Source organism: Agelaius phoeniceus, chromosome 25, assembly GCF_051311805.1.
Source record: "Agelaius phoeniceus isolate bAgePho1 chromosome 25, bAgePho1.hap1, whole genome shotgun sequence".
Classification (NCBI taxonomy): domain Eukaryota; kingdom Metazoa; phylum Chordata; class Aves; order Passeriformes; family Icteridae; genus Agelaius; species Agelaius phoeniceus.
The window spans coordinates 22309-156488 of record NC_135289.1 but is presented as its reverse complement, the minus strand read 5'-3'; the positions used below and the strand labels follow the sequence as shown (position 1 = coordinate 156488).

Sequence of the window (134180 nt, the reverse complement as noted above, 5' to 3'; positions counted from 1 at the left end):
AGCGCGGGACTTCCCTGAACTTGTCCCACGGAGTGACTCGGCGCAGGAGTTCCACTCGCTGGGCAGGAACAGGAGGTCCCCTTGCCCTCATCCCTCCCGGGGGTCCTGACCCCACTTGTGGGATTCCTAGCTCGGCTCCTGGGGGGCCCTGACCCCACTCCCGGGAGTCCTGGCCCTGTTCCTAGCATACCTGGCCCTGCCCCTGGTGGTCCCGGACCCCTTCAGGTGCAGAATGCTGCACAGTGTCTGTATTAAAACACAGCAGCACCTAAAAGTCCATTAAAATTAAAATACATTGCCTGATGATGGTGCTTTTGCGTTCACCACATTTCTTAGCGTTGCCAGCCCTTGCTGGCAGCTGTGCTCCCATGAAGGTAAGGACACACTGTGCTGTGGGGGGCATTTGTGGTGATCACAGTTATTTCAGCTGGGCCTTTGTACCCAGAGATGTGAAGGAGCTGGCTGCCCTCGCCATTTCACTCACAGTTTGATTCTGCAGGATGAAACAGTCCCAGGCTCTGTGTGCCAAACCGTGCATGGGAGAGGTGCGTGGGAGAGGCCCTTGCTGGCAGCATGTTCCCATCCCAAGCAGAGCTCCTCATCTCTGGATGCAAACCAGTCTGTGGCAGCCGTGCATCCCATGTTCTTCACTCCCTGCATGTCCCAAGTCCTACACAAAGGGACTGTTACCTGGGCATGCTTTTCTCTGGCTGCTGTCTCCCAAAGCCTAATGATGCTACTTGACTTCTTGGTTGCATATGTAATGCTCTAATTTGTTTCATAGCCAAAAGAAGAGTGGTGTAGTTCAACTGTGAGTCAAGGAAGGGAAAGAAGGGAATAAACAGTGATGCTCCATAGGTGAGACAGAGCAGCTGTGTGGAGGTACCAGCTCTTCCATATCAAAGGAACCACTGCTCCTCCATCACAGCAAGCGTGGTCACGGGTGTACTCTGAGCATGTTGAGGCACTGAATGGACCAGGTGCACTCAATAAAAGGCCAGGGACTACAACCAACTCTTTCACCCACTTCTGAGGTGAGACACCATAACCCAAAGAGTGAGTGGGTGGGAGGATCTCTTGATCCATCTGTTCCTGTGTGACTGAGCAGGGAGAGGCCTGTGCTCTGTTTTGCTTAAACAACAAATAAATAACAATTCAAAGGGGCAATTTTGGATCAAACTCAAAGTGCCACTTGGCTCTGCTGTTAGGATCCTACCTAGGCTCAAGTGCTCTGCTCCGCTGGGGACGAGCAGTCGGAAGTGCTGTGGTGGATCCCAGGTGGGACGTGGCCTTCCAGTTTCCTTTGAGAAGACCCAGTGCTGCTGGGATGAATGAAGCCAGAGAGCATGTCCTTTGTCTGGCACTGATGTGCAATGCCCCAGTGTGTGGGTTTTAGAGCAAGGTGCAAAACAAGAGGCCAGGGATGGCAGAGCTCAAGTGAGCAGGGAGCTGCCAGAGCAGTGATGGACTGGAAGGGCAGGTGAGAAGCTGCAGGACATCTCTGCTGTTCCTGTTCCTGCTGCTCCTGCTGCTTCTTCATCTTACTGAAAATGGGAAGGAGTCCTTCCTGCTCTGTGTTGCTGCATTTTTGTCTCCTTTAAAAGACGGATTTAATAATAATCCTATTAGGAATTTTTTTCTTGTGAGGAAAACAGGATATTGTTTCAGGATATTGAGCAACAAAGCTGTCCTTGAAAAGCAACACTAAGCAGCCTCGCAGTCCTGTTTCTGACTGCATTTCTGGTGGACACTAATCAAGTTCAACATCCGGGACAGCCAAACCATTTCATTTCTAGAATGTGAGAGAGGCCTCAGCAGAGCAGTACAAATCCAGGTTTTCTGTGTTCCACTGTAAACATTATGGACCTCTAGTAATCTCAAAACATAATCATTCTTTCTGATTTCTCTTGGAATTAATGTCCGTAGCAGATGTAGTAGTCTAGTCCTCATCTGTCATGAATACGTATGTCCTGCTTGATAAGAGAGGTAACAACATGAGTCCAAATCCAGGAATTCTTGGAAATCTCTTCGGAAAGTCTGTTCTATTGAGATATCCATCCTAGTTTCCTGACTAGGCTTTGGAAAAGGGTTTTCTGAGCTTTTGGATTGACATTTCACTTCAACTGACTTTCCAGGCTCTGAGTTTACTCCATGACAACGGAAGCAGAAGAGAAGGCATCAAACCACTGTCCTTACAGAATGTGCAAGTTCTCCTCCATGGATGATATAGGTATGACATTGTTCAGGGGTGTATTGGTGTAGCAGCCTCTGCCATTGTTTAGAAAATAATCTGCCTTAGAAAGAAAGGGCCTGCTAAGATGTTCAAAATTGCCACTATTGCCATTTTGAGGAAGACCTCTGTGGTTGTGTTCATTTTTATGCTCATTTAGATCAACACTTTTTACCTGCCTGGACTCCCATTGCTGCTCTGTTGCTACCTGTGTCAGGTTCACACATATGTCCCTCAGCAATGCTGACCAGCATTTAACAAGGTTTTGTCTCCCCAAAGATCCCCCTTGGATCCTGACACTTGTGGCCATGTCAGAGAGACCTGCATTTGCCAGCACGAAGAACCCCATACTTGTTACCTAGTGGCAGTGGAGATAATTCCTTATCAAAATTGGCATTGGGCCACCATGTGACCAGTGAGCAGTGAGACAGACAGTGTTTTGGCTCATGAGATGATGTGAGGCTAGCAGGAAGAGGATAATCTCCTGGAGTCTTTCTCAGAAGCCCTGACCAAAAGGGACTGCCACCTCACTGTGAGCTCCAGGGGAAGGGGAGTGAGGAGGATGGTGTGGTATGGTGGCAGTCAGAGGCAAGTGGCAGCAAGTCAGCTGGTCCTGCTGTTCCAGATGGGAAGAGAGTAACTGTGCCCTGTAGAGAGCTTTGCCTGCTGCATTTGCTTTGACCTGGCTTTGCTGCATCCTGCCTAAGAAAGAGAAGGCTGTGCTGGCTCCAGCTGCATACTGGCAGCTGCCACTCCTGCTCTTTGCTGCCAGGAGAAGCATGCTTTCCTTGGAGAGCTTGCCTAGCAATAAGTGAATCTTGACCACATGGAGACCACATGGAAAAACTGAGATGTCACCATTGGTGTAGTCCTCCCTTGTCCCTCGCACTGTGCCTCTTCCTCATGCTCTGGGGTAAGAGCTCCCTGGCTCTGTTCAATGGGCCCCTCATGCTGCAGCCTGCACAAGCACGTCACCTTTTGCCAAGGAACTTAGCTGCCACAAGAAATAGAATCTCTGTTCTTCCTGCCCCTCCGTTCCTGGACCAGAGGAAAGTGAGGCTGTTCAATGTCCTTTTTCCAATACTAATTGAATGCTCTGTGAGGACTCACTCATGAGGGCGTCTGCTCCCTCTTCAAGGAGTATGTGGGCTGCTGTCCTTCCCTGATTGCTATTCCATATGCTCCCCATGCAGTGACTTGTTCTTTCCACATTCTCCTTCCTTCTTTCCCAAGTGCTGGCTGCCTGACTAGCACGTCTTGGCAACACTAGTCCTCACTCAACCAGGTCCATCCTTTGGGGTCTGTAGCCACTGCTGCCAATGCCTCCAGGCAGGCAGGGGAAGGGGCTGGTGTTTCCTCTGGCATGAGGGGCTTGGTGTGTGAATGTCACCCCAGGGAGTGAGAGCCCACTGGAATGGAGCACCACCACAGAGGAGACACAAAGGTGAGGCTGCTGGATGAACACTCAGCTGCATCCCAGCCACACTGTTGTTGTGTTGTTGTCTTCAAGCTGGGGTCACCCAAACCAGTCTGACCAGCACAAGATCCTGTTCTGCTACATACACCAGATGCTGGGATCATCTTTATCCAAAAGCCTGCTGGCAGAGCTGGGGACCCCTGAGGCAAGAGGCAAGGGTACTCGGTCAGGCCATGGCGGTGGGTGTACTTCTTGCCGTGTCCAGCTCTCCCATGGGATCTCCACTGTCCCAGAACATGCTGTTTTAATGACTCTATTCCTGTTCTTGGGGTGGGGAGGAAAAGGTGGGGGCTCAGCAAATAATTTAACCATATCCTGCACCAAATAACTTCACATGTCAATAACACTAGCTCACCTGCATTTCATTCTCTGTTGTATCCCTGCCCAGAGAGGCTGTTTCCTCCTGGTTCCAGCCTGCCCTGCATGGTCCCTGGCTGTCAAGAGGTTGATGGCATTCCTAGCCATATCTCTTCATCTTCAAACAGGATTCAGCATCTCTGCCTCTCCACACAATGCACCATTAGGATCAGTTTCCACTGCAGATGGGTTTGTTGATTGGGCTGCTTCTAGGAGGATGCTACCTTCAGTGAGCTCAGGGTAGTTTCACCATGGGGATGAGCTGGAGCTTGGAGCTGTGCTCCAGTTCCGTTTTTCTCCTTTGCAGCATCTATAGCAGCTGTTCTCTTGGAATACTGCACAAAGCCAGGCTTCTCTCTTGGAGTACTTGACATTTTTGGTCCTGCATCATCTCAGGAGAGCTTGGGGCACTCCTGTAGGTGTGAAGAGGAAGGGAAAGGACTGCAGGCAGCCTGAGAGCCAAGAGGTTTGATCGGCTGACCCTGACACCTGTGAAGATGTCTCTCAGTCCCTGGCCATGCTGGTCCCACCCCCCTCTCAGACCACTCCTGCCCCACAGCACGCTGTGGTTGTCTGGCCCTACACTCCCCTCCCAAGTCACAACATGGCTGGGATGGCCATTGGGATATCTCGGCCCCACAAGTCCCTGGGGAGGCAGTGAGTGCTGAGACAAGTGCGTGCTGAGAACAGACAAAAACACAAACCCCAGTATTTGTCCAGAAATCTGCTCAGAATTGCTTTGGCCTTGATGAGCCTGGAGGATTATTTTCCCTAGGTATTTTTAGATTGGAGCCTGGCAAGTACCAGACATGACTGGGATTTCCTGGCTTGAGCACCCAGCTGATGGACAGCATGGAACCTGCTTCTGCTGCTCCACTGGACTTTCAGTGCATCAGTGCACTGGGAAGGCCAAGATGACAAGCGCTTAGGAAGGAAGGCACTTGTGGAGTGGGCCATGAGGTCACCCCTGGGCCATGTGTACAGCTCCTCAGGGCTGAGCACTTCTCCATCCCTGGGGAAGGCACTGAGCCCTCTCTCTCTGCCAAGCCAGCACCAGTGCAGATCCCCATGCTGCTCTGTATCCTGGGCTGCTCTGTATCTGGAAGACTGTCAGGGAGGAAGGCAGGGACATGCTCCCATTCTCCTGCACCAGCAAGGGGAGTGCAGAGTCCTCAGGTGAGCTCCTGGTGGTTCAGATTGGGTTTCTGAGGAGGACCACCTCTGGAGTCACACCTATGCCTGTGCAGTGAACATGACCCCACTTGTGGTGCCAAGGGGAGGCAGAGGGGACAATAGTCTGTGTGACTCTCCCCTGGCATCCTTACCCAGGTGCCTTGAGCTCTCTTGCCCCCATGGATAGCAGCAGCATGAGGACACTTCAGCCCCATTCTCACTCTCTGGGCTGCTCGATACCTAAATGTTCCCCCAAAATAGCCCTCCAGAGGCCATCTGTAATGAAAAGAGAGAGAAAGGGGTACCTGCACCACACTGCTAGCAATGCCCCAGCTGGTGCAGCTGGCTGTCTCTTTAAATGCCTGCCCCCAGCCCATCAGGCTGCATGGAGGTGAGCAGGGGAGACAGGAGAGCCAACACTGGCAGTTTCTTGGTGGCTGAGTGTGTCACTGTTTCCATCTTCCCCTTGCTGGCAGGGCCCAGTGGCAGGACAGCCACGGTGCGCTCACATCCCACACTGTGAGCACACAGCCTATTGTGTGCATGTGTAAATACATATTTGTGCTGCTTGTTTCCAAAACCCCTCTTGTTCTGTTCCCAAAGAGCCTGGACTGACAATGTCAGGAAAGCCTCTGTCCCCCTGGCTTTGTTTGACCGTGCTTGTTTGGAGGAAAGATCCCCAGAGAGGAGCTCACTGCTGCTGCGTGCCCTGACACAGGTTTGCTTCTGACAGGGAGTGGGCCCCAGGTCTGAGCAGGGAGGATGCCCTGCAGGCTCTGTTCCCTCACAGGGCCAACCCAGCATCGTTTCTGACCCTGGGCAAATGGGAGCAAGGAGCAGTGCCTGTGGCTGGCTCGTTTGGAGATGGCTCTTTCTGAAGTGGGTCAGGTGCCCTCCCTGCACAAACACAGGCCTAAGTCCAACACCACCAAAGTACACTAACAGTTCGAGGCAGCCCTTGGCCCAGAACAGGTTTTGGGGACTTTGCCTTTTGCTACCACGGAGATGGGATTTCATGCCCTGCCAGCAGCAAAGCTCAGGTCAGAATGCAGCTGGCTTGTCCTTGGGAAGCTGCTGCTTCACTGCCACATGCACTCTCCCATCCCATCCCATCCCACTAGGATGGTCTCCCCACTCTGCCCACCCACCCTACTTGCTCTGCCCATTCTGCAGGTCATCACAGAACCATAGAATCATAGAAACATTCAGGTTGGGAGGGACCTTACAAATAGTTTCATTCCACCTCCCCTCAACAGCAGAGATGCCACACACTAGATCAGGTCCCACTCTTCTCTCTCTGAAATAGTGTTGTCCATAGTGGTGACTAGAAAGAAGGTTGTTTTGGGGAAGAAAATATATTCACATAGCCCAAGTCCTACCTTCTAATTCAACATTACTGGATATAAGGTTTGGACACTGTGAAGTGTCCATCAAAACTAGCTCTCACCAGCAAATTCAGTTCCACCTTCTCCATGTGCTGTTATATGTTGGGTTTGCACACACTCTGGTGACTGAGCTCTTTAGGCAGGAGGAGTTACATAAAGCAATTTAATTAGTCTTTTGCGCAAGCCAGAGCATCTTCTTCAACTTGGCAGGTACCCCATGAACTGACTTTTGACCCATTGTGGAGGCACAACCACCCCCTGGCTCAACAGTTACATAGGCACAGGGTGGGTGCACCATGCTGGTTTCAAAAACTCACAGCAGAAAATAGTTGCAATAGCCCCAGTTACAAATCCCTGATCTTCCATAATCAGAGAATAGGGTTAAATGTGCCTAATAAGCTCATTCTAAATTGCCATTACTGCTCTAATAATAGCTGATAAACCAGGCTTTTGTGGGACAACAAACATTTCTGTTATTCCCCAAACCCAGCTTGGGGATAGGATAAATAAAGCCAGCTCTTGTTTTGAAGCAGGAGGTCATGCTTCCTCTTAGGATAAAGGCATTGCTACCCTTTCCCTGGTTTACAGGCTTAAAGGAACAAAATTGAGTGATACAAAATGTCAAAGAAAATTACATTTTCAAGCAGGAACAGCTAAAGACAAGTCAGACAGACTGGCACTGAGCTCCCTCCACATGTGTGTTTAGCAGATAATTTGTTATCACCCCAGTTCAAAGTTAACCTGCTGGAAAGCTGCTGCAGGAGAGTTGGCTGATCTGCAGTGTTTCAGATTTCCATGTTTCAGTTGGGCGCAAACAAAAAAAACTCAAAAAGCTTGTTTTTGATTAAGCCTGTTGCTGCCGGGTACAAATACTTACTTTCTAGGTGGAAGTTCATTAGGGCACAAGCACCAAACATGATTAATCACACAATGCCCAGTGCCATGGCTTGGGTGGCGGCAGCTCTTGATGCTGCCCTGTGATTTTCACTTCCCTGTCCTGAGCTGGAGGGACGAGGGAAGATGAGCAGGATGACAGTTTCCTTACACCCTCTGTCTTTGGGGATTCAGGCACTAGCCCGGGTGGACTAAAGTCTCAGACCCCTGCACTGGCTGCCCTCCTCTCTGAGCAGCACCGTGAGTCCCCCGAGTCCCCATTTGGCTCCAAATGCCCCAGTACAGGGATTCAGGGACTCCTTCAGCTCCATCTCATTGGGTCTGTGGCAGGAAGCTGTGGTCAAGGCTGTTTGCCTGCCCCAGCTAATCTGCTATTCTTACCTTGCGGGGGTGAGCTGTGTTTTCACTGTCTCAGAGATGGGATTTGCCTGTTATGCTTTGGAAAAGCAGCCAACTATGGTGCAGCGAGCGGGAGGGGAGGCACGTGGTCTGGGCTCACAGCAGATATTTGTCGTAGGGCTAGCAGCAGCTGCAGACCTCGCTTCCAGGTCTCCTGCAGCATCCCAGCCCCCTTTGCCTTGTGGGATGCCCTGACCATGCTCCCCTAGGATGCCCAGGGCTCAGGTCTCCCAGGATGGAGAGTTTCCCTCTAAGTGTCTGAGCTCTGTCAGAACCAGCCCAGCACCTCTGCTGCATTCCAAGCTGCACAGCTGCCTCTTGCTCTGCCCCTCAGCCCATGCTGGGGGCAAGAACCTCAGCCCCAGGGCAGGAATGGCCACACTGCTACCTGCCAGTGTTCCCCCTGCACCTGGGGGCTCAGCTCTCTGCCACAAAGCCACGGCACCCTGTCCCAGCCTCTTGTGTGTCTTGGAAAATCCCAAATCCCAGCTGTCACCAGCCACCCTTGACTAAATGACCCCTCCTCTGCTGTCTCGTCTCAGATCAAGCCTCAGCAAACGTATAGGCCAGGCAGGTCCTCATGTGTCACCAGCCATGGGCCCAATAGGGCTGCACGTGCACGTGGCTGTGTAATGCCATAATGAGATTACACTGCGACATGATGGTCGTGAAATAATCCGCAGTATCATTCAGTAAATCCCAGGATCCAATTACCTTTCCACATGACACCCCTTCCTGAGCATGGGGAGGCCAAGGGGCTGCAGCCTAGTGCCCTGCCCTTCCAACAGCCTCCTGCTCAGCTCCTCCACTCCCCTGCACCTCTCTACCTCCTTGTCATTTAGGATTACCAAAGTTTGTGTTTCTCTGCAGGAGCCCCAACCCTCTGCCAGGCTCTGCTGCGTTTTCACAGCCACCTGTTTACTCTCCAGCACTGCACTGACCCCCTGCCCACTCAGCCCCAGCTCTCTCACCACCCCAGCAGCACCCATCCCAGCTGAGCTGCTATTCAGCTAGCTCAGGCAGTGATTCCAGCCTGCCCAGGGTGGGGCAAAGGGCCAGTCTGGCTGGTCATGGCCCACAGTATGCGGGAGTGCTGAGCACACTGCGGTGTTGAACCCAGAGAGCTCCGGCGTGCACTCTGCCTCCCACAGCAGCAGCGTTGTTTGCAAACATTGCTTTTCCAGGTCGTTTTCCTTGTCCTGGCAGAGCTGCTCCCGGGAGCCAGAAGATCCCTTTCTGTGAGAATAAAGCCCAGGGCACAGGTACAGCCGCACTGGGCGGCCCAGCAGCAGTGCCAGGGCACGCACGGTGCCCCGCGGCCGGCGCGGCGCGCTCCACTGCGGGCGCCACGGTCGCTCCTGGCCCTGGCAGGTGTTCAGACACCAGCACTGTTGCCAAGTCAGGCAGGGAGTGTGGCCAGCTGCAAATTTCAGCTTCGTTTTTGGAGCCTTTGAATCACTGGCCAGCTGCCAGGGTTGTTATTTGTTAGTCTAAGTATTTTTTTCCCAAGTGAATTTCAAGCTGGTCAGAGGAGCCAGGCCAAGGAATTTGGCAGAGGGGCCTTCAGTATCCTCAGTTCCAGGGGAGTGGGAGTGCAGGCAAGGATACTGTGGAGTGGTCTCCCTTGTCCAAGAGACCCCAGGCAGCAGAACAGCGGGATGCATCAGTGCTGGCAGAGCCTTCACACCAGGAAATCTTTAGTTTCACTTCCCTCATGGGGGAACTCAGACGAAACTCACGCTCACGGGGCGGAATCCATGGATCAGCCTGCTTGGTACATAGTGTGCACCTCTGTACCTCCTTAATGCTGCATGGGTCTCAGTGAGGTTTCAGAAGCTGTGACCCCAGGTGTGGATCCCTGGGGTGAGCAGGGGATTAATATCACTCATTTCTATCTGAAGAAAACCATAATCCCACCCGAGCCAGAGCTGAGGCCATACTGAGGCTGGGGCTGTGTCCCATCTGGATACCAGAGCCCAGGAACTCTAACTCTGGCCCTGCTCTCTACTGCTATGCTGTCTACTCACTCTCTGGCGTGGGGGGCTGCACTGAGCTGCAGCTTTTTGCTTGGCCAGCTTGCACTTGCTGATGGATGCAGGATGCAGGCAGCTTGCTGGGAAAGGCTCCTGGCTCCCACACTCACTCGTGTGAAGGTTTGGGCAGAGTTCACAGGGAGCTCATACTTACTGGGGTGGCCCTGGGTTCCAGGGAGACCCACCACAGCACTTGTGAGCTGCCCCAGTGGCAGCAGCCCTGGCTTCCACTGCCCTGGCTGTGTGAGGAGAGACAAAACAAAACAGGGGCAATTTTCAGGCGAAGAAATTGCTTTTCTACCCTGGAAACCTGAGTCTCTGGCTTCCGGTGATTGGGAAACAACGACTTTGGAAGGGAAGGGCTGGCAGGTCCTTGGGAGAGCACAGAGCCATGGGGACAGGGATGAAACTGTGGCCCGAGGGAAGTGCCAGCAGGAGGGAGCCTGCTGGGATCTGGCAGGGACAGCGCACACGCAATTGGAGCATGTCCTGCCATTCCCCCCACACTTCCCATCTTCCCATCACCTTTCCAGCCATTGTTTGGCAGCTCCAGGGCTGAGGCACAGCATGGAGAGAGGCTGTCTGTTCTACTTTCCTGCCCCTCCACCTCTGCTCCCACCCCACCACCTTGCAGGTGGTATCTGAGCCCTACCACCAGGCCACATGCCACCAGCTCCTCAGGAATGTGGGTCAGGGGCACCCTGTGCTCTGCCTGCCCCAACACCCCACCACTGTGGGGAACAGCAACTGGCTTATCCCAGGACAGTGTGACAGCAACCGGCACCTCCCCAGGAGCCCATCCACAGCCAGAAGCAGGGCCAGGATCCAGCTCCACACAGACAGAGACACTCACAGCAGTTAGAGAGGCTCTGTGGCCCTCTCCATTTAGATGGATAAATATTCCATGATCCCATCTCTGGACAAAGCCATTTCTGTCATGTTGCCTCATTCTCCTGACATTACCATGATGGATTTTGTAAGAGAACTTTCTGCCAAATTGTCCAGTGTCTTTTCTGTGGCTCAGCAGTGGCCACTCGCTGGCCACCGCAGCCACATCAACCTGTCTCTTCCAAAGGCAATCCCAGCCCACCTGATGGCAGATTGAAAGGCTGTTTCTGCCAATAGAGTGGGAACATGTCAGTGCCCACCCAGTCCATGGCACAGTGGCTTGCAGCTCTGTGCTGGGGGGGACACTCCAGACCCCTGGAGATCCCTCTGTGTGCAAGGACCCTGCTGACATTTCCCAGCACAGAACTGGCAGCCCGTGAAGCCTCACAGAGAGCACAGGGGGCATGTGGGAGCCCCCAGCGCCACAGCTGCAAGTCCCACACGAGCCTGAAAGATTAATGACCTTTTTCCAGTGTTTGCTTTAGGCAGACGCTCGTGCTCCAGGGCTTTGCTCAGATAACAGTCTGGTATGAGAATAAGCTCCCCTGGTGAGGTGCAATTTGGAGAACTTGAATAGGGGCTACAAAATGAGTAGCAAATAAAGAGATTAAGATCAGTATTTGTCCTTTTCTTTTCCTTTTTCCTTCCTAGTGGAGCAAAAATATTCCTGTTTATTGCTATAAACCCTTGGGGGTTGTGTGGTAAACTCCCAGGGGGAATTACTGTCTCAAGAGATCAGAGATCCCGAGAACATCCCCTTGCCAAATTTACAGTTATCGTTAGTTTTAATTAGCCTTGTTTATCTCTCCCTGCAGTGGTATTTGGGGAACTAGCTCAGGTCAAACACAGGGCAGTTCCCTTATTGTTACCAGATATCCAAAATCTCCCTTCAGGCCACACCAAAGTGTCACAATGTGGACACCTTCCTCAGGCCTCTCCTGGAGCCTGGCTCTGGGCTCCTGCATGTCTGCAAGGAGGAGTAAATGGTGCTGGGAAAAGGCCAGGAGAGGAGGAGACCCTGTTATCCCACTCCCAGCATAGCTCCCGCAGCCCCCAGCCACCCCAGCTGCTCAGCTGCGACGCCTGTGCACTCACACCCTCCCTGCTCTATATTCTTCCTAAGAAAAGAAAGCATCACTGTCCTATTAATTATGTGAGTTCTGGAGCAATATTTTTCCCAGAGTCACCTACTGGTTCACGTATTCGTTTTCCAGGCAGCTTAGCCAGTAGCCTGGCAACACGGTGACCTTATGCTCTGCTCAGCTTTGAGCATTTTATTAGCCACACTGGACTCTCTCCACCGCTCCATATTGCTGAGCCCCTCATTAGTACAATTAATAAGCCGCTGCTGTCAATTCAATCAAATGCCAGGCTCAACAGCAGGAGAAAGCTTTGGCAGATCAAGTAGGGGAGATTCTGGGTAGCACTGGGAAATTGTAGGAAACCTTTCATCTCCCCCAAGGAGCCGAACAAGAATGGAATTGTGGGATTGGGATTCTCTCAGGTCATGTTTATTTATCGCTGGCTCGTTAGTATAATAAATCAGGTCCCCTGTCACTTTGAATGAACTCATAGGTTTGCTGGAAGGAACTTGGCAGAACACCTTGATATTATTAGTGATGGTGTGGACAAAGCCCCCTGAAAGGCGATGCCCTGGCTGGGGTGCGTGGGCACCTCACATGCACCCACTCAACCCCGCACCCCACCAGAGACTGGCGCAGTCATGTCAGGGGACCAGGATTGTCTTGGGACACACCATACAGCATGTCCCAGGTACTCAATAGTCACAGAAATGGATGATTCGCCCTGCTCCTGTGCTTGCTTCAGGAGATGTGCATGGTGGGAGACATGCCCGTCTTGGCCTAATGTGTGCTGCCAGTGTGGAGCGCTGGGCAGACAGTGTGAGCAATGTTCTGCGCTGGCAGTCACGTGGATCAGGCACATGTGACAGCCCTTTGCCTTTCACACCTTTCTGTGTCCTGCCAGACTTTGTCCTGGCTCTGACGTCGGTGTGCTCTTTGGATCCCATGCTGGCTCCAGGAGCTCCTGCCACAGCAGTGCTGGGACGTGCTGCGGCTGCAGGGCAGATGGGTGGCAGGTGAAGGCCTTGTGCTCTCACTGGTGCTCACTTTCTGCACCGGTGTGGCTGTGGCTCCTGAGCCTGACCCTGTGTCCTCTGAGTGGGACCTACCAGCAGCAAGAGACCAGGAGATGGCTTTCACATTTCATCTCTCCCTGAAGTGGGTGCACCCAGTGGTCTGCCAGAGATGCTGGAGGTCACAGTCTCCTGCCTTGATCCAGTGCTTTTCCACACCAGAGAAGGGGATGTGCAGGTTGGTTCCCACATTGGAAATAATGCTGAGTGACAACAGGAAGAGCTGTGATTGGTGTCATAGTCTGAGTGCCCCAGTAGAGCAGCATCACAAGTGTATGTCCCAAAACCCTTCCTTAAATAAATTCCCCAGGAAATCCTTTGATCTGGTCTGAGGGTGAGAACATAAATTTGATATAGCTTAAAGGTTACAAAATAACCATTCTCTTTTATTGTTTTATATAAAACGTTGTTTAGTCTCCCTGATGTGATAAGTATTAAACTGTTCCTAATTCTCTTTTCATAGACCTTCTCTACGAAGACCTTCACCTTTCACTTTCACCACAAGTCAATTCTATCATCTTTGAACTGGACCTGCACCATCCTTGAAATGCAGGGATTCCCATATCAGCTGTATGCTGTTGAAGCATGCCCCATCTCCATTCCACCCTGTTCCTAGTCCATAAGAGCCTGGGAAGTTCCTGAGGCCATGCTCCTGCTCATTAGCTCTCTTGACTCCAGCTGACCTATAAATGTTAAAGGAAACAAAACAAACTGCTGGGAGGGAGAGGAAGGGCTGTAGGTGTTGGCCACATGTCAGTGGAGCCAAGCCAGACTCCAGCTGAAGATGCTATTGTGTTGCAGTGATTTCTCTGGAAAAACAGGCCTGGAGATCTCCTTAGTGTTCCTGGGAAGCACTTGATGACCGGGAGGGTGTGGATTTGGGGCACCCAGAAGGCTGTGGGGGTACTGGGGGCTTTTGACAGTGTTATGAATGTGATCCTGAGCAGACGTGACTACAAACCTGCAGGACTGGACAAGGCATCAGTGCCCAGTTCCAGCACACATGGCTGGACGTGCCAAGGCTCAGCTCTGGTTCCCAGACAGACAGTGGATGTCTGCAAAGAAATGCACATGCTGCACTTGGAGAGGTCCAGGACACAGGCACGGCAGCTCCTGGGTTGCTGCCCATCAGCAGCTGCAGATTGGTGGTCCATTGGGCACCAAACCCATAGACTGGGAACCAGGAAGGAGATTGTGGCAATGGAGGTGTCTCCCGTGTGTGTCCAAGCAAGACCTTCCAAAGCCCATGGCTACTGCCCTTTGGGCTTTGTCACCCCTTTCAAGGGCAAAGTTCAAAGTTCCCTCCTGGTTTGTTGACAGAGTGGATGTGAGAAGGTTAGTGTCCTGCTCCTGGAGCAGATGCCAGCAGACTGCTTCATCCCAGGGTTGTCCGGGGGAGGCAGCAGTGCCACCAGCCCCCTGGCACTCATCCCTTCCTCCCAAGAAGTGCACTGGCCTGCATACTGGGGCCATGGGCAGACACAGCCAGGATCACCAATTTGCATCCCGTCCCTCAGGGCTCTGGTATGGTGCAGACACCCTGGGAATGGACTGGAGGAGACAGGAACATTCCAAGAACCCCAGCCAGAGCTCAGCCATTTCTGTGCCATGAGGAGGGTCTGTGGGTGATGGAGTTCTCTCCAAAGCTTCACAGGCAAATCATGAGGAGGGTCTGTGGGTGATGGAGTTCTCTCCAAAGCTTCACAGGCAAATCACTTCAATCTTTTTAAATGTCTGGCTTAAACCACCACCCAAGCATGCCATGCATCCCCAGTCCCTGCCCACACTCAGCATGGTACATAGAAAGCTGTCTGGGGACACAATGCTGTCCCTCTTCTGCACCACAGGGGAACCTCCTGCATCCGCCACCCCTGGACACTCCATAAATGCCCCCTCCCTCCTTATCTTTCCCTGAGCAGCAGGGGTCTTGGCATCTCCTTAGCCCCTGTTTCCTCTTCCAGCTCCTGTTGACACAGTGACCATGGGAGAACAATGGGGCCAAGGGCAGCAGAGAGACAATCTGTCTGTTCCTCTGGCTGTCCGCTCACTTTCCTGGGCACAGCTGGGCCACGGGGACCTGTGGCACAGCTGATGGGGTGGCAGCACCAGGGAGAAGCTGTGGCAGGGTGACCCCACAGGGGGGCCACAGCCTGAGCAGTCTGGCACTGCCCCATCCCTTATGCATCGCAGCACTGAGCCTGCCGCAGCATAAGGCCGCCCTGCAGTGCCTGGATGCTGGTGGAGATATCCCAGTGAAGAAAGGGATGCAGATGAGAACAGGGCTGAGAGGGCAGCAGGGGCAGATAGAAAAGTGGATTTGGGGGAGAGAAGAGTTTTTATTGTGAGTTATTGGCCAGGCTGGCATCCTCTGCCCTCCAGCAGTGTCATTGGCACAAACATATTAAATAAAGAGCTCATTCAGGCCGTGCTTGTGAAGGCCAGCAGGTTTAAAAACCTCCCTGAACTTCCAGCCTACGAGGAGCAGGGAGGTAAGTTCAGCCTTATCTGGAAGGAGTGCTGGAAGAAAACTGTGTGCTCCTGAGGAGCAGCTGGACGCCCAGCCGGAGGTGCGGCAGATACTGCTCAGCCAAGGTCAGAGTCCCGCTCCGACCCAGCTCCGACAGACCCGAGGGCGGCGTGCAGGGAGAGACGCGAGGGGCCGGGAGCCCAGCACCTGCCAGCACCTCTGGCAGCCTCCGGCATCCCCAGCCCTCAGCCGGCAGCGCTTGACTCAGCACCCCAAGGCCGCCCAGGCCCCTCTGCTGGGGCTCGTGTGCCATCCAGTGGCGAAGGCTCAGCCCCAGCACAGGCTGAGCCTTCCCACGCTGCCGCCCAGCGCAGCGCCGCGAAGGAGAGAACCGTGCTGGGCTGGAGCCTGGAAAGCATCTCGCCGTGGAGGACCCAGTGTAGAAGCTGCAGACAGCAGTGGGATGCGCTGAGTCTCCATTGCCACCCAGCCGGAGAAGCATGCCCAGGCCAACGATGCTCCTGGCAGAGGCAGGGAGCCTCCTGCTGTAGCAGGATCCCAGGCTTCCCCTCGAAATGCCCAGGAAGCAATGTTGGGAGGGGAGAGTGGCCCGAGGGGGATGAGCAGGGCTGAACTGCAGCAAAGCCTCCTGCACCTTCCCTAGGATCCAGGATCTGTGCTGCGGAGTGGGGAGACTCCTCATCTCAGGGAGATGTTAAAGTCCTTCCATGGCAAGTCCCTTACCACTCAATCTGCCTTGTCCCAGCCAGGGACAGGAAAGGGAACGAGTGCCTCTTCCATTTTAAACCACACTGACACTGATGTCTGGGCTGTAATTACCTCCAGCAGGGTTGTTTCAGCTGTACCCTCGGTACCTGCCCTGCAAGGGCTTGTGCCCACTTTAGCACGGTCAGCAGGACTGGGCTTTGGAACACCTGCGGGCAATGCTGGGCACACAGGAGGTGTCTATAGCACCAGCCCTGCGTGGGCAAATGGATTCCAGAGGCATCGTCCCAGAGGACCCTCAGAGGGATGTCATGTCTAAATGGATACTGTGGGCAGCTACACAGGTCTTGGAGCTGTGCTGGACTGGGACTGGCAGAGGAAGCAGGAGAGAGATCCCTGCCCTGCAATTTTAAGGGAATTGCCTGAGAAGGCAGGGCCCCCAGCAGTGGCACTTGTAGTTTGGTGAATCACAGCAGATTCCTTTCTGCTCCAAGCTGTTAGGAGCAGCTCAGCAATTAAGACTGGCTTCTATTAATATGCAAATTTCTGCTGCCATGGCAATAATCTTATAAATGCAAATTGCACTGGGAACTATTGTTGGAGAGACCTGTGCTGGGCCCTGGACTTTATCTAAGCAGATTCTCCTAACTGAGCTCCCCTGAGCCTGTGGCAGCTGGGGGCAGCACTGCCAGCGGCCACCCTGATGCAGGCAGCGGATTCCCACCTGACATCTTCCCCGTCCTTGCTCAGCCCTTTTTGCACAGATCATAAAGAATATCCTGAGTTGGAAGGGACTCACAAGGATCATCGAGTCCAACTCCAAGCTCTGCACAGGACACCCCAAAATCCCACCCTCTGCCTGAGAGCATTGTACAAACACTTTTTGAGCTCTGGCAGCCTTGGGGCCACGTCCATTCCCTGGAGAGCCTGTTCAGTGCCCAACCACCCTCTGGAAAGCCTTTTCCTAATATCCATTTTGACTGTTCCCTGACAAAGCTCCAGACATTCCCTTGGGTCCTGTCATTGGTCACAGAGAGCAGAGATTGAAGCTGCACCTCTGCTGGCCTCGGGAGGAAGCTGCAGCAGATGATGATGAGGTCTGACCTCAGACCTCTCTTCTCTGGGCTGAACAAACCAAGCGATCTCAGCAAATCCTCATTCAACGACCCTCTCACTCTGTATAACTCCCCTAAAAGAAGGGTGTAGCCAGGAGTCAGGCTCTCCTTCCAGGGAATGAATGACAGGACAAGAAGAAATGGCCTCAAGAGGTGCCGGAGGAGGTTTAGATGGGATATTAGGAAGAATTTCTTCAAAGAAAAGGTGATTAGACATGTAACAGGCTGCTCAAAGAGTAACCATCCATGGAGGTGTTTCAGGAACAACTGGATGTGTCACTTAGTGCCACGATCTAGTTGACAAGGTGGTATTCAGTCACAAATTGGACTCGATGATCTTGGAGGTCTTTTCCAACTTAAATGATTCTGTGACCTTGGCCAACCTGGAGGCCATGGCCATGGCAGTGGGGTATGGGAGCAGCCTAAGACCCCCGTTAGGACGCAAATGGCATGGAGGGGCTGCAGAGGGCACACAGTACTGGGCACACAGTCGGTGGTTTGGTCTGTGCCCAGGTGCTGTAGCCAGGCTAGGCACTGGCGATGGCCAGTGCTGGCCATGCTGGTGTGATCCAGGTGGAGCCCTTCAGGTCTGTGTGCCCTCCTGCTGACTGTGGGAGCACAGACTCAGGCCGTGGTGCCAGTGGAGCTGCACAGCTTTGGGGACACCTGAGCACAGGTGCGCTGCAGCCACAGCCCGGGGAGAGCGTGACACGGAACGGATCCGCTTGGAAGGAACAGCAGTGGGTCATCTGAGCCCTCCGTGCAGACCCCGACACCCACCGAAGGACAAGCTGGCGGTGCAAACGGACGAAGCGGAGCCACCGAAAGCGCCTGCCCACACGCCCGCCCGTCCCGCCTAAGGCCGCACCGGAGCCCTTCCGGCCCCGCCCCTATACCGCCAAGCGGAAGTCGTGTGGGAGGGGCTTGCGGTGGCACCGCTCCCTCTGTGCCTGCAGGCCGCGGGGCCGCCCGGGCTGCCGGCCGTGTCGCCGCGCATGCGTACCCCGCCCCGAGAGCCCTGTCGGGGGTGCTGGGCGGGGCTTGAGGTGGCACCTCGCTCCCCTGGCCCCGCCGAGCCCGGCTCGGTAAATCAGCCGGGAGTCAGCGAAGGGTGGCGCTTGTGCTGGCTCTGCCTTTCGGCGCCTGCGCGTTGCGGTAGCTCCGGGCGGGGCGGCGCGGCCGGGCCGGGGGATGCGGAGAGCGGGGCCGGCCGTACGGGCCGCCCGCGGGCCGCCGCCGCGGGGCCGGCCCCCGCTGCTGCCGCTGCTTCTGCTAGCGGCGGCAGCGCTGTGTGCGCGGGCGGCCGCTGCTGAGCCCTGCGCCGCGCCCTGCTCGTGCCGCCGCGGCCTGCTGGACTGCAGCCGGCAGCGCCTGCCCAGCGGGCCCGGCCCGCGGAGGATTCCGCCGCTGCCCGCCGGCACCACGGGGCTGTGAGTGAGCGCGGGGGGCTGCGGGGCTGGACGGGCGGTGGGCTGTGGGTAGGTCTCGGCCTGGCGGGGGTGCGGGCCCGGGGCCCGGCGGCGGGGGCGGTGCGAGGCCCGGGCTGAAGGGTCGGCAGGGCTCGGCGCTCGGTATCGTTATCTCGCTCTGTAACTCCTGTCAGGAGGGTGCAGTCAACTGGGGGGTCGGGCTCTCTTCCCAGGTAACAAGCAGTAAGACAGGAGGACATAGTCTTCAGCTGTGCCTGGGGAGGTTCGGGTTCGACATCTGGAGGAATTTCTTCACAGAAAGGGTGATGAGGCATTGGAAGGGGCTGCCTAGGGAGGTGGTGGTGTTCAAGGAACGACTGGACGTGGCACTCAGTGCCGTGGTGTGATTTACAGGGTCGTGTTTGGTCATAGGTTGTACTCAATGATCTTGGAGGTGTTTTCCAACCTAACAGTTTCTGTGATTTTGTCCGCGGGATGTTCTCACGGAACCCGGAGGGCTGTGGGCAGAGCACCCGGCAGTGGTGCCCCAGGGTGGGAGGCAGCTCTGCAGGTGGGGTCTCACCTGAGCGGGGCAGAGGGGCAGCATCGCTCCGTCCTTTGCTGCTCATCCTGGGGGATCAGCCCAGGGCTGGGGGGGGGGGCGTTGTTCTGGGCTGCAGATGCACGTTTCTGTTGAGCTTCTCATCCACCAACATCACCAAGTCCTCCTCAGAGCTGCTCTTTATCCATTCTGTATCTATCCTCTGTTGTGGCTTTCAGGATTTTGGCACATGAAGCATGGATGATGTTTTTTCTTCACTAGTACTACTCTAGCAGTTCTGAATCTAAATGACCTATAATGTATACCAGCTGTTTAAAATTAATCAAAGCCTATTTTTTCTCACATGATCAAGTCCCTGATGTGCTTTTCTCTATTAGTTCTGTGATACCATTTCAACTGGCACTGGGGACTAAAAATTCTTCTTTTTCCTAATTCTCAAATTACTTGCAGGTGGTGCTTCCAGTGTGTGTGTGTGTGTGTGTGTGCAGGTTGGTTTTATTTTCACTTTTTGTTTTTATTGAAGCCAGCGGAACAAAACTTGGTTTTTATGATGGAAGTACTCAGGAAACTTCATTTTGCCTCTGAAGTTATATATGTTTTGTGGCTAACCTGGTAGGTGATGAAAAGTGTTGTGAAGTTAGGGAGTTATGAAATATTTTTTTTTGTATGTCTGCCTGTTAACATTAGTTTCTTTAGAGTAAGGAATGCCAGCCCTGTGTGTAGGAGCAGAGAGAAGCACAATGCTGGTGGTCACTGCCTCTAGTCCCATAGTGGCAGGTGTGTTTATATATCCTGGTAACCAGACAGATGATGAATAGAAGTAGTTCAGGTATCAGTTAATTAGTTCAGCAAGTTCTGTTCACAGTAGATTTTTTGGGTGAGCTCAACTGGCTGCCTGCATTCTGCATCAACACCTCTGCAGTGCCACAGTATGCTCAGCTTGGCTGAATTAGGATCATTCTTCATCATCCATAATCACTTTGGTATGTGTGTTCTGTTTTATTTACTTAAGAGATGAGTACCACTTAAGCTCAAAATTAATGTTTAGATGATGTTGTATACAATACCAGATGAATCTCCAAAATACAAATTTTGCATGTTTGCTCTGTATTCTGCTCAGCTTGGGCCTCCCAGTTAAAAAGGCTGCTTAAAGGATGGCTTCTTTGGCTTTGGCTTTTCCAGAACAAGGGAATGGCATCTGGTTCTCCAGAATAGCAGGAGTCTTAGCTGTGTGATTGAATGATCTCTAAACACAGAAAATCAGCCGGTGTATTAATTCTGTTTTTTGTGATCAGTTGGTCTGTTTGAAAAAGAAAAGCATTAGTAACAGAATGTAGATATAAATAATGTCAGAATCACTTTAAATATCAACTCTACCCAACTTCTTGAAAGAGGACTTATTGTAATGAAAACTTCATTGTAGTCCAAATCTGAGTAATAATAGAAAAATACTTCCTGTGCTTTCTGAATTAAAATCTTAATTTCTAACTCAATATTACGACAGTAGGTTTCTGGGGGGGATAACTGGTTGTTAGCACATCCTCATCACCTTGGCCCCATGGCTGTCAGTATTTAGGAGGAATTTGGAGGAATTTAGTGTCCTGAATAATTTTAACTTTTGGTCAGTCCTGAAGTAGTCAGGCAGGTGGACTAGAAGGTTGTTGTAGGTTCCCTACCCAGCTAACATATTCTATTATAGTCTTCCTGAAAGCCTTAGAAAAATCAAGTTTCAGTTTTCTATGTGTATTAATCTTGCTTCCAAGATGTATGTCAGTGCCCGCTAGCTGTGCCTGATATACAGGTTGGTCTGGCTCAGAACCCATGGCCTGGTTTTGCTCATTAGTGGAGTATCTGCACACCTTGAGGGCTGCAGCGTTATCTTCCATGTCCATTGTCTCCTTCCTCCATCTGTTGCGCACTGGTTCTTTGGAAACAGCATGGCTTAGTACTTCCTGCTCTGGTTAAACACTCTGCTCCAAGATTAGACTGCCAGCACTGGCTGGGTGCCTGCATGTTTGAAAAATTCAGGAAAGTCTACTGCTGGGATTTGGGATCATATTTCCCTCCACCTGTCTGTGCCAGGCTCCTGTGGATGCCCAGAGGCTGGGGCTGAGCACGGTCCAGGGGAATGTGGGCAGCTGGAGAGAGTGTCTTGAGCATTCAGCCCCCTGAGGTGGGAAGCCTGCTCAGGAGCAGCTCATGCTTGGTTGTTTTTGTGTTTTTCCTAGTGTTTAGGGCTGGCTTAATTACCACATGTACTGAGGAAGCAGAGCTGCAGAATAGTTCTGCGACTGGCTGCAGTTCTTCTCTCCAGGTTCTCTTGAGTCTTTTTTTTCCAATTGTTTCCAAACCCACACTGCTCTATCTGTATAATTTGCATCCTGGTGTAATTAAAAGAATACATTAACAACTGCCTGACTTGTCATGACACCCAGGATTTTAATAATTCAGCAGAATCTTTACACTGAACCTGAGTGAAAGTTAACAACTGTAACTATACTGTAGTTTGTCAATTGTCAGTCCATGTTGTCTTTTAGTAGGTTGTGGTCTTACAGATCAAAACTAATCTGCCAGAGCTCAGGGAGTGTTTGGACAATGCTCTTAGGCATGCAGTGGAATTTTGGGGTTGACCTGTTCTGGACCAGGAATTGGACTTAATGATTTTTGCAGGATCAAGTTTGGCCCTTGGTGCATGTGGAGTCAAGCACAGGCCCAAAGCTGTTGCAGGAACAGAGGCGTGTGTGGATGCTGTGGCTTGTCCAAACCTGGTTGTCAATGGAAATATTTTGAATTATACTCATTTGCATTTTAATATTCATTTTAACAGATAAATAGAGTTGTGGTTGCAAAGTGTGATTTTGTCTCTTGTGTCAGCATAGCTGCTGCCTGCCTGATACACAAGGATTCAGGCTCTTGGCGTGAGCTTTCGGAGATTCACCTCTGTGCTGGACTTGTACCAGCAAAATGTCACATAGATGGGTTGGTTTCACCTTTTGGACTGACATATGCCTGTCCTTTCTGGCATGGCTGGGACCGGGTTTCCATCACAAACCTGATCTTTTTTGGTCCATCATGACTAGAGGCAGCCTGTGCTCGGAAGTGGATGCCTCTGTTGCATTTATGCACCAAGTCCAAGGCAAAAGTAAGATGCTGTGTAAAGTTACAGCAATGGGAATAGCACCAACACCCAATGTGAGCATTAAAGCTGGATTTAATGACTCTTGCCCATTGAAAGAGTCCAACTCCTGCATTTGATTCTTATAAGTAAAACCAGCTGGTGCTAAAGCATCTGTTTATAAGATTCCCAGCCTCAGGGTTCTCTCTACTTCAGCTTGTTTGGGAATTCTCTGTATATTGTTCCATTAAAATAAGCCTGCCTTGGCTAGTCAGCGTCTTAGGAAACTAAGAAAATGGAAGCAGTTCAATAATGGGTGTTTTGTAAGAAATTACTCTCATGTCCCTGCAAAGTTTTTCTTTCTTGTAGTGGACAAGTGTTGTTCATAAAGCTCTGGATTAAAGCCAAAATTCTCTGGTCAAGTACAATGTTCCTATCAAGAAGCTTTAACTAATTTTTTTTTTTATTCAAACAGAGAAACAGAACTGTTTAGACTTTTAATTGTGAGTGACCACTAAAACAAGCTCTTTTCTTTAGTGAAGGAGCAACTGTATAAAATACATAAATGCAGTTTCAAACTTGAGATTGCATAATGTATACATGTTTTGGGTTTGTTGAGCTTTTTTATTATTATTCCAGGAACTAAATAACTTTTTTCTCTGTTCTCTAGGGATTTAAGTTATAATCATTTATTATCATCCAATTGGAGCATTGATTTGTCTGTCCCTACTCTCCAAGAAGTGTAAGTTGTTTTTTATGAGGATAAAGTCTAAAGATATCCTTTCTAATGAGAATGTTTTAGTGCATGTCAAGATACCTGGTCTGTCTTGCAGAAATATTCAGTGCAAGTTAATTAAAAATTGATGCTCCATATTGGCAGCACATTTTATGTATAAAACTATGGTGTTGTGAGCAGAAATCTTTCTCATGAAAGAGCAGAAGACCAGTGTTTTTAAAGAGAAATGAGGAGTATTTATTTTGGCTATAGCTGATTTCAAATGAAAGAGAAGTAATAGTATCAATGAAAATGAGAAAAGCTAGCGTGTTTCACCATTCAAATTGTTAGTATTTAAGCTCTTGAGGAATCTTTTTTGTCAATTACTAAGTATTGTTAATACAGTAAAATTTTTAAAACCATTGATATTAATTATTTCTGTATACAGAAGGATTTTTCTCCTCTTTGAAGTGTCAGTAATCTTTTTTGCCCTCTATTTAAGGAAAATGAATTACAATGAGCTAAGTGAAATTCCATATTTTGGAGAAACAACTTCGAATATAACTCTTCTTTCATTGTAAGTAATAGCTCATCTGCCTTTTTCTTGTTTAACAAATGGGAGAACCATGTTAGAGTTCTGCTATCAAATTGTAGGAAAACATCTTTTTTTCTTGAAATACTGCTCACATGAAGAGCATCAGGGAATATGTAAGCGCTCTTTAAAGAAATACAAATCAGTTGGACAATCAAGTCACCCTAAATTACCAATAAAATGCAGTTAACCAAGGCAGGCAGCTTTAAAAGGGTGGGATTCAGTCCAGGAACTTCCCACAGGACCAGCTCATCTATAGGCCTCAGAATTTGAATCTGTTCATATGTCATGGTGGCAAATAGCTCTTGGATTTGCAGTATTGCTTTAGGAATTAACACTTTTTTAAGCATGTTGTGCATGTCCCATTTATGAGGCTCACTAGTACTGTTGATATACAGAATCCTCTTGCTGTTTCAGCTGTGCATCCAGAAGGATGAGATGTTGTGATAATCATAGTTATTGCTGATCTTTTTCAGGGTGCACAATACCATTCCAGAAATAAATGCTGAGCAACTCCAGGTCTACCTTTCATTGGAAAATCTAGATCTTAGTTCTAATCTTATCTCAGAAATTAAAGCCTCTTCCTTTCCACGAATGCAACTGAAGTACCTGTAAGTATGAGTGAACTTCTGTTTCTGGGATTCCTGGCTCTACAATGATAGGGTTGGAGACCTCATTTACTCTTAAATTAGTGTCCTAAAGTCGACATCCTTACACAGCTTTGAGCTGCTAGCAGTGCTTAATGGAGCTACAGATGTCCTTGAAATAAAATAGTTTTCATACCAATCTGTATTGTATTTTCCCAAATAACCCGGAAAACAGCAATTGCTGTTGTCAGAATGCAGGTACATAAGCCATCAGGGACAGGGAATAATTTCTGCCCTGTTTGAGTAGATCACTGTGGACATTGTGTTAACCACTTCTACCTGAAACATGGACATGCTGTAAAAATCAGCTCCTCACACCTATTCCTTTGGGAAGAAGGATTTAGCTTGGTGATTTAGATTTCTCATGTAACTTTGCAAGGGTCTTGGGTTCACTTAATCAGTGGTTGCTCTGAGGTGCTTGTGCCATTGTGTTCATCAAATTCTCTGTGTTCTGAAAGGCCTCCTTCCTTTCTTCCTTAGGAATCTGAGTAACAACAGAATAACTACTCTAGAAGCAGGTTGCCTTGATAACTTATCTAGCTCACTAATGGTGATAAAACTGAACAGAAATAGGATTAGTATGATTCCACCAAAGATCTTCAGATTGCCTCATGTGCAGTTTCTGTAAGTAACAATCTTGAAAACATCCAAACAACATTTACAGCTGAGCTGTTAATCTCAGCATGTTCTTGACTTTCACACAGTGATGCTTGTTGCAAGGTGTCTTAATATTTGACTGTCATCTTTATGAAAGGGAACTGAAAAGGAACCGGATTAAAATAGTGGAAAGCCTTACATTCCAAGGATTGGAATCCTTAAAATCCTTGAAAATGCAGCGCAATGGGATTAGCAGACTAATGGATGGAGCATTCTTTGGCCTGGGTAATATAGAGGAATTGTGAGTACGCCTGGTTGTGGAGTTTTTTAGCATAAAGAAAATGGCTCTGGGGGGTTGTGTCCTGTATGGTTTCCCTTACATCAAGGCTGTGCTGGAATATTGACAAAATCATAGGAAAATAGTTTTCCCATTATTTTTATGTCATGTCTGGTTACTTCAGAAGTGGTAAGATACATTTCCCCATTCCTGGAAGTGTTCAAGGCCAGGTAGAATAGGGCTGAATAGGTTGAATAGAGCAACCTGGTCTAGTGGAAGGTGTCCCTGCCCATGGCTGGGAGCTGGAATTGGAAGATCTTTGAGGTCCCTCCAACACAAACCAGTCTTGTGATTCCTTTATATTGGTCTTCTTTCCAGCTTCTTCCTACATGCTGATCAAGAATGTTTGCCTCTGTAGTTGCTTTTTGCTGGTTTTTATTTGCAGTCCCCATAGCATGGGGTTGTTCTTTCCTCCATGACTTTGACAGTGTGAACACAAGGATGTATGATGTGATGTTAGCAGAAGACTTCTTTTCTAAAAAGTTATTTTTGAGAATAGAGATTATAGTTTTGTTTCTGCCACTCATCCCTGAAGCTGGTGTTTAGTTACTCAGTTCTTCATATACTTTAGTTACTTTTTTAAAATTTAACAGGATTGAAAGAATCATGCATTTTGTGTTGTCTGAGGCTTAAAGTTAATAAATAATTTTGACATCCATAAGGTGAAATTTTGTAAGTAGATGTTTCATTTATTATCTATTTGGCAAATGTTTTTTCCGTCTAATTCATTAGAGAACTGGAACATAATAACTTAACAGAAGTAAACAAGGGCTGGCTGTATGGGCTGCGGACATTGCAACAACTCTATGTTAGCCAGAATGCCATCACCAGGATCAGCCCAGATGCATGGGAATTCTGCCAAAGACTTGCTGAGCTGTAAGTCCTGGGCTACTATTCATTGGGGATTTTTGAAATGTTGCAGTTATTGATTGGCAAGAATGAATTACTGAAGGAAGTACTCAATTTCCTTGCTAGGCCCATGGCGATGATGTATTTTAATTATAAGTGTTCTGTTAGAGAAATTAGAACACAATAGTCAATCAAGTCAGATAGTATCTTAATAATTAATCCCCCTGCATGCCTTTAAAGTGTGTGTTGAATGTTTTCAGAGACTTGTCATACAATCAGCTCACTCGCCTCAAGGAATCTGCCTTTGTGGGACTTGGTTTATTGGAGAAGCTAAACCTGAGTGACAATCACATTAATCACATTGCTGATGGTGTCTTTAGAGGTCTGACAAATCTTCAAACCTTGTAAGTACAGAAAACTTCAAACAGACGTTTCAGTTTAATGCAATTTTAGTTTAAGTGGAGCTTTTGGAAGTAGAGATAATGGATATTGCACTGTGGGAGCCTGAGATCATTGTTGGTGCTGTCCTGCCTGCAGGTGTGGAAGGGCTGATAATCTTTTGGTTGCCAAGATGACAGAATTCCAGCCCAGCTAAAACAAGCCAACTGCTCAATAGCAGAGGTATAAGAAACAATGACTTGGTGACCTTGGGTACTCAGATGTGTGTTCTGTGGCTTCTGAGAGGTGTGGGTACCTTGTGTATCCAGTTGTGAAGCAAATAGCCTGGAGCTCTTTATTCTAGAGGGTTTCCCTAGGTTTGGAACCTCAGAAACCAAGGACTGAACCTTTCTGTGTTGTAGAAGGTGTGGTTTAGCCCATCTTGCTCATGTTCTGACCTCACAAACATAACTGGGGGTGTAGAGTTGCTTCTTGCTGTTTAAGGCACAGCTTTGCACTTGCCAGGACCTTTTCTGGCAGATCTTGGATATTTCTGAAGAGATCCAGTCCTGTCCCAAGTAGATCTGAACAGTTGTAATTATCTTAAACAACAGTACTTGAGAAAGGAGTGAAAATTTATAACCCCTCTGTCACTTCATTAAATAAATGCTTAATTAAGCAAATTCACCGGAGAGGTTCATGTAAGCAGTCATACTCTGTTAACTTTAATACAACCTTTTAATTAAATAATTAAACCTAATTTCTTAGATTTAGAGTAGCATGAAAAAGAACAAGAGCAGATTAATTATTAAGTTGTCCTGGGCTCTCAGGGATGTCAACAGTGAGGGCCTGGCCCTTTGCTTTGGGACTGGAATGTGCAGGATGGAGAGCAGGGGTGATTAACAAGGCTCCAAGCATTAGTGCCCAGCCAGGCATGAGGAGCCGACTCCTCTCTCACACAATGAGGGGTTTTCTTTTGGGCTGCTCACTCATTTTGCTGAGTGGTCTGAGTAGTGGAGTGTAAAAATACCTCAAAAAATGAGAGATACCATGTGGTTTTTGTTCCATTGCTGGTTGTGTGCTGGTTGTTTGGTGCTACAGCTGGTGTATGTATTTCTGTGTGTGATTTTGACAGGACTTCTATATTTCAGAGTAAGAAAAGTAAGAAAATTGTTGTTACCACTGATGATATCCTGGAGGTTGATCCCAGTCTCTTCCACAATGGTGTTCTACACAGTTTACAGTCTCACATAATGGGAAAGTAGATACTTCATTTTCCCCTCATTAGCACAGGGAAAGAGGTGCTTATATGAGTGGTATATACAGTTGCCTGTGTATGCAGCTAGATTTGTGTCAGTTGACTTGTTTGGAAGCTTTATCTAGCTGTTCGTAGAATATTTTTTATTAGCATGATTTCCTTTAAATACACTCCTCTCTATGCATGGTGGTATCAAAACAGCTGCTTTTGGCTCAGTCCATGCCATTCAGGCTAAAAATGCAAGTGAATTTATTTCATCTTCTTTCTGAAGAGCATTTAATCCTCTCCAAATTGTATTATTGCTGTATTGCTTTTGCTGTTCAGACCTTTCTTCTCCATGAGGGGCTGAAGTGCTATGCTGAGGTCAACCAGAAATACCATTAGCTGATAACAAGATTTGTGAGCAGAATATCAACTTCATCTTGAAAAAGCCACCAAGGTGTGCCTGACAGGCCTACACTGTAGCCTGGGTGTAATTCCTTAATATGCTAATGCTGGTATAAGCCTGTTACTTGTGAAGGTTAATGCTGCTGGTGTATTGGTTAATTCCCTTACATGAACCAACTTGCTTCAAGAGCCTCTCCCAGCTCCTGGCATATAGTCCATCACATGAAAAGTACTGGTCAGACTGGGGCTTTCCTTAAATGCCACATCAAGAAGTTCTGCTGTGGAATTTGTTTGTGGTGCTTACTGCAGCACTTATGAAGTTTTCCCTTTTGCCCCTCTGAAGTGAGAAATTCATTTCCTGACAAGTTTAGTTTTGTAAAAGTTTGAAACCTTGCAGGTGTGCCAGAGCCCCATACCTGGCCTGTCTTCCCCAGCTCACCACTAGCCCTGGTTAGAATGATGTTCCAAGTCTTCTTTCTGAGAAATGTCTTCTCCTGCAGGGACTTGCGGAACAATGAGATCTCCTGGGCCATAGAAGATGCAAATGAAGCTTTTGTGGGACTCAGCAGGCTGGATAAACTGTATGTATTACAAATTAGGGGAGCAACAGCATTTCCCAGGCATGCAGAGAGGGAGAGTGCAAAATATTAAGTAATTGCCAGTCAATGACATGAGGTAGAAAGCCTTTCTCACAGTGTTTCCACTTGTGTGTAACAACCACTCGATGTAGTCCTGAGTTCCTTGTTCAGGGGCATCAGATCCATGTAGCACTGCATTTCCTTACAGCACCAATTTGGTGAGATGAAGCATAAGTATTTGACTGCATTTATTATTGAATACCTCACTCCCTCTGTGTGGTGATTGTCATTTTTTGTGTTTCTGTGGTTTGGGTAAAAGTTACTACTTATCAAAAAAACAACCCCCAAAATACAAAGTATTTTTGAGCAAATTTGAAACACTATTGCATTAACAAACTGCTTGATACTTAGACTGTGCACTTTTCATCCAGTGCCACGTGTTTTCTGGGAAGCTCCATCCTGTGTGGTTACAAACTTTGTTTATAACAAGTAGCCTGGTGTGAGGGTGCGGTCCAGGAAGTTGTGTGGTGGTAGCAGGTTGGTATTAGGAAGTTATTGCTCCATTCCCAAATTCTACTTACTGCTCTTTCATCCTCCTGACTTAAATTATCTTCTGACACATTTCTGACCCAAATCTCTAATTTGAAAATAGAAAAGAAGCCCTGTTCTCAGGAAAAATAGTTGAGCCTTTAAGCTAAAAAGAATAGTGTTTAGTCCTGTATCTCAGCTACAATTAGAAAAAAATGTAGTTAAGCATCATAGGTATTTCTTTTGGGTCTTGTTTCTGAACTCATATTGACATTCAGACTGGTTTCTGGGCCTTTATTTTCAGAATCTTGCAAGGAAACCAAATTAAGTCAATTACCAAAAAAGCATTCTCTGGTCTCGAAGGACTTGAACATCTGTAAGTATTTTAATTTGTAGAACTCCTAATTATTTGTCAACTTTAGTCTTGTGTTCTTTGTGAGATTTTCAAGCATTTAACTGAAGGCAGCATATGAAATCACACTGACTCCTCATTGTACTCTTTGCTTAACTTACAGAGATTTAAGCAACAATGCAATAATGTCCATCCAAGAAAATGCCTTTGCCCAGGCTCAGCTGAAGGAGCTGTAAGTTCATAACAATTATTTAGAGATTCTTTACCAGCCCTACCTTGGAAAGAATTCTTCAGCCATTGTAGGGTTGTTTGAAGTTGTCTGAAGTGTGCCTGCTTTCATCATGAAATATTTGCAGCAATGCTGGTAAAATATCAACTCAAAGTTGGTAGCAGAATATTTAGATTTAAGGTTTGATAAAATCTTCAACTGCATTTCCTTATTTGCAGTTAGGAGGAGTTAACTTTTTCTTGCAGTACTGAACCATTAAGCTTTTCCTATCCTGATTTTGCAGCAGGCTCAGTGCTGCATGTAGGCAGTGAACAAAACAAATAATTCATCAGGAATCTCTCAGGGGGATTAGCAAATCCTGTGTTTTTCTTCCTATTTTTGGGGCCTAGGGAAAGGCTTTAAAATTCACAGCTAGACAAGATTTTCTATGTGCTCAGCAGTTGTTTAAGCTGATAGGGTCTCTTGTGGTCTTTAGACATCTGAAGTAGTATAATGTGAAATGACCTTCACACCCAAGACTAATACTACTGTAATGCAGTCCTTTCTGTGAGATAAAGTCTCTGACTGTTGTAATCTGGTCTAAAACTGTTTACTACTCCATTAGTTAACCTTGGCCAGATGGACTTAGTCTGCAAGATCTGCTGCTGTGAGGAGACTATTTCAGGTATTAAAGTTGCCTTCTCTGATGTATTTTAAAAGTGATGAGTCATTGATATGTGCAGGCAAAGAGCAGGATGGAATCCTGGCTTGTTTGGTGCCTCTTTTCTCCCATGACTGGCTGCATCTTAGGATACATCATTAGGATACATTCTTATTAAATGCTAGACTGTCTCAAGTCAGTCAAACTCATATTTGGAGTATTTGGCAAATAAAACTCAGCCCCCATGTCTTGAAGGCAGTTCAGAGGTGGCGTCTGGCTCTCCAGCGAATGAGTAATAATACTTGGGAAACTTTGAAAGCAGGTGGTAGGAAAGAAGAGACCCATCATTGCTTTCTGTCGGTAGGTCTTCTGTCGAGCAGAGAAAACAAGCTGTTGCAGTTGATATCTGTATGAAGTAAATCACTTTTGGCATTAAATATTTATCAGCTGGCATTAAAATGAGAATTGAGGCTTTTGCTCATTTCATAATGGCAGTTGTGTTTAGTTTGAAACATGGAGCTGCGCTGCAATGTTATGTTCTTTTAATTGCTTTAAAGAGGGATGAGATAGTTGTAAAGACAGGCTTAGTGGTTTTGGGATTGTTTTTTTAGAAGTTGAAACTCTGAGTTTATATTCTCCAGGATTAAAATGAAATGTTAGGTTTTAATGATGATATAGAGGGACTGATTCTAGCATAAATACCCAAGATTTTATAATAAATACTTATAAGTATAAAATAATACTGTAAATATGATATGTCTGTATCTGTATGCTTTAAGTTGCTTTGCTGTGTGAAATCACATGTATGCATGTGAACTAACCTTCACTCACCATTTTGTTTTGCTCTGTTTCTGCAGAGTGTTGAACACAAGCAGTTTGCTTTGTGATTGCCAGTTGAAATGGCTGCCCCAGTGGCTCAGTGAGAACCATTTGCTGCGGGCTGTCAGTGTCAGCTGTGCTCACCCTGACTGGTTGGCAGGACAAAGCCTTCTCAGTGTGGACCCTGATGACTTTGTTTGTGGTTTGTATTTTTAGTGACTTTTGATACAAAAGCACAGTAACACAAGTCATGTAGCTGAAATCAGGCTGTAGTTCTGAGGAGGTACTTGGTCCTGGCCATGGTGCCCATGTACATCCCTGAGTCTGCTGTAAGTTTGGGGTTTAATTCTGCATCTCTTTGCTGTTCTGTGGTGTTTGAGCACTGAAGTTAACCTGAAGGAGTAGTGCTGTTGGGCATTGTTTTTTATTTAGCTTACTAGTAAGAAAGGATTATGCTTTCATTCTCCCTGCTTATGACTACCTTTAGCTTTGTAAGGTCTGTTTGACATTTTCTTCCTGCTTCTTGCCTGTACCAGCAGAATATTGCAGAATCATAAAATAGTTTGGGTTGGAAGGGACCTTAAAGATCATCCAGTTCCAACCCCTGCCCTAGACAGGGACACCTTCCATGAGAACAGGTTGCACGAAGCCCTGTTCAACCTGGCCACGAGCTCTTCCAGGAATGGGACAGCCACAGCTCTGGGCAGAAATTAGAGTAGTTCAGGCTCTGGCACATTTTCTGGTGCTCCATAACTGTGATTTTTATGGTGATCTGAAACTCTTTGCCCAGAGTCTGCATGAAGCCTGTGGCAGGCCTGATGTTTCCTTTTCCTGGTGGGCAGATTTTATAACAGTTATTTGTGTATGTGCAATTCTTTCATTGCTTTGGTGGCAAAGGCTACAATAGTAATCATGTAGGTGCATGCACCTACTTCTCCACTCCAGTACCACCACAGTGGCATCTGACAGAGCTCTGCATGTGCCTGTGGGAGTGTCTTGGCTGAATTTATGGATATGGAAACCATTTTCATCGAGTGGGATGAGTTAGTGGAGTTCCAGCTTGTTATGCTTTGTGCTTGTAGAACTTCAAGGCTCTTCAGGGTATTTAAACTATCTGAAAGTAAGTCTCAGTCCTTCATAAAATGGTCTGGCTCTTCAGCTGAGCAGGATTTTTGAGTGTGATCTAAATATAGCAAGTTTCAGAAGCTGGACAAAAGGCAGGGCTGCTCAGCACCACATTTCTACACTGATTGTTTTCAATGCTGATTCTTCTGCCTCCTTCACAGCTTGATTTCCAGCTCAAAATAGCTGAATGTGTGCCCCTCAAGCATGACATCTGTTCCCAAAGTTTTGGTTTTGTTTGCATTCTTTTGAGTGAGTTTTCTTGCAATATTAATTCAAGTTTAAGAGGAAAGTAGCTGATCTTCGTGCTTTTCTTTTCAGATAATTTCCCTAAACCACAGATCAGAGTGCACCCAGAGACCACGGTGGCCCTGCGAGGCACAAATGTGACCCTGATGTGCACTGCTGTGAGCAGCAGTGACTCCCCCATGGCCACAGCCTGGCGCAAAGACAGCGAGGTCCTCTATGATGCCGACGTTGAGAACTTTGCCAGGTACCAGCAGCAAAGTGGGGAGGTGCTGGAATACACCACTGTCCTGCACCTCTTCAATGTGAATTTCACTGATGAAGGGAAATACCAGTGCATTGTCACCAATCACTTTGGCTCCAATTATTCCAACAAAGCCAAGCTGACTGTCAATGGTAAGTGATAATGGTAAAAAAGGAGAAACACTCTGAACCTAAAACTCCATTTAAGTAGCTACAAGTCTATTTTTCACAAGCTGGCCCAAAATACTCTTGCAAATATCAATGGGATTTAGATGTATCACACATAATTTTATAAAGCTGGAAAGAAGTGATTTTTTTTTTTTTTTGTGGATGAAAAACCTCTGTTCACTTTTTTGACAGTGGCGTTTATCTCCCATGCTTGATTAGAACACAATTAGTTGATCATTTTGTTAATTGGAGGTGGAATTCTTTAAACTAAAAGCTCCCTCTACTGTCTCCTCAGAACTCAGCACCTTTCCCACATGTTTGTAAAACTGGGGAAGACTCATCAGAAAATAAGTGGTAAAAACTCAGAAAAGTCAGAAGTGAAGTATTTTTTTTTTTATTTCTAGCCATGATGATTGTCTTCTTCCCTCCCCTTCCCTCAAAATAAACAATGTTCACATCAGTCAGCAGACCACTGGTCCCCACAGTACCTCAGAGAAGAGGTGAGATGGAAGCATGCCTTCCCTGTTAGCAGAGAAGAAAAATGTGGCAAAGACTTTTCCCTTGATTCTTTCCATGAGAAATCATCTTCTTCCCTTCATCATCTTAGAGGAACTTAAGGGCTTTAAACTGAAAGAGAGTACATTTGCATTGGATAGTAGGAAGAAATTTCTCCCTGTGAGGTTGGCACAGGTTGCCCAGAGCAGCCGTGGCTGCCCCATCCCTCTAAGTGTTCAAGGCCAGGCTGGATAGGGCTTGGAGCAAGCTGGGAGATTGGAAGGTGTCCTTGCCCTTGTCTTAAGGATCTCTTCCAAATCAAAGCATTCTGTGGTTCTATGAACACTGCAGGTACTGCATTTAAATTTTGGGAGAAAGGCTCTTAAAACTAACCACTGAAAATTTGTGCAGTTCTTCAGAAGAATCTGTTGCTCTCTCTTATGGAGTGTTTCAGATATGTTTTCAAATTTGCTCTCTACTGTGGAGCTTTTGCTGCATTTTACCTGATAATGAAAATGCTGAATTGATGTCCCCTTTGTTCCAGAGCTCCCTTCTTTCCTGAAAACTCCCATGGATCTCACTATTCGCACCGGGGCCATGGCCCGCCTGGAGTGTGCTGCTGAGGGCCACCCACCCCCACAGATCTCCTGGCAGAAAGATGGTGGCACAGACTTCCCTGCTGCAAGAGAGAGGAGGATGCATGTCATGCCTGAGGACGATGTGTTCTTCATTGCAAATGTGAAGATGGAAGACATGGGGATCTACAGCTGCATGGCCCAGAACATCGCAGGGGGACTGTCAGCCAATGCTACCCTGACTGTGCTGGGTAAGTGTGACTGGCCTGTACTGGCAGATGGATCCCTGCACATCTGCGGTGGAAGTGTAGCTTAGCTATAAGTAGCAAGTTGAAATGGTGGAGAATGAAGTTAAAATACAAGGAGCAGCACTTGGTGTGATGTTTACACAGTGAAGCTTTAGAACCTGAGTTGCAGAGCTGCCTGGTGGAGTTGGAGTTAGTGTGATCTTTGCAGGGAGCTGAGGGGCATATCTTAGTCCAGCAGTGTAGGTCAGGCAAGTAATTTGTGTCGCCTTATAGCAAATTTTGTCACAGGTAACAAACTTGCCACAAAGAAGACCAATGGGATCTTGGGATGCATGCGAAAGAGCATTGCCAGTAGGTCAGCAAGGTGATCCTGCCCCTCTGCTCAGCCCTAGTGAGGCACATCTGGAGTGCTGTGTCCAGTTCTGAGCTCCTCAGGACAAGAGGGAGAGTCCCTGGAGCAAGTCCAGCAGAGGCTACAGAGATGATGAAGGGACTGGAGCATCACTCTTAGAAGGAAATGGTGAATGGTTGGACTTGATAATCTTAGAGGCCTTTTCAAACCTAAATGATTTCATGATTCTGTGAAAGGCTTATGGAACTGGGCTTGTTCAATCTTGAGAAAAGATGGCTGAGAGGAGCCCTCATCAGTCTGTGTCCGTGTCTGCAGGGAGGGGTCAGAGGATGGACCTGGCTCTGCTTGGTGCTGCTCAGCAATGGGACAAGAGGCCAAGGGCAGAAACTGATGCACGGCAAGCTCTGCATGAATGTGAGGAAGAACTTCTTTACTGTGCAGGAACAGGCTGCCCAGAGTGGAGTCTCCCTAGCTGGAGATATTCCTGGGTGCAATCCTGTCCCATGTACTCTGGGATGACCCTGCTTGAGCAGGGAGGTAGGACCAGATGACCCACTATGGTCCCTTCCAAGCTGACCCATCCTGTGAACTATGCTGAGTAAAAATGGAAGGTCAGTTCCTTCCAGACTCTTAACATTATGGCCAAATTTAGAATTGGAGTGGCACAGGTTTCCCAAAGCAACTGCAGCTGCCCCATCCCAGGAAGTGCTTGAAATGCTTGGGTGGGGCTTGGAGCAACTTGGTCTAGTGGAAGGTGTCCCTGTCTATGGCAGGGGATGGGACGGGATGATCTTTGAGTTTCCTTCCAGCCCATTATATTTTTCCATGATTCTTTAAAGTTATCTTACAATTTCACTTTTTGTCCCAGAAACTCCTTCCTTCATGAGGCCCCTGGAGGACAGGACAGTGACCCGAGGTGAAACTGCCGTCCTGCAGTGCATAGCTGGTGGCAGTCCTGCCCCTCGCCTCAACTGGACCAAGGACGATGGTCCCTTGACAGTCACCGAGCGGCATTTCTTCGCTGCAGCAAATCAGCTCCTCATCATTGTGGATGCAGGACTGGAGGATGCTGGGAAGTACACATGCATCATGTCCAACACACTGGGTACTGAGCGTGGCCATATTTACCTAAATGTCCTGGCTTCCCCCAACTGTGATTCTTCCCAGAGTGCCATTGTCCATGAAGAGGATGGCTGGACAACAGTAGGGATTGTGATTATCGTTGTTGTGTGTTGTGTGGTGGGAACGTCCTTGGTGTGGGTTATCGTCATCTACCACATGAGGAGAAAGAATGAGGACTACAGCATCACTAACACAGGTTAAGTGTCAAATCAACTGTCTCTGGTCCTGTTTTTAGTCAAAAACACTTTAAATTTCTGGATTTGTTACATATGGATAAGATTAAAGAACTGAAGATTTCCTTCTAAAATCCCTTCAGGGTTTTGCTCAAATTCCTCCATTTTAGAAGTTCTTTTAAATACCAGAAGTGTGCTAATTCTATTCCTTATACACTAGGTTTGCCCTACATTGAGGGAAAACAGTAAAGTTTGGAAGTAGATATTTGAATAAATTTAGAAATGTTTTCAGGGCCTGGAATAATAGGTGTAAAGTATCTTTCTGGCCCTGTCAGCTTTGAACTGGCTGTCTGGATTTCTAATTACTGAGGCAGAAAAACAATACCTACATGCAAGTTGAAATTCTGGATATTCTTGTTAATGTGGGGAATAGTGGTGTTAATACCTTGAAATCTTCACACTGTTTAATGTTGCCAATGTTAATTCTGCCTTGCAGAGGAGATGAATCTACCTGCTGACATTCCCAGCTACCTGTCCTCCCAAGGAACACTGTCTGAGCCTCAGGAAGGCTACACTAGCTTGGAGGCAGGGAGCCATCAGCAGCTGATGCCTCCAGCTGGCAGCTACATGCACAAAGGCACAGATGGTAAGCAAAGGCCTCAGGTGTGTTGCCAGTGCCTCATCAGGATGCCAATGTACAGTCTCATCCTCACAGCTTAAGTGTCAAGATAGATCTTTATCCTGTTTCTTTCCTTTGGCATCTCAAGAGCCCAGGCAGAAGAGGTGGAAAATAGATTTTGCTTGGCAGATGACTAACTGTGACTCCTATCCTTGGTATAAGGTTGGCTGGTTGGTTTGTTTTAAGGTTGGTTGGCTTGTTACAGTTATAACTAAAGGGTCTGCACTATTTCCCTACCTTTTTTGGACATTTTTCTGGATGTTTATGTCATTGAGATGCCTTCTTTGTCATCAAAATGCTGAGGACTCATCACTCATTATATAGGCTGGCTTGAAAATTGATCCTCAGTGTAAATTTTTCACACCCATCCATGGTCCCTCCAGCCCAGTCGCACTGCACTAGAGTCTGTATGAGGAAGGAGTTGAGAAGCAGCTCATCTAAGTGACTGGTTTATCATCAGCTCTGATCTGTGTGGGCATGCAGGGGCAAGTCAGGTCCAAGCTGGATGTGGGCAGGTATCCCAGTTTAATCCCTAGGCTGTTTCACCCTGGTGCCCAAGCTGGCTGCACTTGCATTGAACTTTTTTGCCCATGAAATAGGGGAACATGTCTATGGGTTCCCCTGGTCAGCTTCAGAAGGGGACTGCTGTGGAGAATTTGGATGGGGGAACCTGGGGGATTTCTCATGTGACCTCTCAAGCCAAGTACTCTGTTACTCCCTTAACTCTAAAAAGAGCCTTCAATCTGTGCTGCTGTAATAAATGATCATACCAGGACATAAAGCCTGTGAAAATCTGGCATCCTCATCCTTTTGAGAGTATTTTATTTTTCCATTGTGTTCATCAGGTGGTGCAGCACCATTAGTGATCTGCTCAGATTGTTATGACAATGCCAACATCTACTCCCGGACCCGAGAGTACTGTCCCTATGCCTTCATCACCGAGGAGGACCCCCTGGATCAAAGCCTCCCGAATCTCATGGTGCAGATGCCCAAGGAAACGTACACAGCACACACCCACAATGAAACCAATGCTCTGGGTAATCTCTTAGGAGACAGAGATGTGCCTGTCCTCCTTGCCAACCATGACAAAAAAAGTGATAAGAAAATCTCTTCCCAGCAGATTATTGGTGAGTGTCCACTTTTCCTTTTGTTGCTTTGTATTCCCTAATAACTTTGGCTTTCATTATGCTGCCCTTCACTATTGACAAACAGCTTCAAGTGCCAGTAGTTTGTGGAATAACTCGCATGTTAAAATACTTGTTCTCCAAATGCCCGTGTTGCATCAGCAAGCAACAGCTTGCATCCAGTACCTGAGATTGAAGAGGGTGATGTTAAAAAGATAGAATTTCTTAATTTGCAGGTTTAAGTTTGTGGAATGTGAGTCTTTGCTTATACTTCAAGGACATGTGTTAACCAAAAGTTGGAGCTTCACATAAGAAATTCAAATAGCCTTTCTGTTTGAGCTGGCCTGAAGTTCAAAGAGCTCCCTAAATTGGTTATTTTTCTGTTGACTTTCTTCCAGATCACCTTTTTAAAAATTCACACTGAAGCTCTATGTGTTCCTGGTTACTGTAAGAGATTGCTGGAAAAGGAGAGCATCTAGTAAAATATGCTCTCAAAACCAGAGAAAATAATCTCAGAAGGATTGTAATTGCCGAGTCACAGAGCTCAAATCTTTTTAAAATCTCAGTGTGATTGATCTCTGCTCTTTATGAGCAGTGACAGCACCTGAGGAACAGCTGGAGCTGTGTCAGGAATGGTTTGGATTGGGTATCAGGAAAAGGTCCTCCCTCCAGTGGGTGGTTGGGCACTGCCCAGGTTCCCCAGGGAATGGTCATGGCCCCAAGGCTGCCAGAGCTCAAAGAATGTTTGGACAACGCTCTTCAGGCACAGGGTGGGATTTGTTGGGGTGTCTGTCCAGGGCCAGGAGTTGGACTCCATGATCCTTGAGGGTCCCTTCCAACTTAGGATATTCCTTGACTCTATGAACTTGCTTCTGTTTATCTTCTAATTTTTCTCCCTCAGAGCCCTTCCAGGTTCCTCTGTGGGGAGGCAGCAAAGACCTGGCTTGCTCTCACCCGCAGTTCCTGCACCATCCGTTGGCCCACGAGGCGTCACAGCCACTCCGGAGCGACACTATTGCCAACAGTTGCCGGGACCAGGCATCACCCAGGTCCTGCCACAGGCTGCGGGAGGAGAGTTTTGATTTTAACAGGACACGGAACATTCATGACCACAGTGAAACCACATAAAACACTCGCAAAGCCTTGAAAGCAAATCCACGTTTTAACTGACTGTATTTACTACCTCAGTACTAACCTAACCCCAAGGCCAAAGATGCTTGTGTACGTGTCTGCAAGTACTAAAGAGTCAGACTCTCTTGGAGGAGATGGCACGTGTCCTTTTTTCTGCAATTTTTCCATTGGAAATGGGAATGTGCACCAGAGAACACATGGAAAATTAGTGCTATCTACAAAAATAACATTAAAACATGGATTGTGTGATGCTGGAAGCAGTCTTTGTGGTGGTGCATGTTTTGGAAAGCTCTGAAGAATGTGTGTAGCTATTTCAGTGTTTTGTCTGCTTGGAAACAAACCATCAGGGCCTCCTCATGGAATTCCCCCGGAACTGTAAGTGTAAAACTCTTGGCCAGCTTTTCCTTCCTTAGACTGTTGGCAGGTGTCTGTTGCCAGTCTGAATTTGGGGCTTGTTTTCTTCTATGAATAATGGACTCTAGTTGTAAATAAACTCGCATTTATAAATATTTTGTATACACTAAGCAAATAAATGTGTTGACTGTAATGTAAATTATTTTTTATTATGCTAAAGTATGTATCACACTGTTAGTCTTGACAGCTGCATATTAAGCCATATGGGGAGCTTGGGGGGACTGAAAGCTTGTTTGTGAGGGAGTAGAGCTGTCTTTGTTTTGAAAAGTGCATTTACTTATAGATATGTGGTAGAACTGTGATATTGATGAATTTCATTGTTGCCTACAACTGTGTGCCTGGCTGCAAGCTGATTCATTTCATGATAGTAGCAGAATTTCAAGGTTTATCTAAGCTTTTATCTATGAAAAAACCCTTTGTATTGTATCTGCTGAGAGGGTCTCCAGCTGACAGTTAAGTGAACTTTTAAAAAGAATGTGGTGATGAAAAGCATGAGGTAAATTGAGAGAGCACTTGATGAATACTTATTTTTTCTGCATAGCCAAAGGCATATGGAATTTAAAACACTGATCCTTTTCTTTTGTAAAATATCAGGCTACATTGTTGAACTAATAGTTCCCTTAAATCTTGGTGTGGTCAAAATATTTAAATATTTGAGAATATTTAAATGAGAAATGATACAATGCAGGGAACCCCTCACTACTGAAAGATCTTGCTGACACAGAGGAAGCTCAGACTCCATAGTTTCAGTGAGATGTGCCTGAGAAAATGAGGATGACAAATGACATTATAAAGGCTTCCTGGAAAGTTGTTCTTTTTGGGGGAAAATGCCCCTTTTTGGTAGAAGGTGTTAAAAGACTCCTCAGGGATGGGTTTTCAGCAGGTACATTGTGCTCTGTGGTCACGCCTTTAGAGTGAGGTGCTTCCTTCCTGGTCACTACTGTCTGCTTTGGAGCTATAGGATTTGGACCCAAATAAAGCCATCTGTGTGATATTTTTGTAAAGAAACCCCTTTTTGGCCCAGCTCAGTTGTAGGTATGTGAGAATTCCCATTGATCCATTCCTGGACTGATAGATTTACGACTCAATTGTTAGGTCTAGTCGTGCAGAATCACAGCAGAATTTAGAGACTGAAGTATTTGAGTAAATGAGTGGGGAAACACTGGGATTAATGATGCTTTTCCCATGACTCTTTGGACAGGAATAATAGTCAAAACCTTGCAAATGGGTAAATATTTTTAAGGCCTTTTCCCATGCTCTCAAAGCCAGCATGGCTGCTTTGGTAGACAGCAGCTTTAGTGGGGAGGGGATGCAATTGTCCTTGACCTTTTGGTAAAATAGAGAGAAACACAGGTTTGTAAATTTTGGAATTCTGACAGGTGAAATCTTTAACAAAAAAGAAATTTATCAGTTCATTTCTTTCTGGTTTTATTTCCTCCAGACTTTTCCTTCCCAGACAGCATTTAAGGCACAGTGCTTATTCTGAATCCAAAGTGCTCCCTGCTGCAAGGACCCAGCATTGTCAGTTTAAATCCAGATGAAAAAGGTCAGGTCATGCCATGAAACTATAGCAGCAGCAAAGCCTTACCATTTTGGGCTGCTCTCTCAGCCAGTAGTCACTCAGGCTACTGGGACAAGGTGCTGCTGGCATCTGTGATTGCCAGCAGTGGGGAAACCGCATCCCTGCTGCTGCTCTCTCATCGCCATTTGGCAAATGCTTATTCCTGTTTCTTTCATTCCTCTCTAGCTTTGTAGGAGCTGAGCTCACACATCTGTCACAGTGCAGCTGGCATCATCCAGGCCCTGAGAGTACTTGGGGTACAACTCTCTGGAGCAAGAGAATTCACTTTAGGTAGGTGAGACCTGCTTGTCCTGGGTCAGGGCTTTAAAATCGCTACTGTCTGTACCAGGACTATGCTGGCTGTCAGAGAGTGCAGCTAAAGCTGCTCTGATTTCTGTGAGAGATTGGCCTATAAAAGCTGAATCCTGATTTAAGACATTTACATCCTTCCATGAGCATTTAAAGTCCATAAGCTGGTTGTAAATAGCTGATGCTTGTAAGTAGGTGACACTTTGCTGCACTGTGGAAAAACTTCTTTGGTAGACTTGGAGGAGAAAATCATGTGTGTCTTGTTTCCCCTTTGTAGAGGGACAGAGTGGCCTTTCTTTTTTCAGTAAAAACAAGCAATTGCCTCAATCAATGCCAAAGCACTACCGGTACAGGAACTGAGGGGGTTCAGAAGCAGCAAGAGCAAAGCTGCTTCTCTTCCCTCTTGCTATTTCCTATTGTCTATTTATATTTTTTTTTTCACAGCAGAATGTATATTTTGTATAGCATATGTAATATATGATTGTCCATTGTAACATATGTCCAAACAATAAAATGCTGTATACATTGAGCATTCAGTGTAACTCTGTTAGTTTGCAAATTGAATCATTATATTTTTTCCTATGGTATTTAATTTTCATAGGGGGAAAAAAATAGAGTAAACTTTGCCAGCTGGACATGGTTCTGGGACTCTGAGATTTGGACAAGGTAAGCTCTGGAGGGTGTTTGCATCTCAACCATTCTCTGATTCTGCGGTTGTCATTTCAGTTTTCCTGCAGGAAGTACCTGTACCCTTTTTGGAAAATGGAGGAGGGGTGGTTCTTCCACAGTAGTGTTAACTCTGTGCCAGGAGCCTTGCACATCACTGTGCTCCCCACACTTTTCTCCTGCTTTTCCAATGCTGCCCTCCTGCACTCTGGATCCTCTGAAAAGATGATTTTCTTTCTAGCAATGAACTGTCAGCACAAGTTAGTGGGAGCATCTCCCACATGCCAGCTCAGCTGCAGGAGGTGCCGCTAGCCCAATCCCTCCTGAAAACCAGCATGAGCTTTTTATTCCTTTGAATAACTCCCTCTCTCTCTCCCTGCATTCTTCTGCTGGTTCATGTTCTGATAATCACCTTTGTTTTTCTGTGCTCTGTCCTGTGTTCTTCACTCTTGTACCTGTTCCCAGATCTTAGCACTGACTAGCTTTTCCCAGGTTAACTTGAGCTCCTGCAGCTGCTTCATCCCCGACTCCTGCTTACAGATGTTTACACCCAGGGAGAGGGCTCCCAAGACCTGCATGTGCCTTGTTCCCCCCACCCTAGACATGCTGACCTTCATGCTTATTCTGGACTAGGACTTTGCACAAGGGCGTGCAGTGTCAGGACAAGGGGGAAAGGTCTTAAGCTGATGAGGGAAGGTTTAGAGTAGATATTAAGAAGAAATTCTTCCCTGTAAGCGTGCTGAGGCCTTGGCACAGATTTTCCAGAGCAGCTGTGGCTGCCCCATCCATTGAAGTGTCCAAGGCCAGGTTGGGCAGGGCTTGGAGCAGCCTGGTCTACTGGAAGGTGAACCTGCTCATGGGCAGGGGGTGGAACGAGATGAGCTTTTAGGTCCCTTCCAACCTAAAACATTCCATGATTCTGTGATTTATCAGCTCACATTCCTGATAATCAGGGATTCCTTCAGCCTCTGCCTGGACTAGGACACTACCTGGCTGGGCAGGGGACAGCAGAGTCCCCTGCCACCTCAGGAAGACCCCCTTATATTTTTAAACCATATTTGGGTTTCCCTGGAGCTGAAGCATTCAGAGTGTCCACAGCATTCCCCAGATCCCAGCTTTTTGTGTCCTCCTAAGTATTTTCAAGCCACCTCAATTGCAGGAGAATGGCCTCAATTATCCTAACCAGCCCCACAAGCCCTGATTTATCCAGGAGTGTTATGGAACCCCACCCCTGTGATCATTTCAACAAGATGCTCAGGAAAAACCAGCTACTGCCTTCCCAGGCAAGTTCAGCTCTCCCTAGCACAGTGTCAGAGCCAACAGCTATTGCAGATAAGATCATGAATAGTTAATGTTCTCAGTTACCCAAGCATATTTAAAAATTAACACAAGCCTGGTGCTGATGAGAGTAAAAAACTGGGTTATCAAAGACAGGAAAAAAACAGAAAACAATTGCATTTGCCCTTGGGCTTCACTAATGACTGGGTTTTTGTGGGGGATCCTAGTCCTTCCTCTCTTTAAGCCTTCAGTGGTTTAATACTGGATGCTTCATTAAAGCACCTTCCCTTTTGCCTGCCAGGTTCTCCTTCCCTCCTGCAGGAGTTTCTGGCCCCTTTGAATGTGTCTCCAGGCTCCAGTGTGATGGTGGGCACCGTGGAGTGAAGGAGCTGATGAGCACAGTGGGGTGGGCAGGGTTGTGGGACATGAGCAGGGGCAGGGGACTGGGTGAAGCCCCCTCTGGGAGCAGCCCCATGTGTCCCTGGGCTACCTCCAGACACCCACTTGGAAAAGTTACCCCCTCATTTGTGGGTTGATGTCGTCACCTTCTGCTAAATTGACCCTCAAGTCCCTCAGGTATGATCTTAGCAAAGGAATAAACAAATAGCTGAGTTGGAAGGAGAAGACAGTCCTTGGGTTCACGGGACCCTCAGCCTTGGGGGCTTTGGACTCCAATCTCAAAGCAGCCAGGGCTGTTACTTGCATTGGGAGCCCCATGAACTCCAGATTGCTCTTCCCTGCACATAGGAAGCTGGAAGATACACAGGGTCCTTTTTCAGAATGAACCCACATATTCATAAGCAGACAAATAAACTCCAAATCCTAATTTTTATGGCTTTGGCCCTGAAGTGGCTCACTGGGAACACCAGCAGCAGGGATCACAACCCCAATTGCACAATTGTTGGCTCCATGTGGAGGGGGTAACTTCAGATAGACAGCAGGATATGTTGTTCCTGTGTGGCTTCATGATGGGAATTACAGTCTTCATGTGGGGTTCCCCCCAGTCCCTCACAGCAATCGTCTGCCTGTAGCACCCACCACGCTGTCAGTCAGACCCTCATTCCAAAATGGGGGATCCCCAAGGTCCTTAGCGAGAGTCAGGGACACCCTCTCTGGAGGAGAAGGTCTGTGTGAGAGGGATGGGATGGAAGCATTTCTGGTTAGTGGGAAGCCCTCACTCAGCAGAGCCCAATAACTCATTGAAACACTCCTGCAGCACTGCCTCTCTCCCAGGCAAGTCCTCTCAACCACACTTGTGGTCATGGAGCTGGCAAGTTTCTGAGCTGGCTGAAGTGACACCAGGGTCCTTTCATCCTCCCTGTGGCCACATCCTGAACCTGAGATCCTACAGTGCCGGGATGCCCCATGAGCAGTGATACCTGGCTCCTTGCTGCACTCCTGCCCTCCCTTTCAGGTTCTGCTTGGATCTGGCTGTTCTGATTCTTGCTCCTGGTTAAGGAACACAAAGTTTGTGACAGACGTCTTTGCCATTATTCTTCCCTTAATGTTGTTGTTGTTTTGTGTTACTGTCAAATTGCATCTTCCCAAAGTCCTTCCCATCTTGTCAGCTGCAGATGAAGCGCATGAAGGGCTGAGTAATCTCCTGGCTCTGACTGGGGAAATTGCCTTTTATTATTGATGAGGCAGCACTGCCTTTGGAGGACACAACTCCACTGTGAGCTGGAGCAGGAGCTGGGGAGCAATGCTCAGCCCTGCCAGTGCCTGTGGGTGCTCCCAGGGAAGTCAACCTGCCTCTGGCCTGAGCAGGTGGTGAAAAGAACCAAGCAATGCTGCATCAAGGTGGATCTGAGGCTGGGAAACTCCCGTCGGGCACCTCTCCTGGAGGAGAAGCCTGCTGCAGTAAAGAGGCTGATGCTGCTTGGAGCATCCCTGCTTCTCCTCCTGCACCTCACAGGGAGCAAGGCAACCACTTTCCCACTTTGTGCTTGTCCCCGTTGCAGGTGAGCAGTGTGGCACCTAGAGGCATGGCTCAAAGACAAGCCCTGTGAGGATGGGACAGTGGGCAGGGAAAATGTGCTATCCTGGCTGATTTGGGCTGGGGGCTGCTGTGCACAGAGGTGAGCTGTGCACGTCCACATCCAAGCTCCCATTTTGTTCAATCCCCTTGGGTCCTGGTGGGGCATCACGGGGAGAGAAATCTGGGAAATGGTAAAAACTCTCTCTCTGAAGAATAAATATTTATGTGTGTTTACAGTGTGTTCCTGCTCCTGGCTGCACAGGAGGGGCTGCTCGGAGCAGTGAGTGTCCACACACGTGTTGTGAAGACCTAGGTGTGACAAGGTGGCCATGGGCCCCTCAGCCATGGGTGATACAGACATGACTGGGTCTGGCTCCTGTGCCCATGGCTCTGCTGCTGCTCTTGGAGGGCCTTGGTTTGTTCCCACCTGAGATTGGCACTGGCTAATGGCCCAGTGGGGTACCTGTCGCAGGAGCTGGAGGAAAAGGGTAGAGGGTGCTGGCTGGGAAGGGAGCACATAGGGGAAGGACATTGCTCCTCTGAGCACTAGTATCCCCTTTCTAGGGTGGATCTTGAGCTGCTGAGGAACTCTAGTTACACTTCACTCCATGAACAGTCCCACCTTTGCAAAGTGACTGACACTTCCCATGATGTGCTAAAAGGTCCTTGGCACCAGAACAGTTTCTGCAGCATGGTTCAGCTGGTGTGAGCTGCTCCTACCCCCAAAATTGTGTACAACAGACCTGGACTGCTGCAAAACAAGAGGAGCAGGGCAGACCCTGCTCCCAGGTGTGGGAAGTGGCAGCTCGGAGATCCATGAGGCACAGGGCAGGTGGTGCATTCCAGGATGCAGCTTTACAAGAACTGCCTGGATCTTCCCATACATATTTATACCCTCCTGTGCCACATAGGAGTGTGGCCAATGCTCAGCTGTTCCTTTGGCCTTTCTCCCAGGCAGCCACACAAGGATCTGCCAACAGTGGGCACAGGGATGGCACCCCTGGTGCCGATGCTGCATCCTGGGACCCTCCACAGGACCTGCTGCCACCACTGGTACATGTCACAAACTGTGTTAACCCTGCTTTGTGGGTGCTGTGGAGCAGGACAGACTGTTGAGCACAGCGTCCAGCTGCCCAAACAGGATCCAGGCTCTTTGCAGCACTGAGTTCATTCTGCTTCCAATGAAGGTCATTCCCTTGGTGTGGGCCTCCTCCTGCTCGGTTTGCTGGTGGAAGTCCAAAGTCCAAGGCAGTCCATATCCCAGTGGTGCTGTAAGCAGAGCACCGTGGCTGGGAAGGGGCTGAGGGCTCTGTGCTAGTGCCCTTTGGTGATGAATTGAGCAGAAAACTGCCGAGTCAGCACAAGCTCAGCAAGATACTCTTGTTGGAAGCCACCATAGCAAGTGCTACTATTTTGCTGATAAATCTGATTTTTAAATGAGCTGCATGTCAGGCTGGTAAATAATGCATCTTGTAAATGAAGAGAGCTGTAACCAGGCAAGAACAAGCAGCCAGTGCTGCAGGTACTGCAAGTCCTGCACAGCAGGGAAAGCAGTGGCAGCCGTTCTTGGGAGCACATTCCCCGAACTGCTTCTCAAATTGTCAGTTCCCACAGCACATTCCACGAGCTTTTCACATAAGCACAAATCCAGGAGTAGCAGTGATGGGAACAAAAAGGTTTTATACATATGAACTTCAGAGAGCAATAGGGAAAGCAGGAGGCTCTTGAGGCAACAGTCCTTGGAAGAGATGGATCTTTTTCATTTCAGGAGCATTTGCAGCCACATCAGAGCCATTCTGGTGGTCTTCTTGCTCCAGATCCTGACAGACAGCTTTTCCTAGACTCTTACCACCAATACTTGAGTAGAACTGATTGTTAACTACTATTAAAATTCCCAGGAGTTGCACAGTACTGTGTGCTTCCTACCTGCCTGGAACAGATAGGGCAGAAACTCCCTGAGGTCTTGGATACATGTGGCTTTGCACTGGATAAAACTCCCTGTTACCTCCAGCTTTTTGTGGGGAATTCCAGCCCTGAGTGGGATGTGCTGGGGAGGCGGGGGGGGGGGGGGTCAGTCCTGGGTGCAGCTCTGAGCTCAGTGCTATGATCTGAAGGGTTTAGAGAACCCTTAAAGAGAACTTTAAATCACCATGGCTGATCAGTCTTGAAAACCACTTGTGCTGAGGGCTGTCACTGGCTGCTCGTGGCACATCCCCGTGCATATGCTAGCCATACGGAGTCCCAAAGTTGTCCTGATTGGGTTCCAGCTCCTCCACAGATGCTTCAGGTTCTTTGGGTGCATCAGCCAGAGAAGAGATCTGTGCAAGGGAAGGATTTGGAGTCAGAAAGCACTTGGACTGCATAGCAGCTGGAGTGCGTCCTGATGAACAGGTTTCCTCAGGGCTGCAGGGGAATAAACCTGGGGCAGATCCCAGTTTGTTTTTTAAGTCCTGTCCCCATCACATCTGGTGGTGACCTGGGACCTTCTGCAAAGCAGGAGCACTGGCACAGAGCAGCATCAATGCAAACACCGCAGGAGCGAGGCTGGAGCTTGGTTTGGTGGCAAAGCTCCAGGAACTTCCCAGGAAGGCTGCTGCCCATCTCTGGAACAGGCAATGGCACAGGCTGCTCAGAGCAGCTGTGGCTGCCTCATCCCTGGAAGTGCTCAAGACCAAGTTGGACAGGACTCGGAGCAACCTGATCTAGCGGCAGGTGTCCCTGCTCATCACGGGGCGGGGGGGGGGGGGGGGTGGGGGGGTGGGATGGGATGAGCTTGAAGGTGCTTCCAACACCAACCGTCCTGTGATTCTATGATCTCTGGGCAGGCTGCAAGGAGCAGAGTTGGTCAGTGATTATGTGCTATTGGAAGCAATTACTGATCAACAAAGTGCCTTGAGGTAGCCTGAGGCTGCGGGAGGGGTGTGAAACCAGTACAATGGTCTCCTTGAACACTGCTGAATGTGTAGGGAAGAGTTAATGGCTAATTAAAACTCTGGATGATTTCCAGGGTGATAGTCAAAGTGCTTGTGAACTGGTGTTGAAAGACAAATTCTTCATTGCCAATCCAGCTACCATCCTTGTTCAGTTAAACTCTGCAGCAGATCTCCCACAAAGCTAATTTTCTGCTTCTCTGGCTTAATTCTATTCATATTTTAGAGGGTAATTAGCATCACTTGGTGTCCTTATATGCCCAACTGAAACAATTGCACCTAGATTCAGGAGTGAAAGTTAATGTCTCTCCATGTAGGTTAGTGCCACAATTTATGAGGAGGGCTGGGGCCAAGCAGAGGTGGGAACCAGGGCACCGTTGCCACTGCTGCTGCCAGAAGCCTGGTGCTTGCTCTAGTGCAAAGATTCCCCAGTTTCCATTTGAGCTGTTTTCTGGATGCTGTGGCTGGCAGCAGTGAGCCCACAGTGCCAGCGGCTGCCTCTGCTACTCAGCAATGGTCAGAGGGGTGCAGGACAGGCCTGATTGCGCCCGGCAGCGTGTGACAGCAAAAGGATGCCGAGGGCACACCATGGGCACACATTGGTTTCAGGGTCATAGGGGACAGTGACAGGGCTGTCACCTGCCACACAGTCAGAGAGGCTCAGCCAGCAAACAGTACCCAGCAAAAGGCAACCAGACATTGTGTTTGGAGGCCTCATTTATGGAGCTGCTGATGAGGCATCAGTGACTTTGATAATGTCAAGGACTAGAAAGTAAATGCTTCCACTATAAATCTTGTCTGCTTTAAAAGTAGGTTATACTTTCAAAGTGTGCTTTAATTCTTAGGAATTTGATATTTCTATGTCAATTGTAAGACAAGTAATTGGATGATGAGCAGGTTGTTACTGGAACCTGAGATTAAAGGCAGGATTTGAAATGCTGTGTTGCGTGAAGATGGGTGTTTTTGTTCACTGCAAATGTGACTCTGGAGGTTTTGCTGGCACCATTTCTGTTTGAAATTGTGGTAGCATAGAATATCCTGAGCTGGAAGGGACCTGCATAGATCAGCTCCTGGCCCTGCACAGGAGAACCCCAAAATCCATCCTGTGCTTGAGAGCATTGTCCAAATGCTTCTTGCATTCTGGCAGCCTTGTGACCATTCACAGGGGAGCCTGTTCCAGCGTTCAACCACCCTCTGGGGAAAAATCTTTACCAAATATCCAGCCGAAACCTCTCAGCACCCATGGAATGGCCCTGGCAGAGAAGACCACTCTCCCAGGAGTGCACCTGCCATGCCCAGGGTACTCACCCACAGAGTGGTGTGTCCATGGAGGGAGCAGCTCCAGACCTGGGCTGAATCTTCCCTGGGAGTGGGTTGTTTTAATCGCACCAAGCAGTTTATCTTGAGGGTATCAAAAGCTCTTTTGGCTGGGAGATACTTGTGCTGCTTCTAGCAAAAACTCTGCCTCCTCCTACCCTCATTCTCCCCTTCCTGCGTAGGGAAGGAGTTTTCCACATCCCATGAGCAACATTTCCCTGGTCTGTCCCTTTCCAAATCGCAAGCTGCACTACTGAAAGCTGGCATCAAGACTCTGAGGTGAGCACGAGCTGGCAGAATCCAAGCCCTCCCTGTGGGGCCGCAACCCCAGAGCCCCTTGACATGCACCATAGCTGTAACACCTTGGCCGTGGATTCCCCTGAACGGATGAAGGAGCACTGGTAGAGGTCCTGGGGCACCCTCTGTGAAACTGCTCTCACCTGAGGGGTGCCAGAACCATGCAGTTCAGTCCCAGAGCTCCATGCCCAGCCTGCCTGAGCTGAGAGGAAAATGGGCTTCGTTTAATGACAAGACTTTCATATTCCAGCCTTAAACTTTCTGTAAACCAGCAGCTGCTGGACAGATGAGCTGGACTCCTGTGCCTAATGTAGATTGATAGCAGAGCAACTTTTCTGTCTTAATTTGCAATGACCTAGAGAATTAGCAGAGAGGATCTGTTATCCTGCCAGTGCACTAATGACTCTGGCAAGAGAAGGGCTCCCCAGGGAAGCAGTGGTATTTGCTAACCTTTCCCCAGTTTGCTTTACATAATAACACACTCCTCCAAATGTCCTCAGCATGACTGGCCATACCCCTTCACCTGCACACACCTTGATATTTCACTTTTTAAATTTCAAGACTATTGCACAGTAAGAAAAGGTGCTGAATGCCTCATGTCATTCATCTTCCCTCTCCCTTCGGAGGCTATCCTTAGCCATGCCATCAGTTTAGCAATGCAAAGGGAGGTACTTTTCCTTTTCAAGGTCTCTAAAGATTTCCTGTATCCATATGTCCAGCTAGAAAAGAGAAACAACCTGAATCTGCCTGCCAGTCTACCCTTCAGCTCACTGCTTTTCTCCAAAATGGATTGCAAGGCTGGGAGCATAGCAGAGATCCTCTCCAGGGGCATTTCTAAAGGCAGTGGGACAGCTGAGCACACAGTGTGCTGAGGATCAGGCAGGACACTCCAATGACATACCATCCCAATGAGTGTCGCTGCAAAATATCATGGAGTAGCCATGGAAAAAAGGACCTGGGGCTGCTGGACATGCACTAGCCACATGTGCTGGGACCCAGAAACCACCCTGAGCCCTGGGCTGATCACACAGTGTGGGCAGCAGGGGAGGGGGGATTCTGCCCTGCTCAGGTGAGATCTCACCTGCAGAGCTGCTTCCAGCTCTGGGAACCAACATCAGGAAGATGTGGAGCTGCTGGAGCAAGGCCAGAGGAGGCCGCTGAGATACTCCAAGGGCAGCCAGGCTCCTGCCAAGGACAGGGATGGGGAGGATGGTGTCACCGATGTGTCCCTGCTGGCTGCCGGGTAACAAGTGTCTGCTCTGGTTCACCTGACAGTACTCCGAACACAATGCACCTTCCCTCAAGAGCAGGCTGCAGCTGGCAGCCCTTCATTTCTCAGGCTTAAAAATAGTCAGAGGAGTTATAAACAACCTTGCACATAACACAACAGAAATCTTGTTTTTCATCCTCTCCCTGTTCCTTGTGGGAACAAAGGCTGTGCTCCTTTCTGTGCTCGGTTGACCGCTCTGTGCAGGAGAGAGACATGAACAATACAGCACATCCAGCACCTTGCCTTGTGTAAAGGAAATTATCTATTTATTTATTTCTGCTTCTGTGATGCTCCAAGTTCTTCAGGGGAACCAGGATGAAGCAATGAAGCAGCAGCTCAGCAGCCACTGGACAATTGTGTGGAGACTGATATCCACCAGCCTCTGAGCTTTCAAAAAAATCTGCTTACAGAGGGCAGACTTTGGCTCTTTCTCAAGAGCTCCTTCCAAATCCAAGGGCTGTCTGGAAGACTCACATTAATAAACAGTTGCACATTAACAGTTATGAAGTTTTTATCTTCTGCTAAAAGGTATGAATTATGCATCGGGGAAATACATGAGTTAGTAGTGTGTAAAGAGCTCAGAGCAGCCCACGGATCCACTGTGTGGAGGTGCCATGAGCCCTGTGGTTCTCCTGTCTCTGCCAACCCCATTCCGGCTGCTGGCAAGTCGGTGCACAGGCTCCTGTGCCGGTTTGGTCCATGCCGGTTCCCAGGCTGGCCTGGGAAGTCTGTAAGCATGTCTGGCTCTGCTCTCCCTGGGAATGACACAGCTGCCAGTGCTGGTCCTGCTCTTGCCATGCCACCAGCTTTACCACATCGGGCTTTCCCCACAGAGTGGTGATAGCGAAAACCAGAGCCACACTATTTTGCTGTCATAAGGCATTTTCTTTAATCTTTCAGAGCCTTCCCTTCACTGCCACAGGGGAAAGCTCTTGATGGTGGCTTCAAGTCTGGCAGTAGGTTTGGTTTTTGGGGACCTGACTATACGGGACTGAGTGGTTCATCCCACCCATGTGCTGCAGCTATGGCAGCATTGCCTTCCCGTCCTTGTTCCCTAAATCAGCTGCTGTTAAAGCTTTGTCTATAGCTCTGCTTAACTAACAGAGTGTTGCATGTAAAGGTTCTTATTTATTATTTGGCAGACGGGGGTCTGTTAAATTCCAGTTAGAAATGAATTGTGGGAAGATCAGGCTCTTTGCAGAAGCTTCCTCCTAAAACAATGGAATGGGACCAGGGACATGGAACTCATGCACCCCATGGCACCGCCCTGGGAATGAGGGACAGCAATTGTCAAAATTAACTTCATAGAATCATGAAATGGTTTGGATTGGAAGGACCGTGAAAGCTCATTCCCTCACCTCTGCCATGGGCAGGGACTCCTTTCCCAGGCCAGGTTGCTCCTCACCACACAGGATTCTGTGCCACAACTCCCAGGTCCTGTTGTGCCACTCAGGCACATGATGCTCTCCTGCTTTATGTATTCTGTAAATCCTGAGAGATTTCTTGTCTTTTTTCTCTTCCTTCTCTCCATGCACAGCCCCTGAATAGCCACCTCTCTGCCTGCTGCTCTGTATGGAATTTTTACTGGTGTAATGCATATTTTGACAAGGATTGTGAAGGCCCGAGGGTGACAAATATTAATTGCACACTGAATTTTCCACTCATTACTAGGACAAAGCTTCCCATGAAATAATTCAGAAGTGGAAGAGATGCTGAGGAAACAACTTCTCCAGAATAGTGTCCCGGCTCCCATGAGCTGAAGGAGAGAGTTTTGAATAAGCAACAGGCAAACAGTTTGACATAGTTTTATTTTCTCCCAGCACCACTGTGATCTATAAGCCATGGCAGGCAGATTTTTCCAAAGAAGCTATAAGAACTCATTAATATTCATGTTGTTTAATCATGAGGCAGCAGTGGCGCAGCAGTGATAATACCCAATGAGTTTTGATGCACTGAGCTCACATCCCTAGAGGCTCCAGCTCTGTCAGCTGGGCTGCTAGGTGATGGACAAGATGCTCTGCTCCTCTTGTCTTGCTCGGGCTTGTCTCCCACCAATCCAGCCACTGCTCTTTTCCATCAGTCTGCATCTCAGCCAGAGGCTGTGCTCTGGGAAAAGCCTCGCTGCTGTGTTTACCCATGCAAGACAATCCTTGGAACCTGCTTCATGGCACCAGGCAGCATTCAACATGAACCTGCAGTTAATTATGTGTTCTTGCTAAAATAGTTGAGTAGCCTACATTCTGATTGCTGTAATTGCATCCTAATGAATTTATGTGTCAGCTTGTTACATGCAACTTTGGTGTTCTGTAAATACCAAATTAAGTTGATTGTTCAGTCTTGAGGCACCTGAGGCACAAGTAGTCTACAATCAACTTCCCAAATGGAGAAGGCTGGACTTGATTATCTTGGAGGTCTTTTCCAAGTTTAATGATTCTATGATTCTATTCTATAATTATTCCAGGAGCGTAGATGGGGAAGGGCTCAGTGCCAGACCTTGCCAGGGACAGAGTTGGGCTCTGCTGGGCAAACAGTGGGATGTGGCTCCAGTGCCAGACCAGTGTTGGGCAACCCCTGCCACCAGCCCAGCTGTTGGAAAACACTGCTGATGTTCTGCCAGTCCATGGACAGGGTTCCTGAAGAGTCAGAGAAGAAACTACAGAACCATAAATTAACCTGGAGAACAGAAAACTGTAATCCTATTGACTTCAGTGAGAGTTAAAAGCAAACACTTCTGTTAACTGTTAATTATAATTGAACAAGATCAGAAGCCCAGCCTCTGCTCTATGAAGAAAATTGAGGCTTCTACAAAAGTTACCAAAATGATGCCATGCTTCCATTATGGCTCTTTACAGAACATTACTTATTGTCAATGTCTCTCATGTTTGCTACCAAAATACAAACAATAGCTCCCTACAAAACTGTGCATGTTAGTTAACCTCATTAAATCCTAAAGGATTAGTCAGCTGTTCCTCAAAGTTATGTGGCTTGGAAGGTGATTTTCTAATATGCAAACTTCAAAGGAATTTTGAAATCCTGCAGCGTAAGCGAGACAGACAAATGTTAATCCACTGGAGTGCTGCTTAATGGCCTGTTTAATTTTCATCTTGCTTGGTCTCTGTAAGCAGCTGGACATGAAGGCTGCTTGAAATTCAGCTTCCTCTTGTATCACCCCACTCATCGAACACGGATTCCTCTTCCACATGGATGAGAGTGTATTCAGGTATGGCCACGCTCCTGCGTCTTTTCCCCAACCTACAGCTATGCATGGACACAAACCCACTTGGGGAGGGCCTCCCCAGGACCACTGGTGAGTGATCATGGTTTGAGTTGGAAGGGACCTAAAAGCTCATTCAAAACCCCCTGCCATGGGTAGGAAACTCTACCACTATCCCAGGTTGCTCCAAGCCATGGACGACCTGGCCTTGGACACTTCAGGGATGGGGGAGCCACAGCTTTTCTGGGCCACCTTTTACCAGGGCCACCTTTTACCAGCCACACCTTTTACCAGGGCCTCAGCACCCTCCCAGGGAAGAACTACTTCCTAATAGTTAACCTAATTGTTTCCTGTTTTAGTTAGTGTTAGGGAGGACAGGGAGTCTGTGCCTGCCCAGCATATCATGTGGAATTGGGAACCCACCATTGCACAGTCTTGGTGGGAACTACCCTGACTCAAATAAATAATGCTATTAACTGGGAAGTAATGAAGGAATTAAACACACTGAATTTTGAGAGCACAAAGAACTGAAACCCACAAATTAATTAAGGTTCACAGCCCCCCTGTGCGATTCAGAGGTAATTGCTCAGTTCATGGTTCATGTGGGAGAAGAGGGAAAGGAATGTGGCACAGTTGTAGCAGCTCTGTAATGTAATAGAAGAAGCACAAGTGGTACTTCAGCCCCAAGAAGCATCTCCTGCCTCCCCTGCACCTCCTGGGGCTCACAGGGGACTGGAGAAGCTGGGCTTGTGTGCTCCGGTGTTGTGAATGGAGTCTGGACAGAGATCCCTGGCTCTGGTCCCCTCCCATTGCTTTTCCCCATTAAGCCCTGCAGCATCAGCCATGCTCTGCCAGGACACTCAGATGATTCTTGAGATCCCTACCCATAAGTGTTGGAGGATGTTGCTGTAATTGAGACAGGCAGCAGTAAAGTCAGCAATCCAGGCTGAATAATGTATTCACTGATGTGTTATCAGCTGGGAAACCTGTTGGTAATAAAAATACATGAGCAGAAGCAAGAGCACATGAATGTTTAAAGGGACGAGGCCGTTCTTGAGGATGACACTTAGGCGGGCCCAGTGTGAGTCTAGGTGTCAGACATATCAAAAGGCTGCTGTATGGAAGCATTTCAGCATGTCTAACATGCAGGGAGCACAGCTTTGCCTAAGGGATCTTATTTCATTCACCTAAAAATGAAAAGCATCACACCATACTCTGAAGATCAGTGAAAGATCCTGACATTGGACTCAAGGATCTCAAAAGTCCTTTCTAACCTAAATGATTTTCTCCTCTTCCAAGTAAAGCAGCAAGATGAGAGGAGATGGCTTCAAGTTGCACCAGGGGAAGTTTGCATGAGATACTAGGGAAAATTTCTTCATCAAAAGGGTTGTCCATCATTGGAACAGATTGCTTAGGGCAGTGGTGGAGTAACCATCCTTGGAGAGATTGAAAAGATATGCAGATGTGGCACTTGAGGACAAGGATTAGTGGTGGCCTTGGCAGTCCTGGGTTAATGGTTGGACTTGGTGGTCATAAAGGTTTTTTCTGACCTAAATGATTTCATGATTTTATGATTCCTGACCCTTATGTCAATAACAAATAGCGTCCAAAACCCACAAGCGGGAGACATCTAACAACAGGACACGCTCTTTTTCTCTTTTTTTTTGCAGAACTGGTTTTGAGGGCTGACATTGAAAGATGAAGTACTGTGTAGTCCCTCCCCTCATCCTTCAGTGAGATTGAGCCCAGCAGTGGGAGTTGAGAAGTGATCAGTAAAACAGATGCATCAGCAAAGAAAGAAAAGTCCCTGCTTTGTGAAAGGGAAATTAACTTTAACATCTTTGTTATAAGTCAGAGGAAAGGTTGGTGCTGGAATGGTGAGCTTTGAAGATTGTCATATTGTCATTATTCATTAATGACTACAAAAGAAGCTGCCTCTAAATGATAACATTATATGGAGTATAATGGGAAAACTGTGAAGCTTCTATTAGATCCCATTTACTCCCAAACAGTCCTTTGCAAATAACTTATTAACAAAACCCAGCAATATTAATCCGGTTTTGGCTACAGTGACATGTGTTGCTGTACAAACACTGCCAGGAGAAAAAAGAACCTAGAAAAACTCTGCCTGTATTTAGAGCAATAATTTAATAACTAAATTATAATAGGACAGGAGCTCCAGACTTATGGATGTCATAATGCAGTGGGAGGATTTTTGTCTGGCTGATGCAGGATGAAAAAGTAACAAAGAAATAACATAGAGAAAGGTGTGTCACCAGTGTTGTCAGAGGAATGGTGACATTGTACATAAGCTCTGGTTCTGAGACTGCCTCTGCAATGTGCTGAAAACCATGCTGAAAGGGAGGAACCTGATCCAGAACTGGACACAGTGCAGTGGGAAGACAATTTATTTCTCAGTGGATGCTCAGCCATGGCATCTCTCAGCAAGAGTGTTGTGGAAGTCACAGAAAATAAAGAGACTTTTACATCTCAAGCATGGGGAGCTCTGGGTGAGTTGCCATGTACAGCCCCAACCCAAGGGACCTCTGGACCCCAGGTGTATATTTTTTCCAAAGTTCTGCCTTTATTGTAGCCAGAGCTGGGTGACCTCTGCCTAGAGGTGAACTTTTTTTTCTGTTAGAGTGCATTATTCTACTTCCTGTACTAAAATGCAAATTAACTGAAAGCCTTTGTAAGCAGCTTATTCAATATGAGCTGTAATTTCAGCTGGGGCTGTAAAAAATTCTCTCTGTAAAACTTTTATCAAAGTTATTTTGTCTTATTATTGCTTTCTGTGACATGTCTGGATTTTCTAAACAGCAAATAATTCTGCACTTATCTTGGTTCCTTTGATAATATTTCTTATGACAGATCTACTGAGACTCTAGCTACATTATTAACATGAAAAAAGAAGAATGGGGACATTCTTTTCTAAATAACTCTGTGTAAACCCTTGCATGCTGCTGCTTAAATACTAATCATGGAAAGACAAGAAATGTATTAACCATATAGATTTATAAAAGTAATGTAACCAGATCTGCATGAGCTGTTGCTCAGAATAATGAAGGCAGTCATCCTTATGCTGGGCAAGGCTGATCTGCTCAAATGAGGCTTTCTGGAAGGTACAAGCAGTTGGAAGACTGACAAAGTGATGAAGTCGGTGATGTCAATAGCAGTCAAAGAAAGGTTGGCTGTGTCAGTCTGAAATCACACCTCAAACACTAGGGAATGATCCCAGGAGAGGACTGATGCACACACAGGTAACCCTAGTGCTCCCTCCAAATGTAGGGGTGGGGAAGGAGACTTGTTTTTCACTTCCTAACACTCCACTGCTCTTCCTTCATCCTCTTTTCTAGAAGTCAAGAGAATTGTTAGTGTGTTATTGCAGCTCAGACCCGTCTCCTCTGTCAGTAGGGCTAGTGGAACTGGAGAGGGCAGGATAACACCCTCAATCCTCTGTCACTGGTTCCAGTCCACTCGGATATTTCAAGCTGTCTGTGAAAGACAGGCTCAGACCTGATATGCAAGACTCAGGCTGGGAGGTGATGACTGACAGGAGTGGGCATCAACTCTCAAGAAAATTGAGTTTCCTTTGGCATTCTCCAGAGAAGTTTGTGCACAGACACAGAGGGCTGGGAGTGCTGCTCTGTGAGCTTTGACTGGTCCTCCTTGTTTCCCCAGGCTGCTCAAGCAGCTGATATTCAGTGAAGAGAGAGAAAGTGACTGCTGAAAAGGAGCCAGAATCAGAGAGGTGCTGGGGATTACTTTTATGAGACAGACTGGGACAGGCTTTTGGACCATGCCAGCTATCCCAAATCCCTGTGAACAGGGTTATAAAACTTGACAAGGCTGCTGCAGATATTTCATGTCCTATTAAAGATGTAAAACAACTGACAGAGATGAACTGCTTACAGATGCTAACTCACTGCTGGCAAAGGAGGCTGACAGCAAGGGGAAGGTCAAACAAAGGATTTTAGTGGGTGATGATCAGAAACACACCCAAGTGGAGAGAAATGGCTGAATAGATGGTAAAAATTATAAAACATCACCAAACCAATCGCTTCGGCCATTCCTAATAAGTGGATGAATAGCGTACTTTGCCGGTCAGTTCCACATGCAGAGGAGAGTTGGCCGGTGACACCCATTAGCCAGGGTTTTATCCCAGCACAGACCATTCCCAGTCATTGAATTTAGAGCTACAAAGTTGATCAAGAGACTGGAGCATCTCTTACGAGGAAAGGCTGAGGGAGCTGGGCCTGTTCATCCTCAAGAAGGGGTGACAAAGAGGGGAGCTCATCCATGTCTATAAGTGTTTAAAGGAGGGCTGCCAAGAAGACGGACCAGGCTCTGTTTGGTGGTGCCCAACAGTAGGACAAGAGGCAACGGGCAGAAACTGATGCACAGGAAGTTCCACCTGAACATGAAGAACTTCTTTATATGTGAGTGACACAGCTAAATATATTTGTGAATCACAGCTAAATAAACAGGCTCATGTGAAAAGAAAACCCACTGGGTTTGTGTTTTCCAGTTGAAAAAGTATCTGCATCTGTTCATATTTAAATTGTACGCACTGTTCTGAGCTCTGCTTTGGCCTGAGGTGCTCAAGCTACTTTGAACCAACTGGTTCCAGTGGCAGTAGCCATGGGAATGCTGGGAATACACAGGAGTGGTGTCTCTGCCTGTCTGGTTGTGCAGGCACTAAGTGCAAACATGAGAGCGGATCATGCACACCCCACCTCAGCTCTCACACCTATCTCGAACCCAGCTGCCAAGGGGGTCTCCTCGCTAAGGGATGACCCTGGCTGAAGGTAAACTCTTCCTTCGGTGGGAGCTGACTGGGGGCTCTTAGCTGAGAAAGGCCCTGGCTGAGGGAGGCTCCTGTCTGAGGAGAGATCCTGACAGAGATGCTTGCTGACAGGAAACCCTGCCTGGGATGGGCACTGACTGAGGAGCTCCTGGCTGAGGAGAGATACTACACAACGCAAGCCCTCGCTGAGAGGGCACCCTGCTGCAACGGGCGCTGGCTGGGGAACTCCTGGCTGAGGGGATATCCCGGCCTAGGCGGGGACTGCCTGAGGGGCTCTTTCCGGAGTAGGGGGCCACATCCGGAACGTGCCGCAGCTCCTAGAGGGTCCCGGCCGGGCCCGGCCCAGCACCGCACAGTCTGTGACAGGCAGCCCCGCGCCAGGAACGGGTCCCGGGCGCGGCAGGCCGGGAGGGGCGCGGCCAGTGAGGCCGGCAGGGCGCGGTGGAGACGGGAAGGGCGGAGCCTGGAGGGGTGGGGCCGGCGAGGCGGAGCTGGGGCGGCGCGGCGGGGCGCAGTCGGGCGGCAGCCGCGGCCGGGGCGGGAGCGGCGGCAGCGCGGGGTGGGTTGCGTCGCCCCGTGTTGCGGCATGTCCAAGACCCTGCGGAAGAAGCGGCACTGGCTGAGCAAGGTGCAGGAGTGCGTGGTGTCCTGGGGCGGCCCAGCGGGCCCCGACCCCGATCTGCTGCGCGGCGGCGCCGAGCGCGGCGAGTTCCCGTACCTGGCGGGCCGGCTGCCCGCGGGCGGCGAGGGCGCGCCGGGCCCCGCGCTGCTCTCGGGCAAGGCGCCGGCGCCGGGGGACGTGCTGCTGGAGGTGAACGGTACTCCGGTGAGCGGCCTCACGCACCGCGACACGCTGGCCGTGGTGCGGCACTTCAGGGAGCCCGTGCGCCTCAAGACCGTGCGCCCAGGTGAGCGCCCTCCGCCGCCGAGCTGGACCGAGGCCCTCCCGCCGCCGCCCAGCCGGCCGCGCGTAGGCCTGGCCGCGCCGGCGCCCTGCAGGGCGGCGGGAGGGCCGCGGCGGGAAGCGGCGCCCGGAGGCAACCGGGCGGAATCCGGGGCGCGGGTGCCCCGCTGGGAAAGTTTCCGCGGGTTCGGGACGGCGGCACTGCCGAGGGGGGTGATGTAAGGGGGGAGGCGGTCCCGGAGTCCCGGGGCGGCCCCAGGACGGTGCTCGCTCGCCCGTCCCGTCCCGGTGGCTTCTCCCGAGGGTCCTCTCCCCGCCCGGAATGCCCGGCTTGGCGCCGCCGCGATGCGGTGTTTGTGCGGGTGTGACCCTTGCGGGCCTCCGGGTGACTCAATGGCCCCCGGAGGGTCCGGTGCCTGCGTCCTCCTCTCGGAGGTGCAGGAAGTGCTTTCCGTGGTGTTTATATAATCCGCTGCTTGCAGAGGTCGAGGGTGGCTGGGGAATGGCCGGGATGGAGCACCGGACTGCCATCGCTTCATCCTGTCGGTTTCCCGTTTGGCAGAGATAAAAGCCCTGAGAACAAACTCCGGCTGTTCTTTTTTCCACAGATTTGTATTATTTTTGAGTACACTTCAATTAACTAATGCTTATGGTAAAATCATTTTTATCAACGTGCCTGTTAAATGTCAAATTAATGCTGAATAGTGGCACCTGCAGCTGCGTGAGTTAATTCATGAGCTCCAGAGGTACCTACTGCTTTCTTGGTCAGGCAACCTAGATGTGAGCCTGCTGCTTTATATGAAAGTGTCTTGGGAAAAAATATTTTTCTCTGAATCCCAGTGGATATCAGTATTTCTATTATAGACCCCCTGTGACTGGGGTCTGTAATATTTCTCATAGAGCTTCTTTGCTGAATACTTGTCTTGTTCTTCTTTGGTAATTGGTGGGTGCTATTTGACTTCATGTAATACATATTTTAAGTCAGGTTTTCCCTGTTTGACCACTAATGGAAAGTTGTCTTCTATGTAGAGACTGTGCTGTTGGTCCTGATTCATATGACTTGCTAAATTAAAACAACAATCAAAAAAATGAAACAGACGCACATCTTAAAAGCACCTACAGAAGCTTGGTAGGTTTTGAAAAAGGTCTTAATTTACAAAATTGGAAATCTTTTCTGAAGGGAGAAAATGGAAAAGAACAAACAGCTGCAAGTTAGATGTGAACTAAGAGGATTTTAAAAAGAGGGACAAATTGTTCAAGATAGAAAATAATCTCTTCTTAAAAGAGAAAGCTTGTGGAAGATGAAACTATAGATCAAAGGGATTTCTTGTATTTCCTATGGAGGGAAATAGGAATTTTCTTGTGCTGGGAATTTCTACAGCAGCGATGTCAAACTGTCAAAACTGCCAGAAAAGATTTAGAAGAAATTGCTGAAATTAGCAGTAGAAAATGGCAAGAGCCAGATGATGATCCTGAGGACTTCCAGGTATCAAGTATTAATAGTAGTGTGTTACCTGTTCCTTAAATTCTGGGTGGTGCGGAAGGAATAGTAGTGGGGAATATAGAGTACTGATGAGAAAAGGATCCAGAAGATCAACAGAGGCTGGTTGGTGATTCCAGCAAGTTGATTAAAATTTGAGTTTTAGAAGAGAAGGAGAATATTTGGGATGTGAACCAATACCACTTAATGAGGAGAGAGGGCTGCTTTCACTGGCTGGTTTAATCAAATCTGAGTATTTTGGTGAGGTGGATTTTCAAGTAGGCTTTCAGTAAGGTATCACTGACTTGGATGAAGATCTTGCTGAGTGAGCATGGTGTGGCAGTGTAGCTGCCAAAATACAAGAGCAGAATTCTCCTGTGGCTTAGTAACTGGTTAAAACAGAGGAATGGTTTTTTCAACAGAAGAAAACTGCTGCTGGAGTCTTGTAAGGACCTGTGCTGTTTAGCATAGTCATCCAGAGCTTGTAAACCCAATGCTGGTGAGTTGCACAAAGAGAAGTAGCATTTTTGTGCTGATTTTATGTAACTTTTGGAACAGATAAAACTGAATCTTCAGATCCAGCAATTTTTCCTATACTGGGACATATGTACCACATCAGATGATTTTTGTAGTCCTTTTCTCTGTTAGATTTAGTGTCCTTGAATACGGTATTTTGAAACATACTGGTTTTTGGTTGTTTTTTGCAAAGCTGCTGCAGCTGCTCAGTGGCGGTTTTCCAGTCAGGGTATAGGTAATTAGGAAAGTTGTTGACAAGGCATTCTCTATGAAGACCGATAACTTTGAATTTGGCTTCCCTTTTGATCCAGAGGCATCCAAACCTGCCAAGTTGTGGAAGGCATCTGGGAAGGTGCATGGGACCATGTGGGTGGTTGAGGCGAAGGGAGTGAGGGCCAGGAGCTGGTGGTCCCTGGTAGGCACATAATATGTCTGCATTCTCAAGGACATGTAACTGCGTTACTGCGTTTCAAGGTCCTGTGTTTCATGATTTTCCTCAGTCAAAACTGAAACCATCATTTGAAAGGCACGGAGTGTTCTGCCAGCAGACCTTTGTATGCCTCATGGCTCTTCAGGCTTGGGTGCTATTGGGACAGAAGACTGAGGGGATCTATTGTCAGGGGTTGACAGTGAGGGATTTGTCTCCTTGAATCTGAATGGTAAGGTGTTTTTAAGGTCTTGATGCTCACAGTCTCCCTGTGCATTTTAAAGGGTGAGTTTGGTGCTCCATCTTCCTGGTGAACTCTGTGCAGGTGACCTTGGGCAGCAGGATCTGGACTGCTTTCGTTCAAGTCATGATATAGTCACTCCCTCATTAAAGGCAGTAACAGCTTTAGTTGACAGCAGTAAAATCTGTGATACTTCTTGCAAGCTCATGGAAAATTTTAAATGGAAATTTCAAAATGCTGTTTAGGCTTGTTTAAGACACTTGAAGGATATGAATGTTAATTTGAACGCCATCTGTTAACTGCACACATCACAAATGATGGACCATTTTGTTGATTAAGAAATTTGTCCTTCCCATTTTTGTTCTGTCTTTATTACAGAATTACACAATCAACTAGGTTGGAAAAGACCACTGAGATCATCAAGTCCAACCTATGACCTAACAGCATCTTGTCGACCAATGCCATGGCACTAAGTGCCACTTCCAGTCTTTTCTTAAACACCACCTTCACCACCTCCTTGGGCAGCCAATCCAATGCCCAATCACCTGTTCTGTGAAGAATTTCTTCTTAATGTCCAACCTGATTAGCTGAGGAGGGAGAACAAGACCAGTGTGCCAGGGCTGAGTATCATGTCCCATGTGAGGATAGTCTCAGGTGTGTGCAGACTAGCCAGAAAATCCAGAGGTCCATTATGGATAGGGATTGACACAGCATAGTCTGTGGAAGGCCAGTGTTGAGTACTCTGCCAGTGGCACTTGGGACTGATGCTGGGATCTAAGCTGTCTAAATAAAACTTAAATTCTAGAGGAACTTTGAGATGATAACCATACCTCTGTTTATGTGTAGTTTATCATTATCATCTTAATTAGATGAGCAAAGCAGCCATACAGAGAGCTAGGGCAGCTTGTGCAGTGGGATATCTGTATGGATGTGCACGGAAGCTGCCAGGGGCCAGCTCATCCTAATGAGTCCATTTGTATTTTAGCCGTGCTTGGGTAGTGCTGGTTTTCAGCTAATTGCCTGCTTACATGCATTCAAACAATGGCTGCTGTGTGCTCAAGGACCTTCCCTGTCTGGCATTACTTGGATTAGGGTATTAGCCTTGTAACTGGCCAGTGCTGCTGCAGGGTCTTCTATTTCCATTAGTGAAATAGAATGTTGTAGTCATAGCCATGGTATTTGAGTGCTAAGTTCATCCTCTATAGGTATCTACTTTCCTTCCAGTACGTGAAAGGAACCTACAAGAAAGGTGGATATTTTTGGAAGCACAAGTTGCGATAAGACAAAAGGGAATGGATTCAAACTGCAAGAGAGTAGGTTTAGATTAGATATCAGGAAAAAAAATTTTATTGTGAAGCTGGTGAGGCATTGAAACAAGTTGCCCAGGCTGTCCCATCTCTGGAAGTGTTCAAGGTCAGGTTGGACAGAGATTGGAGAAATGTGGTTGCGGCGTAAAACTTTGATGGTCTTAAAAGTCCCTTCCAACCCAAACCAGTCTGTGATTCTGTGATTGCATAAAATTTATGGTTGCCTGCATATTCAAGGGCCCTGAGCAACCTGATCTAGGGGTGGTATCGCTGCCTGTGGTGGGAGGATTGAAGCTGGATGGTCTTTAAAGTCCCTTAAAACCTAAAACCATTTTAGGATGGTGATTCTGTGATGATTCAGAATTAGGCAGAAGGATGTTTGTATGTGCAAATGGGGTTGCTAAAATACTCATCAGGACAACCCTGGGTGCCTTCTTTCTTCACAGCAGCATGGTAACTAAAATACACCAAAACTAGACTGGAGACTTAAAGTAAGAAAAACTACTGATATCTACAAGTTCCTCTTTCTGCAGGCTGAGTTGCCAGATACTATGTAGGAGGGAATGTGTTCTCCTTCCAGATTAAGGAGCTTTGATGAATACAGCTACTCTGTGTCAATTACTATACTTTCATGGCCACTATGAGGAGGATGTGGGAGGAAATGGGCAGAGTCTTAGGGCTCTTCCACTTGAGAATGTTTCCGGAGCACATAGTTTGGTTCCTTGGTTTTGGAGCAAATGCACCTTGGCTCCATTGTGTCAAAACTGATCTTTAATCAAAAAATGCAGCAAGATGTAAAAGGAAGAAAAGTCTTCTTCAGGTTAACTTTTTTTTCAGTGCTCCTGAAGCTGTTAAACCGTGATTTCCTATAGTTTTGTTTCCTAGAGTTTTCTGTTCAGTTGTGGCTGGAGCTCTTCCTCCAGCTGGTGCATTTATTTTGTGTCTCCAGTCAGGATTGCCTGGCCTCTGGTGAGTCTCAGTTTGTGCTTTGATTTTTTTTTTTTTTTCCAGTGAAACACGTGGAGGACATCCCAGCTTGTACTGACAGAACTCATGTGATCTTTTTCCAGTCCTTCATGCGGTTTTCAATAGGTTCAGTACACCCCAGTCCAAAGCAGACGTGTTGCTGCTCTATGTGCGCTCAACCATTGTCTGCAGTTTCGTGATGTGACGCCTCTAAGTGCTTCAGATCTATTGCTTTATTTGAATTACAGAACATTAGTGCAGAGGATGAGAGGATTGACAGGTGGAGGTACTCATACCAAACTGGTTTTTTTAAGTCTGTGGCCTTACCTTCCCAAAGAGCTTTCCCGATCAACATGTAATAGAAGCTTACAAGAAGACAACTTATTGCTGGATCCATTTTTTCACATGACTATGATGAATCCCTAATACCTCTGTTACCAGCAGGAGTTAATGGGAATGTTATGACTTGGTTTGTGCATGATGGGGGGTCCTTTCTCTGATGCAGAATGAATGAAAACGGTGACAAATCCAGTGACTTGGAGCCAGATTCAGCACTTGAGACAGAATATTTGAAGCCAAGTATCTGAGGTTCATTTACATTTCCTCTTGTGCTTGAGGTAGGCACAAAGCCTCCATGTGGGGGGGTAAACATTTGCATGTGTAGCAATTAACGCAGAGAGGAAGGCGAGCCACACTCCCTGGCAATTTTCACAAAATTGGATGAATTCTAAAGGTGCCATGTTGAAACAGATCAGAGTACATACACTAGGATAATTTTGTCTCTCAGGGGACAGGCATTACCCTAATTCTGTGTTTCTGTGGAAGCTGGCAGTGGTCTAGCTCTATGATGGAAGAGAGGAATGTGTTACTCAGGAAGCCCAAGGAGCTGTGCATCCACCTTAGGTCCCACAGTCCTTGGTGGGTGTTGGGTAGAGGCTACAGAGTGCTGCTGTGGGAAACTGCCCTCCCTGCTTGAGAGTTAGTGGGGAATTGACCTGTTCTGGACTGCAGAGGAAAGCTTGAGTCATTTAATCATGCTACAAAAAGCCCAAAGCATACAGGTCCGCTGTAATGAATGGAGGTATCCCAGCTTCATCAGATGATGCTGTCTTGAAAAAGAAAACAGAAGGGGAAATGCTTTCTGCTGGAGGCTGTTGTCTCTAAAACTGTCCTATATCAATTTGGGAGCTGCCTTGCACAAAAAGCTTGCATCTTAAATGTATGGATGCAGAGGACTATTAAGCACTATTACCAGTGGGTATTAGGATGTTCATGTACTTTATAATCTTGCTTCTAATTTTCCTCTTTATATAAATGTACTCTTGACCAAGACCTTAGTGCCTTTCCCTTTCATGTACTTCCTTGTTTAAACTTTACTCCGATGAGTGCTGTGGTAATGATCACACCGGCGATGCCCTCTAATGATTCTGCTCTTTCTTGGTGTGGTCATTTCAGATGATAAGGAGGTCTCATGTGGCTTTTGCGACTAATTTGTACTTTGTTGTTCCTATCAGGAGAACAGTTTTCTTCTCTGTTTCCATCCTTGATGTCTCTCAGGGGAGACCTTGTAGGATAGTGCATTTATCTGGAACTGGTGATGGGGCAGATGGTGCTGTCTGTGTTCTCTAAACCCACCTCTTTGGATCCACTGTTTTAGGGGAATCAGATTTTCACCAGGACTGTACAATCGAGTACTTGTATTTCAGATATTCCTGAAAGAACTTTTCTTGTGCGGGTAGACAGTTTCAATTGAAATTCTTTCATATATGTTTATGTTGGGTTTTTACTGAGCCCCCACCAGCCTTAGATGTCCATACCAGCAGAGATCTTGCTTAAAATCACTGAAGGGTAATTTTGCTGCTACTCTGCAATGGCAGGAGAGTTTTTTTATCTGTGAATGAAGTCAAGAATGAACTAAAGATGAACCTTTATTAGAAGTCATGATTTCAACAGCAGATTTAATCTCAATGACTTTTGTCTAGTTATGACCCTTCAGTTCTTGTCTGGTTTTAATGAAATGCTAGTCAGTTGTAGAAAATGGCCTTTTTAATCTCAGAAGATACAATAACCTTACTTTTTTTAAAGGAAGTTTCATTTTGCTTTGATAAAGCAAAGACACTTTGAAACTAAACAGTCTTTTTGAAAACTTCCTAAAGTAAGCAAGTGATGCTCATATAACTTGCTATGCATTGTGCTCTTTTATTATTGAAGCATCTGCTTCAAGTTATTTTTCAGCTGCAAAACTTAAAAGAATCTTAAAATGTGGCAAGGATTGTACATTCAAATTGACAGGTGAAAAAATTATTCTAGTTTTCATTATTGCTCTGTTTGAAGATCTTTAAATTCATTCTTCTGGTTCTTGTTTTTAATTCACAATGCATCCTTTTAAGACATATCTTGTTGTGTTCATGGGCTGTTAGTTAAATTGCTTCTTGTTTCCTGAATGGGAACAATTTTCTTCTTCGAAGCAACCGTATTCTTGAGAATACTAAATTTGAATTCAGAAAAATAGGAGCTCTTTGTATTTGCGAGTAAATTACTTATGTAGTTCTGCTGAACAGAAGGTAAGAGGAAAAATGCAATAGGAAGATTGCAGACTTGTGTTGATCTGCTACATCATCACAAAAATCAGAATTACTAGTAATTTGTCATCTCTGTTGTTAATTGGTGTTTGAATTTGTGTTAAATTGGTCTTTTTTTGGGCCCTCTGTGGGTCATGATGGAAACGGGATCTTCTCCCAAGTGCTATTTCAGCAGAAGCTGGATAATGTGGCTTCCAATCTGATCAGCTTTAAAAGCAGGAGCAAGTACTTTAGGTGGAAAGGGTGGTATCTTAGGAAGGGTGTTTGTCAAGGAGACACTAAAGGCGTTAATGGTGACAAGGGGGTTGTAAAACCTTTGTAAAGCTGTCCCCAGTTGTTTAAGGTGCAGATGCAAGTAGTTACACACAGCAGTGTTCTGCCATTAGTCTGGGTGCACCTTTCAATATGAAACACAACCACAGCAAGCTTTTGTTCAGGCTTATATCACTGTGCTTATGCAACCTGTTAAAGTAATGGTTTTGTGTGGAAATGTGATTCTGTTTGCAAAGCACAGCCAGGTTGTTAGTTGTAACTCTGACAGGAAGCTTTTAAAGTGTGTTCTCAGGGCTACTTTTAAAAAAGCTTGCTTAAAGCTACTTTTCAATATGTATGAGTCTCAAGCCTGTAATTTTTTATGAATTGGTGATTGTTCTCAATTGAATGCAGCTTCTTCAAATTGGAAATCTCTAGTGTGTTTACTATCCATCCTGTATCGCTCTTCACTTGCTGAATAGTGTAGTTCGTAGAACTCGATCCATTGTAAATTATTTTCCTGAGATACAGTTAAAAAGTGAAATCGTTTAAGTTCTGAATTGTCATGTCTCTTCAGTTACTTGTAAAAACAAAAAGTAAAGCTTGAATTGTAGTTCTATCAGATCATGGTGCACTTGAATGGTGGTTCTTACTGTGTTCTACTTCAGTGCTGTTTCATTATTACCTTTGGTAATAAATACAATCATCCTGACAGCTGGTGGCTGATGAATATGGATTGAGGGTGCTATATGAATATCAGCAGTATTCTGGGTTTTGGAATCTGGAAATGCATTTTCCATCAAAATGGTAATGAAGTATTCTTTAGAAAAGGTGGTAGAGGCAATTAACAAGGTTAATGTGGTCATGTGAATTGTCTGTTAGTATTTCTCTTCTTTCATCGAGTGCATTTGGAGCTAGTGAAGATGAAATCCAGACTAGTTTGCCCTGATGTGAGAGCCTAACAAAATCTGACTACAGCCACAGTTGTAGTAGTACAAAACTGGGTTGGTTTGGTAAGGCTGGGACTATCCAGGACTGTCTCTGGCACTGGTGGGAGAAGCTGGAACCATCACTGCTCTCTCAGCAGTCCTCCAGCCAAGGTAGGAGCAGGGCACAGTGGCATAAACACCAGCATTGTGTTTAGGTAGAAGAAACATATTAAAAATATCTCTTTCATGTTGCTGAAAGAAGAGATGAGAGAAAAAATTCTCTCTGAGGCATCTTCTTAATTACTGTTGGATACAGTGATGTAGTTTATTAAATTAAGTTGTTCGTGGAAGTACTGTTAGGATAGAAAGTGGTTTTTACCCTGGAGCAGTAACTTTCAACTTATTTATCTGAATTTTCCCATGTCACCAAGTTTTGTGTGGCAAACTTAAGCCTGCTTGAAATCTGTCTGCTCCTCCTAAATATTTCAATTAACACCATGAGAGTCACTTGGGGTATCTCCGTCTTCAATGGTTTCAAGCTGGGACCCACTGCTGTAGGGTGTCTGACAGTGCTGTGGCTTCTGGCAAATGACCAAAAATATTCCCAGAAAGAAATTCAAAATATGGGGTTTAAGGTATTTGAGTAGGTGTTAGATTATTTGTAAATATGTCTGTCTTAGCTCATGAAATCAGGCAACTGGGTGAATCCAAATAATTAAATGAGTTTTAGTTCTTGGTATTCTAAGAAAAAATTACCTGATTTGGTTTTATGTATAAAGAACATAGTCTTGTAAGTCATTGAGAATGAAATTCCTGTGGTGGTTAAGACTATTAGTAAAAGTTATAACAAAATAGACAAAGCAGCAGATAGGCAACTTCGTGCTTTTCTTTTTGTGGTGTTTTTCACAGAGTTAACTTGAAGACAAGAAAATGAAATATGTATTTGAGCATGGTCTAGTGGAAGGTGTCCCTGCCCATGGCAGGGGGTGGAGCTAGATGAGCTTTAAGGTCCCTTCTGACCCAAACACTTTCAGGATTCTATTATGTGATCTTTAGATGACTGGGTGGTTTGCTGTCTAGTTTAGTAATCCCTGTAAAAGTATTGTGTCCCTTCAGTAGTTGCTATAGTTTAGTCTAACTTTAGGAAAAAGCATGCATGGTGTTTTGGGTGTGCGCTGTGGGTTCTGTACACACAACATGTATCAGAGGAGGGATGTTCAGCTTAAAACTTAGTGAGTCTGGGCAGGAAAATCACTCTCTTAAATCACTCTCTTAAAAACTAATTGAAACACAAAGCAGAAGTGCCTGTTTTCATATAAGATTTCCTTTTCCCTACAGGAGTTTTTGGAAGATCACAGCAAAAGTGTAACTGAAGCAGAAGTGAGGGCCATGTGCTGTGTCTGGCACGTTTCTGGTGTTTGTGCAGCTGGTTTTGCCTACCAGCTTTGTCCTGCAGCTGAGTATAGAGGTGCATGTATGTAACTTACTTCTTTTGCTGACATTATTAAAAAACAAAGCATAAACCCATTGATAAATAATTTGAACGTGGTGTAAGTTGATATGCTGATTAAGTACTTCCCTCCTCTAAGTTATTTCTATGAAAAACCCATGAAATGTTTCTACGATTTTAATTCTATGCATTTAAAAATTATTTTGACACATTTTTTTTTTTCCCAAATAGACAAAACACCCAAACCACTTAAGCCATCCCCCTATTTGAGATTTCATTTCCTGGAGATGCAACTTTGCTTTGGTTGTACACCAGGTTTGCCATGACCTTGTTGCAGCAAAAAGCAGCAGAGTGTGCTGGTACTATTCATTAAATGCAAGAGGATTAACATCCAGTTTATTTCCTCTAAAACCACAGAACTATCAGGAAATAACTAAGCCTTAAAGTTTTAGGTTTGTAGAAGTGATTTCCTCCTAATGCATGTACTTGGTGGGGGGGGTGGGCAGTGGGGGAATTTCAGAATCCTGTTATGTAAAAGAGAGTCAGAGCCCTGGGAATTATGTTTAATGGCTTGTTTCATCCTTTATTGCTCTAAAGAATTCCTCAAAAATCAGTTGACCAAAAGTACCAGGGAAGTATTTTTACCTCTGTTGCTGCAGCTATTATCTCTCAGTGATTTCACTGATCTTCTTTTCAGTGAGATTAGATTGGAAATGCTTTGGTGCAGGGAGGACTTGTTTGTGAAAATTACTTGGTACTGTGGGTGCCATTGAGGGAAAATACCAGTAAGTAAACAAATGTGGTGTTCCAGTGCTAAGGAATGTATTGGAAGATGTACTGCCTTGGCTTTCCTTCTAGTTGACAGTGCTTCCTTGGAAGATGACTTTAGGAACGTGAACTTCAATGAATTGTATTTGTCATATTAAAAAAATAGTCATGGCATAAGTTTGACAACAAAATTGCTGTGGTTTTCCTTCACAGCAAGTGTTGGTCCCTGTTTAAAAAAAAAAAAATTAAAAAAGAAAAATTGTTCTAACTCAGACTATGCTATGATGATTCTATGGTTCTGTGACTTAAGATCTGACATAGTCAGATGCCACTTAGGCATGTACTTTTTGTTTCACATGGCAATAATATGCCATATATACAACTAATGTATTTTTAAAATGTGTTCCCTGCTAGATAAGGTGTGAACTGTGGATGGGTGTGTGCAGCTGGGGTTAAACCATGCAGAACAGCTGAGGTAATAGCTTGAGCTGTGTCCTCTTATACGTTTTGAAAAAGGCAAGTAGTTATGTCCTTGACACACCTGGGTACTATTATTAAACTCTGTTTAGTGGTTTATTTACAGGCAGCAGCAAAACAGTTTTACTCAATCCAGGGCCTGAAGTATTGGTCATGTTGTGGAATTATGGACTACACAACTTGACTCTAAGTTGCAGGCTTTCCTCTCTGCCCTAGTTACTCACTCAAAAAAAACCTAATCCTGTGGATTTTATTTCCCTCTCTGTACGGCAGCAGTGAGTAATTACTTTTCTGTGGTGAAGGTAGAGATGCTGGAAAACTTTAATTAATGCTCATTAGGAGAAGCTGCTAGTACCTAAAGGAATTCATTAGGGCAGGACTCTTAATGTTCATCAGAACAGCAAATAAATGCAGTGAAGTGAGTGTTATTTACGCTGTACTGTGCGGTATATTTTTCTGTTCTGCAAAATGTTTCAGAATATGTGGGTCCTCCACAGCCAAGGGTGTCTTTTAGCCTCTTTAAAGTGTCCAGATTCAAAATGAAGTTTAGGTTTATAGCATAAATCTCTTAAATCTCCTGTCACTTCATCAATATGGAATTGAGGAACTTAGGAGAAAAGTTACATATGTTGGCTCAGCCATAAGGTACCACACTGGGAACACTTCACTATGACTTAGTTTGAGTGGCTGAATGGCCTTATTAATTTGAATTTTTCATGTTATCTTTCTACCATAGTAAATAGCTCGCAGGAGGTGTTTGAGAGCATGGTGACAACTTGTTTTGTGCCCCAGAGCCCCTGTGTAGTGCCAACAGGAGTGAAGAAATAACATCACCTGTAAGCTGACATGCAGGTTTGGGTGTCTTGAGTTGGAAATAACCTTGAACTTTCCTCCCAGAGCAGCCCAGACAGCAGGTGAGATGCCCTGTGGCCACGGCTCCGGCTGGCCTTTGGTGTCTCCCTGTTGGTGGGTGTTGGTCAGATCTGGTGGGTTCAGAGTCTGCCCTGAGTTCATTTAAACTCAAGTTGTGGTTTGAACTTGAAGCTACAACCTTTTGTCAATCAGAGGTACTTTTATTGTTGAAACAATGCTCTTAGCACATTTTTTAAAACTTAAGTTATTTGCACAGCTCTTCATTTCCAGCTGTTAGCTGTCTGACACTGGAGCTGGCACTTGCCTCATAAACAAGCACTAGAAGCATTTGTGTTACTCCAGCAATTCCTCATCTGAAATACTGAGAATTGGATCTCTCTGGATACTGGAAAATTCTGTTACCGTGCTGTGATTTGCATAGCTTTAATAGATTTTGACACAGTCAGATTTTACCACAAATTCCGTAACAAAATACAGGCAAGACAGGTGTGTCTGGTACGAAGCAGGAGGTTATTTACTTTCTCTGGCCTTTTCAGAGGGAGGGAACCTGAAATGAGGGAGCATGAAAATTATTGTGTAGATGAGCCCCTATTTAAAAAGTGGTGTTGGACACTCCTTAAAATGGAGTTATTTTTATCAGACATTGGCAGCCATTCGGGGGCAGTGGAGGATGGGATCTTCGGGGTATTCATTAACCTTTTCATCAGTCTGTATTTGTACACAAGTGCGGGTAGTGTGTCCACAGGGAAGCTGGAAAGTATTCAGAACTACCAATTGTTCTCTCAGTGAAAAGCCTACTAAAAATAGGGTATTCTTCCATTCAGACATCAAAACCCGATCTCTAATGTGAAGTGCCATGCTGTAGGAATAGTAAAACAGCTTTTACGTGAGGAAGTTCTTTCTGTGAGCTGTTTCTTACAGTGGGTGAAATGCAGCAAAAAGAAAAAGGACTTGAGTCACTTTGTTTTATTGAATTACCTTTGGGTGGCAGGAAATTTGTTTGAAATCCTTATTTATTGCCTTTTGGCAAATAGATATTTTTTTTTTCTATTTGAACTATGTTCTTAAGAGGTCTGCTGCCCTTCCTGGTGTGGGGCTGCAAAGATGTTGGATATTAAGGAAACGGCAAAGACAGTGTTTTCAAAAAAACACCCAGTTCTTTGACAGAACTTGGTGTTATCTAAAGATTTTGAAATTGGGACACGAGAATGGGGTGCTCACTTCAGACTGCAGTGATCTGAAAAGATTCAGCATTCATTGTTTCTTGGCAGTCTAAGTCTTAAATGCTGAATGCAAGGCTTTTCTCAAATTCTAAATGCAAAGTGCTAGGTTTTTCTTATTTAATGAATAAGCGTAGATAAAAATAAAATCTGCTTTTTAAGGTAACAATGTGCATCTGGTTCAAACACAGAAAATTTGAGCGATGCCTGCAAACTTAGCTGGACCTCAGTGCTGTGGCAAATTATGTTGGCCCTCTCCAGTCAGCCACTCCTGGTACCATAAATCTTCCAGGTGCCCTATGCTGGGCGGGTGAGGATGTGCTGCACACACGGCACAGCCTTGGCTTCACCTGATTGCTCTGACAGTGCCTCTGGGAAAGCCTCGTTAAGTCTCTTAAGAAGAATTTAAACTGGCAGGTAAAGACAAGCTAATCTCTATTTCATCCCATGATTTATTTGAACAGCAAGATGTCTGCTTCCTTTTCTTTGCTGTTGCCGTCGATCTGCCAACGGGGACTGAACAATGAATTTGGGAATTTAAATGGATTTATTTTGTAACAATCAAGTGCGTGCTATGTAATTGCTGACTGATTCTGACTCAATATGAAGAGTAAAATTGGGAAGGGTCTTGACTACATTCCAGTCGCAGTTTTGTGAAATGATTAATGTGGTTAGGACAGGTGCCTGCTGTCAGATTTGTCCAATGTAATTCTCACGCTTGTAGGTGCAGGAGGGGTTTTCATCGCCTAGCTGAATGTTTTATTACATTGGTCATTGATATATAACATATACTGGTATTCAGATAAAAATGTAACCTTTTAAAACTCTTACCTTCATGTTCATGTGTGTCCTGGAAGTGAGGAGAAGAGGGAGTGTTTTAAAAAGAACCATCTATTGAGGGTAACAAACTCTGTGCTCTAGTGATCATGGAGCATTTCGGATTGAATACTGCAGATCCTGTATGGTCAGACAAGGATGATAGTAAAGGAATGATGCACTAAAGACAGGAACAAGCTCTGTGCTGTTAGTTCCTGTTGGGTTGCACAGCCATAACTGCCTTCTGGCTGATTGCAAATTGTGAACAGAAATTGGATTTGGCTTTGCCTTCAAAGCTGTCTCTTTATTTGAAGTGCTTTCTTTCAAGGATTCCATTTCTGTGTCAGTCTTTAATTTAGTGAGCTCTTTAAGCAAATATAAATGACTCCAGCCTTTGGAAACAGCTCCATACAGATGCTGGTTGGCGAGTTTCCCTAGTGGAATGCACTGCACTCTGAATGCATTGAAATTTCTGTTATTGTAACTGAGGACTTTTCCTATCTCGTGACCTAGACAGCATTACTATTTTGCTTACAACATTCACCTAGTGCCAAACATGGCTGCGCAAACATTAAGTTATAGAATTGTGGAATTGTTAAGGTTGGAAAAGACCTTTAAGGTCACCAAGTCCAGCCATCAACCAGCACCACAAAACCATGTCCTCAATCAATATGTTTTTTAAACACCTCCAGGGATGGCGACTCCAGCAGTTCCCTGGGCAGTCTTAATTGAAACAATGCAACTGGTGCAAGTTAATCACTGAATTTAATGGCATATCAGCCGGCCAGATTTAACGGTGTATCAGTTGTTGCAGATGTCTGCTGGGGAGCAGTTGTTTGCTGCCCTGTTCTCTAGACTTTGATTCTTGTTCACTGCTGAAATGTTTATTTTGTCATTTATTGTACTTGGAGAACAGCTAGTAGGTATCTTTGAAGCTGGCCAAAGTGACTGTACCATTTGTACCCTGACTACAGCCATGGCCCTACAGGATTTTCTAAAATCAGATGGTTTAGGTTTTTGAAGTATGTTTGTACATGGCTTGTGCTGGAAATCACAGCATGAAAATGAAGTTACTGTGGATTTATTGCCTGTGTTCTTTTTCTCTGCTTTGAGTAGTTCTAGTTTATTGTATAGAGTAGTGGAAGAAGTTTGCCCTGAAGTTACAGATAATTGGAAATACAGCTGTGGTGTTCCCCATGTGGAATGACCTCTCCATAGGTGAGGAAGTACTGACACATGCCAGCTAGGACTGAATCTGTTATACAACTGACTACTGAAAGAGCAAGTTTTCTTTTAATGTTCAGTAAATTCCGATTGTGAAAATCAAATTTATCCTTTTAATGAATAGGTTATTTGCCCATTTTTAATCTGTCAATCTCTTCGATGCAGGTGGTCCGAACACTTTATTGCAGAAGTATTTCTTGAAAGGAGATCATCATATTGCTGTTATATTGGAGTGGTTGTGTGCATGGCCAGGAGTTGGACTTCATGATCTTGTTGGTCACTTCCAGCTCAGGATATTCTATGATTCTGTGATTTGGTTATTAATATGAAGGTTTATGTTTTAATGTCGGTTGGTTATCAGCTTCTTTTTCCACATACTGACATCCTCCGTTGAGACACTTCTGTTGCTAGCTACGGATAGATAAGAAAAAGAAGTGCTGAGAAACAGATGTTGCAAGACCAAGTACCCAGCTGTGTGCTAACATAATGAATATCATGGTGATTAGTTAACAATTCCTTGGCAGGCAGAGGCATACGTAAAACAGTAAACACAGCACGCGGAAATAATAATATTAATTTAGGAAAAAGAAAAGAAATTTCTGAACGTTAAACATTGGCAGCATCAGTTCAACCACCTGTGTTCCTGAAGAGCTGACTATATTTTGGTAAGTCACACCAAGGTCAGCCAAGCTGATTTTAGAACTGGTTTTAGTCATATTTTCCTGCAAACTGGTGATGGGGAAGTGCATGGGTTTTTCAGGTTAAATGCTGCATCAGTAATGAGAAGAAGTCTGTCACCATCAGCTGTCTGGGTTTGTTAGAAATTCCAATGACTTTGCCAAATAGTGAGGTTGAGCACCTCTGGCAGCACTTTGAATGAGCTGTGGCTGTCAGTAGGATCCTGCACCACTCCCAGACATGCTTTGGAGCTCATCAGTCAGCACCTCTGGTGTATTTGTGCCAGGTTGGCTGCTGTGACCTGTGTTCCTGCAGGAAAGGGCTGTGATGGGATGTGCCAGCACTGCCTGGGCAAGTCCAGCGTGCTTGTACTTCACTAGAAAGCAGCTGTATCTCAGAGGCTGAGCAATTCCTCTATTGCTGGCATCCACCTCCTCACATGTGTACTCCTTGGAGAAAGCACTCTTTCATAGTTAATTGAAAATCTTGGGTTCCATAACTAAAAATAAGTCTTATTAAATGAATAGTGATGAAATAATAGGCTATCTTGTGCAAGCAGAAAGAGAAATTCCTTTACTTTTTAATACTATGTGATGATTACCTGAATATGTAGGGAAACGGTTCTTCTTCTCTTACTTGATTACTTAAACAACCGCCTGTGATAAAGATTGTAAACTGAGGCTTCCCTGGAAAATTGGGTTATAATAGAATTGGAGTTCATGCAGTGACACCAGAGGGATTCATGGGTGTGATAGATCAGCATGGATCAGTGTCTCTGCTCTTTGTGGGATGCTGTGCTGCACACTGTTGTGCCCCTGGCCCTTGGGTGTTGCAGCAGACTGAGTAAAGCATCCCTCGGTGTAGAATTGGAACTGTGTGAGTCAGGCACTGACGTTAGTCATGGCTGGTACACATCTGGAGTTCCAGGGATTTCACTGACTGCCTGTGTTGTGCAGTGAGAGCTCTGTGGGGGATTGTTTTCCAATTAAACTGTGAGATGTCTCTAATCAATACTGCTGTGACACAGCACTTCTATGGGTTTGATCAGAGGAGTGCTGCCCTGGCACGTAGATCTTGGTGATTCCAGGTTCCTGAGAGTCCTCCAGAGTGTGGTGAGTCACAGCAGTGCAATCTGCAGCATTAAGCATCAGCTGTCCCTTGGGAATGCTGCAGCCCATCCTGCAGCAGTGCTGGGATTTCCCAGGCTCCTTGAAAAGCCGTTTTCAGGAAGCTCTAATTCCTTCATAAAGGTTGCATAATGACTCATGTTTGTCAGAGCAGGAATTGCTCCTTTACCCTTGTGCTCAGGGGGGCTTTGTGGTGGTGGGACCTTGGGGAGGGGAGGTCTCATGGGAAAGGGGCATTGAGAAGCCACTAAAATGCCCTTGGGTGACATTCTTGTATAGAAATGATCTGTTACAAGAGGTGTTATACTTGCAGGCAGTGCAAAGCAGCTATGTTCAGAATGAGGCTGGTATTTAAAAGCCCAATTTGCTGTTTATGGGTCCAGCTATGACAGTCCACCCGCTGCTGCTCACTGACACAGCTAGAGGACACCTCTGCTGGGAACATTTTCTGTTTTCCATGGTGGATGGTCACCCCACAGGTTTGTCTGCTCAAAGGAGAACAGGCAGGCAGCATCTTTGTCAATAGTATGTCTTTGTCAGACTCCTGCCCTGCCAAACTCCATACTGAAATAGGTTAGTGGGCCTAGACATTATGCAGAGTGTAATTGCATATCTTGCTTCCTATGGAAAGTAGGCTAAAAATAAACCTGTCTGTGATTTGCATAAATTCTATTCTAATCTGAATACTCAAAAAAGGTCTTGGCATGTGAACACGTACCCTTCTGTTGGGAAAGCAGTGCCAAGTCCCAAGTAGATTAAATGGCTTGTGTAACAAAGAGCAGCTGCAAGGACATTTTTCTCTGGGGATGTGATTGAAGTGTGTCATTCTCTATAGCTGCACGCTGCTTAAGCAATGCGATACGGTATGTTAGACATACATCACATCTGAAACATGCTGCACTCTCTGGACAGACAGAAGGATTGGCAGTTTCTGCCAAGCACTATGACAGGTTAACTTGCACAGGTGCGCTGTGTGCGGTCCCTTGTTGCAGTGTGACATGGAATAATATTAAATGTCAGTAAGTTTGAATTTGCACATAAGCTGGAGATTTCCAAAGGGAAGCATTAATATTAGAACAGTCAGGGGCCTCAAGTAACATTTTGTTCAGTCGGATATGTTAATTGTGCTTTCCAGACCAAATGGATTTGTTTGCTGTCTCAGTAAAGCATTTTCTGTAGTGTGAATAAATTAAAACCTGACATTGTAAATTTAAGGGAATGAGTGGAAGATTATTTATAAATTGGGAAAAACGAGCCATAGTTAGCCCTAGGAAAATCATCTCCATTGTTCAGATTACTTGTCTTTGTTTTGGTGCTCCGCTTGTCAAATAAGAGCAGACTAAATGATTTATGTATTACTGTAACCTGTGGCAGCTATAGAGGACTCTTATTTCATAGCTGTAACTTCACAGTGCAAGTGTTGCAGCAACAGATACTACTTAACCAAAATAGCCTCTGTAGTGTATTGAGCTGCACAATGATTAAAACTCAGCAAGGCCTTGAGTGCATAGTTAAGAAGTTCTAATAAAGTGCTATTGTTAAAACAATTTTATATTTTAATTTTTTTAACGTGTCTTTGTATTGCAAGTTCTGATTGTTGCTTTGACCTTTTAGAGTGTTGTAACATCCTTTTAACATGTTTGAACCCATTGGTGTGTTGCTGTACCAGCTCTGTCACTTGCATGGTGGTCTGAGTAGATCATGATCAGGAAATGGCCTCAAGTTACACTGGGGCCAGGGTTTATACTAGGTGTTGGGACATTTTTTTTCCATGGGAAGGGTTGTAAAGCTTTGGACCAGGCTGCCCAGGGAAGTGATGGAGTCACTATCCCTGAAAGCATTCTAAGAAACATGTGGATGTGGTACTTGAGGACATGGTTTCGTGGTGAACATAGTGGGTGCTGGTTGATGGTTGGACTTGATGACCTTAGAGTTCTTTTCCAACTTTAACAATTCCACGTTCTATTCTGGTCAGTGTATTTGATTCATCTGCCGTTGTGGTGTCAAAAGCCTGTTTCCTCTTGTGCTTTACGTCCCTTTGTCACTTTGAGAGTCATAATTAGATCTTGAGAATCACATTTGGTTTTTGTGAGGTGTTTCAACCTCCCAGGCTGGGCTCAGTGATTTTTCCCTGCATCCCTGTAAATCCTTTTCTCTGTCTCAAACCTGACAGTGGCAGAGGCTCACAGGGTGCAGTTTATCAGGCTTCTTGTTCTTTACCATCCCTGTCAATGCATCTGACTTGAAATGGAAATCATGGGCCAGTTTACCCCATTTTTGAAAATACAGCAAATCTTTATAAATAGGCAAAATGTTTTTAATCTGTTCAGTGTTTTTTCACTTCTCGAGAAAATATCAAATTAAGGGGAAGTCTCCATATATAATAGAAAAGGTCAAACTTCCCTTGTGTAAAGTTATTTTGCATTTTTCTTCCCCACTATAAGTTAAAGGAAATGGTTATGTTTGCATTTTATTTGAAGCCCATTCATTATTTTAAATTACTTGAATTCTGTGTATATCTCCTTCAGTGTCTGATCTTCTATCAGAAACAGCTGCACAGACCTTTCAGCCTTGCTGTTCTCCTATTTAATAGTAGAGCATTAAAATACTTGGCATTATCAGAGTAAACCCTGGTCACTGGTAATTCTCCTGACTGTATTCCCATAGTTAATGGATTTTTGTGTGCATGCGATGTATTACTGTAATCATATCTGATACTGGTGTGTGTGAAGCTGGAGTCTGAAAGTTGGAACTACTTTACTCAAAAGAATTTTCATTTAAAAATCCTTAAGGTTGTAGGCAATTCATTAGGCTATGCAGGTTTTTTTACTGCCAATGCAGGGCATAAAACCAACTTAAAATGCTGCCTTTCTGTGGAAGTCATGCATAGACTGAGAATGTCTACAGATGTAACGAGATACAGAGAAGAAGAGACCTGTGCTAGAGCTGTGTAACTGAGTAGTATTGCTGCCCTACATACGGGTTTCCAAATGCAGCTGGTTTCAATTTCCTACTTTTTCTTTAGTTCCGAAGTGGTGCATGACCCCGCCCTGCCATGTGCTGGCTGGGGATGCCCTGCGGAGGCATGGCCGTGTCCCAGGAGCAGATGGAAGGGAAGGGGCTGGCATCTGCCCGGAGCTCTGCTGATGCTCTCCCTGCTCAGAATGTGTTTTGGCATGTGAGCTGAGTGCTTGTGCATTTAGGCGGTTTAAAAAAAAAAGCTGTTTGTTGCTGGTTGTCCTTAGACCAGAGCTGCCCTCTGTGGATGCAGGAGAGTGTCCCCCCACCCTGCCCATGGATACGCTGGAGCAGGCAGGGAAATGAGCTCAGGGTAGGTGGCAAAAGGCTAAGAACCTCTTGGTTTCACAGTGCTGGATCACAAAATCCCAGAATGGGTCAAGTTGAAGGAGACTTTAAGGATTATCTCATTACATAGGCAGGGACACCTTCCACTAGACCAGGTTGCTCCATGCCCAGTCTAACCCAGCCTTGAACACTTCCAGCCACAGCTTCTCTGGAGAACCTGTGCTAAGGCCTCAGCAATGTCACGGGGAGGAATTCCTTCCCTCTGGCAGTGGGAAGCCATTCGCCCTTGTCCTGCAGTTCAGGCTTATTCTTCATTTCCAAGCTTCAGTGGTTCTGGTACATCTGTGAACAATGGCAAGTCTTAACTGGGTACCAAGTGTTATTTTCATACACTGCCCAAATGGCACTGACAGCTCTAGCTAGACTTTTTTTTTTTTCATGGCAGATCAGGAACCCACCCATAGATACTCACACTCTAGAGCCTTCTGTTACAGGTGACTTTTTCTATACAGACAGAACTAAAATCCAGGAGGATTGCATCCAAGCTCCCACTGTTTACATTTCATATGTTGTCCCTCTCAGCTCCAAGTATATTTTGGAATAAATAGCACGTGATTTGCCATTCCTTCTTGTGTTTCTCAAATACGTTTTGGTGACATGCCTTCGAAAGGATATTTTAGTTATCTTCAGAAATTGAAATGCTTTAATGATGGAATTTCATGCGCAAACACAATCATATTAGTTTTCCACTGGTTTGCTTACAGTGGCCAGGTTTATTGGGAGAATCTTTCCAACCCTGTAGGATTTCAAGGAAACAGCACAGAATCCTGGGATATTCAAGAATGTGGAATGAGAAGCTTTGTCTCTCTGAATCGGTCACCACCTCAAGTGAGGATCTGAAGGCATCCTGTGAAGGCTGGTGTTGAACACCTCTTAGTTTTTAGTAATGAGTGATCTAAATCTGGAGGCTTAAAAAGTCAAAATTCATAGTTATTGGTGGTTCTGGAGTAGATTTTCTTACTGACAAAAGTAAAAAAATCCCCAAAGTCAACTGGGATGTACATTCTGTAATGGAGTTTGTGGTAACTTTATTTCCTTAATCTGGATCAACAGGTTTTCATTTCTTTCACTAGTACTGTAAACACCGTGTCAGTATTTTGAGCAGTCTGGTAAATGATTTATTAATACTGTAATGCTTATCTCTACCATAATTTCTGTAAGTTAGGCTATATTACCAGGAATTTATTGGATGGCATATAGCAAACTATGACTAAACAAGCCTTTTGGTATAACCCTATCTAATATTTCTCAGCTTTCAGGTAGTAAATGAGTTTGGTTTAATGGATTATTGTGGCTGTGAAGAGCCTTGAAATGTAATGCTTCACCTGACAGGGAGCTTGCCTGCATTTTGAAGAAGCTGCAGTTTTTCAGGGAATGAGCAGAAGTTACCTGGAGTCCAAAATGGGGCCAAGATCTCTTTTCCCACATGGGTCACTGGTTCAGGCATGGTTGTCACCTCACCTCCCAAAGTGGCCTGGATTTTCTTTTGGGAGGGAACTCGTCTCTTCCACAGGCTGAGTCCCAGCTTGGGTTCCTACCTTCATTACCTGGAAGGGAGACAGGGAGGTGTTGAGTGTGAGCATGCCATGGAGCCCTTGGTGGCCTGGGACACAAGCTCCCAGGCATTGCTGCTAGTCTCAGCCTTTCTCCTCAAAAATCCCAGGGCTGTGGGCCCCCTTCCCTGAAGAAAAAGCAGGCTTCTGCACAGGAGTCCATCTGTGCTTCTAACCCACAAAATGAGGAAGCACCTGCTGACTGGGTTGGACATTCTCAAAATGATCTAGTCTCTTTTCTGTATTAGTCGTAATAATTTGAACCTCACACCTTCTCCTTGTGTTGAGAGCATCAGTGTGTATTTGCCAGGTCACAGTGAAGTACTTGCAGGTGGAGGACGGCAGGTACTCACGGCTGTGTCACCACTGGGTCTTTCCAACCTCTCCACATTTCATAAATACAGTGATTCTCTTGCATGCTTGGAAATCATTCATTGTCCTCAGTGAATGCACGTGTTCAGATCTGGAACTTACGTGAAATCATCGTATGTTAATAGTTGTTGGGGAATATAAGAAAGCTAATGTGTTACACACTGATTCTAGCTTGTGTTTCCTGGCACTGCATCCCTGATTTGTGGAGCTGAATGTTTCTTTAAATGGCTTTTGCTTGATCACATCAAAAATCACTTAATCTCAGTGGGTGCATTGACAGCCCAGTTTAATTAAACAGTAGCTGTTTTCCACTTGATGAGCCCTGAGAATTCCTATTTTAGTTAGACTGTGAGTGAAATCATGGAGCTGCTTTATAGCTCTCAACGTGTGTTTCACTGGAATTTCCATAGTCAATGGCCTATGGCAGCCACAGCTTATGTAACACATCATACAGCTGAGCGGAGCCCTTGCATACTCTGGGTTTCTGTTCACAGTGTGGAATTCTGAATGTACCAGATGATACTCTGATTACATTTCTCCTGTGCTGTGTTCTAAGTGAGAAAACAAGATTGCATCTCAGTATGTAGTATCTCCAATTTTCACCCTGTGCTGTTCAAACTCCCCTGGGGAGGGGAGCGAGGAGACTTGGGGGGTGGAATTAAGGGGATCAGCAGGAGGTGGCTGGGCCGGGAGAGCTCCTTCCTGCCCGGTCCTTGAACTGTGGGGGCTGTGTTTTGGTGGATGAGAGGCTGGGCATACCCTGGCTACATGCACTGGGACCCAGAAACCAACCCTACCCCCAGCCCCCTTTGTCCCCTTAATTTGTCTCCCTAATTCACAATGCTGTGTTTTACTGCACTGGCACTTGGGCCTTTTTTTTTTTTTTTCTCCAGTAACTTAATATTCTCCTCCCCCAACTCCAGTGGGTATATACTCATCTGATCAGTCCTTTTTGGTTAATTTAAATTAAAACTGAAAACAAGAGGCTTGTGCCTGTTCATCTGGGTTAAAATAAAGTATATTATTCTTCTTGACTGGTGCCTGTGTTGCTGGTGTCATCCTCTAGAAGCGGCTCTGCAGCACAGCAAACACCAACCCAACATTTATCAGGTCATTTTGGAGAGGCTGATACATGAGGTTTTCCTAAAAGCCTGTGTGAAAAAATATAAAAGAAGCATGCTCAGCTCCTGGCGGGAAAATAATCTGACTTTTGCCAGAGGTTGCCTAAAGCATCCTTACAATTACTTTATTTTTCTGCTTTCTAATGCACACCATACTCTCTGTGAATTTCTGTAACTTTTCCTCTGCCCACTATTTTGTTTGACTTTTTTCTGTTTTCCCCAGGCAATCCTGTCAGTCTTCAATTCAGTCATCTTGGTCTCACAGTATAGTGTAGTCTCCAAGCTTTTAATATAAAGATTAACCCCTCAATATTGGTGTATCCTTAGTAGCAGCCTTGCCTTTATTTTGTCTTTAAACTGAGTTGATATTTATTGAAAAGGGTTTATAAGCTTTTAAAATTTTAAACATGAAGAGGGAAAGATCAGTGGGTAAATAAAGTCTGTAATTCTACATCCAGAACAGATTCTCACATATTGACTGGTTTTTTCAATGTGCAGTACTCTGAAAGTAGCTGATGAACAGATCCATCTGCCTCAGTGAAATATAAGTGTATTGATCTGCCTAAGTGAAATATGCTGGGATTGCTGAAGTGCGTATCTGGCTTTGACCAGGAGATGGATGGACCATTCCAAATCTGGTCGTCTTCTTCCCAAGATCAGGCCAGGCGTGCAGACACAAAAAAGCAGGCCAAGGGAATAAGGGAAGCAAAACAAACCAAGCGCGCGGTAATATTACTATTTCTGTAAGTGAAGCAGATGCTTCAAAGACAACGTCTGCTGGTCCACTGTTGAAAGTGAAACAAAATAACCTTTGTTAGGTTCCATATTCCACGATGTGTTGTACTCCTTATGCTGCAGCAAGCAAATCCAAAATTTTAGGAGGAACAGTTCATGCTGGTAAAATAGGGAATTGAGGTGGGGACTGTGGAGTTGCAGTGCATTCCTGGGAAGGGGTTGGTTGGAGAACTGCATTAGGAATTGCTGTTGCTTGTGTGATTGCTGGACAGCCACAAGGACGATGCTGAGGTGTTGTCCTAATACTGCAAAATGCCTTTTATGTGTTTGGAAGTAATTTTTAAATAAATGATGGTGTTTAAGGAGATGAGAAGTCGATTTCATTTGGAGCTCAGGATTTGTGTTCAGCACAGGATGTCCTGCTTGTTCAGAGGGTGTGCTGGGCTTATTCTCTCTCCTTGCATGAGGGTTTAAGGTGATTTTGTAATCTGTGGACATCACTGACCTCTCTGAAGGACTGATAGGTAATCTTGGTTCTATTTTGAAATACTCATCGTGACATGGTTTTGTTTGGAGGGAAGAGGGTGCGGATTGAAATTCAGTTTGCTGTTGGTGAGTGGTGGTTGCTGAGGGTATGTTTGAGAGTTGAGAACAAGATGTGGAATGCCCTCACCTTGGCTAAAAGGGAAGGGTAAGTATAAACTTGCCATGACCAAAACATGCAACTAGCTTTGCAGAAGTGACACATGGTTGGGAAAACTTGGTTAGTGGTGGGAGGATTTTGATGGTTTGGATTTTTTCCAAATTTTACATATATGTAGGTACTGTAATGGTTGAAGATGTAGGTGAATGGGCCTTGTATGAGGACTGCTGTGGGGTCTGTGATCTGTTTGAGGTGGTCTCCTCGGCAACTTTGAGCTCATAGGCTTCAAAGGCTCCTGTCAGAAATGCTTCTGGGGCAGGTTTAGGCGTTTCATAACCTGTTGGTGATGTAATTTTACAGGAGCAGTTGTCTGTTCCAGCCTTTTTCCCTGCTGTTGTGCTACACCAGCATCCATCTGCTGCTGCCCATCTCCTTCTCTAGGTTTGGAGACAAAGGTTGAGCTTTTCCCCTAAAGCCCTGAGTGTTCTGCTGTAGTGCATAACTTAAATTTACCAAGGTCACTGAACCCTATTTACTGTGTTTTCTGGGAGGCTGACAGGGTACAAAAGATTGGTTTGTACCCTCCTGTCTGAAGGATGAGACAGTAATACAAGAGCTCAGTTATTTGTGTGCTGAAGGGGCCATGGTTCTCCAGTGATGTGACAGATTCACTAATGATACCTGACAGAAGTATTGTAAAGGAGTAACTGTAAAAAAACCCAACTCCCTTCTATTACACAATGTTTTTAAGAAGGAAATATTTTCTTTTTATAATTTGAAGAATGCAAGTTCCCATGTGACAAAATATTGAACTCAGGTGACTGGTGAGTAGGTGTAAATTGAATGGAAACTACTTCAAAATACAGTTAAATAGTTTCTTGTCTGTAGAGACTTTGAATTTTGGTAATAGGTTTTGTATTTTAATACTTTATATTGATTTTAAATCAATTCCAGACTATTGTCAATGCCTTGTTCGGGAGATGAGGGGGAATGGTTGTTAGTCAGCTCTGCTTAAAACCACTGTGCCAGAAGAAATTCTTCCCTGTGACGGTCGTGAGGCCCTGGCACAGGGTGCCCAGAGAAGCTGTGGCTGCCCCATCTCTGGCAGCATTCAAGGCCAGGTTGGATCGGGCTTGGAGCAATCTGGGATAGTGGAAGGTGTCCCTGCCCATGGCAAGGGGTGAAACAAGATGAGCTTTAAGGTTCCTTTCTGACAAAAACCATTCTGAGATTCTGTGATTTGATAGCACAAAATGATATTTTCCATCATGGTTGTTGTATTTAAAACAACGCAACTCTTCCAGCTGCGTGCTTTTTCTGAAACTACTATAGCAGTAAAACACAGTTCTTATTGTGAGATCCTGCTTTACAGATTATTCTAATTTAATCTTTTTTCTTTCTAAGGAAAAGTCATCAACAAGGACTTGCGCCACTACCTAAGCCTTCAGTTCCAGAAGGGCTCGATAGACCACAAACTTCAGCAAGTGATCAGAGACAATCTCTATTTGAGAACCATCCCTTGTAAGTATGTAAAGATCAGCCTCATTTCATCTGTTCCTGCTAACTTCCACATAATTTATGAGTTTGAAATACCTTCTCTCTTAATCTGATTTAGATTTTACCTTGTAGTGGAGACTTCTGGCTTTGCTACAGTAGCTTCACATCTGAAGCTGTCATGAATTGGTGCAGCCAGTATGGACTGAAAACCAGCAAAAACTTGAGAATTCAAAGTTCAGATTGTTTCAGTAATATCTGTGTGTGGCTCTTCACAAATTTGTCAGTAGTTGTTAGAATGACCCAGCCACCACAAGAAATAAATCTTTCTCAGCATGATCAAGCAGTGCCAAAACATCCTGAATTTTGTCAATGTGTTGTGGTTTTTTTCTTCACAAAGAGCAAACTGAGACCTTAAGTGTCAAGTGCATTTGGCAGAGCAGGGCAGCTGGGAGGAGGGGTTGGGTGCAGAAGGGGTGACAGTGGCAGAACGTACAGGCAGACTGTTTGCTCATCCTGAGAAGACTGATTATAAAAAGGCTCATCATTGACTGTTTAAATATTCATTGCACTAAAAACTTTGTCAAGTAAAGTTTTTGTATCTACAGGAATTCTACTCTCTTCTCTCTGAGCACACCTGAGAGTTAGCGCCTTTCTTAAACTGCATTTCATTATTACTAGCTTTTATTTACTAGCTCTTATTTACTAGCTCTTGTTCATGCTGCTGCCTGAAAAAAATGATACATGCTTTTAAAATGCTATTTGGTTGTAGGCAGTAATGAATTGTAATGAATCAGTGAAGTTCTTTCAGGAGAGCTTTAATTAAGCTGTTATAACTATGGGAGGCCTGTTTTTATAGACAAACACTTTGAGAACCTCTGCATTAACGCAGCAATTTACTGATAAAGTTTACCTACAGCCAGGGGTTGGAGTGTGGCTGAATTACACTCTGAATTGTAGGTTAAAAAATAAATTCTGTGCTGAGTTACGGATTTGGTGGCCCAAAAATCAAATGTGCTTAGTCATGATAACCTCATTGCAAATTAGAGAGCTGGTGCTGGTGGAAATAGGGAAAGATGCAGCACCCTTACAGCTGGGTTAAAATAAAATAACCCAGACTGGGATTGCGTGTCGTCAGCTGCCACAAAAGTTGTTGTTGGTTCACTGACTATGAGAAAGAATTCTCTATTAATTGCCACCTCACCGAGCTGCTTCCCTCCTCCTCCCCCAATACCCGAAGTGTTGTTCCTATGTAATTTACCGTCTCAGTTTTTATACATTATTGTTCACTTGCTTACCAAGAGTTGTTTTAACTCTTACTGAAGTGACATAATCTTTGTATAAAGATTTGAAAATACATTGTTTTTACTGAACTGTACAGCAGGCAGCATTTGGTAACAAGCAGCATTTAAGTGTCTTAAAAGAGCGTTTTCTCTGTCTTTGCAGGCACTACAAGGGCTCCTAGAGATGGGGAGGTCCCTGGGGTAGACTATAATTTCATTCCTGTTGAGCAGTTTAAAGCGTTGGAAGAAAGTGGAGCCTTACTAGAAAGTGGAACATATGATGGTATGTCAGTGATGTTTAATGGAATGGGAATAAGGACCCAGTACTTGTGTTCAGGTGTAGCTCCTTGTGGTACCAGCTTTCCTGCTCACTTGATGGTTGTGACAGTAGTAGAGAGACAATAGTTAGTCTGGTTTTGGGTTACTGTGAAGAGGAGGAGCAATCCTGTTTTAAAGCTTTCTAATAATCTGCAAATTGTCCTTTCAACTGCTCTTAATCCCACCAGATTATTTTCACCATTGCATTTTTGGGAAGCATTTTGAAAAGGTTTGTCTGTGCTTGGTACAAATTTAAGAGAATTTAGTCAATTTTGTGTACACCTCAAGAGAATGGAGCCATGTTCTCCTCTCAGGTGTGCATCAAAAGGACAAAAGGCAAGAGAAATTCTGACCCAGCAGAGAAACAAAAGCATTTTTCAATGAAAAGTTGAACAGCACTAGACCAGATTGTAGGAAAGGTGAGTTTGTTAAATGTGGTGAAGAAAAACATTGTAATGGAGACGGTGATCAATCCCGTGAAAGGCTCTGTGCCTCTGGTTTTCCTCATCCCACACTATCTTATATTGTCCAGTCTGTGGAAATCTAGTAAGCAAATTTAGGCGACATTAGTAGTTTTTTTTCTTTATTCCTGAGCTGCACTTTATCTGACTGTCCCCTCTCTGAGCCTTGCCCTTGCTTGATATTTGCAGAAGGGTTTTCTTTCTATATGTATTTCCATGGTCAAAACCATATCCAGGCACTAAAAGTTACTCCAGCAGGAATTCTGGGAAGCTTCCTTGCTTTGTGCTCAATTCCCTAATAAAAATCATATGAGCAGTCAGGAGAGAGGTCAATTGCTGAAATTCTTTTTCCAGAAAACAGCAGATGAGTCCTTTGTACTATATTGAAGGAAAAATCTGTTCTTTTTTCTGAAGTAAAAATATCAGCATGTTGATATGAAGCCATATCAACATCTTTGTTTTACAAGTGTATTGTCAGTAGAAAATTGCAAGTGTTAAAAATCAATTACTTGTTAACTGGTTTTATGGAAATGAATACCTTGTGTCTGCATAAAAGTAATTTGCTTTTTGACTTCAGTATTTCTGTTGCTCCAAATCCATCTTTTTCTTTATAAACTTGTAGCAGGATAAAAGTTTTCAGATAATCTCTTGGTTTTTGACAATTAGTGCTGCATTAGCAAGAAGTCAGTGTATGAATAAATAGGTTTTGACTGTTGATTTAGTTTTGGTAGTGCTTATGTCTTCTTTGAGGCTTTAAAATGTCACCAAAATACATTTGCATGGGCACTAAACTGGTAACAGCCACTGCTAGCGCCTTCAGCAGTGCTGAAGTATCCTGAAGTATTAGTGCTTCAGTGCTCCTGATTTCTGTCTCATTTTCAGGTAATTTTTATGGTACTCCCAAGCCTCCAGCAGAGCCCAGCCCCTTTCAGCCTGATCCAGTGGATCAAGTTCTTTTTGACAATGATTTTGATACTGAATCACAGAGGAAAAGAACCACATCCGTCAGCAAAATGCAAAGGATGGAAAGTTCTCTCCCTGAAGAGGAGGAAGAGGAAGAAAAGGAAGCAGTTAATGGCAGCGGAGGGATAGGTTGGTTGACAAGGGGAGAAATTCCCTGGAGTATTGTGTGAATGGACATGGACTATACAAAAAACATTTGTGCTTCCTTAGTTTAGGTGAAGTATGAAGGCAGTTTCTGTTCAGACTGGTGCTTCTATTTGATTTTGAGATGACCTTTTAAAAAGAAGCAGCTGTTCTCCCAGCCAGATGTGCAGTTGCATCATAAAATGCACTGCTTGGTCAAGAACATGTGGTGCTGGATATGGGCCAGGGCCAGTTACACGAGCAGGAAGGAAAAATTTGTCCACTCTTGAAATAACAGAGTCCTTCACAGCGTAGAATTCATACCCTGCAAATGTTACTGTTGAATTTTGAGGCAATCACTGAATTTGTACACAGGAGATTTTAAGGAACTGATTGATTAAGGGGCAACATTGGCTCACACTGTAAAATTTTTGGATGATTTTGCCTAGGGGAACTATCACACAACCTGAAATCACCCAAGGCGGGGGGGAGCTTGTAGTGAGAAACAAAGCCAAGCATGTTGAGACTGGAGCAGTGTCCATCAGGACCTTTCTGGGATTGGCAAGGTGCCCTTTTCCTTTTGCTGTCATGGTTACTCATCTGGAGGGGGGCAAATTGATGGTGGAGAGGAACTGTCACATTGCATTTGCAGTTGATCCTGTGTGTGACTGTTTAGGACAGAGTTACACTGACCAGACCTGACCTAGTCTTGTCATCTTCAGGGCTGGCAACACCACAGAGGGGCCAATGGTCAGGCTGGTGGTTGGGTGAAGGTCGTGGACATAGTCATGTCACAGCAGGTATCAAGCATAACCTCAGTTCTGAAGGGTAGAGGCTTCTATTTAAAGTTTCCTGCCTGAATTTTTGGGATCTTCTTTCTAGTTGTGGCTTGTAGCAAGGTGTTGTTTATTTTACTGGCAGTTTGGGTCTTCTCTACATTTCCTTCTGATTCTTTAAAGAATATTAGTAGGATTTTTTTGATTGTTTTATGGCATTACAAACACTGTTCTCTCTGTAGAAATGGCAACAGAGCATAGTCAACTTGGATTTCTGCCAGTGTCGATTTTTCAGAGTAGGCTCAAGCACAGAATACAAGGTTAATTCTGTTTGGCAGGGGAAGAGCAGAGTTCAGTCTTTTCATGTCAGCTTTTCGAAGTTCACATCTGAAAAAAAAAAAATGCACATCACATAGAGAGATGTGTTTGACATCCACTCGTAGCCAGAGTAAGAGGGTGGTTCTTTGTGAGAAACAACATAAGCATCTGACAAACACTTTCCCTGAACAACTACAGAAAACAAAGAAAAACATTCAGATTCTCCTGACTGGATGAAACCTGTTCCCAGCTACAACCAGACAAGCAGCAACATGGACTTCAGAAATTATTTGTCAAGGGATGAGACCCTGGAACCACTACCCAAGAACTGGGAAATGGCCTACACGGATGCTGGCATGATCTACTTCATTGAGTGAGTAACTCAGCTCCTTGGAGGAGACAAGTGCTGGTGGCTGCAGTCTGGAAAGCTTGCTCTTTCACCTCTCTTCTTCTTGTGCTGCTTCTATTTCTTTATGAAATTTACTATTTTCCTACTGTTACACTCCTTACTCATCGTCCTCAATGTTGCACGCTCGGTAAAATTCCCATTGTGCAGGAAGACCATATGGTTCCACCTGCAAAGTCAGTTTGTTTGTTCTAAGTTTTGTATCTCACAAATACAAAGCTGGCTGAGTATTGCTAAGTGACACGTGACATGGAAACTTGCTGTTTAGCTTCTCTGCTTGTGTTCCTTGGCTGGGAATGGATGTTTCAAAATACAAATAGCCCAAATGAAAGCCCAGGATAGGAAAGTAGCTCATGTGTGCACATGTAAAACTGCCTCATTTATGAGTTCTAAGGCAAAAATGAAACAGAAACCTTCCTGAGAGTTTAGCATATGAGGAGGCTAAACATTTTTTTTTTCCTATCAGGTAGAAACAGCTGCTGTTCCCATATGAGCTTTTGGGGGGCTGGGGGGAGGATCTGTGCCTCCAACACTTCCTGTGTGCCCTGGAGAGTCTCCAGTGTGCTGATGCCTTTTCTTTGTAGCATTTTGTGACGTGACTGAGGCACAAATAAAGGTTGTATTATCTAAAGTCTACATTTTCCTACAATAGTAAATACTTGAAGGAAAGTTTCTTCAGTGTGAGGGAGTTCTCTTACTGGCATGTGTTCTGCTCCACAGTCACAACACCAAGACAACGACATGGCTTGATCCCCGACTCTGTAAGAAGGCCAAAGCTCCTGAAGATTGTGAAGATGGAGGTGAGATGCTCAGAATGCATTTGCCACCTGTCACTGATAAATGTATGAGTTTATTCCAGCTGGATACAGTCCATTACTTCCGTGGAAGAAGCTTCTCCCCGGTAGATGTGACTCTGGAGCTGGCTGAGTGTTGAGTGTCCCCTGTAATTTGGTGGCAATAGGAATTTACATAAGACTGGGAAAGTCCATGGTGTATTTTCCCTGGAGTAGTAGAATCTGGCCAAACAAAATGTTTATCTACATTCCTGAGCAGAATATGAGATGTTTTGTTCCAGTGTCATTTTTAAGGAGAAAGCTGCATGTGAGTGATGTTCTCACTGGAAACTGTTGTATAGGTGGAGTATGGCAGAAGGTCCATAAGTAACAGAATATAGGAATAACAAAGAAGGTATGGCAAAATACATATTTCTGATGATAACGATTGCATTTGACATAGTATTTGAATGCAGAAGCTAAGGGAACAATCTGACTGATTGATTTAAATTCCTTCAAGACTTCCAGGTCAGTAGCCTCCAGGCAATTAGGCAATTTCTGCAACCATTTCCTACACAGGTGGGCAATTTAGTCTGCTAGGAAAGAGCATCAGGTAGCTCTGTCTTCAGCAAATGCTTGACATGTTCCAAAAGCTGAAGCAGGCTCAGAATGACCTGTCATCCTCCAAAATTGCCCAGCCTAACAGCCATGTATCCATAATGAAGCCAGCTGGAGCAGCTGCATTCTGCTGCTTATTAAACGTACATGCAGCTCTTTAAACAGAGATTCAGGATATCCAAATGAACAATACTTAAATTAATAGACCCATTGGGTCTTTAGTCAGACCCTGTGGACCAATACTGGTATTAGTAATTGGTAATATACTGTCATATGCCAAGGAAATTCCTGTTATTGTCAAACTTAGGGCAGCCTCAAACAAGATTGCAGGGCAAATTTTTCCTTAAAATGTCTGGCTGACTATATTCATTATTCTAATATTTAAATTTCCATGGTCAAGATAACTAGAACAATAAACTTGATAAGCTGACCTCTGTGGTAACTGCTTATTACCTTCAGTCAGTCATGAGCTGCTGGCACCGTCTTACCAGATGCTAAATTTGCCATAAAAAGGAGCCTTTTGCATGTAATTTTCAGTACAAACAGGTCTTTAAGTTTATTTATGTTTAAAGTTGCGGGATTTCATTGAATACAAGGCTCATCATTTAGTGCAAGAAGGAGTAAAAGTTGCAGGGCTTCAGATTCCCTGGAACAGGTTTTTACCTTTCATCAGGGAAGAAAATGGGACCTGAATTTTCCTCGTATTTTTCATGAGCCTAGGTCTTCTTTAATGAAAACTCTGATATTTGTGGATAGTTTTCCCCTGTAATGGAGAATTCGGTCTTTCTGATTGCAGAACTTCCTTATGGATGGGAGAAAATAGAAGACCCTCAATATGGGACATATTACGTTGAGTAAGTGCTAATTATTGATTTGGCATACATAAAAATTGAGTACGAAACTCTGAAGTCCTTGATCCCCAGTAAGCAGAGATTGTAATGCAGTGAAAGGCCAGGTTGGACAGGGCTAGGAGCAATATGGTCTGGTATCTATACTTGTAGCAGGGGGTGGAACTGCTGGATGGGCTTTAAGGTTCCTTCCAGTCCAAAACATTCTGTGATTCTGTGAAACTATTAAATATATCCAGGAAAAACAGTTCTTGGGTTGCAAACTCATGGCACAAACTTCTGGTGGCACTGGCATGAGGGAAAATCCACAGTGTGACCTTAAAGACTTAAGGACTGTTTTTCATTTGGGGAAAGAAAGCAAGTTGCAACCAAAATAATTTATAGATGGAAATGAGCTGATGTCATTTTTCTTAGCTTAGCAAAAACAGAGTCACTTGATTTAAGAGTGGCACCTGATAACTTTAAAAGAGTAAAAATAACTTGTAGATCATTGCTGTTTTCAAAAAGCCAAGTCAATAACCACTAAACTGCTGCAGGAGCTCTTTTGAATCTCCTTCAGGCCAGAGGAAATTAAATCTCTCCTTAACCATGGAGAAGAAAAATGGTAGAGGTGAAAATGTAGCTTCAGAGAACAAGCAAACATTTTTCACTTAGCAAAGCCAAGGTATTCGAATTATGCTCAAATTTGTTGGTTTTCCCCTCCTATGCTGTACTTCTCTATCATCTGCTAGGGAAAAGGTGATGCCTGAGTTTGTAAATAGTATAGGTCAATGGGTCAAGAGAAAAAGCAGGTTTGCTCGGATCTAAACTATTACATCTCTGCCTAGCGATTAAAGGAAGTAAAATTTTATTTGCCTCAAAGTAAGTAAACCGCTGGAAGAATGAGCATATTTTCAGTATTAGTTATGAGAGGTTTTTTGTTCATTTCTCCAGAGCATTCATCTGACATAATAAAAAATAGTGTTTGTAGATGTGGTTTTTTTGGGGTTGTCTTTTTTGGGAAGGAGTCAGAATGTTTTCTGTTGAAATCCTGACCTACCTTTTGTATGCCTGCAGTCATATTAACCAGAAAACTCAGTTTGAAAATCCAGTATTGGAAGCCAAAAGGAAAAAACAGCTAGGACAGACTGATGCTGGCCCTTCCAAATCAGGTATCACTGAATATTGTGTTCTTTGTCACATATATCTTTATCTGCAAGTATGCTTTATAAAAACCCAATTCTGGAATTCATGAAGGCATCAGCCTTGTCTTTTCACTAGCCATTACAGTGTTACCCTCCAAGATCTTTTGGGTTTTTTGAAGAATTTTTTCATGTTAAAATTGAACCAACACACTAAGACTGCTTCTAAATCATTTTGGTTGTTCTGAAGCCGGTTGTCATAAACAGCTTTGGAATATATGGAGGGTTAGAAGAGCCATCTGGAAGTGCAGGTAAAGCCACACCTGGAGTGTTGATGCTTTTGATCTACTTTAAGCTTGGTATTCAAGGATAAAAATTGGGAATTTGAGGTGGGAGGTTTGCATACAGCTCTGTTGCAATCTGTCCAGAAAAACTCTTTTCCATGCCCTGAATTCAGCTGGAAAATGAGTGTAGCACTTCCCTGTCTGTTTATCCTTTAAAACTGCTTCAGAAGCTGATCAACAATAAACAAATCATTAACCTTTGTGACACCTTAAAAATAAACAAAAAACTTAGCAGAATTAACCCTGGCTTACTGCCCTCCTGTCTCTGTATTCCATAATTCCAAAGAACCGGGGAGGTCTCTCTTCACTCGAGATCCATCCCAGCTTACTGGAGCACTCATAAGGACATCCCTGAAGAAAAGTACTATGGGATTTGGCTTCACAATCATCGGAGGGGACAGGCCTGACGAGTTTCTTCAGGTGAAGAATGTGTTAAAAGATGGACCCGCTGCGCAAGATGGAAGAATTGCTCCAGGTCAAGTATTATTTCTGTAAACTTCCATTTCCTGGGGTACTTTGGGGAACACAGCTTGAGGCACAGGAGGTTGGAGGACTCCATACACATCCTCACTAAATTAAATATTTTCATATTTGTGAAAGATCTTTGCAGAGCAGTGGCTGAAAAGGAAAAGAAGCAGCATTCTAGATAAAAATTGACTTTAAGGGCACTTCTGAAGATTTCAGTAGTTCTCCTTTAGCAAAGACACTTATCTTCATGTTTATTCATAGAATGGTTTCTCTCTCTGTAAGTGAAGTAAAAATAATGTGTTTGAGTCCTGGTCTGTTTTGCCTTGTTGCTGCCAGAAACCATGACACCGATTATTAAAACTGCAAAAAGCCCACAGCAGGAGTGAGGAAACAAAATTGTGTGAGCTGAACAAGTGAGGAGAGAAGAGGGATGAGCAACCCATGAGGACTTATGCATTTTTTCATGGTTATTACATGTGTAATTAGGTTACCTGTAACCTTACCATAACCTCTGGTTTGCATATTAGAAAAGGTGAAATGCTTCTTTACCTATAACATAAACACTTACTCTTGAGCAAATGAGTAAAAGAATTCATACTTTGAAAGATAAATACTATTAACTTGCAAAATGGAACAATTTCCCGTTTTGTTGCTGATGTGTTGTTTGAACTTGTTTGTATGTGGTTCATTTTCCACCTCTGCAAAAAAGTAAACAATCCTGCAGAAATGTTGGAATGGAAAAGATGTGCAGCTATTCTGATTGTAGTTCATGGAATAAGGGAGATCCTGTTTTACTGATGCCTGGGCATTAAAGGGATAGGACAGTTTGCAGGACATATTGTACCTCACATGCAAAGTTTCACATCAAAATTATGAAAACGCGAACCAAGGTTTTGGGATCTGAAGCCCACATAAGTTCATTTTGAAAATGTATTCTTAGCCACGTGTGGCAGCAGTGTAAGAGTGTGGAGCATGTGTGTGTGCACGATCCTAGCTTAAGTTCAGCCAGTCCTAAAATAAACACGGGGCCAAAAAAATCCGATTTATTCTGCATTGGGTTTAGGATGCTCTGCAATATGAATTAAAGTAGAAGACATCTGCTTGCTGTAGTGTGCGTGCTCTGCTTCATCTCCCGTGGCTGTACAGTATCATTTTTTAAATCTGCTGCAGATTAAACTTTATATATTTAGCGCACTGTGTCCTGAGATGAAATAGAATAAATGCAAAGAGGAAATCCTTTATGCTTTTTGGCAATATTAGCCATGAGGTAATATCCCAGACACTAGTTATTCATTCGAAGACAGCACTGTGATTTCTTCAAGGTAGGCTTTTGTTGAAGGTTTCGCTTCTGTTTTTGACACGTCAAAATTTCTTTTGTAACAGGTGACGTCATCGTGGACATAAATGGAAGCTGTGTCCTTGGCCATACCCATGCAGATGTTGTCCAGATGTTTCAGCTCATTCCCATAAATCAGTATGTGAACATGACTTTGTGTCGTGGGTACCCTCTTCCTGATGACAATGAAGACCCCGTGGTGGATATCGTGACAGCCACGCCTGTCATTAGTGGTCCGCCGGTGGCCAAGGGAGATGCTTCCATGTCCAGCCAAGATTTAGTAGCAGCAACAGTTGTGTTGGACCAGAATGGGAAAGTGTTGGTCAACGGTCGCCTCAACGGCCCTTCTGTGGATTCAGGAGAGCAAAGGGTCTCCTTTGCCTCCTCAGGAGGCTCTCAGCCAGAGCTGGTCACCATCCCTCTGATCAAAGGGCCTAAAGGCTTTGGGTTTGCCATTGCAGACAGTCCCACAGGCCAGAAGGTGAAGATGATTTTGGACAGCCAGTGGTGCCAAGGCCTACAGAAAGGGGATGTCATCAAGGAGATTTGCCATCAGAATGTGCAGAGCTTGACCCACTTGCAGGTGGTGGAGGTGCTCAAGCAGTTTCCAGTTGGAGCAGAGGTGCCCCTGCTTATCTTAAGAGGAGGTACAGACAAAATTGCAGTTGTCATATTGGTTATAAGTTTTTAAAAGTCCTATTTTAGTGTGATATCTAAATTGTGTCCAGTCTTGACAGCTAAGCAGCAGTTCATTCCATCTCTGAACGATTATGTTCTAAGTTTGATTTATACCCCTCACTATTTAGGGTGAGAGCATGTTGCTGGGATTTTGTTTGAAGATTTAGTTAGGTTTTTCTTTGGGTCTTTTTCCCTCAACAATTATATGGTGATATGTTTATGCACTGTCTCGTCCAAGTCTCTGGGGAGTGCTAAAGCAAACACGTGGTCTCCAGTATAATGCAAAGCATAAGATGGACTGAGTTTTGTGAGGTTCTCCAAATATATTCTAGTAACTGTGTCTGTAAAGAACAGGGGATTGCAGGAGATGGGAAGAAGCATTAGCGAAAAGGTGGGGCTGATCACTGGGAATAGCAGAAAAAATTCTGATTTTTTCCATTGCATATTCATACTCCTTCCTTGATTGTCAGTCACAGACCAGAATGCATCTTCTCCCCAGAAACTGTAGCAGATAGTGTCCCTCTTTCAGAGGAAGCTGAATCTGAATGAATTATGAGGCAGCTCGTGGCCGTTCAGTGTCCCTTCAGGCTTTATTGTAACCCTAACTTTAGCCACTGGTATTTGCAAAAATCTCTGGATCTTTTTCTCTATAAATACTACTAGTCCTTAATCAGCTAAGGAAGTAATTAGATTTATGTGTGACAAGTGAAATTCCCTCAGACAAATTCATAAGTCTCCTTATCCCATGAACTGAGGGGTGACTTGGCTGACCAGCTTCCAGCAGAAAGAGAAATAGATATTTTTCATTGTTGTACAGCTTTCTGTTCTAATTGAGACTTCTCTAAAGTGATGGTTTTGGTCACTTTGCCATTTAATAGCACAGTGAATCAGCTGCTATTATTTTCACCCCAGGGGCAGCTGATTATATTGCTGAAATGTTGTTGAAACTTTTTGTAACCTGCTATTAAAGTTACTTTCTATTTTCTTCAGGTCCACCCTCCCCTACTAAAGCTGCCAAAGGAGTGAGTATTTGTGATGTATGTAACTTGTTTTTGACCTGCTTTGTAATCTCATTTCCTCTGGATTTTAGTCCCTGTGATAACCTGCAAGATGGTTTATCAAAACCACATCTGCTTGGTAGCCAAAAATTCTTTGTCTAAGTTAGAGTACCCATTAAAAGGGAAACAAAATACAGCATCTATTTTTTTCCTTCCTAAAGGAAGTTTATGATCCTTTGATTCTTCTCAGTCCTCGCATAGAATTAATGGACTGGTTACTGCTCCCTTTTGGAAATGCTTATCTTTGGATCCATATTTTCAGCAAGTCTCTATGGAGCTGTAAATTCCTAGCTCGATACTCATTGCTCTTGGAATTTTGATCTGTCAGGGCATCTTTAACATATATTAGCTCAGTAAAGAATCCTTGGTCTTAATAGAACAACCTCTGATTTAATGATGCTGATATTAATGCTTATGATTTTTATGAAGGTTCTGTTGTAAATTAGAGTGGTCGAACACAGATACTTCTTTAAAAATGCTTCTTGTAAAGAACAAACAGGGCAATTTATGAAAACCCCATTACCAGAACATAGCTGTAACTTCCCTTTCTATCTTTATCCTGCTGTTTGAGTGCAACCTTAGTTGTATCCCAGCAGTGGAATGACACAAGCACACATGTTCAGCATGCTCAAAGATGACTGTGCTCAATAACATCTTCAGATTCAGTTCCTTACAAGCATCCACCTGCCCGCACTGAATAAATCAGAGCAGAAATCCCTGCAGTTGGAGGGCCTTGGTCCTGTCAGCATGGATCCCATGGCAATGTGCTAAAAATAGTTTGGACTTGGGTACTGGCATTCTATTCCAGCACACATACAGCAGCAACAGCCCACAGAGTGCTTGATGCTCAGTGGCATTAAGCAGCGTGGCAAAATAATTCACTTAAAAAGGGCAAGTTCTTGTGTTTATAAACATACAAGAAGTGTCAAACTGCTGAATGGCTCTGGGCAGTTTCTTCTGCTCTTGGTGACAGGGCATATCTACATCTGTTCTGCTCCTGCTGTGGTTTGGCATGCACTGCCACGTGCCAGTTTTCCAGGCTGGGCTTCCGCACAGAAGAAATATTTAGAGTTATTTTGTTGCATAATTGATTGGGGATTTAGATGAGGGACCACAAAGTGTCCTTGCCTCATGAACAGGAGAGTTGCAGCTCATGAAAAGACAAAAAAGGCAAGTTGTTAATACCTCACACTGCCCAGGTGTGTCCTCCTGCCCCATTGTATATTGCTCCAGCAAACAGCTCATGCTGGGAGCACCCCTGGTGCTTGTGGGGAGGAGCTTGGCAAAGGACAGGAGGCAGTGCCGGTGAGGAGCAGCCTGTGCCTTTGGTGCTGGATTGTGGCCCAGAGCCAGGCAGGCACCTGACAAGGATTCGGTGTCTTCTCCAAACATGATCTGTCCTTTTGCCCCACTTCATCCCATGTGTTGGTAACTAGCAGCATCTGCCCATCTTCACTCCTCTCTGAGCATCAGTCACTTCAAACTCTTTCCAAGCCTAGTCTCCAGTAGAAACTCATGTACAAGTGAGGAAGACTTTAGTACTCTGGTCAGACACATCCACTGGAAAAGCTGTAATTTTGTTCCTTTCTTCGTGTCTATTTCTTCTGCATGATGTTCATTGTCTTTGCACCCACAAGTGTAGTCATGCCTTTATTTAATGTGGATTTTGCATCTCTGGGCTGTTTCAGAAGGACAGGCAGGACAGTTCCGGGAGTTTGGAAGCTGTCAGCGATACCATTCCGCAGCCGATGCCCTTCCCGCCCTCTGCTGTGCGACCAGGCTCTCCTAAACTGGACCCGTCTGAAGTCTACCTGAAGTCTAAGACAATTTATGAGGACAAACGTAAGTACATCATCTTCATCTTGAAAATACTGAATTATGAAGGAATTTTTTCTTTTGTCGCATGTGCAGTAAAACTACTGAGACTTTGTTGCTAAGTTTGTTAACCTGCTGTGGATAAAATGTTTCAAGTAATGCATCATTCAAACAGCAATCGGAAAAACAAAAAAGATAAAGTATGTTTCAACCGTATTTTCAGTAAAACAGTTAATTGCAGAAATAATGCCAGGGATGGTTGTGAAGTAAACTGCAGCAGACCTGCTTATAAAAGTAGTTCTGAATTGTGTTACAGAGTGGCTTTTTTCCTGGTCTGCTGCACAGATGTAGTTGAGATTCCTGCTTTGAAAATTAATGATACCATTTTGAAAAGAGAATATCACTGTATTTCTGGTTGCTGTGTTTTGTCACTAGAAGACTCAGAGTGTACCACCAAAGCATAATCCTTCAAGAATCCTTCAATAATCCAAGATAGCTCCTTACATGTTTTGAAATACTGTTTTGTTTTTTTTTCTTAGCTCCAAACACAAGAGATTTAGATGTTTTCCTGAGAAAACAAGAGTCAGGCTTTGGTTTCCGGGTGCTTGGTGGGGACGGACCAGATCAGCCTGTAAGTGAAACTGATCACAGTTATCTCACAGTATTGCTGTTGAAATGTTCCTACTCTGTCATCCCCATTTCAAATCATCCCATCCAGGCAGCTCAGTGATGGCAAAATTGATTGATTCATACCTGCCTTTCAGAGATCAGGAATTAGTCCTCATTACCTTTGTTTTTTCCCCTCTTCTTGGACTCCATTCTCCAAGGTTCTGCGCCCTTCCCGCTACCGAGCCCGTCCTTTGCCGCAATTTTCTGTCGGGCCGAGGACACTGGCGGTGTTTCTACAGCTGTTGCTGTGTTGCTGTGTCTCGGAGCCCTCAGAAGGGCCATGCTGGTCCCCAGCCTTTGCCCATTGTCACCTGATCCCAGTGGTGGTCAGTCATTGGTGAGATGTCCACAGCAGAGCATCCTGGAAAGCAGCTGAGTGGAAGGAAGTGATTGCTCCTTCTGTCAAAATTTCATTAGGCTGTTCCTTTCCTTGCAGCCCAGTGAAATGAGGTTTGAGATGGTGACACACCCTTTTTATTCCCTGCTTCTCCCGCTGGATTTTTAAGCATGCATTGTGTTGGAGGCAGCTGGGCAAATGCCAGAGCAGACACACCTGGATGGTCTGTTCTCCAAGGGCAGGTTTTAGGAGACTCCCCTGTATTTTCAAACACGCATAAATTTCTCTTTGGGAAGAAGCTCTAAGACTTGTACTATATATCAGGGACCTTTCTTTAAGCTGTTTAAGGGGAGAGAAAAAGCTTTTGGAATAGATCTGCATAGATTGTTTTCTCATTACAGTGAAGGAATTTGGTTTTTCCATTCCCAGCTGTGATCCAGTGCTAGCCTTTTTTTTTTTTCTTCCTCCCTCACTAACATGCATTTAAAGTAAAAAGCAAACACAGAGAATGTTACTTCTGTTGCACTTTATAGCATTTATGGTGTTTGGTTTCCATAACACCCATAGGAGGTGTGGAGCTGATGGATGAGCTGCCCGCCATTCTTAACCTCCAGCATACTAGCTGTGGTTACCCTTAATCTTCCATTTAATTGAAAATGATTGTAGCATGTGAAATTGAGTGTGGTTCTTCTCTGTATTATATTTAGTAGCACTTTTTGAGGTGGGGGGTAGGCAGAACCGTTGGTGTTTGAATTCATTATCTCATTACCAAAAGCTGAGACCTGAAGCAACTTGAAATGTGGAACTGTCCATAAGCAACTTTTCAGAAACAAACTTGAGTTGGTTCAAAAGCTTTTATTTCTTCCCCAGTCATTCTTCCTCAGTCTTGGTAAAAAAAATAAAAATTGAGTAGAATGAATGTCAGAGGCTTTTGTGTCATAAATGTCTAGGAAATCATATATATAATAAGTACATGGTGTGTGCTCATTTCAAAAATTTTGCTTTGTAATAAACTGGCAAACATGCTCAAGAGAGAAGAACTGACAAAAATATAGATTAAAGATTTAAAGTAGTTAGTGAATGCTTTGAGACTCCAGATTGTCTCCACTAGATCAGCTTGTGCAGAGTACACTTGCTGGCTGCATTTCTGCTAGAGCTGGACAGTGAGGTAATCTTTAAAAAAGTGTTCCCCAAAAGACCTCTTCTGCACTGATTCATGTGGATTCCAACCACTGTGTGTTCTGATGAACTCATGTTCCCTTTCAAACCCCTGGACTCTGCTCACAGATTTATATCGGAGCCATAATCCCGTTGGGAGCAGCGGAAAAGGACGGGAGGCTGCGTGCAGCGGATGAGCTGATGTGCATTGATGGAGTCCCTGTGAAAGGGAAGTCACACAAGCAAGTTCTGGATTTAATGACCAGTGCTGCACGAAACGGGCAGGTGCTGCTCACTGTCCGGAGGAAGATCTTCTTCAGTGGTAGGTGTCTGCTTGCCTAGAAAGAGCACTTAGGGCTTGTAGTCAAGTCCACTGAAGTTGCTCTGGAACTTAATTACTGCACTGGGGCTGAGCAGCCTGAGATAGAGGAGGGTAGGGTGAGCTATAAATGGAGAACTCTTAAATGGAGAAAAGCAGAATTTAATAGGCTTGGACTCTGTTGCTCGCTAGCTTGCACTGCTCACACAAGGCTCACACAAGGCTCTGAAAGTTATGATGCAGGGGTGGTTTCTTCAAACCTTTTTGCAAGTAGTAGTTAGAACAGCCATTAGTGCTATGGAAATTGCATAATAATGCAGTCTGTTTTCTCAACATCCCAGAATGGTTTGGGTTGGAAGGGACCTTAAAACTCATTTTTTCCCACACCCTGCCGTGGGCAGGGGCACCTTCTATATGCTGTATTCTCAAGTCTTTTAGCATTAGTGTGTAGGAAGATTAACTGTATTCAAACTAGAGCTGTTTCAGAGCAAGATCTTGAGATGCTGCAGTTTTAGATCAGTGTCCAGATCAACACTTTAGAGAACATTAGCCTGTGACTCCATGAATGACAAAGCTGGGGTGGGATTTATAGCTGACAAGGGCCCCCTGCTCTGATTAGTAACTGCTGTTGCCACCTCATGCTGGTACTGACAACTGAGCTTCATGGCTGTGCTGAAGTTGCTTTGTGTGATTTGTTCCTTATTTGTTGCTCGTCTGTTCCCTGCAAGGGGAAAAGCAGGCAGAGGAGGAGGAGCCGCAGCCTGTCCTGACACAGAACGGCTCTCCTCGGCTGAACCGTGTTAACTTTGCCAACCAACCGTGCCCGGAGGTCTACGACGTCCGTCTGCAGCGGAAGGAGAACGAAGGATTTGGCTTCGTCATCCTCACCTCCAAGACCAAACCTCCTCCTGGGGGTAAGTGCCATGTCCTGGTGGCTCTGCTTAACCTCGCTGGGGCTTCTCCATGGATCTCTTCCTGTGCAGTGCTGGTATTTCCCTCATAGTCAGCTTTCACTCACACTGGCACAGCCCAGCCATTTGAGTGTTGGTATGTCTTGTTCACCCAGCTGTGACATAAATGGGGAAAAGGGAATTTAAATCTCACACAACCCATACCCAAGTGTGTGCACTTGTCCCAGGGCAGCATTTGGGATGTAGATATTTGTCAGGCTCTAGTGATGTTGCATTAATTCATTGGCATTTTAATGGAAGCATAGTTTCAACCTTGGCTTTATATTACCTAATCAGGTAAAAATTCTTATTCTGGAGATCTGAGGAAGTAGAGTGTACAGTATTTGGTGGAAAACAATGAACTTGTTACTTACTGTCTTTGAGCGTGTTTGTCTAGAAGGATCATCAAAATGAAAAAGCAGTCTGGTCTGGTATTGCAGTTGTGAGATATTGATGCGGCTCAGGCATAGTTGTCTCTAGTTCTGCCTCTGTGCTCATCTCTGGGAAAAGGACTGAAATCGATCTTTTTGCCTTCTACTTCTCAGAACATTTCTTCTGTTCTCCAGTCTGTCTGTTCTGGCCCCAGAGCTTTGGTTTCTGGAGGAGTCTGTGCAGGGCATAATGTCCCTCTGGGGTGAACTGAGGGAACCAAGCCAGGAGAGCTGCAGGAAATTTGAGGCAATTATTACAAGTGCATATTCATCTCAGAGACCAGGAAAAGCGGTCACATCTATGCAAAGCTGATGTAGCACCTTGCTGGCCTTGCACAGGCTCCCTGCTCAGGTCCTCACCTGAGTGAATCAGTCCCCAGCAGGAGAATCAATCCCCAGCAGGAGAAGTTTGATATATTTTTAAAGTGTGTTAAGGGTTAATTTTTGTTTGCAAGTAGGAAGAGTTAGCACATGCATCTGAATGTCTGTGTTACAGTGGATGACCGTAAATCTCTCTGAGCCCACACTGTCTGTCAGGGTCGATGCATGAAATGGAAAACTACATTATATATGGTAAAACCAACTGTTCTGGTGCGCTCCAGGGACATACATTCTCACTCGTCCCTTTGCAAAATATGATCCATTTCCTTCCCGTGTTTTCCTTCAGGCACAGCACCCTGTACATGACAAGGCCATGCTGTGTGGTTGGCATCTCCATTCACTCACAGTGAAGCATTCCTTGTTATTTGCAGGTGTGTCCTGTACAAGCAATTTCACCCTTTGGAGCAGGAGAGGAGGGACAAACACTGATCTCTGCTCTGTGGTGACCAGTGACAGGACCAAGAGAACAGCTGGAGGTGTGCCAGAGGAGAGTTAGGTTGAATATTAGGAAGAGCTTCTTCACCCAGAGGGTGGTGGGGCACTGAACAGGCTCCTCAAGGAAGCAGTCACAGGTCCAAGGCTGCCAGAGCTAAAGCAGTGTTTGGACAGCACTCTTCAGGCACAAGGTGGGATTTGTTTGGATTTTGGGATGTCCTCTGCAGTGCCAGGAGTTGATGATCCTTGTATGTCCCTCCAACTCAGCATATTTTGTGATTCTGTGACTGGCAGTTCTCGATCTTTGTGATGCTCATCTGATGTGCACATGGTAGGATTCTTGAGGCTGCCCTGTGCAGGGCCGGGATTTGGATTTTCATCCTTGTGGATCCCTTCCTGCTCAGGATATTCCATAATTTTGTGAATACTTACAGTGTTGCTGTGCCTGTTCTTGTTTCTTAGTGATTCCTCACAAGATCGGGCGGATTATCGAGGGAAGCCCGGCTGACCAGTGTGGGAAGCTGAAAGTGGGTGATAGAATCTCAGCGGTAAACAGCCAGTCCATTGTGGAGCTCTCCCATGACAGCATTGTGCAACTCATCAAGGATGCAGGCAACGTGGTGACCCTCACAGTGGTGGCTGAGGAAGGTAAGGAAGGTGCCACCACACTGTCAAAGTTGGGTATTTATCACTGCTGAAGTTTATTGGCTTAAATGGAGCATTTGAAGATGTTTGGAAATTTAGGAGAGTAAATCTTACAATATCCTGAGTTGAGTGGGACCCGTGGGGATCGTCAACTCCTGGAAGTTGAGTAAGTTGGAAGCTCATGTGTTTGCTCTGGAAGAGCTAAAGGCAGGTGGGATAGAGAGAGGAGCTGCCACAATAAGGTGCTTGTACCCAATAAGGAGCTAAAATTAGTAACAGTGCAATGAAGAGTGAGAGAAATTCTCATGTGTGAGAGACAGAAAACGCTGCTAACATAGAAACATCCTGTCCGGACCTTGTATTCTCCAGCCAAAGAGAAATGACCCCTCAGGGGGCTGCAGCAGCCACAGGATCATGCTTAGTGAGAAAATCTCTCCCCAGCTCAGGGGCCCACCTCCTGCTGCTGCAGGTCCTACCAGAGCTCTCTTCCCAATGCTGCCAGGATGCTCTGTCCCTGCTCTAAGGCCACAGGGACTCCTGCTTTTCAAATCTCTCCATTTAAACCATGAGTTTTTGCTTTCTCCCGTGTTAAAACCCACAAATTCCCTGATGCTGCATCCCTGCAGCAGAAACATGCTGCAGTTCTGTCTGCCAAAGCTCCTCTTTGGAAAAGGGTCACATCCTACCACACAGGGAAAAAGCCTTGACAGGGCTTTCCTGCCAGTCTTGCACCTGCAAAACCTGCTGTGTCACCTGAGCAGCAAAGCGAGTCCTAGGTACTGCAAAGTCCCATCTTTGGAGACTGTGACTTAATGACAGCTCCCATGTAACACTGCATGCACTGTGATATTGTTTCTAAACAAAAATATAAATATATAAAATCCAGTAATTTGGAGAGAAAAGCTGTTTTCCTGCCCTGCATTTTTCTTGAATGCTGCTTAATTAACTCCCTATCATTATTTTGTCCGAAAGTTGGCTTTCTTCACCTTTGAAATAAGAAATAGGTATAGCCAGGCTGTGAATAAAGCCAGCAGATGATTCTCTAATTTCACGTTCATTGCAAATATTTAACATGCCATCTCAGCCTGTAACACAGAATTTCAAAGACTTAATGTTCCTTTTTGTTAATGCTTGAAGTAGAGAGACCTCTATAAGTTGTTATTTTTCTATTAAGATTTTTATTTTTATCAAATCTGGTTCATTCCAGTTTGAAGGGACACACTTCAAAGCAGTTGCCATGGGTGATGTTTATAAAGCAACTGAAGTTTGAGTTGGTTGAATTAGATCTGTTTTCTCTGCAGCTTTTAGTCATCAAATACAGACTGATTTGGGTTGGAAGGACCTGAAAGCCCATGGGGTTGCCATGATCAGGACCACCTTCCACTTGTTTTCAGAATAAATTTTCTGAATATCATATTTCTGCCCATTATTTGTGTATGACCTTGCATGGACTTTGTGTAACAACCTTTCCCACTGCCTCAATTACAGATTTGGAGCCAAAATACAGAGAGAAAAACACAACCTGGGGAGGCTCAACAAAGAGAGGAAAGAACCCCTCAGTAGCAGGTGGTAAAACCAGAGAAAAGATCAGTCAGAAAAAAATCTGTGGCTCAGAGGAGCGGGAGTTGGCATGTTTGAGATGTAAAGAATTTTGTGACAGTGAAGGCGAAAGAAGCAGAACCGGTTCCACTGGAGTGGGAATATATCTCCACTTTAAAATTCCCCTCAATGTAGCTGAAGAAATAAGAGTTTACTCACAGTAGAGCCCTGTGTAATGGGGGAATCCAGCATGGATGTGGGCGAGTCGAGGCTTCAGACACTCAGGGACAGAGCTGAGTCTCACAAGGATGGTTCACACCCAGGAAAATCCAGGATACAGCTCCAAAAACACAAAATGCCCTTTTTGCTGGAAGCTGTTGAGCAGCGCAAGGCAGAAACCCTGATAGAGTTCGCTGTTCCCTAGCTTTGTCCTCTGAGAGTGGCAACAAAACCTCTGCCTGGTCCCCTTCCCTGCCCCTAGGCTTTAACAGGCCTGTGATCTTTGCTTTTCATGGGATTAAATGAATTCCCTTCATGCGCCAGAAGAGATTCTTTAACATTTTTCACAAAAGCAGGAGCCTGTCAGCTTTTGTCATGTATTAGTTGGGAACACACGAGACGAGGCTGCAGAGAGGGCTGCAGGATTTGTACAAACAGATGGCATTTTTCTTGCCTATGCTTCTAAATTAAAAATCTGAGGGTAAACCAGGAGTAAAAGTTGACATTTTGTCTCTAGAGAAAAACCTCTTTAAGGCATGTCATGAGAACAGCATCAAGCAGATGTGTGGAAGGCTCGGGAGGTCTCACATACCTGAGAAATTCAGTGTAATATGCTTTAAATTTCTCTTCCCTTAACATTCTTGACCACTTTTTTGTATTTTAGTGGAATTTGTTTGTTCTTAATTAAGATATGCGGTGATGTGCTGCATCTAATGAGGCTGGAACATCTCTAGTTCTGGTGCTGGGAATTATTGATTGCTTTCTAACCCTTTCAGGGAAAAGGAGTTAATAGTTTATATTTCAGCACAGAAGTCCATCTTGGGCCACTGCTTGCCATTCAGGTTCCAGCTAAGAGGCAGCTTTTTGCATAGGCTGTGGTTCTTTATTCTTAAGCGAGAGTGTCATTTTTGTATCCTGAAACACGGGGCTTTTTCCAGAAATGCACTGGATGTTTGTAAAGTGCACACTAACAGTATTTTCCCTGGAGGGAAAAATAATAGGAAGTTATTTTAAATGGTTTTATCAAAACCTTTTTTTTCTTACTTAGCTTTTGGGAGAAGGCAAAACACATTAACATTCCTCTTGATTGCCTGTCAGTGAACTCCTTCTCCCAAGAGACCAGTTCCTTACCTGGAGCTGGGCAATGGAAAACTGTTGTGCCTTAAATGAGTTGGCAATTTCCCTTTATTTGATGGGGCCTTCACCTCTAAATCCCCATTTCTCCTGCAGATCTTCATTCCCTTACCTTAAAGAGGGGTATTTCTCAAATGGACATTGTTCTTCATCTCTTAAAAAATCTTATGGTAATGATTATCTCAACCAATTTCATGGATCTGATCAGCCCTGATCCCCTCTGGCATTTATCAAGTTGCAAACAGGCTAAAACCCTTCTGTTCATGTCAGGATCCATACAATTGTGTTGGTATTTCCAGAGGAAAAGCAGAGTAAAAGAATAAAAATAAAGACTAGAATTCCTAAGAATTAATTCCATGGAACTGATGAGCTGTACTTGTGTTCCTGGCTTGGAAAATCTTCTCTCTGTTGTGCCCACATGAGCTTGGCTCAAGGTGTTGTGGCTGCAATTCCTTGGGAGCAGTAGCCCCCAGCACTGGTGGTGACCATTGTCTGGCTGCAGATTTTTAAAGTTGTGACTGTTGATTTTGTTTGGATTCTAGAGCAACGTGGTCCTCCATCAGGAACAAACTCGGCCAGGCAGAGCCCAGCCCCACAGCACCGACCACTGGGATTGGCACCGATCAACCCTGACAGGTTGGGAAAAAGGGTCTGGGAATGGTGGGAAAAGCATGGCCAGAGGGATTAATGTGAAGGCAACATCCACGTCCTTTCACCTTTCCGTAGGGGAGCTACAGAAGGTGAAGCTGGAAAAGAAGTTTCTAATAGTTACCGGCTGTCCTGGCCTGAGCACAAGCACATGGCACAGTTGGATGCTGCTTCAGGTGTTGGCAGCCGTCATTCCCAGGTACAAGAATCCATCTAGAGGGTGTGGAGACACGGGGAATACTCATCCATCAAGGCACTCTAGTGGCATTATTACAGAGTTCTCAAAAGCAGAATGTTAAAACATTTCCCTGTCGGATACAGGTAGAACAGTTGTGTATAAAAACATACTGAAGTGTCTCACAGAATGTTTTTGCTCATGTTTCAAATGTGATTATCTCCTATGGGTTGTTGAACATTCATTATAGCTATGAAAGAAACGCAAAATGCTTGTAATGGAATGACTATAGACCCTTTGGCAAAGTTTCCTCAAGAATTTTGTGCCTATCTCAGACTAAGAAGGAAAGATATTCTGAATGTTTGGACTTGGGTTAAAACTGAGTCACCGCCAAGTTGGGATGAATGCTGTTTAAGTGCTCAAAATATAGAAATATTGTGATATTTTTCTAGAAAAACAGAAGGTTAAATCTGCCTACAGGTCCTCATGTCTCTTTTTTTTTTTTTTTTTTTTTTCCCTGTGACTTCCTGCACAGAATGCTGGCTGTTTCCCAGTGGAGTTGGAAAGGGGCCCTCGAGGGTTTGGATTCAGCCTCCGAGGAGGAAAGGAGTACAACATGGGCTTATTCATCCTCCGTCTGGCTGAGGATGGGCCGGCAGTCAAGGATGGGAGAGTCCACGTAGGTTTGGCTTCTCTAACCAATTTGTTGATGCAGTTGATACATTAATTTACCCAGAGCGGCAACAAACTTGGATTTTCACAAGCACAGGGTCCCAGAACAGCATCTTGAGCCTTTGCCCTTCTTCCATGAACAACTCTGGCCGTCCCAAAGGAATTGTCTGCTTTGCTGGTAGCATCCCTGGGTGTGAGTAGCAGGTACTCACGGGTATTTTAGGAGCCCCAACAAGAGATTGCACAGTGCACCAGAGAGCTGGGAGGAGAATCACTGTCCAAGTCAGTTAATTTTTGAGGAATGTTTGTGTGTACATTGTGCTGCGGCTGTTCTATGCCATTTCTGGAGATACAATCCTGATTTTTTTCCCCCAAATATTATGTTAATTCTTGCCTTTGTGTAAGGAATACACTCTCAAATATTGTAGTAAAAGCAAAGTACATGGATACAACAGAAGGAACAATGGTAAGCGAGACTCTGTATTTGCTGCCCAGGGCTGGATTTTCAGAGACTGGAGCATCAAGGTGAGCCAGGTGCCCATGAAATGCCATCCCTTGCAGTCCTTGTGCTTCCCTGTTGCTGGCATGTGGCTCTGCCTCTCTTTGTCCTCTATTTGCAGAATAGGGCTGGCACAGATACTTGCTGTGAGGCTTAAATGGATGTGGAATTCTTAGTATTCTTAACTTCTCCTGTTCTTCACAGTAATTGGTATTTTCCCCCATTTGCTTGAGAGACAGCACAAGTTTAGCATTCAGTGCTAATATTTTTTCTCCTAGTCCTTCAAGTGGTGTTACATTGAGCTCCAGGGCTTTGCTTATTGGGCAACCAAAAAAATTGTTCAGCCCAGAGAAGAAGAGCCAGAGGTCAGACCTCACTGGGGTCTGCAGCTTCCTCCTGAGGGGCAGGACCAGTGTCAGGCCCTGAGGGAGTGGCTGGAACTGTGTCAGGGGAGAATTATGTTAGATACTGGGAAAAGGTTCTTCCCTCTGAGAGTGGTCTGGCAGTGGAACAGGCTACCCAGGGAATGGTCACAGCCCCAAGGCTGCCAGAGTTCAAAGAGTGCTGGACAATGCTTTCAGGCACAGCATGGGATTGTCTGGGCGTCTTGTGCAGAGTCACGTCTTTGATCTTCCCATCCTTGACACTAAGCTCCTCCCAGTGCTGGCATGTGCCAAGTCACCAGCCCAGCCCAGAGCACGGATGGGCTGAGCTCGCCCAGCCTGAGGTTATTCACATTTTTAATTTCTTGTCATCTGGATGTGGTGTCTCTTTCTGGTTGTACTTCAACGGTGTGAGGAGGAACTTCTCATCCAGCTGCCTGAGCTGTCCCGGTGTGTCTCAGACCCAGCCTGTCCACGAAGAGCCGGCAGTGACCTCCTTTTGCAGAGTGACTTCAACAAAGCCCAGGAAGCCTCTTTAAGCTGCTAATGTTACACACCAGTGACATCTGTTGGCTGCTATGTGCAGTGCTAGATAGGCTCCCGCTCCCTTTTTTTCCCCATTTCCCTTCTCGGTTTTGCCTAATAGAGAACTATTTTTGGGGTATGCTATTCCAGCAGCTTCCAGCCCCTTTCCAGCAGCCAGGGAAGTTAGCGCTGGCAGGAAATTACCTGCCTGGTACCTGTGAGAATTGTTTACTGGCTCTGAGACCTCACCACTGATCTGACCAACAGAAAATAACAATTCCTTTCCCTACATCAAATCCGTTTGTGTGGTGTTCAGCTTGGCAGTGGGTATAGGGAAGGTGCTGTGTCCTCCCCTGGATAAGGTGACCTCAGACGAGTGTGATGTGGTTGATCCATATGCTACCTCCACAGCATGATCCAGGATCAATGAAAATGTATTCAAGCACATCCTGTATCTGCCTCATCACTTGTAAATAAATAGAAGATGTGGTTAAGATCTCTGAGATCTTTTCCTGAGCAGACAACCTCTGTGCACCTCTGAACCCCCAGATCCTAGGGTAACATCCTGCTTGTAATCCATGGAATGGTGTCACTAACGCCCACTGGATTTTAGCACGAGAAGGAAAACAGAAGCATCTGCCTCTGTTACTTTTTCTTTCTCAATTAAAAACCAGGTCACAGTGTCAGAGATTCCCAAAAACTAATCTGCTGCTCTTGTTTCCTCAGGTTGGTGACCAAATTGTGGAAATTAATGGAGAGCCTACCCAAGGAATCACTCACACACGAGCCATTGAGCTGATTCAGGCTGGAGGAAATAAAGTTTTGCTGCTGCTGAGACCAGGGACTGGATTGATACCAGATCACAGTATGTTGTCTTAAGGGCTTTTTGGTGTTGAGGGTGCAAGGCAGGGAAGTAAAGTGGGATAAGGAGATTCTGCTGCTTGTTCACTGCAGTAGTTGGCAGTTGCCTTTGTGACAGCTGTGCATTTATTATTGAATTAAATTCAAAATTAAAATATAAAAATTGAAAAATAAAATATCTATTTTCAAATACAAGGACTATTTGGGGTAAAATTAACACATGACGGTACGTAGGAGTATTGCACGATCTGAAATTATTCCATATTTCTAATTAGTTTCTCAGCTCTGTCCAAGCTAATCAAATTTTTCTATAAAAATATAATGATTAACCCCGATTGCCTTTTAATTTAAGTGAAAATTCTCTGTGCTACAGTATTGTTAAAAGTTTGTTTCTGTACGTATTTACTTCTGGTTTTAGCCTTCTAAATTATGAAATGCCTTGTTTTTCAAAGCCAAAACTTCAGGAAGCAGGAAAGGGATAACTTTACTCTCCAAAGGCATTCAGTTTGATTCAAGGTGATTTCTGTGTCTACAAAAGGAAACCACAGCTTTGTAGGCCAAAAAAAAAAACCAACCCAAAAAACCCAGGAAGGACAGCAGAGCAAATGTTTGAAGGAGCCGCAGAGTTCAGAATTGGTGACTTTGTGTCTGACGCAGTCCCAAGACTGCAAATCAGAGACTCGTGGCAGTGGCAGCAGCAGCATTTTAAAGCAAAGAACATATAACTTCCTTAGTCTTTGTAAGCCCTGATGCTGACACCAAGGTGCTGATGGCTAAACTTCCTAAATTGTAGGGTCACTTTTTCTGATAAGGAGTTTTTCAGTCACAGTGACCAACCCCAAGCTTATCCTTTCAAAATCCCAAACACACAGTTTGAGCTACCAAATACTTTGTGTGTTCAGTCACTGGCATGACTTACTGGCCTCACTCAAAGGGTAAAATCTGCTCAGAACCGTCTCAATTGCTTTCCTCCCGAGAGCTAGAAAAGGATCCTGAGCATCACTACTGGCCCTGCCGGTCACAGAAATTCCCTGAACTTGAGGGAGAAACAGAATCAGACAAAAGGGAACCTCTCGAGCATGTCCAGGCCAGCCCTCTGTCTAGAGTGGGGCCTGGGATAGGTGAAGGAAATGGTGGAGTGGGGAAGGGTTTATGGCCTCTTGCCTTGCTGTTAATCCCACATTTCTGATTGAAGTCTTGCTTGCTGTACTCTGTGATTTTTTTTTTGGTATGTACTTCTGGGCTTTTTCTCTTCCTCCTTCAGGTTTGGCTCCTTCCAGTCTGTGTCCCTACGTGAAACCTGAGCAACATTAAGGGCTTTCAGTGCTTTTCTTGGTTTTTCCTTAAAGACTTGGTAAATCTGCATGTCTTGTTTCATCTCTTCCTATTTTTAAAGTGCAAAGCTATGAATAACCCCAACTTTTCACTGTTTCAGATTTCTTTAGGCATAACAGCTCTAGTTTGTTAGGTTTTATTAAATAGTGTAGGTCAGGGACTTCTTAATTTGAAATTTTGCTTTGTAGGCTCTAAAATTGTTTTGATTCAAGACCGTGTCAGTCCTGCAGGGATCCGGCATTCTGAGCACTAGATATTTTTATCTAAAATCACATCCTCACGGTTGTTGTAGAACAACACAATACAGAAAGCTGGCTAATAAAGCTTTAAAAGTATGCTACTCCATAATGTTTTTTGAATTGAACTCAGTAGTTTGCCAATTATTACTTTTTGTGTGTTTAACCAAATCTCTTGCCATTTGCTTCCAGGTGATTGGGATAGCTACAATCCTGCTTCATCAAATGTAATATATGAAGAACAGTCACCATTATTATCTTCATCTTCCCATTCTGCTTTCCCATCTGAAGTGTGTTATTTAGCAGTACCAGGAGAAGCTTCAACCGGAGTTCAGCTGTCTGAGGAACTGGAGCAAGAGAACACTGTGCCTGACAAGATAAGCACTTTAACTGAAAACCTGTGTGAGAGGAAGCCTCAGTCTTCTCCCCAGAGAACAAAGAACAGATGGGAATGTCCCTCAAGTCCTGGGTTTGGAATCACTAAAGGTAGTTCAGAAGCAAGGACCAGAAGGGGCAGATCTGCCAGTCCAGCAAAGTCAGGGGCTGCTGAAGGATACCCTCACATGGGATTCCACAGCCCCAGGAAAGGGGATCCTGAGAAAAACAATCTCTCATGTAAATCTGACAGTTCCAGGAGTGAGAGTAAAATCACAGGAAAAGGGATGAAGAATAGTGACAAAAAGGAGTCTTCCCATGGAAATCGAGGAAGGTCAGCAAGTCCCCAAAGGCATCATGGCAAGCCAGGAAGCACAGAAACAGTGGGAAGGATCCAAACATCCTGTTCTGTTGAGCAGTTAAAAGGTGGGAACGGTAAACCAGAAGTCACCAGTAAAGAAATAAAGCAGAAGACCCCAGGAAAGACAGAAGGGTGTTCTGCAGACCAACATTACCCATTGTTTAGTGGGAATAACCTTCTCTTTAGGGACTCCAGGAGAAATGCCTCTGAGGATGATTTATTAACCAAGTCCAGCTCTGGAGACACAAGTTCCAGCAGATTCAAAACCTCCAGCCTTTCCAATATCCCACTGCTTTCCATGGAGAAACAAAAGAGGGTGGAAACACAGGAAGCTCTTATGCTGAACAGACACCATGGAGAAAGACACATGGAGAGACACAATGAAACCAAAGATGGAACTTCCCAACCTGAGAAGAATTCTCCAGTAAGGAAAATACTGATAACTCCTGGGCCGTGGAGGGTCCCCAGTGGCTGTAAGGGCACCCCAGCAGCAGGGGTGCCTGGAAAACGGGTGTGACAGACTGAGAGACGCTGGTTTTTTTTTTTGAGAACAAACATGTTTTGATCAATTTTCCAGTAAGGGTAATTTAAAGCATTGGTTTTTCTCACACAGTTGTCTTTTTTTTTTTTTTTTTTTTTAATTCCTCAGAAACTGGTTGTGGGGGGGAAGTATTTGATTTGTTCTTAAATTATCTAAACTCCATGAAGGATTTTCAGATTGCTTCAGTGAAACCCTTCCTGAGCTGCTGTCCCCATGTCCCTTTGCAGGCCATGTCTGCTGCTCCCAGTGTTGCACTGCTGCAGCTTCCCTGAGTATTGTGAACTCTGAACAAAGTTATTTAATGCCGCTGTTGCCAATGTGATCCTGACTCACTTCCTGTTGTTGTGCCAAGCTATCTACTGAATCCAGTCAATCTAACCCTTCCCACATGGATTCCAGTCAGAGACAAGGCAGGTTTAGGTGTTTTCTCTAGAGCAGGTTGCATGTTTACATCAGGAAACCCACGTGTTCTTGCTGGGTCAGGGAGAACACAGGCGAGTTGGTTCTGTCAGTTCCAGGACAGCAAATTAGCTGCTGATGCTGCTCAGTTCATATGTTTCCTGGAATTTTTATACCTAATACAAAACCCTGGTATATGTATTTGACACAATTTTGTAATTTTGCTTTTTCTGACACAGCAGAATCACTTTAGTTCCTTGATTCACAGGGATTTGGGTTGCAAACATCCATGAGAGGAAAGAAGATTCTGAGTTCTGTTAAATAACACAGTTCCTTTGGTTTCACTTGTGGCACCATGACACCCTCAGCCTCAGTGTGGAGTTCATACTGAAGTCCCATCTTTAATTATTTAATGCTAGTTAGGAATTGGGTTTTTTTCCCCTCTGTAGAGGTAAGAACCGACCTTAGGACAGACTCAGCTACCAGAGCAGCTTTTTCAGTGAAGTTCTTGCCTGTATATTTTAGAACTCTCCCCTATTTACTATGGATGTGTGATCAAGGAGCATTGGTGACAAACAGGGTACAGGAGACATCCCATCTATGGTTTGGGCTGGCAGAGATGTTTTAAAGAGGGATGTTACCACCAGAACCTACTGTCACATCAGTCCTACAGCTGTAAGAACAATAGAAATGGAAGGGGTTTATTTTATTCACAGTTTTAGTGATTATTTCCTGACATCTGAGATTTTTAATGACTGGAGAAAAGTGGTGAAAGAAGGCCCTTTGCTGGAGAAAGAAGAGTAAATCACTGAGCTTTACTTACTTAAAATACAAACATAATTTGCTCTTTGCAAGTGAATATCTCATTTTGGCTTTGAAACATTAAATGTTTTTGAAGGCTAACAAAGCACAGTGAGGCAGTTCTGAGTGGAATTCTTCACGAGTACAGCTGAGTGCTCAAACAGCTTTTAAACAAAGACTTTGGGAATGCAAAAGGCTTTAAAGCAGCTCTGAACTGTGCTCACCTGCTTGACACCAGGGTTGCTATGTAGCATAACACGTACAAATACTCCCTAGGTGGAATATGACTGTGAAAATTTAATACTTTGAAGTAGCCTGTGTAGAAAATGCCCTGTGTTCTTCCCCAGAGGTTGGCTGATGTTGAGCTGTGTGCACTTGGCCTGACCGCTGAGTATAGTGAAAAATCCAGTCCTTTAATTCCAGATGAATTAGCCCCACTGAAATTATTTCCCTGCCATCAACTGTATTTTTCTATATGTTCATGTCACCTGATAACGTCTTACCTGTGTGTGATTTCTCCTTCCATAGACCTTGTATCTGTACTTCCTGTATCGGACTTAGCCATGTGGCCTTGGAATGCTACGCAATGTATGGATGTACTGGGTGTAAATGTTTATATATTGTACAGCACCTTTATACAGACTTCTGAGGTTCTGACTAGAGAGAGACCTGTAAATCGCTCATTATTTTTTATATAGATATTAAAAACAAATTCCAGTTCATGGCCTGTTGATTCTGCACTGTCTAAACCAGGTTCTTGCTTGGCTTTCAGGGGTGTCATGCAGGTTTTACCCACAAACATGCTACTCATCTGGAAAATGAATGCAGTTTCTCACTGGAAGTCCTTGATCCCCTGTTCAAAAAACAAATGTTCAGCAAAGACGGTATCAAAACCATTAAGTCCTGTCAAAACAGTACAGTCATGAAGTACTTGTCCTATAGGTTTATTTGTACATTTTGCTATATAAAATTGTCGTCTCCTTTTATATCTCACAACTTTTCCTTGTATAGAAAATAGCTGTAAACAATTTAGTACTAGCTGCAGCTCTTGTATGGCTTTAGTGCTTGATGTCCCGCACCAGTTCCTACTGGTTTCAGTGCTAGCTGCCAGGATTCAGCCCCATTAATCCAGTTTTTCTGTGCATGGCATGGGATGACTTGATGAGGCCAGCACATTCTGGATATTGTAGAACAATAAAGCAGAAGGAAAACCGATATGTACACTGAGAATCTGTTTAAAAACTGAATGCCAGTTCCTGAATTCAGTTTGCAGGAGGCGTTTGGCGCTGCCACAGCAACCAGAGTTTTACTTCGCTGCAGCTTTGGTCTGGGAGATACGGAGTTGCCCCCTCCTAACCCTTACCTCCTCCCCTCAGCCCTCTTCTGTCGTGTCCTCTTCTCAGCCCCTCACCCCTACTTGAACTTCCAGCCTGCCCCTGCCCCATCCCTCTCTCTGCCCTTCACCACTCCCCAGCTCGCCCTGCCCCATCCCTCTCTCCCCCCACCACCAGGCTTTTACTATAGTTCTAAGATCTCATTTTCTTTTAATATAATAGAGATCATAAAATAATAAATCAGCCTTCTGAAAGGTGGAGTCAAGACACTCATCTCTTCCCCGTGTCCTGGGGACCCTTGAACACCACCACAATCACCGGCTTGAGCTGGTCTGGGAAGCACCAAATAAAATAAAATACAAAGCATTAAAAAGATAAAAATAAAAACTAAAAAAAAAATAGCTTAAAATTTAACACTAAATTTAATTAAAAATAAATGAAAAACAAAATAAAAACTGTAAAGTGCTGTAAAGTGCCGTAAACGTTCCATAAAAGGTAGTCCCGTAATTCAAGACCCTCAAACACCACCACAATCACCAGCTTGAGTGGGTCTGGGCAACACCAAATAAAATAAAAAGCTTTAAAAATAATAAAATTAAAAAATAAAATAAAATAAAATAAAAGTTTTAAAAATAGAAAAATTAAAAATAAAAATTAAAATGAAAAAAAAAAAGCTTTAAAAATAGAAAAATTAAAAATTAAATAAGAAATAAAATTTAAAAAATAAAAAGCTTTAAAAATAGAAAAATTAAAAATAAAAATTAAATAAAAATAATATAAAAAATAAAATTAAAAGCTTTAAAAAAACCAATTAAAAATAAAAAAAAATTAAAAAATAAAAAGCTTTAAAAATAGAAAAATTAAAAATTAAATAAGAAATAAAATTTAAAAAATAAAATAAAAGTTTTAAAAATAGAAAAATTAAAAATAAAAATTAAAATGAAAAAAAAAAAAGCTTTAAAAATAGAAAAATTAAAAATTAAATAAGAAATAAAATTTAAAAAATAAAAAGCTTTAAAAATAGAAAAATTAAAAATAAAAATTAAATAAAAATAATATAAAAAATAAAATTAAAAGCTTTAAAAAAACCAATTAAAAATAAAAAAAAATTAAAAAATAAAAAGCTTTAAAAATAGAAAAATTAAAAATTAAATAAGAAATAAAATTTAAAAAATAAAATAAAAAGCTTTAAAAATAGAAAAATTAAAAATAAAAATTAAATAAAAATAAAATAAAAAATAAAATTAAAAGCTTTAAAAAAAACAATTAAAAATAAAAAAAATTTAAAAAATAAAAAGCTTTAAAAATAGAAAAATTAAAAATAAAAATTTACTAAAAAAAAAATTAGAAAAATAAAATAAAAAGCTTTAAAAAAACAATTGAAAATAAAAATTAAATAAAAAATTAGAAAAATAAAAACTATAAAAATAGAAAAATTAAAAATAAAAATAAAATAAAAAATAAAATAATTTTAAAAATAAAATAAAAATAAAATAAAAACTGTAACTGTTCCATAAAAGGTAGTGCTGTAAAGCGCGACTGTCGTAAAAGGTGTCGTAAAGCGCGACTGTCGTAAAAGGTGCCGTACAGCAGAACTGTCGTAAAAGGTGCCGTAAAGCGCGACTGTCGTAAAAGGTGCCGTAAAGCAGAACTGTCGTAAAAGGTGCCGTAAAGCGCGACTGTCGTAAAAGGTGCCGTAAAGCGCGACTGTCGTAAAAGGTGCCGTAAAGCGCGACTGTCGTAAAAGGTGCCGTAAAACAGAACTGTCGTAAAAGGTGCCGTAAAGCGCGACTGTCGTAAAAGGTGCCGTAAAGCGCGACTGTCGTAAAAGGTGCCGTAAAGCGCGACTGTCGTAAAAGGTGCCGTAAATCAGAACTGTCGTAAAAGGTGCCGTAAAGCGCGACTGTCGCAAAAGGTGCCGTAAAGCAGACCTGTCGTAAAAGGTGCCGTAAAGCGCGACTGTCGTAAAAGGTGTCGTAAAGCAGAACTGTCGTAAAAGGTGTCGTAAAGCGCGACTGTCGTAAAACTGCCGTAAAGCGCGACTGTCGTAAACCCGCACCTTTTACGACAGTCGCGCTTTACAGCAGTTTTACAACAGTTGCGCTTTACGACACTACATTTTATGGAACTTTTACCGTACTTTACAGCACTTTACGGATTTTATTTTGTTTTTATTAATTTTTAATTAATTTTATTTTTTAATTTTAATTTTTATTTAATTTTTATATTTAATTTTTCTATTTTTAAAGCATTTATTTTATTTTTTTATTTTTATTTTTATCTTAATTTTTAGTTTTGATTTTTTTATTTTTAAAGCATTTCTTTTATTTTTTATTTTTTATTTAATTTTTATTTTTTATTTATCTATTTTAAAGCTTTCTATTTTATTTTTTAAATTTTCTTTTTAATTTAATTTTTTGTTTTAATTTTTCTATTTTTAAAGCATTTATTTTTTTTTATTTTTACTTTTATCTTAATTTTTAGTTTTGATTTTTTTATTTTTAAAGCATTTCTTTCATTTTTTTAATTTAATTTTTATTTTTGATTTATCTATTTTTACAGCTTTCTATTTTATTTTTTAATTTTATTTTTTATTTAATTTTTACTTTTAATTTTTTTATTTTTAAAGCATTTCTTTTATTTTTTAATTTTATTTTTTATTTATTTTTAGTTTTGATTTTTCTATTTTTAAACCATTTCTTTTATTTTTTAATTTTTTATTTCATTTTTAGTTTTAATTTTTTATTTCTAAAATATTTATTTTATTTTTTAATTTTATTTTTTATTTAATTTTTAGTTTTGATTTTTCTATTTTTAAAGCATTTCTTTTATTTTTTTAATTTCATTTTTATTTACTTTTTAGTTATAACTTCTCTATTTTTAAAGCATTCATTTTATTTTTTAAATTTTTTTTTAATTTTTAGTTTTAATTTTTCTATTTTTAAAACTTTTTATTTTTTAAATTTTCTATTTTATTTCATTTTTTTTATTTTCCCATTTTTAAAGCTTTTTTAAAATTTTTTATTTAATTTTTATTTTTAATTTTTCTATTTATAAAGCTTTTTATTTCATTTTATTTAGTGCTGTCCAGACCAACTCAAGCTGGTGATTGTGGTGGTGTTTGAGGGTCTTGCAGTTACCCCGATTAATAGGTAGAGATGATGTTTGGAGGCCACAGTGTTACAGGTAGGGGTTAAACAGTTTTTTAGGGTCTTTCAGGTGATTCTTCAGGGATTTTTAGGGATATTTTAGGGGTTTTTTCTGCAGAAGTTTTTTAGGAATTCTCTGGAAATGTTTAGGATACCTTTAGGGCTTTTTCAGGGCTTTTAAAATAATTTTTAGGGTGTTTTAATGACTGTCTTACCGGGGCGCCCCAGCCACCCAAGGCACCCCATGCCGGCGCCGCGGCGCTCCAGCCAAGCCTCCCATCAGCGCCACCCGTGGTCTCTTCCCCTCTCCTGCCGCCGCCACTGCATGGCGGGCCGAGCCGCACCTTCCCCACCGCACCCTCCCACTTCAGAGCTGCTGGATGGCGTGGCTCTGCCGCCTCCTGCAACCACGGACGTCCCGGCGTTTCCTTCCACAACCGCAGCCGCAGCCCCGTTCCCGTTCCCACAGCTCCGCCGCCTCCCGCACCCCCCGGCCCGCCCGCCGCCATGATGACTGCCCGCGCTGCCGTAGTGACGGAACCCACGCATGCGCAGTTGCTACAACCCCAGCACCAGCGATATCACTCTGCGCCGACTCATCAAACCACAGCGCTGCTTCTGGGATCAGCCGCACGCATGCACAGTTCTATCTCCACGGCCCCGCCGCCACCCCCCACTGCGTTCACCACAGCTTTGGTACAGCCCGCTCCCAGTTCCGTGCAGCTGCGTGCCGCTCTCCGGCCACAGCTGGCATCCATGTGCCCTGTCACGCCACTTCTGCCACCACTGCGTCTATACACGGCACCACAGCAGGGGAAAACTGCAGCGCCTTGCATGTATCCTTCTGCGTCTCTCCTTCTGCCGGGCACCGAGAGATCCCTCTGCAGCGCGTAACCCTGAGCAACCGATACCTGGTGTGCCTCCGTGTTTTCGCCTTCCACACTCCTAGCACCCAGTGGGACTACTTTGTGTCACGATTCGTCTGCACAGCCACATCCATGCACACAAACCGTGTGACGAGGAGGAGGAGGAGGTTGGAATATGACAGCTGCTTTAATAAATACAGGACAGACAGAGAATTATTTTGCCCCTGCAAATGCCAGCCCTTTGATCCCAACACAAAAGAATTTCGAAAAAGAACTGTTCCCAAATAGCTCCAGAGTCTCCTCAGTGTTTGGGACAGATTTCTCGACCCAAAATTAGACAGTAAACCCTGAAAATTCACCAGCATTAATGCCAAAATTAGAAAACTCACAAAAATCTTTTGATAATTTGCACCTAACAGACTGGTGTGAAAAACGCCAAGCACTTGCTTTTAAAATTTTTGAAAGTTTAATAGTAATAAAATGGTTATAAAAATAGTAATACAATTAGAGTAATAATAATTTGGACAATTTGAATTAGGACAATATGAGATAACAAAAACAAAGAGTTACGGACATCGGGGTACCTTTTTCTGGGCAGCACGGGCCCGAAAAAGGACCCCCGTTAACAAAGGATTAGCTCTTAAAAGCAATAGCTTGTTGCAGAGTCATACACTTCATAAATGGTGCATAAATTCCATTCAAACACAGGATTCTGTCTGCTCATCATCAGCTTCTTCCTTCTAATCCTTACAGTGCCTTTGAGGCAGGAAGAAGTTCATTTCTTCTGATAACAGGGCAATACATTCTTTTTCTCTGAAAGATCCAGGTGTCCTGTGGCCGCTATCTCACTGCAAGTCCTTTCTTTAAAAAAAGTATCTTACACAGCATCGTTTCTATTTTAACAGTTTTTGTAACCTAAAACTATATTTAACACACTACTTAAGAGAATTAATACAGCATTACTTTTTAACACAACACATATAATATTAATTTTATTATTTCTGAGAAGCCAATCATAAAATACATGCATTTTTCACAATCCCCATTCTTATTATTTGTAAATCCTTTGGCTTGAGCAATATTTCTTATCTGCTTGCATCTTCTGGACTATGCTGGCAAAATAAAACAGGGGATTACACAAGGAAGAAATATAAAAACAGTTGTAACACATAAAATGAAAGATCTTAATTTCTTCTAATACATTACCCTACCAGCTAGGTTTTAACATTGTTTTCTAATTTTTGGACTGGTACCTGGGTTATTATACACATTTTTTTTTTTTTCTTCTTTCATTTCTTTTGCTTTTTCTAGAATGACTTTTCTGTGCTCATCAATTTTCAACAATCTGATATATTAAACTTTCCACAAACAGCCCCTTCTTTGGCCAATAAATAGTCTAAAGCCAACCTATTCTGATACACTACAGGTTTTGTTTGGCTTCGCTGACTTGATAATAACTCTAAGCCTGGGCGGCTCCATTTGCTATCATTTCTATAACTGCTTGGAGTCTTGTAATACGACTCAATAGATAATTTGGGGTCAATACAGAGTTCAATTGCTGTGCTGGTTTTACTTTTTGTTTATTATTTGTTTTTTTTACCAAATCTTGAACCATATCTTCAAGATTAAATTTAAAACAAATCCATCTCTCTCCTTTTAGACATTCAATTCCAAATCTATTACCACTTTTTCCTAAGTTTCTTGTAATCCAATAATTTACTCCATTTTGCCTACAGGTTCTTAATTTGGATGGGTTATAACAGTGGCTGTTGACATAGGTGTGTGTAATAAAAGAGGAACTTTGGTTTCTTTCCACATGATGCTTTCTGTAGCATTTGTGACACGATCTTGCTGGTATCCCGAAAGGGAAAAGAGAACAAATGAGTGCCAGAAACAGGAATAACAGAGGTCCAGTATGGCTTATACTCCCACCTCCCAGGCCTGTGAGGTTGCAACCCACAGCAGGTGTATTTGATCTTCTCGGTGGCAAAATACAGAGGCCAATCTGGTCTTGCCCTCTATTTCCTTGTCACTTTCTCTTAACTAATTTCCAGGCAAATTGGTTTTGACACCCTTTAACTGTGGTCTCTTACCGTTCTTCAGGTATCTCTCATTCACCAGGCACTAATAATTCCCATCCACAGAGCTAAGTTATTACTTTAACACTTTTTGCAATAAGAGCATAAATGTTGTGCAACTACGATACTAATTATTCTCACAATTCAAGCATTTACTTTTAACCCAGCTAGCATGTCCAGTATTGGAATGAATCAAATAAAGTTTACTGATGGAAATGGTAATTCCCCTTCTCCCCTGCACAATTCTCAGGCTATGGTCAGAACACAAAAACAGTCTTGATCCTTCTATCTGGAGTATTCCTCCCCTAAGGAGATGTTTTATTCAGGCAGTGCTTGAAACCAGTGGTATAAGCATTGTCTTAATTCTGAATTCAGTGTTATTCTTTGTACATTTCTTGGATCATTTGGCTTTCCCCAAACTATTACCACTCAGTCCGAATTGGAAAGTCAGTTTGGTATCACCCGGTTTAAATGTGATAGTCCATTGATTCTGCTGGCATGAATTCACCCTTTTTCTATGATTCTGATTGTTGCTTCGGTAGTACCTGGAAAGGACTTCTTAGTAGCATAGTAATAAAAGTAAGATAATACTGCATTAACTTTTACCATTCACTTTTCTTCCAAACTTTCTGGGTTTAGCTAAAAGCTTTTTCCACAGCAGCCTCTTCTTCTTCTATCCAGCTGTGCTAATAACTGCAGAGGCAAATTCTTCTTTTTGTGAGTTACAGTTAGTTAAATAAGAAAAGCTAGACCAATTTTAACACTAGATGTATCACATCTATTGCTTTTTACTTTTTGGGCAGCATTTAATTGTTTTAGCCTTACAAACCCATTCTTCAGGAAAAAAACCCAAAAACCAAAAAACTTCTTTTTAACAGCCAACAAAACACACAAAAGAAAAGACCAAAAACCTTCTTACTTAAGAAAAACAAACCACTTTGTGAGGTTTGGAGAGTCAGCAATCTCTGCTTTGATTTTATCTTTTAGTGCTAGCCCCCCTCCCACTCTTTTCACGGCCTTGCTGTCAATGCCGTGCTGCCACTTCACTGCAGGGCCGGAGCAGGGGAGAACAGCCACGGGCATGGGGACCCTGGGGGCAGCCTTGGGTCCCTTTTGCCCTCTCTCTCTCTTCTTCTCTCTCTTTCTCTTTCCTTCTCTCTCTCGGCCCACTTACTGGGGCCGACACTGCCATCCTCGACTCGGGACCCTGGCAGTCTGGGAGCCCCCCGGCAGTTCCGCCACGGAGCCAGCCCGCTCCTGCCCGGCAAACCCGTGTGTCCCCTGCTGCCAGCACCGCCGCTGGGTCACCTCCATGGATCGGTGCCTGCCGCAGCCCCCGAGACCCCGCCGCTCATAGGGAGCGGGCAGACACCTCCCAACCTTGACAACCCCAAACCTGGCGTCCCCAGGTGCTCCTGACATTCTTTTCCTTTCTCTAGTCAACTTCTCCTCTTTTCCCTTCAAGGAGGGCCCATTCTGCTAAACCCTTTCTGGACCTCAGTTCAGCATTGAATAACCTCCTAACAACCATGTGTTGAGACACTTCTCTGTCTTTCATGCAAAAAACCCGCATTCACACTTCGCTCTCTTCTAGCACCAAGATGTCATCACTTCACATTCTAACATCTCAGAGTTTGCTAACCACCTCCCTACTTCAACTTCTCTCTTTCTTCTCTTCTTACATGTTTTTTGGGGTTTTTTTTTTTTTTTTTTTTTTTTTTAATTCAACACACCTCAGATGGTATGAGGTGAACCTAACTAAATTACTTCCAAAAGTAAGCTTACAACTTTCTTTTACTAGGATTGCAGTAGCTGTTGTAACTTAAATACCTACTGGCTAGCTGTGGCTTACTGAGTCTAACATCTTTGATATATAAGCTACTAGATATTTTTTTACTCTTCCTTACTCTTGAATTAAAATTTTATGAGCTACTCCATTTTCTGTATTTATGTATAAATGATAAAGGATTTTTCTAACAAAGGTAAGCTTAAAGCTGGTACTTAGGCTAGTTTTAACTTAACTCTTTTAATTTAACAATATCTTCTTTGGTCTGTTTTATATAATCTCCTTCTGTCAATTTTTTACATACACGAATTTTGCTACTTGTGCGTACCCCTCAATCTATAATCTATAATATTTCCATCATCTAGGTAATTTTCTGATCTCTCTCTTTGAAGAGGGAGGGAGAATGAATAAAATTCTTGCAATTTTCTCATGGTTGGTTTTCTAGCTACTTTTATTTATTAAGTGTCTTAAGATATTTTACCACTGGGTAGTGAGTCTGAGTTCTTTTATTAACCTCCCTTAAATCCTGTACTAGTCTATAACTCCCATCAGACTTTACTGGGGGAATAGGGATATTATGAGGAGACATACAAGGTTCTAATGCCCCATCCTTTATTAGTCCTTCTATTACTGGCTTCAAACCTTCCCGTCCTTCTAAAGATACAGGATACTGACGTACACATACGGGACAATCTTCTCTCTCAATTGTAACCCTTACGGGGTCGATATTTAATCCTCTCCTATTTCCTTCTCCAGCCCAAACTTCTTTGTTGATTTTTTTTTTCTTCATCCTCTTGGCCTAATTTTAAAACTCTAGCTGTCATTTTCCCATTTTCTGATATAACTCCTATTCTTAATTGCACTTGTAAGACCCTTCCCAATAAATTGCTACCTGCTCCTGGGACCAATAAGACATCTCCCATCCAAATTTTAGTTTCTTCCCTCAATTACTACATCTTTAATGACCAGAAATGTAAAACTTTCTCTTTTTGCCCCTGTTACTTTCACTATATGTTTGCTCACACTATAACTTTTTGGAATATTTAACAGGCAGATTCTCTCTGCCCCTGTGTCTATTACAAATTCCAATTCTTCTTCTTGGGGACCCACTTTTGAAGTTATCACAGGTTCCAGATGGTATTTGTCCCCCCCAAAAAATTAGAGCTTATGACTGCCCTATTCCTCCTCTGTGCCCATCTCTTTAAAGATTTTCAGATCTTCCGCTTACTTAGGACCATTTTCCTATTTCTCTTAAGTTTGTTTACCTATTTAGTTGAAGTTTCTTCTTTCCCCTCTAAAAGCTGTCCCTTAAAAACCTTTATGCAATTACAATAATTCTTCATGTGTTTACTCCCCTCCTCATTATTTTTACCCCACTCAGGAGGTACAGCTGGCATTTTGTCTTCTCTGGGGATCCCCGCAGATTATCTTTTTTCCTAAGCTTGTATTTCAGCTGCTCTGATTATTTGCCTTTCTTCCTGAGAAAAATATTATTTTCATTACAGGCCGCATCTCTTCTCAAATACACATGTTTGGACCTAAAAATTGGTCTAATTGTTCAGCTATGCCTATGGGATCCTCCAAGTATCCCTTTTATTTATTTCTTAAAATTTCAGACCTCAGACCAAGTCAAAGGAGCATTTACAAACCCTGGTCCGCCCCCTCCTATAGGAGCCTTTTTTAATGGAAATAGACTAATCCCTTTATCCCATTCTTTTTGGATTTTTATCTTCTATAGCTTTTCTCCCGTATTTTTAGGAAGAATCAGGAGAGGGCTTTCTTCTACCTGAACTTTTTGTGTTTCGATAAGGTGATTCCTTTAGAGAGTTCCGCTGAGCAACCGGAGCTGTGGTTACCAAGGGAACGGAGCTCAGGGCAGGACGGGGGAACTCGGCACAGCTCTGGGTCTGGATGCTCCAAAGGCGGGGTCTGCAGGGGGAATCGCCCGAGGGGCTCGGCACAGCTCGGGGTCTGGGTCCTCCAAAGGCGGGGTCTGCAGCCGGGATCGCCCGAGGGGATCGGCACAGCTCAGGGTCTCGGTCCTCCAAAGGCGGGGTCTGCAGCCGGGATCGTCCCAGGGGCTGTTCCGGTGCAGACCGAGCTGCAGCGTGGATCGGCCCCATGTGGCTCACGGCGGCTGATCCGGCAGAGACCAAGCCGGCGACTGACCCCGGCTGCAGCGGCGGGAGCCGAGCAGAGTCAGGGCAGCCGGGGATGAGACAGACGGGACCCCCCCTCGGTGCGGTCAGCGCGGTACCCACGGTGCACACGGCAGGACGGACCCCCCGCCCCTTCCGCCGGCACGGCCAGCGGAGCGGCCGCGGGCCAGGCGGCCGGGACCGGGACAGACGGACCGGGACAGACGGACCGGGACAGACGGACCGGGACAGACGGACCGGGACAGACGGACCGGGACAGACGGACCGGGCCGGAGCCGGCACAGGGACTGGGGGTGCAGCCGCGAATGAATGGGGGGACAAACGGGAAGGGATGAGGTAATATTTCGTTCCCAGCCTTATACTTTCACCGTTTTTCTTTTATTGCCTTTAAAAATGTTATTTTCTTACAATCTGCCCCCTGCCCAGCATGTGGTATACCCTTTTTTTTTTTTTTTTTTGGATTAAACGGTTTTTACAAATAATTCCAGAGTTTAACAAAGCAAACTTCTGCTTGGATACTTTGAAATGGTCGACGAGTTAACTCATGACCTTCTCATGTTGTTTTTCTCACCACCCTTTTATTTATCCTTTGGCAAATTACACATCTTTCAGTTACTTGTTTTTCTACTCCAAAAATCTCAATGCACCCATAGTTCCTTAAAAAAATGATCACACAAAGCCTGAGTATCCCACTGGGCGTTTTGATACATGTCCTCTGCTATTCCCTAGTAAGTATTTTATTATCTGTCTTCCATCAAGATGTTTCTATATGTTTCTATTTCCCCAAATTATCTTTTTTGCCACCTATCTTGTTTTAATTCCCCTTTTTTTTTTGCTTCCCTAAACTTTGGTATTTCCAATTTTTCCTCATTTGGAGTTAATATTAACTCTTTCAGCTCCATTTTCTGCTGCTTCTTTAGCTTCCTGATCTGCCAAATTATTTCCCTTTATTTCTGGGGTCTTTAGCCTGAAAATGCCAACCCTTTGATCCAACACAAAAGAATTTTGAAAAAGAACTGTTCCCAAATAGCTCCAGAGTGCCCCTGGTGTTTGGGACAGATTTCTCAACCCAAAAAGAGACACTAAACCCTGAAAATTTGTCAGCATTAATCCCAAATTAGAAAATTCACAAAAATCTTTGATAATTTTCAGCTAACAGGCTGGGATGAAGTCAGAGGCCATATTCGCAAAGAAGAAAGTCTAAATCCTCTAGCTATGCCTGTGCTATTCAGCCAGCAAGCCGGTGGTCCTAGAACACGGGTGGCTATCCCACCTCATGAGATAAAAGAATTGCGAAAAGCAATAAGGGACATGGTATCTGCTCCCCATATTTTAAGCAACTGCTGAAAAGGACAGTCCTGGAAGGACATACACTCACACCAAATGACTGTAAAAATCTTGCTAGTATAATTCTCACAGACTCACAATTTATGCTGTGGGAACTCAAATGGAAAAGACTGCGTACGGGGGTACTAGCCACTTATAGACAAAGTACCGATGCAGACCTTCATACCCTTGTCATGTCTAAGCTGACTGGTGACCCTCCTGATGATCAGAATGATAATCAAGTGAATTTACCCAAAACAGCGTTAGATGACATTAAAAAGATGGCTCGCAGAGCCTTTTTGCAAATTCAGCCCGCAGGAAGTTTTGAAAAAGCCTATAATCTGATTACCCAAGACTCGTCTGAACCATTTACCAAATTTGTAATGCAAGGAGCAGAAAGACAATGCAGCGATGATATAGCTCGCCCAATAATGATACGGGACATTATTGAAAATAATGCCAATGCAGAATGTAAAAGAGTTATCAAAGCCCTAGGAAAAGAAAAACCCACAGTGCCTGAAATGATTGATGCCTGTAACAAAATTGGGAGTCCACAGCAAGTGGCAATTATCCAGGCAATTGGGGGGCTCCAGGGTGGCACAGAGATGCTGAGAGGCTGAGGGCGGGGAGCTTGAGGGTGACAAGAAAAGGGTGAGGGGGAGCAGATGCCTTGAGGGGCAAAGTGGGGGCTGCTTGAGGGTGACAGGTGAACCACCCCTCACACCACCCCTAACCAGGTGGAGAGTGCACGGTGGAGGCCAGGGGGCCAAGGGACAATGTCAGAGGTCTCGGGGTGGCACACAGACATTGCGGGCTGAGGAGGGGGAGGCTTGACAGATGGAGAGCTCACACCGAGGGTTAGGGGTACAAAGGACACAGGGTACCAGGTAGGGTTAGGGTACAGGGGCAGCAGCCCTCAACCCAACCCCAAGGTCACCCTAAAGAGCACCCCTAGGACCCCAGTTTTCCCCAACAGCAGCACAAGGCAGTAACCCCAATGCTGGGACAGCCCCAGAACTCTCCCAGCAGCTGCAGGCAGCAACCCTAATAAAAAGGTAGTAATGATGTTTGTGGTCTAGAGAGTGACAGGTAGGAGTTGGGAGCTGAGCAGTTTTTTAGGGTTTTTTTTTAGGGTTTTTCTCATGGCTTTAAAAGGATATTTTAGGGCTTTTTTGGAGGAGTTTTCCAGGAATTTTCTGGTAACGTTTAGGATACTTTTAGGGCTTTTTCAGGGCTTTTAAAAGATTTAGTTAGGGTATTTTAAGGGCTTTCTTAGTACTTTTAAGAATTTTTTTTGGGAGTGTGTTTGGGTGTTCTTGGGGTTTTTTTAGGACTATTGAGGGTATGTGGAGGACTTTTTAGGGCTAGGGTATTTTTAGGGTTTTTGAGGGAATTTTTAGGTTTTCTTAGGGTCTTATCAGGGCATTTTAAGGATTTTGGGGTATTTTTTGAGCTCTTTTTGGACTATTTAGGGTATATTTAGGGATTTCTAAAGGTTCTTTGGGGATTTTTAGGGTTTTTTTTAAAGTAGCATATTTTCAGTGTATTCTAACAGCATTCTGAGGCTATTTTTAGGTTTTCATAGAGTTTTTAGGACATTTTGAAGATCAGGAGGTTTTCAGAGAATTTTTAGGTTTTTTTAGGGTCTTTTCATGGCACAACACATGGAGGCTGAGGGGCAGCTCGAGGGGCACTGTGGGGGCTTGAGGGTGACAGAGGCTGGGAGCTGAGGGAGGAACAGGGAGAGGAGACAGCGGGTGACACACAGAGATGCTGAGGGTGGCAGGGGAGCTGTAGGATGACACAGAGAAGCTGGGGGCTGAGGGGCAAAGGAGAGGGGTTAAGGGTGACACACAGGAGCTGAGGGCTGGGGGGGCAGAGGGACCGGTTGAGGGGTAAAGGGAGAGGGCTTGAGGGCTGGACAGTCCAGTGGAGATCAGGGGTGCACGGTACAGCTGTACCACCCCTCACCCCAGCCCTAACCTCAGCCTAAGCAGCCCCCCTAAAAACAGCCTTTTCCCCCAACAGCAGCACAACACAGCAACCCTAACAGCGAGACCAGACAGCAACCCTCACACACCAGGACAATGACAGAACCCTCAGAGGACAACAGACCCACTGCAAAAAGGTAGGGACGACATCTGTGGGCTAGACAGCAAGAGGAAGAGTTTGGAGACTGAGCATGTCTTTTTGAGTTTTTTTTTCCAGGACTGTTAAAGGTATTTAGGGGATTTTGGAAGGGACTTTTCTGGGACTACTTAGGGTATTGTTGGGGCTTTTTCAAAGCCATTTTATGAGTCTTTAGCATATTTGGAAGATTATGGTCAGGGTCAGAGAAAACGCCCTCCGAAAAGGCAGAGTTTTAGGACTGCAGTGGAATGCTTTAGAAAGGGGCCAGCAGTGGCACAGCGGGTCGGGTCCCACACTGCCAGTCCGAAGGTTGTAAGTTTTAGACCCAGCTAAGTTGTTGTGGTTAGGGTTAGATGCTCTCAGCTTTGGTCTGGGAGAACTTCTGCACAGAAAAACTCACCCTCCACGTGTCCCGATGCCAGATTGCAGGAGGTGCTCGGCACTGCCAGGGCAGCCCGAGTTCTCGGCGGGGGCAGCTTCGCTCCCGGAGAAATCCTGCGCCGGCCCTCTTCCCCATAAAGCCAAACTCACCCCCGCTGCGCGTCGACATCGGTTCGCAGGAGGCACGTGGCCCTCCAAGGGCGGCGAGAGTTCTCGGTGTCGGCAGCTGCGGTCCGTGAGAAATCGTTCTCTGCGGTTTTGGAGGCCGAATCGCAGTTTCGGCCACGGGCACACAGAGAGGAAAGACGGTTAATTTCCTTAGAAAGGAAAGTCTGGCACCTCATGGTTTAAGGGGCAGACGAAGGGCTGTGTAGGGGAAGGAACTCTTCACCTCAACCCCACTCCAAGGTCTAGCAGCCCCCCGTGTGACCAGCTGCTTTCAGAGGGTTACCCAGGCACACCGGCACAGGGAGCTGCTAGTCCAGAGGGGCTAACAGGGGCATCCCAAGGGTCCCTCCAGGAACTACGGTCGGAGCATCCAGCATGGACTAAGGAGCAGCTATACCCACCTCGGCACGGAGCATCACTTTGAGAAAATGCCAAGGGAAGAGCCCTTTTGCCAAGGGGCAGCATCTGAGCAGGCCAGGCAGCATGTGGGGTTCCAGGAGAGAGCTTTCAACTTTCCCCTTTTACTGTGTCAGTCCCTCCCTAGGGCCCCCAGACCCTCCACAGCACTCCCAGAAAGGAGAGGGGTTATTAGGAGAAAAAGGGTTTAGAAAAAAGGCAAAAAGCTTCCTTTTCCTTTATTTTTTGTGTTCCAACTGGGAGGGACTCTGCTTCCCCTGCAATTTTAATGGTCTTAGTTGAAAGAATCCCTACCTTTTCTATGCTGTTAGGGGTGTTAATTGACAGGGAGTCCTCATTTTCGATTATTTTCCAGTTTAAGTAGAAGGGGAAAATATTGAAAATGTTTCTTATGGGTTTGAATTAAGGGTAGCCGGCCCCTTTTTGTTGTCCTGAGGCCTAAATTGAGGGAGAAGCCCAGCTATCCCTCCATAAGAGTTTGAACTGAGGGAAAAATCCCTCTTTTTTCATCACTGGAGAGATTTAAAGTGATGAAAACCCCTCTTTTGCCAGTACTTAAGGAGAATAAATTAAAGGGCAGAAGCTATTTATTTGCCATTGTATTAGTTTCAGTAGAAGTAACTGCCCCATTTCCTCTGTTTAAGGGGTGCACTGGAAGGAAGCTCTGCCTTTTTCAGCATTTTAAGGGTTTAAAACTACATTTCAGGGCCCTTCTTTCTGTGCCGTAGGACCAAGTACCTCAGAGGAGGGTGAGCCTGGCATGCACTTAACCCTTACACTGCCTGGGAAGCTTTTATTTTTCTTATTTTTCCTTATAATGTAGATAGGCCTAATTAGAGGTCCCAAGGAGACTTAGACTATTCATATCATAAGCATTCTTCTCCACCCAGCTCAGTCACACGTGAAGTACTACTTAGTAGCCACTAAGGAATAATTACAAGTAAGTTAACAGCAAATTACTCAATTTATCTAGTTATGCTGCCTAAACAGAAAGTTATATTTCTTACCAGTTTTCTGCCCATTTACTCTAAGTAGTTGTTGCAAAAAAGAAAGTGCTGTTATTTTTCTGAAGAGTTTTTGTCTATAACAAGCCCTTTGCTCCCCTTGAATTTGAGTCAGAGGAGCCAAACAGCTGTAGCTTCTCTGAGGGCTTTTATGCCCAGTGGGATCAGCCCCCTCCCTTTTCCTGGGTGCCATGGGAACGAGAGGCGGGCACCATCAGGGGTATATTAACCCCAGCTTTTGCTGAAGGGGTTCATTCCCTCTCTGGGCTGTGCTAGGATAAGAGTTTTCCTCTCATTTCAGAGAAGAGGCTCTTTTAGCTTATCTCAGCTTGTTTTCAGTAGGTGTTTCTGGGCACCTAAAGCAACAGCAGCTTTGAAGATACTGTGAAGAAAACAGCATAGAATACAGGGAGTATTTAAGTTCATAATTTTGGGGTTTGTGTTTAGGGGTGGTAAAGTGCATTTGTAATTTCTGGTTTTGTTTGTATTTTGTTTTGTATTTTTTTTAGGAGTAGTGCAGCTTCCAGAGGCTCCATGTTGTGTCAACTACAACACTTTTCAGCAGATTCATCATGTCACAAGAGGGATCTGCCCAGTGTCAAAGATGATGTTTGAGATTGAGGCTTCACGTGAGTTGAGGATTGTGACTAGGAGAGGGAGGGTGAGCAGGTATCCAGTTAGGAGTTATTGTTGGGGGGTGGTTTTGAAGGCAGCAGGGTGAGAAAGGGTGTTTATTTGAGCCCCCACCCCAAGGCTTTTCAGAAGCGTAGCAGAGGCATTCACATGTCTTACAGCACACAAGGTCATCCACTGCACTCACAGGAATGCCATTTAACTTTGCCTTTCTCTTACCCAGGTGCCACTCATAATAATGGCCACAGCCTCGGGATCAGGATGAAGCTGGAGCCTGAAGGAGCCAGGCACACTCAGGAGAGGGCAAGTAGCTGACTTGCCGGGATTTGCCCCACATAACTCTGTAGTTATACTTTGGTTTTGTTTTTCTTTATTGTAGCTGACCGAGAGGCTAACAGGCTGTCACGGGGCCCTCCGAGGCAGACTCATTTCAGGTGCAACGCGGACCCACATCACCGATCATCCAAAAGATAAGTCAGGGCC

General features: G+C 44.7%; 4 protein-coding genes across 9 annotated transcripts in view; all 4 read left to right on the top strand.

Moving 5' to 3' along the window:
• The first annotated feature begins 18349 nt into the window (after positions 1–18349).
• Positions 18350–41782, top strand: LRIG2 (leucine rich repeats and immunoglobulin like domains 2). Of its 3 annotated transcripts, XR_013185240.1 has the most exons (19): positions 18350–18729; positions 23056–23127; positions 23603–23677; positions 24169–24303; positions 24820–24963; positions 25094–25237; positions 26006–26149; positions 26383–26526; positions 28646–28726; positions 29556–29627; positions 29767–29835; positions 31330–31493; positions 32735–33055; positions 34110–34391; positions 35609–36058; positions 36532–36681; positions 37560–37841; positions 38740–40929; positions 41131–41782. XR_013185240.1 is itself a non-coding variant. In XM_054648958.2 (18 exons), exons 1-18 carry the CDS (start codon positions 18491–18493, stop codon positions 38964–38966), a joined length of 2982 nt encoding a protein of 993 aa, XP_054504933.2. In that variant the 5' UTR covers positions 18350–18490; the 3' UTR covers positions 38967–41782. The 3 variants fall into 3 exon arrangements, 2 of the variants coding, with proteins under 2 accessions (XP_054504933.2, XP_054504931.2); XM_054648958.2 differs by having other exon boundaries at positions 35609–35845; positions 38740–41782; XM_054648956.2 differs by having other exon boundaries at positions 38740–41782.
• A 17735-nt stretch (positions 41783–59517) lies between these two features.
• Positions 59518–114121, top strand: LOC129130432 (membrane-associated guanylate kinase, WW and PDZ domain-containing protein 3). Of its 4 annotated transcripts, none has more exons than XM_077190485.1 (22): positions 59518–59918; positions 86442–86558; positions 87978–88097; positions 89476–89685; positions 90972–91146; positions 91900–91979; positions 93367–93424; positions 94475–94569; positions 95170–95358; positions 96735–97334; positions 98356–98387; positions 100115–100265; positions 100778–100869; positions 102532–102724; positions 103450–103635; positions 105381–105566; positions 108998–109091; positions 109182–109302; positions 109814–109957; positions 112084–112222; positions 113483–113572; positions 113982–114121. In XM_077190485.1, exons 1-21 carry the CDS (start codon positions 59597–59599, stop codon positions 113530–113532), a joined length of 3354 nt encoding a protein of 1117 aa, XP_077046600.1. In that variant the 5' UTR covers positions 59518–59596; the 3' UTR covers positions 113533–113572; positions 113982–114121. The 4 variants fall into 4 exon arrangements, with proteins under 4 accessions (XP_077046600.1, XP_054504841.1, XP_077046599.1 ...); XM_054648866.2 differs by having other exon boundaries at positions 100112–100265; XM_077190484.1 differs by having other exon boundaries at positions 98356–98402.
• On the top strand, positions 113583–116988 carry LOC143695686 (membrane-associated guanylate kinase, WW and PDZ domain-containing protein 3-like). The gene is made up of 2 exons (XM_077190443.1): positions 113583–113589; positions 113982–116988. The coding sequence occupies exons 1-2, from the start codon at positions 113583–113585 to the stop codon at positions 115040–115042; spliced, it is 1068 nt and encodes a 355-aa protein (XP_077046558.1). The 3' UTR covers positions 115043–116988.
• Positions 116989–134127: 17139 nt separating this feature from the next.
• The window catches only part of LOC143695705 (uncharacterized), a 1383-nt gene continuing 1330 nt past the window's right edge, over positions 134128–134180 (top strand). Inside the window, exon 1 of the mRNA XM_077190636.1 lies at positions 134128–134180. This exon is cut by the window's right edge and continues 574 nt beyond it. The gene's annotated coding sequence lies outside the window, so the exon portion shown is untranslated.

Excerpts from the sequence above, each read along its gene's own strand:
- LOC129130432 (XM_077190483.1), top strand. The coding sequence starts at position 59,597 with ATGTCCAAGACCCTGCGGAAGAAGCGGCACTGGCTGAGCAAGGTGCAG. Across the intron at positions 91,980-93,366 it reads TGAAGATTGTGAAGATGGAG|AACTTCCTTATGGATGGGAG; the intron begins GTGAGATGCTCA and ends TTCTGATTGCAG. Across the intron at positions 103,636-105,380 it reads GACCAAACCTCCTCCTGGGG|TGATTCCTCACAAGATCGGG; the intron begins GTAAGTGCCATG and ends CTTGTTTCTTAG.
- LRIG2 (XM_054648956.2), top strand. The coding sequence starts at position 18,491 with ATGCGGAGAGCGGGGCCGGCCGTACGGGCCGCCCGCGGGCCGCCGCCG. Across the intron at positions 23,678-24,168 it reads AATATAACTCTTCTTTCATT|GGTGCACAATACCATTCCAG; the intron begins GTAAGTAATAGC and ends GATCTTTTTCAG. Across the intron at positions 26,527-28,645 it reads CTGACAAATCTTCAAACCTT|GGACTTGCGGAACAATGAGA; the intron begins GTAAGTACAGAA and ends CTTCTCCTGCAG.